A 144,179-nucleotide genomic window follows, 5' to 3' on the forward strand; every position below is an offset into this window, starting at 1 on the left:
AACAAACCACAAGACTTCTGGAACAATGTCTTTTGGACAGATGAGACCAAAGTGGAGATGTTTGGTCCTAATTCACAGCAGCATGTTTTGGAGAAAACCAAACACAGCACATCAGCACAAACACCTCATACCAGCTGTCAAACACGGAGGTGAAGGGCTGATGATTTGGGCTTGTTCTGCAGCCACAGGACCTGGGCACCTTGCAGTGCTTGAGTTGACCTCGAACTCTTCTGTATACAAAAGTATTCTAGAGTCAAACGTGAGGCCTTCTGTTTGACAGCAGAAGTTTGGCTGAAACTGGGTCATGAAATACAAATTTACAACAGAATGACTAAAAAGCAATCAAGGTGTTGCAATGATCCAAAGGCCAGACCTCAACCTAATTAACATGCTGTGGTGGGACCTTAAAACAGCTGAGCACAAATGATTGTCTGCAAACTGAACTTCAGTTCATTGAGGTTTGGATGCTGTAAAGAAGAGTGGGCCAAAACTTCTCCAAAACAATGTGAGAGACATCATACAAACAACTATTACTTAAAATTACTTTTGATAAATGTGCTTTTACAAGTTACTTTTCGAACTTATTTTTTCCCAATCTGCTTCTGCATTTTATTTGGATGTTGTTGAATAAATGATGACACAGTGTACTATCATGTGTTGTTGTTCGCCTGGGCTTGTTTTTTTTTATCTCGTTTTAAGACCTGATAAGTTCCAGGTCATTTTTCTAAGGTCCCCACATGTGAACCCTAAGATTTGAATAAGGGTGTACTTTCTTTTATACATGTCTTTGCATGATACTTGTTCGTGCTGAAAACAATACAAAGGTATATTACATGAAACATTGGATCACTATTGACCTTGTTATTGGATTTTTTAAAATACCCCAAATCATAATCATACAAACACATCTAAGCATTCTTTTCCTCTTTCCTTTATCCATACTGTATTAACATCCAACAGGGACCTTTTTCACATTTAGTTTTTCAAATGATCACACTTTTGTACATTTTTTACAATGATGAGATATATTTACACCACAGTCATTACATATTCAAAACTTTTCAACATTTTTTAACAAGACGTACCGTACACTACTTCATCGAATGGGGAGGGTGGTTGTTCCCCTGGGTGCCTGCCTCCAAAGTCTATCAACATGACAGCGCAAATCTCCCCGTGGAAATTCAGTCAGCACAGACTGACACCAGCGATCATCGGTTTATCGTTTATGGATGACTTTTTTTGTACCAAGTTCTTTCCTCTTCCAGCATCATATTTCCCTCATTTGTCCAATTTAGTTGACATTCAGGGAAATATGCAGAGAGTGTTGGGTGCATAGAGAGCAGTCTTTCAGGCCCTGGAGCAGTAACATCGGCAGAATGATGGATATGTACCCATTGAGAAATATGAGTTTTAATTATAAGCAAAGGCTGTTTTGGAGGCAGAGCTGGAGCACCCTCAAAATTAACTTAGAAAGGAACAGTATGACATTTGGGAAAATGCACTTATTCTCTCAGAGCCAGCCATCTTTGTCTGTAGGATACAGATGATGCTGTGATCAGCAGCTGGTTAGCATTAAACAACAATTTTCCTCTTTCTAAAGGCAAAATAATCCACCAGCAGAATGAATTTGTGAAAAGAGCTGTATCAGCAATTTCCCATCACAGTGCTAAAATAAGCTAACCTTGTTGTGACTGCACCAGGAAGTTGAATAAATAAGGAAATTGAATGAAAAGTGGAAATTCTGGTATTGAAATGCTTTGAAGCTATGTGAGGTACGGAGAGCATGCAAAGAGGTTCATATATCTTTTAACAAAATCGTTCAGTAAAACTGAAGGCAGACCAACCTCTCCTAAATTACCTCTGCCATCGTATTGTTGGTGTTATTCTATCATACTAATTTCATGGGCATATTTCATAGAACTGGAAAACTGCTAAGATTAGCTTTTGCTTTGCTGCAGAGAAGTTTTCATTAATCCGAAAAAGAAACCCATTTCTTCATGTTGAACACTAGGGGGCATAGTACGTAAACTGTGAAAATTTCTGGATCAAACAAATTTCTGTGGAAACAAGGAAACTGAGTAAGTAAACTTTACAATTACTCCAGATACATCCCTTGTATGGTTGTTTGTGTTTTCATACGCAGCCCCTTTGGAAAATGTCAGGGCTGCATTACATCTGTGAAGAGGGCTCAATATGAGCAAAAAAAAAATTCTGGCCACCTTCTTGTTAGGCCAAAAATGACTTTTTATCTCATACAGTGTTGACTATAGAGGAATAGCACAATGTGGACCAGTCAGTTTAAAGAACCAGACTGTGCGTTTTTCTCTAACAGAACAACGAACACGCTGTAACATCATTGGCTGCTCTGATGGGCTGCAGGTTCTGATGCAACAGCCAGTGGAAATTGAAAATGTCCAAGCTAAACAGTATTTGAGCATTTTTTCTGGCGTTATTGGGATAGATGAGAAAGCATGTAAGTGTATTTCCCCAAAATGTTTAACTTTAAAGAAGGTCACACAGTAATTATACAGTTTTTAAAAAAAATCCAGGTTCTGTTTTATGAACATCTGATTCCACTCATGTGCGAGATGCTAAAACCAAGGAATACATTTAACATACATTGTTTACAGCTTTGACATAAAGAATATTAATAGACAGTGTTGAATAGAAAAACTCATCACTAAAAAGAAGAATGACAAACCAATAAATATTAAATAATAAATATGTATGCTGCTGCACAATAAAAAAAAAAACAAAACAGTACATTTTTGTGTTCAATTCAAGTACTAAGGGAAGAAAAACAAGGTAAAAAAATAACTAAGTACGTTTAAAATCAGTGTTGTTCATTACTTTAAATCATTTTCAGCATCTTTTTTCCCCCCACTGCTTTATCTAAAAAAATCTAATAAAAATCAGACTCACACATACTCAACAGAAAGTTATAAAAAAGTAATAAAGTTGAGTACCATGATCCAACACGTCCAGCCAACATTTCACTCACCAAGAGCTTTGAAAGGAAATATCTCCTCTGAAACCGTGAAAATGTTGCTTTGATCGCTCTGTTGTGTTACATAGACTGACATTTCAATTGTTTTTCCACTTCATTAGAGGATAAATTAATTTGACATTTGAGCTGAGAGGCCTTTTTCCTTCCGTCAGGCCTCCCACGGCGAGGAAACCTGTTTGTTTCCCACCTTGTGAAGTGCTGAGATAAACCATTTCCTGATAACGAGCCCATGAGGTTTTTAAACACTGGGATCAAATAGCTCAAATTTTGCTTCAATACTTATTTTCTTATGAGTCATGCAGACCTGACACTGGACTGCAAATGTCTTGCGGCCCTGTTTAAACTCTGCACTTACATGGGGTCAAAACATCAGTTGGAAGCAACTCATTTAAATTCCTCCAATTAGGCCACATTATGCACCATCAATAAGTAATCAAATATTATACTGTTAAACTGTGGCAAATCATCAATGAGAATTATTTACTTGGATGAGGGCAGACATGGAATGAATATTATCGCGCAGAGATATTCAGGAGGAGTGTTGTGAGTGCTGATGCAAGAGGGTGGAATACAACGGAGCAAAAACAATATTCACTTTTCTGTGGCCTGTGTGGGCAGAAAAAACAGTACCGCCTCCATTAAAGAAGTTGCTCGACCACTACAGGGACATTTCAGCTCAAGCAGCAAGGCAGAGCCCAAAGATGCACACAGCTGATTGCTGATCACTCTCAACTAAAACCTCAACAGCCTTATCGGTCCCTCAGTGTCCCCCCAAGAGAAACTAATGCCTGGTTTTCTTGCGTTTGTTCAGCGAACCTCGGCTGCGGCTGCGGCTGCGGCTGCGAGTCCCAAAGATGGAGTTCCACGATGAGCTGCGGCTGTAGCTCCTGTAAGAGGAGTAGGTCGAGCTCCGGCTGCGGCTGCGGCTTCGTGTGAAGAGGCTGCTCCAGGACGACACGCTCGTGGAGCGACTGCTCGAAGAAGGGCTGGGTCGGAAGTAAGGGATGGGTCGCTTCCTCGCACTGTGGAGATCCAGGGGAAAAGTGGCACAAAGCAAGGCAGGATTTAAACTTTAGAAAAGCTTTTTAAAAGGGTGTCACAGGATGTTCTGGATAATAAGATGAATTAGCTACATGAATTTACAATCATTAGGTAGTTAAACAACAATAAGTTAAAGCTAATGCTCCTCTGTGATGGATGGGTATCCTAGTGTGAATACTGCAAAGCAAAATTAATGCAGGTTTAAAGTGCCCCTCCACCCAGAATAGATTTTTTTAACCTTATTAACAGATTCCTAAGATTTTGTGTTGAATCATAAGCGCAGGTGGCATTTAATGCTATGGGTGGTGATTCTTTTTTAAACTGCAGATTAACACCTGCAGCTTCAGAAAGACGAGCTCTAACAACCCAAATATACTAAGTAGAATCAATCTGGGCAACACTTAAGGTGGAGCTGTACCGCTAATGCATGTACTGTGAGAAATCAATTATTTGAGAAATTTGCAATGATTTCTAATTCTGATTATTACTCCATCTTCAAAACATGATGTGGTGGTAAGATGGTAAAAACACAAAACAGTTGCAGGATATTCTAATCAGTAAAATAACATGACTGGCAGGGTATACATCTGCTTCTTATTACATAGACACATTACTTGTCCATTTTGAGTGTTTGCAATTGTGATGCAAGATGGTTGTGCTGTACAGAAGTGTTGTAGAAGCGTAAATAGGCACAATCCTTTATTTCTTTGAACCCATGAACGTCTGAATGGTCCATGTGGAAAAATCTTTTTCATTCTCACCATAGAATCATGAATCTACAAAGAGTGACAGCTGCTGCACATACAATCAACATGCAGGAGTAATCCTAAAGGGAACATCTAGCACCACCTAGTAGAGTAGAAGCACAGTAGCTTAAAACTGGTGTGTTTTGGACCCCCTTGTCACTACTGTTTTAAAGAACAATTCTGTAACCTCAGGGTCAAAAATTACCCGTATGTTCTGGTTCAGAAATGTTTTTATTTTTTTTGCAAACAACCATCACATTTACAGTCAGTTTAGAATCATCGGTTAATCTGATGTGCGTGTTTTGGAATGAGGGAGTAAGCAAGATAAACCAGAGAAATCCCACATTGGCACACAGAGAACATGCAAACTCCACACGGTTAGAGCCACCATATTGCAAAGTGACGATAAAAAACACCACACAGCTGTGCAGCCTGCACTAAATTTGTCTAAACATTAAGATTTTTAAAGTTACAATTATGTAGCCTTACATATCAGTGGTGATTTTAAACATTTAAAACTAAACTAAAGTGCACAGTATTTACCTGAAGGATCATTTCTGTACCTTACAGAGTATTTTCTTAGGTAATTGGGTGGAGAAATAAAATCGTTATTTCACTGCATATAAAAATTTGTGCTGATGTTAGAGTGAGGCAGCTAGCCGTTGTTGCTTCTTCCACCCAGTTGTACTGTGACACTGGGAATCCCCATTTCCTTTTAGGAGCCTCTTATGCTTCTTCTGAAATGATTTTGAACCACTTGTTCAGGTAATATTTGTTAGACAATCAAGGGTTTGACTTCAGCCAAGAACAATTACTGGTGAACAATTACTCAGTTTTCACCCAAGAAAGGCATCTTTTATTGGAGGTATTTTGAATAATCCAGCTTTCAATTAAAAAAAAGTGTGAAATGAAATAAATCACACACTAACTGTGTGGCAGGCCGCATCTTTTAAAGAAAAGCAACATCCGACTTTCTTTTTGTTCCTTCACCATCTGTTTCCTTTCCCCCTGTGGTGACTTTAGAGCTGACAGTTGTCTCATCCTCAGGCAAAATGCCATTTCAAAGTTCAAATCAACACAAGATGTGTCCAGCTGAGAGGGTGAAGGACAAGACCAGCAGTCGGTGCTGCCTTTTAGCGACAAAAAATCTACAATGTAATAATGAATAACCGGGATGGGAGAGCTGTACCTTGTGATGCGGCGTGCTTCCAAATGGCTTGGAGAGTCTCTCCTCCTCTTCTTCATAGGAGAGTAGGATTTGCGTCTTCGTCTCTTCCCTTTGACCTTATGCGTTCGCTTCGCATCTGTCTCTCTTGAGCTTGCTGGTCTCTTTCTGTCTCTTAGTCTGGGGAAGCAGACATTAACATTTTGAAAATTGAATTGCTAAAGATGTCAGTATATGTTTGCTCTCACATCTCAGTAATGGGGAGTAATTAGCAGCTGAAACCCTTCTTAAAGTTCACCTGTCAGCACTGTATCTGGAGTAGCTTCCTCTGGAGCTCAGGCTGGTCACGCTGCCTCTTCGCCTCAGATCTGATGAATTGCTCAGAGAGCGCGAGTACGAGCTACAATCGGAAAAAAGACATAATTGTGATTCCAGACAATGACTAATATATTTCATTACATTTTTCAAAGTAAAAAATGTTAAGCGTAAAACAAATAAGGGCAAATGCAGTACGTTTACGTTGGAAATGAGCAAATGTGCATTAATATACCTGCAGGATGACAGCGAGGGACTTCGAGAGTAGCGTCCCGAGTATCTGGAACTCCCTGACGATCTGCTTCTACTGCTAGATGAGCGGCTTTTCAGCCTTTTTCGAGACGACCTGCTCCTCCTCTGCTCACAGCCAGACGTCTTTGGGGATCTCACAACCCCCAGTTGACACCCCAAGGTTATCTGCTCTCTGCAAAGAAAACACATTAAGATGCTTCACAGCTTTGAGCGATAAAGCCAAAAACTCTTTCCAAGGTTTATTTTCTTAAAGGAGAATTGATTTTCCCAATTCTTCTCTTATAAGACTAATATTTCAAAAGAGTGTGGAAACAGAAGATATACGAGACTGCAGTTTTCCAGGGATAGAGTATATACTATATTTTGAACAAAGCATTTACCTCTTGCCGTTTCTGCTTAAAATGGCTGCAGACAAGCCGCCCTCCCCGTAAGGTTTGCACAAGGAAGCGTAGCTGGTCACAGAGTTTCCTGAATCAGAGGCATTGTCTCGGTATGTGAGCTTCAGCTTCTCTGGCGAGGCCAGACGTTGACAGTGGCTCCTCTTGGCACTCGCCCGAGAAACACCAGTTTTGCTAGATGGAGGTGAGGATGTGTCATTACCAGAATCGTAATCACGGGGACCTTTGGTGTGACTCAGTAAATCCTGAGATCCACCCCCTCTCATGACCTCGCTTCCAGGCTTTGACGACAAGATCTGCAAACAGACAAACGGGCCACAGCTTTAGAATCAGAAGTGTGTGGAGAAGAACCTGCTACCTGCTTTGATGCACTGTGAATACACTAGCACAAAGGCACATATTCCCTTTAAAACACACTGAAGAGATTTCTTTCTTTTTTTTTTTTAATCTTCTCGGGACAGAAAGCTTTGAAAGATAAAGACATCATGCAAATCTGAAGCATGCGGTTAACCTTGAAACAAAGTCTGAACTTAACTGAAGGAATAAAGAAGAAAACGAAATTCAAAATAAGTTTAGACTAAAACAATCATATGAAAAGAACAACAAAAAAGAGCAGAGAAGAAAGAGAAACTAAGTGTGGAGAAATCTACCGGCTCTAACTGGAGTGAAGAGAAAAAGAGAGAAAACAATAACCCCCACTGGAAAAGCCTCATTTAAAGAACATTAAACAAACATCACAAAAATGGGTTTTATGTAGAAATGAAAAGGATTGCAGACAGAGAGATCCCATCATTCTAACTAAGAAAGCCCTAAGAACAGGACAGATGACTGTGCTTTTTCTCCTGTAAGAACTAATAATCATCCTGCACCGACCTACAAGTAAATCCCTAAATCTGCGGATAGCAGCGACTTACCAATCAAGATTTCCTCCTTAAGTAGGTAAGGTGTAAAAAAAAAAAGGGAAGAGCGGGCAACATAAGTGCATCATTAGTCGTAAATTGCATGAAAAAGACATTAACCCTCTCTTCAAACCCAGAGCCAGTTAGACTTACATCGTTCCTTTTACTTTCCTCATTGGTGAATTGTTTTGGTGTTTTTGGGAGGAAAAATTATCAAAAATGCGCGCTACTTAGTTGTACAGCTACTGAATCTAGACATTTGAAAAAAAAAAAAAGAAAAAAAAGAAGGTGAAACATGCACAGTTAGGGAAAAAGGGAATACTAGCAAAAGATCTTTTTAAACTAAAGCTCTAAAGACATTTTGACAATACTTCAGACACATCTACACACAGTCTGTTCACAGTCGGGATTAAAGGTTTAACAGATTATACACAAAGGTGTTCCTCAAGTTACCTCAAGATGTTCTGGCAAGTTGAGCTTTAAGTAAATATTTACTCAACGCCTTTTTGGACTCATGGTGTTCCCTGGACATTCTTATACCTCCACAATTTTTTTTTTAACTTTAAAGAAAAAAACTGACATATCTAATAAACAAGTCGCTTCCTTATAGGGAAGAAATTTGAAGAAAATCATTCTTTGTTACCTTTTTAAATGCATTTAGAGTAAAAAGCCCATAAATTAATGCAAATCCCTACTGTGTAAATTCTGGTATTGTGAGGCTACTCGCCAGCAACCAGCTGTGAAGTCCCTCTGAAAGACTTCGGGGAATTGAATGCCCTGCATGATTCAATGTATGGATTAATTTATTGAATTTCAATTAAAACCCTGTGGTGTGTAATTAAAAACATTCATCTTTGTTATTAGCATAATTAATGATTGCTGGGAATAAATTAAATATATTTCATGCTCCAACAAGCAGGAGACAGTGCTGTATTTATACAGCTCTGAAAACATTAACGGAAAAAAAGGAAAGAAAGAAAATTAAAAGGGCAATCAACAGCTACAATTTTCGATATTCAATCCCAGCTTTAAGTCAGGTCTATCATTGCACATGTGAAATTGTCTTTCTAATGTTCAACATAAAACAGAATCCAGTGGCCATATCATTTCTCATGTTTAGTCAGGGTAGTATCAATCAAAACTCCTGAAAGAAAGAAAGCAGAGAAAGAAAACGCAGAGGCTCATGAAATTAGACTGCCGATGTAAACCACAAATAGGTTAGCAGAGGATTACTACAACCGCTGAAACACGGTGGCCCGAGAGAGCTCAGCGCCCCGCTGCTTAAGAAAACATGCAGATACAAGAAAGGACAACGTGGCAAAAAAAAGAGCACAGAGGGTTCCAGATTGTTCCAGACTGGGCAACACTTTCTAACCCCCAACTCATCACATATTGGTGTTTTATGTCAGTCTTCAACACATGAGGCACAACTTTCTGGCCTTTGCTATTGTACTACAAAGCCAACATTTTTCATGAAGTAGTAAAATACATTTTTTTCTTCAACATTTGATATATTATCTATGTTATATTGTAAATAAAATATTGGTTTATAAGATTTGCATTTACCTTCATCCTGTTTTTATTTACATTTCACACAGTGTTTGATTGTTTGAAATGAGGTTGCACTTTATCATGCAGTAAAGATTCTTGGTTAAGGTTATGGTTAGGGATTCAAATCCAAAACAGAATACATTTAATTTTTTGAAAGCTTTACAAACATTGTCCACGTTCCCATGGCAACGTGTCCAACCACTGCAAAGTAACCAGCTCAGGAAACCTGCACTTCCAAAACTGACGTGTTAAAATCGCCTCAGCGGGCTCCTGACTGAAAATGTAAATGTTAAGTGAATCACGTGATTAAGCTATCGTTGCAGTAAACTTTTTACCTAGCCTTAGTCGTCTGATCATTATCATTAGCCTACAAATTCAAAGTATCCTTTGAAATGGTTTGGGCGTAAAAGATGATCAATCTGCAGTTGTGGCCTATGTCACAATCTGAGTCTCAGAAACACTTCTACTGCTGCATAATGCTTCCTTCAGTTGCAGTTCGTTGAGCTCTCTCTTGAGGCTTGATGTGCTAAAAGCTGCACTGTCTTCCACTTTTAATGGCCTCAGTTGATAAAGAAACCGATCTCCTTGCAGATCGCAATTTGAGAAAAAAAGTCAACATAAAACACACAATAGTTCTCCGCAGCACTTTGGTTTCACACCAGTGTTAAAAAGCTTTTCTTTAACAGTCAACAGCTTTAACGGATGATGCTGGTGAGTCATCACTGAACGTATTCTAGGTTTCTTTTCACACCTCTTCATTTTCAGGGTTTCATCTGCTTTTACATTCTGTAATAATTTCATACATACTAACATAAATCTAACCTTTAACTTTCCAAACAGTGCGAGTTCATGCTGAGATCTGCATATGGATGCAACATGATTCCTCAGCAGAAGTAAAAAATAAAAATAACCCCACAATTTAATATACATTGAGTCATCGGCTCTTTGGTGGGAAGTTTTTTTTACATTTACATTACATAATACAGAAACAAGAACTAAGAAAACTACTGCAAGAGAAAGATGTGACTAAATGTGCTCTGATTCTTTCAAGAATCTCAATGTGTTTCAAAAGCAACTAAAACAAAGAGAGTTATAACGTGCCAAGCACAAGCTCCTCACTCTAACAGTTTATTCTGACTTACAATAAGCTCGGTGATGGGGGCTAAACTGAGAACTCAAACCGGACCGATGGCAGCATGGTAGGAGTCCTTAAGGGTACTTACGGTGCTGGTTGAGAGGATGGAGCGAAATTTTGGAGCCGTTTTACACACTGATTTGGTTGTACGTCTCCACTTGGTGTCTGTGCGTTTGAGTTCTTCTCTGGTTTCCTCTCCAACAGCTGCGAGGTGTCCAAAAGCCTGATGAACCACAGACTTTTGCACATGGTGTCTGCGGGAATAAGAGGCATTTGTGCTCCATCAAAGAAGTCGTATAGAAAGAAGCTTATACAAAGATGATGCTGGCGAAGCGTCCAAATGACGTGATTTGTTTTTTTTGCCATCTGCGTACGTAAAAAGAAAGCCCATTTTTCTTGATTGGAGTTGTAATTTACTGAGCTTAATATCACAAAAAAACTCATGGTAAAGAGTAATAATGTAGTAATAATGTAATGTTTTCATATTTAATTTAATTTTAGTTGAAACTAAAATTCAATTTTCTCATCTTATAGCTTAAGTTCACTTATTGAGCTGCTCTTGAGGATGCCCTTCTGACTCTCTATACATTATTCTGCATTGAGCTGCGACCAAAGAAGATTAATTAGCGCCAGCATCCCGTCATACTATGAGCGACTACATTTCCTCATGCCATCTTCACCGTCTAATCCATAAAGCTGTCAAATAATCTTTCATATGATCAAACAGCCTATATTTTTCTATATGTCATTATGCCTGAGTGCATTGATCAGTGGAGTGAATTTTTAACCATTTCCTGTGAGGATGTGATAAGCTATGGTTGTGCCCGAGGTCGAGGATGTCACCTCTGTCTTATCAGTTGTAGCTTCGATGTGACCGAGAACTCAGCTGACACCTTGAGCGGATAAGATAAAGTGAAGGGGCAGGCTGAGGAGGAGCCCTACCTGTCCTCTGAGCAAGATTGGCAGGAGGAAGCGTCCGACTCTGACCTCCTATAGCGACGTCGCCGATGCGGGCGAGTCCGTGACCTGGAGGAAAACAGAGGAAATAAAAAGAGGCAGATGGATAGGGAGCTGAAAGTTCTACGAGTAGTCGACTGACTTAAATACCTTCAGTCTTTACTCTGCACCCAATCGATGTAAACCGACTGTATTTGTGATAAATAGCCAGACCAAACAATGGCAACTTTTCATTGATATCTCTCACCATTAGTTCAATTTGTCTGTTTTTTTATGAATGGGATGTCAGTTTCACTTTTCTTTATTATTAACCTTTATGCACAGTATCTTACCAGTCTCATTGAAAAAATTCACTGTGATAACATAAAGGTAACATAGTGCCATCACTTTGACCAGGATAAACAGTGCAAATAGCACAAACAGCTGCCTATGCAAGTCAGTGATTATCTGAAGTCCTTTATTAGGAGGAAAAAATGTCTGCAATGTCATTTTTTAATCCAAAAGTAACATCTTTAAACAGATCTTTTAAATGCTGGTACCTCTGCTAAGACAAGCTAAACAAAACATTTTCTATTTCCAGTAGTAGGATTATACTGTATTACTAAGCCTCTGGTGTACAACAATTTCTGATAAGCACAACTTCCTGTGATGATCAGGTTGGTTTACAATTACTGACTGGACTGCAGCCACACAAAGCAGGACCGAGAGTGTGCCGTCAGCTGTCTTACAGACAGGCAAACCTTTTGTAGTCCTGAGTGCTGAATTCTCATTGAAAGTTGCAACCAGCTGATGTGTTTCTATCAATGCCGATTGGAGGTGAGGCTGATAAATACCTGTGACTGCTGCAGTTATTGGATGTGGGGCCCATTAAACATGTTCCAACTGCATCCAAAAGCCAGCTGATGGCAGGTGTTAGTGGGTCTTTTGGACCAGAGTGAAAAGGGCTTGACCAAGTGTCATTGACCAAGAGAAATATGTGTGTAAGTGTGTGTGCGCACATTTTTTTTAATGCACGCATGCACACATTTTTAACAACATTTATCAAGAAAACGTACAGTCCTCTTTGGAAAAGAGGCAATCAATCAAAGAAGGAAAGGAGAGCTTAATCAATTTTTTCTTAATTTGATACAAAAGCACAAGTTGGCCTCGGAGGCTCATGTTTCTCAGCAGTCACTTCTTGTCGACGTTTTGCTAATTTTCTTTAATCAGTTCTCTTTTCAAATTTCCTCCAGCTGCAAGATGTTTAAGGGTTTCCTCATTCTCCCTGTTTTTCAAATCCCCACAACTCAATAGGATTCAAATCTGGACTTGTGTTTGGCCACTCTATTAACATCTATATCTTCTTTTTGATCCAATCTTTGGTGGATTTACTGGTGAGCTGAGGATGATTATTGTGCTGAAATGTTCACTTCAAACTCCATTTCAGCTTTCACATCATCTCCAAGCACTCTTCAACGTGATGCAGATTTCACAAGTGAATCAGTGACTTAGCTGTCCAGTCCCCGAGGCACAAAAGCTGCAGAGAGTAACCCCAAACCATAAAACTTACACCATGTTCCTGTTTATATGTGATTCCTCTTTGGAGAAGATGTCTTTGGTTCAAACAGAACATGACAAAACAACTCTGTCCTTGATTTGTCTGTCAAGAAAACATTTCAAATGGTCTGATATTTGCCATTATGTCCACTGCCAAACTGTAATGCAATGTTTTGCTCTGATGTTCCTCTGATGAAGGACGTTGCTGGATTTCCAAACAAGAATATCATACTTTTTCTATCTCTTTCTAGTTATAGATGCAGGACTTTGACATCAAGAGAAGTAAGAGTTACCTTCAGATCATATGATAACATTTTGGGATTCTTGGAGACTTCTTTGGCATAAACAGTCTGCTTTTCAGATGAATTTATTGCAGAAGGCCATAACTGGACAAACTGGTAGTCCTTTGAAATTTGTCTTTACGGTGAAATTATTTATATCTTTCACGTTTTTGTAATCCTTCTAAATCTGTGGTCAGAAAATGCCCAATCCAAAATGAGTACTTCGACATGGTGACACCATACACTTAGTAGCAAAGAGAACAGCAGACCATAAACGTCAGCTCCACCTGTCAAACACCAAAGAAGGTTCCAATTACTGACAAAGAATTTGAAACTGATTCTGATATTAAAGGACAAATGGGACCATTTACAAAAAGCCAAAAGCCTTCAAACGTCTTTTATTCAACATTTCTAGTTTATTCAGAGGCTGAGAAATAAAAATTTTCGGAAACTCTTTGAAGTTGAAAACGCCTGGAGGCCATTTTAGAAATGCCTTTGCTTATGTTTTAGAGTGCTTTATTTAAGGGCACAGTGAATACAGCATATCAACAGTATAATTATTATCTGAGCGTATGACCTTCAGTGAAATATAATGTTTGAAGGCAAATCAATTACTCGCTTGCTCGGAAATTCAGCAGTTTTCATTAGGGTGTGCTTTTCTTCGTTAGTGCAATTAAGATCCTCCTCTCATGCTGTGGGGTAGGTGGGTCGAATGTTCCTGATGTATAAAAGCCAAGTTTGAAAAAGAACAGCGAGAGTATTAAGAGAGGCAAAAGCATTAGAGTGTGATGTGAACACAAGAAAAAGAAAACAGAATGGAGGGTTCTAGTCTGAAGGAAGGCAGTGGTTTCTGTTGAAGTCTGCTGCTGCTGAGCGTGAGTCTATGCTTACAAACAACAACGCACTCATCCAAAGTGGAATTATAAAGAGCTGCAAGATCACAGCATGAAATTGGTTTCTCTTACCCTCTTTCACCCCTTTTTTCCTCTTTCTTTGTGGCTAAAGGTTTCAGTTTTCCTCTACGCAAGTGGGGTACTTTTGTTAAAAAAAAAATCAAAAGCTGCACATTGCTGCGTTCACCCCATACATGATGACATTTTTGAAAATCTGTTCTTTCTTCTTCGGTAGAGAGTGTTCTAAAAAGGGTGGAGGGGCTTACCACAGAGAAAGGAAGTGAGTGTGGGGGGGGGGGGTTTGTACATGAATCTGTTGCAGTAATCACAGACTGACCTTTTCTTGTGCTTGCGCTCATCCTTCCTCTTATGTTTTGAACTTGAAGAGCTAGAGGGATGAAAGAGAGCAAAATCATGAGCTGGAGGTGTTAATACTGACAACGCATGCACAGACAGCCTGCTTTCCTCCCGGCGCACAAAGCGAACCCATCTTTAAGGTGGAAATCCAGTAATCTTACTGTAAGCAGGCACCGAGTGTTACACAACGTTTGCAACAGCAACGTGTCCCGTAAGAGCTGTTTTCCTCCTAAAATGTCTCTCGTAATAAAACATTGTAACCTTAAGAAATGGGAGATACACACCAGCACACGGCATGGTGAATATGTGGGGGAAAAAAAAGATCATATACGTACTGGTGTTTTGACTTCTTGGAGGTATACCTGGAATGTGGAAAAAGACAATTTGGGTCACCTGAAAATAAATGTCATGCCATGCTACCAATATTGTGGCGATGGATGAGAACTACCTATGCCGCTTGCTTTTCTTGGAGCTCTTCTTCTTCTTCTTTTTCTTCTTCCTCGGTGGGGACAGGCTGTAGGAAGGAGACCTAAAGCAGGAGTATTAAAAGTAAACATGTATACTGAGCATTCTCCTGCACAGCCCTCTGTTAATTTGCATCAGGAAATACAAGAGTGCCATCTACGGTAAGTCTGAAAACCGACCTTTTTCTTTTCCTCTTTCGCTCAGATTTTCTCTTATTCTTCTTCCTCTTTGGACGAGGGGACAAGAGCTCATCAAAGGTGGGGCTGTAAGCAGAGAAAGACAATAACAGCTTATATCATTTTCTATCAAAACGTTCGTCTGTTTGCAAAATGAATGGCTGTGAATCCGTTATTGAGCCAAAGCAACTCGATCTTCTGACAAAATATTCAATAGTTACATTGCAGTGCAAAAGGCTGTAGTTTCATAATATCTACTACATTGTACTTTCTGTTCACTATGTCGACGCAGCTTATGTTTCACTACGTAATCTCATTAAAGCTCTACATCTACATCTTGCTGTGTTACCATATGTGATCATGTTGATGCTGAACTTTTCCTGCGCATGTCGTCATGCAAACTTTCCAGGTCCCAACACGTTCCACCCAGTTGCTCTGGTCGCATGCCATTATAAGCAAGAAGAAGGGGATCTTGGAAAGACTTACATAGGCTTTACATATAAAGCTCTAAATGACCAAGCTCCATCATATCTTAAACATCTCGTTGTCAGATATTTTCCCAACAGAGCACTTTGCTCTCAGACTGCAGGTTCACTTGTGGCTCTTTGAGTTTCTAAAAGTAGAATAAGCCTTCAGTTATCAGGCCCCTTTCTTTCCCCCCTTTTATTTCCTCATATGACATTATGCACATTTGGCATTTGCTGTGTTTATAACTTGTGTTTCTCTTTCTCAACAGGTATCCTTTAAATGGTGTTACAGTGTTTGTTGTCCCCTCTTTCCGGTCCTCTCCCACCCCAGCTGGTTGAGGCATATGGCCACCCTTCCTGAGTTTGGTTCTGCCAGAGGTTTCTTCCTGTCAAAAGGGAGTTGTTTCTCTCCACAGTCGCCTCAGGCACGCTCAGGGGGGGGATTGGACCGAAGAGAAGTTTCGGTGCAACCTGAATTGGCTCTGTCTGCATGAATGAATTGGACTAATTTGGAATTTAATAATTTTGATTCGATTGGATTATGATTACAATGAATTGGACTGTATCATTGAAATGCCTTGAGATGAAATTTGTTGTGATTAATATATATATATTAATCTGAATTGAATTGAACTTACTCTGCATAATGTTTTAAACAGCCCTTCTACATGTCTAGATTCCTAATTTTTCTAATTCCCTCTTATGTAAGGTTTATGGCAGCCATTCTCACCCTCTGCAAAGCTTCTGTGACAATAGCTTGTGCACATTGCGCTTTGGTGTAGTTTCTGCTAGTTGTGTGCCTCAAAATTTTTATAGCCTGTTGCAAGCTGCACAAATGGCGCATTTGAAGAGGACAGGAAGAGTTTGAGTGAAAAGTGTGTTAGCACACAAAAACACAAGAATACACAACTATCGCAGATTTTATATAAAAACACTAAAAAAAAACGGTTAAAAAGAGAAACAGAGAAGTTGAAACTATGACGTTCCATTTGTGTATGCATGTTGTACGTCCTGCCTGACTTCCTCCAGTGCTGTGATGTAGCAGTATCTATCTGAGACTGAAAATTTCCGATTCTCGTCTGGTCCCTGAACACTCCTCTGGTGGGAGAAAGGGATCGTTCCTGTGTTGAGTTGAGTTGAACACGCAACCCCCTTGAACGGTGTGTTTACATCAGATGAATGTGTCTCACTGCTGACCTTTTCAACCAGGGGGAAATCAACCAACAACACAGTTTACAAGCATCAAACGTGCCAATCACACGTTTTCTGGTGTGACTGGCAGAATATTCTCCAGAAGTTTTCAGTCACTGACCTGAGACTATTGTAGATGTAACTGAAGTGCAAAGAGCTCCGCTTATACAGGAAATACCAAACACCTCAGCTGCTCAATGTTGGGGGCAGAGGTAGTGTGTAGCGAACTTCTGTTTTCTTTTATTACTAAGATCAGCTGCCTGCTGTGGCCAGAATCAACCCGATGAGATTGGTGAGAGTGAAACATAACTACAGCCTCTCAGATTGGACAGTTAAACATCCGGCTGAAAGACACAGTGGAGATCTGTGAAGCTGAGGGGAGACACTTGCACAGCTGCCACCAACAAATATCAAAACTGATTTTTAAGAGCAATTGCAGAGGACAAACAAAATCAAAATGTCACATTATCCATTGTTAAACCTGCATTTTCTTTCTGAAATTGAAATTCTTTTTGGTGGTCGATTATTGCCATACTCGTTCCCCTGTGCTGTGTTGTAAGTAGAAGACTTTCTGTTGGATAAGCCTGACAAATAGAACATGACCTTTCTGAAAGAATGTTCATTTCTGTGTGTAAATGTCTGAGAAATAGCACGTGCAGTACAATACTCTTTTTCAGCTACGCATTTATGAGAGCTTAAAATGATCATAACAGTGCCGCAGTGCAGAGTACACCCACAGGTTGTATCAATCGCTACATTTGAATGTTATTATAAAATGTAACAATTTACGCACAAACACTTCATGGCTGTGAAACTACACCACCTAAAGTGTGATAAAAACATCAGCGATGTGTCCGTCTCATTGTAAAGGTTGAGATGATAGAACTCCAAACAAGGATTTATTCAGTCTGAATGTACAAATCGAATAGAAAAGAAAATATCAAATATTAATTTTCCGAGTATCCTGTAATCGTTTCTTAATGCCTAAATATTTGCAGACGATCACTCACACAGAATGGGCGCGGTAAAATAATCCACATGACTCATCACTGGGATCACGTAGCTGCACACAAAAACATCCTGATTCCGTCTCAGAACATTCATAAGCAAGATTATCAGTGAGCCAAATGTCCCTTATGAGATGATCCCATCACGAGGCAGGATCAAATCCAATCCAGACTGGTATAAAGCGCAAAACAGAACACACGGCAGCAAGCATCACGACAGCCAGGATCAACGGCAATGTGGCTGCACTCACGGGGAAGATTTTAGATGAGCATAAGATCTTAAATTTAAGATTTTGTTTAAATTATTTCCTGCTTCTTAAATGAAGTAATGAAAAGAAACACGTTTTACTCTGGCTCCTTCATGGTCTTTGCCCATGTGGAGATTTTTATAGATTTGAATCCCCCTGCATTTGATGCACACACTTTAATATGTATGGACACATGTTTCCATCATAACCTGAGATGTTCTTGTTATCCGTGTTTACTTCTCTTTAGATGTGAATTCATCATCATACAGAGGAGAAATTTGTCACATGGTAGCTGCTGGGTAGACTGATTGCTGTCCACATGTCCGCGTCTTCTCTTTGAAAGCAATTTATCTGGAAAAGGAGATGGGGAGGCCTTTGAAGTGCCATGGTGTCACTGAACTGGCCTTTCAAGTGCAGGACCAAGGACAGGAAATGATGAAAGTGTTTTGAGTGATAACTAGAGAAAAAGATTAAGACATCATGACGGGCCCTGGAAAATTGTAGATATCTTGTGAGGCTAAATGAAGACGACAATAAATCATTGATACACATACATCTATCTGTGTCTAATTCTGAATAAGTTAGTTTATCTCAGAGGGTCTGATCGGTTCAATTTTCTCCATAAGGGAAAACTGCCACATGCAAAAGAAATGATTAACTTTAAAAAGCCAGATTTGATATATTTGAGATGTGTAGATATGGTCAACACAGATGACGTAAGAAGGCACTGTCAATCGAGATTTAATCTTGAAAAAGGCCCGACACCATCGACTGGAACTCAAATGCTTTTTGAGGGTTTTATGCAAATTTCTGGTGCCATTTAAGAGCAAAAACCAGCTGCATCTAGTTGTCTTGTGAAACGGAAATGCATACCTTTTTGTTCTACTCTATCCAATGATGTAAAATAACTCCTAGCAACACGGAGGAGCAGTTAATTGTTGTGATCAAAAGAGATCCAAGCTCTCACTTTAACCTGCTCTGGGACTTGAGTGAAGGAAAGAATGAGTGGAAACTTAATCATGCGCTCAGTGCCGTCAAAGCTGTGAGAGGGCCTGTCACTTTGAATCTCTATGCATCATCAAGCTGCAAGGCCACAACCCATACATATGGAGACATATACTTTTGTTTTATCTTCAACAAGGTATACACAAATGACTGTTTCTATGTCCAAAAGTAGAACTGTATTTTTCAAAAATTGCATATTAAATGAGACATTTTTCTGCTGAATTTCTTGCTGCCTCATATTATTCAAATTTCCAACTCAAAACATCCCTTAGTGGCAAGTGACTTGCATCCGTCTGGACTGAATCAGTGCACAATCTTGAAAGGCAGCCTGAAGATATGAGCAGGAGGTCAACTTTTTCAAAAGGATAAAAGGATGTGAATCTGTTCTGGTTCTTTATGACATTAAGCAAATCCAAGCCTTCATTAACCAGCAACTCCATTCCACTTACAGTGTCAAAGCTTCTCATGATGAAGATAAAGATAATAACATCAGCAACTGAACCGAACGACGTACAGCAACCAAATACAACAAGACTGACATTTCACCTAACTTCCACAATCTCTGTATGAAACAAGCATGACACTTAATAAGTGGGAAACTTTCCCTGATCTCTGCTTTTACATCCATGTGTCTTGTTTGCCAGCAGGGTGGAACAGATGACACAAGCACATGGATGGTAAGGTACGGAAAAACAGTGCAAGACATTTAGATTCAGAATTTAATGGAAATTTATATTTCATTTAAACAAAAAAACTGTCCGCATGTACTCAATGCTGTGTAAACCAGATGGAGCCTGATTAAGAAGAAGTGACTTTTACACCAAGCTAGTTGCCAGTCCCAGTTTAAAATAAACTGTTGAGTCATCTCATATGGTTTAAGCAGAATGTCAGCAAGCTAAATTGATTACATCCTGACCAAAATATAATTAATGTCTTAACCACTTTTATTTCCAACCCTTGTTGGAATCTGAGTATACTGCTTAAGCTTTGTTGTTCATTTTCAGATTATCATCAGACATTCCAGCATATGTTTAAAGTGGAGCCTATCCCAGCTTCCTGCTCCTCCATATATATGGATTTCCTGCCTGTTTGCCTTTCTCGATTCTGTAACTTTAATCAAATAAAATTGGCTTCCATATGTACAGTAACTTGCCACTCACTGTGACAGAAGAACCTGATAAATTAAGGCTCCACGAGGTAGTATCAACCTCTCTCAAATTAACTACAAATTTAAGACCCCAGTTAGTACATAGCTAAGGGACTTTCAGATCCAGACTGATAAACTGGTGATGGCCAACCAAACAGACATCTTAGAGAATAACAAATTGCACAAGCTGCAGCAGCTACATCCAGAAGAAGGACCATTGGAAGCTTGAAAAATATGAGGAGCTGAAAAAGGGAGACTGAACAGGTGTGGGAAGTGGAGGCAACTGTGGTGTCACAGATAATCAAAGCACTCAGGGCTATGACCCCCTCAAACTGGGAGACAGGCTTCCACACATTTCAGGAACAACATCAGAGATCTGTGTCCAAAAGAGCCAACTGCAGTATCTCAGCTCCCAGGTGCTCTGGGGCAGATTCAGGCCCAAGAATCTGCAAAACAAAAGTAAATGTACTCCAAAAGGAGTCAAAAGAACATTGTTTGAAGGTTTACAAAGTTCTCTACTGTTTCTTTATTACAGTAGAATATTTAATTTATGGTTATTTTCTAAAAAATATCGTGTCCTAAATCAGTTATATTGATATTCTAGATATATTAGTTATTCCAAGAGCAGGCCTTTGTATGTAAAAGTATTTTGACTTTCGTTTTTGCTGATGAATATATCCATGACTAGTCTCAAACTGCAGACCCTCGCCCACCTCCCTAATTCACCCCCTGCATATATAAATTTAAGCTTAGAATTAATATAAAATATATAGATATATAATTTGTTCCCACATCATTGTAAAATTAGATTAATCTAAAGGCTGTTTTTAGCCAAATATGCAAAACATTTGGGAAAGCACACAAAAAATCTTTTATATAAGCTCATTATTAAAGAGAAAAGACGAGTTAAATGACCTTCAATATCTATAAACTGTTTTTGCAGCAAAGTGTCAACTTTTGCCTTGTGCCTGGCAGAATAAATGCCAGCCGTGTGCGATACATTCTCTTTCATGCTCACTGGACAGTAATCGTTGCCATTTATATGTCAAATTCAAAGAAGTGGATCTCTGTGTTTCAGAAGCAGAAGGTCATGCACAGGAATGTGTGTGATCAGGACTGACCCAGACAGTGATACACTGAACTCCCTCTTGATATTTGCAACCACAGAGCTCTGGAGACTATGTGCCTGGTTCACTGGATGCAGAAGAGTGTCCTGCTGTAATAAATGGCCCTGCTCGGCGTGGTCGGCAGTTTAGGAGCATTAGGAACTAAAATGCATCAGGGCTGATTAGACAGACCAAACCCAAGTACCCTCTCCTGATAATGAGAATGCTTTGTCACTCATTAACACCTCTACCAGCCAGGCTTTGTACAGAGCAAGCGTTTGCATTTCCTCTTACCAGCAGAATCAAAGAGAAAGAATCAAAGGAAGAATGATTTTGTGAAAAAATGCAGAATGAACACAGGATTAGGGGACATCAGATAAGAATATGATAAAAGCTGAATCTATGCTATCTTCCACAGGAGCGTGTTGCTTTTTTCATGTACGTGACCACATGACCGAGAGACGTGTTTATATAAAAACCAGAGCTGCTTGATGCTAGGCTTTGAAATCTGTTCTACACTTGCTGTGATTGCATGTTCAGGCTGACTTTTCAGGTAGTTAAACGTTTCAACTGATTCAACCGAACTAACGGCAAAATCGTTTATGTCTTTTTCCAATTTGGCAATAATCGTTTTCACAAACGTATTCAATAAAGCCAACAAACAGTCTCTGGAAGGAGCTGAGAGTCCCAGGCTTGTGGTTTTGTGCCATAACTAATGTTTGATTTCTCTGCTGAATTGTGCTGCTGCCGGCCAATTAGCAAGATAACAATCCAAAGAACAAACGTCTTTCTCAACAGAGGAGACTTCTCTCAGACGGGCCACTTTGTAACTGAGTCAAAGTATTTGGAAATGGATGTAGCTCATCTGCCACTTACGAAAAACTGAAATGAATAAACACTAACACATTATCGTTGGTGCTCTGCTTATAGTGGCTGTTAGGGGATGAGTGATCTTCTCCAAGGCTGATTGTAGCCATTGTGTCTCTTCGGTCAAACCTTCCTCCTGCTAACATTGCAGTAAAAGGAACTGCCAGAAAAGGTGAGACCTGTGTCCTTATTTCTTCTGGTATATTTCTTCCAGAGTTTACACTTCTAAGAGAGTGAGTATACACCAAACCGAAACAACAGCAAGCGCCAGCAGCATGGTTGAGTTGGTGTATAAGCTAAGGATGCAAGATGATGGATCATACCATGATGACCAACATACCCCCCAGCTGATGTGTGAGCTGATACACGTTTTGACCATTGACTTACAATACACCAATGTGTTTTATTTGACCTTTGCTGTGAGCAAACAGAGCTGATCACGTGGTACTTTAGTACTTCAGCAGTTTTGGTTCTGTTCATGATTACAGAACTGAGATCACAGAATGACACAAATCTTCTTTTGCTCCGCCTCACTGACGAGTGTCTCAGTTTTATATTCAGTAAAATAATCATAACTATACATTTACAGTTTTATATTCAGTAAAATAATCATAACTATACATTTACACAAACAGTGCTTTGAGATGAATGACAAATGACAAATTAAGGGAGTGTCTAATTCCATTCGTGACAAAAAATGGGAGTGGAAATAAGGTTTGTGCATGTTTTTCTTGATGATTGAGAGTTATATAAGAACCATACATACATAACACTTTATAAAGCTGTTGAAAAGACAGCATATGCACATTTCTCCCTTTAAACACACACACTTTTAGTCATGAAGTGACAAACAGTTTTATATATCTCACCCCTGTTTCAGAACTCTTGAGAAGTCCAGAGTTTCAATGATGGGGCAGTAGACCAGAGATGCTGGCCAGAAACCATTGGGAGTGTTATGTACCCACACTCTTATTTTATTAGCTTTGATCCAGAGGAAGCCTGTTTAAAGACACGAGCCACTGACTGATGTGACCTAATTCCGTGTCCTCAGTGGGGACACAGCAGTGTTTTGAATGAGCTACAGCTACGACTTGCGGAGAATTATAAAGACATCATTACAGTAGGCTGAATAAGATAAAGTTGGAGACTTTCTAAATCTTTCAAAGATATTATTCTTCTCTTTTATTCTTAAGTCAAAGTAAGCCAGTTCAGTAATTGGTGTTATCTGGGCTTAGTTTGTGACTTGTAACCACTGTGAAAATTGAAAAATCATATCTCACAGGATTACACACTTTTCAGTGATTCGGCATCTGATAACCTTTAAAATTCACGACTCAGATAGGACTTCTCTTCATTACCTCTCCACTAGCTAAAGCACTACTTCCACACATTGCAGCTCCCTTTATTACTTTGCCTTCAGACGCACAGTGCATATACTTTATCGATCCAAATCCCAAGAAAAGCGAGATTTCCCAGAGAGTATTACAGCAAAAACCTCGCAACAAGTCTAGACCACCTGCGCCACTCTCAGCTGAAATAGAAACACCTCAGAGCTGTTACAGAAGAAAGCTGCAGGAGAAAATTTAAATAATTTAAAAACAACAACTTTTGACTGTATCTTCTTGAGGGCATTTCCTTACTATAAATCTGGTCATGCTTTGAGCAGTTTACTCAGTACTTGTGTGGTCCCTAAGGAGCTGATTTCAAATGACGTCTGGCTGCCATCTAGATTTCACTGGTGTAGTTGCAACTCTCAGAGAAGGCTAAGGGAAAAAAATACTGCAACAAATAATATAAATCTGTAGCCTAAGTCGTATGTCTTTTTTTGCAGACGTGGCAGAAAAATGATTCTCAGATCCCTGCTTGTTGTTTAATCAAATTGACTTAGTTAGACTTTAAACCGAGGACAAGCAGCCGCAGCGTAAAGTTCAAAAGGTTTCATGTTTATGATCCTCCTGCAATTCAGATTCTGCTTCAGATGTGTTTTAGATATCACTGGATGCTTCCCTGCTGTGGAGCGACAGAAACGTTGAAGGTTTCACTATGAGTAAGAGGTTTCTTCAAGAAAAAAAAAAAGAAGCATGGATTGATTTTTCCCACCTCAGCATTAGACGCCTAAAACTATTCTTGGCGTGTGAAGGAGACTTTCGGTTCAAGGTGTTGGTGAAAGTGAGGATCGGAATGACAGCGTGGAACTTCAGAACATCCTTGTATTTTTCTTGACCTGATAAGACTGTTTACTTTCCATGCACCAGAATATAGAGATTAGCTTGGTTTTGTCACTGAGAATAGGGCCCTGAGAGGGGGGGGGGGCAAAGCCCTATTTTTGATCTGCAGAAGCACTTCCAAAAACAAAAGCAAACCTTAACCATTCATCATCACAAACATCCCTGATGTGTCAGCTTTGTCGTCCTTTTGCAACCACTTGTTCTTGACGGTTTTGAAGCACGGCTCGGCGTTGCTTCGAGAACACGAAGATGAACTCACCTCCTGGCCCTGCGGTGGCTGTGGTGTTTACGTCTGCTCGCTTTGATGCAGCCGTTCCTGTCTGAAGTGTCCATCCGTGTGTCCGCTGCTTTCTGCTCGTCAATCCTGAGCGGCGGGCAGGTTGTTGTTTCGGAGCTGCGAGGGAGGCACAAAAATAAGATCCATTTCAAAATTTCAGCATGTGATTTTTCTACTTGTCCACACAGTTAATGTAGCAAGAAGAGGAGGATTTAACATGCATGGTTAGCTTCATTCCCACTGGTCTACTGGGTATGTGTTTTATTTCCCTCCATTGCCTCCTGCCAGGCTATTCTTCATGGACAGTGCAGTTCAGCCACTTACCATTCAAATCCATGTGTCAATTGCAATGTAGTCATTTACATGCTTCAGCTGCCTTGACATTTGAGTGAATGCTGTTTTCTATCTCATGCTGAACAGATGCAGGTCAGAAGAATAGTTGCAGTTGTTTATGGTTCTTCTTTCTATTTCTCACACGTGTTGAAAGACAAAAAGAAGGAAAGCAAAAAGCTCGAAGGAGCCCTTCTTGACAAATGTTTTCAATATGAAACTAATCAATTTCTGCTTGAAATGAACACAAATATGAGTCAGGTGTTGACAAATTTAAACTCTTCCACCTGAACCTCTCAAAAATCTTCATCGAGGAATGACGAAATAAACTGACTGATTCAATGTGAGGTTTTAAAGGTCTGGCCTTTCTTTCTATTCTGCTTTAGTCAGAGGAGAATTGAGCGTAATTACAGATTCTCCTCTTCGTCAAGTGGCTCCCGTCTGATTGTAATGAGAATATAATCAGAGCCAGAGATTAGTCCGTCAACACAGGCTCCACCACTTCCCCCTGCTATGAGCAGACAGGAGCTGTCGCTTCCCATCTTTCTCACCTTCGTTTTCAGTTGTTTGGCGGTGTAAGAGGTAGCGCCCCTGACAGGGCTCTAATAATGTTAAACGGCAGAGTGCGTGCTCCGACATGACCAAGTGTGGGATAGGTGTTAGGGGAGATAAAGACAGCCACCAGAAGGATGATTAGTCTGATCAAGAAGGCTAAAAAGAATAGCAAGCTTGAAATAAACTGGCGATTGGATATCACCACGTGGAGATGCTGGACCAATGGATGGCTGCTCATACTGTCCTCTGTTATTAAAGGTGTGTAATATGTCATATTGGCTTAATTAATCAATAACGAATTAATCATTAATTTAATCAAATACCTTGAATTTCATTCATATAGTATTGACAGATATCAAATCAGTATAAGATAACCAAATAAGTACCACTGGAATTGTTTACGTCATTTTTCAACCCAAAATACCAAATATTATTGTTCTAAATCTGTTCTTTTTCAGCATTTAAGAACAGATCTAAGAGAATATTAGAAAATGATGCTATTGAAACCACCAGTGCCATCTAGTGGCATAAATTGCTAATTGTAACCAATTAAAATTCCCCCTTCCCTTTCAAGAGTTGAGGAAAGAACAAATCTAGAGCCAAGTCGGTTTGGAGTGGTGGAGTGGCGAGGAGGGGCCCCTACATTTTGGGATATAAACTGCTTGCTGTAAGGTAATAAAAGCAGAAAAAAATCATTTTTTTTTCCAAATGGTTCCACACCAGTTAAATAATAGAGTACTTAAGAATGTCATATCTCATTTTTGCCAATGAAGTGACACCATTTTCTCAATTCCTATGCTATGAAAAATGTATAAAAAGTCCTACTTTGACTTCACAGCCTCTGATTCAACATCACCTGATGATGAAGGCCTTACAACGGCCACTGAAGGATCTTTAAACTGAACGTCTTTGGATTCTGAACTGTCCCAATCAAAACAATCTGTATATATACATATATACAGTATATATCATAAAGTGACTTTTCTCATGGAAAGAAAAAATTCTAAACGATAGAATCATGTGACATGGAAGTTCTTCCTCATTAATTTGTTTTTTGTTCTGTTTGCTGTTGTTCGCTCATGCACAAGATAAGAACACAAACAGAGAGCAAGATGACAGAAAAATCTTTCTATTGCACTCTATTTTCTTTCATATTTTCACAGACTCAAACTTATTGAATTAATGACTCATAAGCAAATGTTGTTAACATTGTGACAAGACCTCTTTCTGACCTCTGGAACCTAATTTTATTCAAAGCGACTCGTCCTCTGAGCTGGACAAATAACATCGGTCTCTCCATTCAGCCGGCTGTGATAGAGTGTGCAGGGTCCTTCTACAACAAGTGCAACGCCAAAATGGGACATCTCTGCTATCTTTCATGTTAGATGAAGTGAGTATGAAGTGAGGTTGTTGTTAAAGTTTTATTTTACTAATATAAAAGATTTAAGTTTGGTAACCTGGAGCACCTTTTAAAAAAAACATGTCTTTGTGGAAGTAATACAAGATCCTGTAACCTTGTGCAGTTTTGGAGAAATTTGTCATTTTCAGTATTTCATCATGAAAACACATGATTTTCCTTTATGACCAGAACTTTCCAAGCTATAATCATCTGGATTTACCACAGTTTTGTATTTGTCAAATAACACCTTTCTTCTTCTCTCACACATTCACACACTCCACATCCACTCTCTGTTCCTCAAGCAGCTGAAAGCATTTCAAGGGGTCGATGCGAAGCCCCTAAACGGCAAAAAGCTTTAAATGAATGCAAATACTGACAGGATTAAATGACAGTGCTGAATGATGAAGGATTATGTGACACTAGTCCTTCAAAATCAAGACAGGATTTGTTTACAATGAAGCAAGTCTGAGTGAGGTACAGGCTGGTACCAGGACCATTAAATTCCCGACTGAAATGTAATTCGACTGAAGTCCTGCCGATGCAAGCAGCATCCCACTTTGTGACTTTCTGACCTCTTTCTCTCTTTAGATGTGTCAGTGTACAGCTCTCTTGGTGATGACAATTTTTGTCACAAGGGGGTGAAAGGAGCGACCAGTCTGTCACCACCTCCTGTTACAGTCTTTGTCACAGGAGCAGCGACTTCCTCCTCTCAGCATGAGGCTCCCTGGCTCCATCTCACACAGCTGACGCTGATAATAACAGACGGCACAAAAAGCACGCAGCAAACAGGGCAGCCACCATGGGATTTTTCACTTTGGGGTGTGCAGACGCCATCTCTAAGAAAATGTGCTGCTGAAAGGCACACGTCATGATGAGGAGGATGGCGCTGAGGCATATGATTTAAACATTCGAGACAAACGTTGAGTCTTGGGAAAATGTGCAGCATGTCGTATTGTCGCCAGTCTTTCAACTGAAAGTAGCCCCAAAGAAGTAGAAAAAGAGTCAAAAATGGAACTGCACAAGTCTTTTTGAGGAAATCATTTTAGGTCTTTTGGGGTTTCACCTTTTATTCAGTGTCTTATCAGCTTTTTGACGATGTGAAAGACCCAGACAGTAACAAAGCACCAAGTTATCCTCCAAAGGGAGCTATTATGGTATTTCCATCAAGGAGATAAAAATGAAGTTATGTCTAAAGGAATTCTTTTCACCGGAGTATGTTGTGTTTAATTTTTCACGTCAGTCACATTCAGCCATCAGTACTCTCTAGACTCAACATCTTGTCATTCATGTCCTCAGTCTTGTGAGTAACATGTTTATCGTGTCAGATCTGGTTCCCATTAGGTATTTTCATCTCTGATGGTGTTTCATCTTTGTGTTGTCCTACAGTGCCATTTTGTTTATTTAGATGCTAGAGGAGTGGGAAGAGACAGCATGGTTTTTGGTATTTAAAAGCGCGATGTTAAAATCTGTACTCAAACATTTTAAATCAATGGTTTACTCAAAAAGTGTAAAGAAAACTGCCTGACAGTCTGCTTCTGGGGCAGAGTGTGCAGAGCAGGATGACACAACAAATCGGACAGGATCTCAATAAAACCTTTCCAACTCACCACACTTCTATTGACATAAATGGTACGAGATTAAGCTGATGGACACTGGAGAGGCATTCATACATTTCCCATTTTCATCCCCTGCAAATGCACTCTCTCTGGCTTTGTTCTGCTCTCTCAGCATTAATCAGTGTACCCTCAAACCCTCGGCCTCCAGGGCCCATTTAGCTAAATTAATCCTGAATTATACAGTAAATGTTTGCAAGTATATTGCTCAAGTGTATCCTCGAGCCTCCCAATGCTCTAAATACAAATTTGTGAAACTTTATGCTTAATTTCGATGCAAAAATGGATCATTAAACTTATCTGACAGTCCTAACAGAAGAGTTCAAACTGGGAAAAAAGTTTATTTACTTTTTTTGCCAGGAGATATGAAGCCTACCGAAATGCCAAAGGCTGCACTGTCATACTCGTAAAGTAAAACAAAAAAAATGAGAAAATGGAATAAAGATAAAATTAAATGAAAAAAATACTCCCTTTAACAATCTTAATTATTACCCACTGTGACTTCAGGCAGTTTTATGTCTTGTCTTGTATTTTGATCTAATTGGCATATTAGAGGCTTTTCCTCCATGCCAAAAAATAAATGGATGTATTGGAAACCTTGATGTACTGCACGACCCAGCAGTCTTAAATCCATACTGGTCGACACCTGTGTCATTTCGGTTGCTATGGCATCCATCCAGTTGAGAGAGTGAGTGCAGAAGGCTCATGCCCAACAGAGCCGGTGAATAACAAACTGTGGCAAACAGGTTAGGGAATATACCTGGAAGGATCAATACAGCTTAATGCTGAAGCAACCACAAGAAGAAAAACATCTAGCACTCAGTGAAGGAGACGTCACTTTCTAAGCCCTTTCAGGCCAAAGAAGTGGAACTGTAATGTATCTAACTGATTATCCTGCAACAATATCTTTTTTATAATTCTAAAGCAACCACACCGGACTTTCTGCTCACTTTAAATTATTTATATTGTGAAAATCAAGTGAAGAATTCTTGAAAAACACTTCACACGAAGCATGTTGTGAGAGATATCCTAAAAGCGTCTCTACAACCTCTTCAAAGTGTAAGGTTTCCAAGTTACCTAAATTACCACCGATCAATCTCTGTTTTTAGTAACTGGCTTGTAAACATGTCAGGTTGGCATGTTTACAAGCCAGTGACTATAAAAGTGAAAAATCTTTGTTTTTATTCCCCCCCCTATTTCCACAGATGATTTAAGATTTCCCCAGGCACTTCTGTGAGGTTCAGGGAGGCTAATAAACTTTTCATTATCCCTGTCAGAGCCACCAGGAACAATAGATCACCGTTTTTATGGGAGTGGTGATAGTTGAGATAATTACCAGGGAAAGAGATGATCTACTACAACAATTAAAACTCCTACAGGGTGGTCCCAAGTCACTTCTCTACGATTTACACAGACAATGTTTATCCAACTTTCAGACTGGACCCAAGAACAACTTCATCACCACCCTTAGTACACTAGAGAGCAATTAGACCCCACACTAAGTGAATGAAACACATCCCTCACATGGCTGAGTCTCAGGGAGCCCAAAATCTGTTCAAGGATTTCAATGTGAAGAGGAAGCCAATTCTTTAGGGTCAAGTATTATTGATTAAATGTTAAGATTTTGAGGCAGTCATTCAGGTGAAGTACAAACAGGGCTGCAGATAAGCAGCAGGAATAGATGAGCACACGAGCAAAAGAGTCACCCACTTCATCAGCAACATCGCCTTTAGAGCTTTAGAAAATGTCAATGGGTTTGAGGTCCACGAGCTTTATGAAGCAACACTTTTAATTATTTATTCATTTAATACAGTCTCTGAATTATGTTTGATGATTCTGGTTAAAAGAATAACCTTTAAAAGTTCTCAGTAAAAAAAAAAAAACAGTACAAATGCTGTCAGAGACAACATTCCCACACCAGGTCTCATTAGGAGGGAAATACAACCTCAGATGAACACTGAAACATGACATGTTACTTTGTGTCATTATTTCTAACAAAGATATGCAGCTTGGAAAAAACAAAGCAAATAAATAAAAGTTCAATACAAGTTTTGTCAGTTTTCTGGTCTGGAGAATTCAGGTATATGTTAACACAATGTCAAGGAAGAAAAACATCAGCAGTGATCTTAGAGAAGTAATTGTTGCTGCCCATCAGTCGGGGAAAGGCTGCAAGATCATATCCAAACTATTTGGAGTCCATCATTCTACAGAGAGACATAGATTATTCACAAGGGGAAAACATTTAAGAGAACTGCCAATCTTCCCAGGAGTGGACGTCCCAGAAAGTTCCCCTCATGCAACAGGACAATGATCCCAAACACAGCAGCAAATCTACGACAGAATGTCTGAAAAAGAAAAGGTGGTGTTGATCCAGGTGTTGCAATAGTCCAGCTGTGCATAAACAAGTGTCTCAATGAAGTGGTGCAATGTTGTAAAGGAGAGTGGGCCAAAATTCCTCCACAGTTCAGAGCCCAATAACGTCATGCGGAAAAGTTACTGCTGCTAAAGGTGGTTCAACAAGCTGTTGAATTATGAGGTGAACTTCACACTTAGCTTTTTCTTTGTTTGATAAATAATGCAGCAATGTAATGTTTGTCTAATTCTAAGACCCACATGATTTTTTTAATTTTTTAAACAATTAAAGTCTGTTTTGTAAAAATCTGAAGAAGATTAAAAAGCGGCTGCAGCCTACTTACTTTTTCACAGACTATACTAACATGCCATAAAGAGGGCTTTTACAGCAAGATTTCACATGTAAATCAGTTGTACTTGTACGAGCATTTTTACACTATGGTTTCAGCTCGTTAACCCCCGCCACCCACCACGAATAAAATCATTTTTGTTCTACACAAACAGCTTTTTTTTGTTTAATTATTTTTTTGTTGTTTACACTCACAATGCATTTTTTCACAATGCGGCTTCGTGATCAAATTACAGGAACGGGCATTGATTACTCCAATCAGAACGAACACACCATCTCTGAATGTGAAATATGCTCAACATCCTCGCCTCACTATCAGCAACGGCGAGCACGCTGCGAGCCGGAGTGACTTTGAAGACAAGTGAGCTTTATTCAATTATTGTGTCCTGATGATAAAATGGGAGCAACATAATGGCTTGATTAATTTCCTTATCACGGTGAGCACAAAGAGTAATTACAACAAAATCCACCGCTTGGTGAACCACATCAATCAAATTAAAGCAGTCTCTACTTGGCAGCAATCACTTTGAAAGAGAACAAATGAGTCAGCTGGCTTGGACCTCCGCCTCCAGCCAGCTAAGTGTTTACCTAAGAACTGTAACTCCATGCAAAGGTTACTCAGGTTGATTAGAAAGCTCTGCTCTGAAACCTTGATAGAAATTTTTGTACGCACAACTCAAGTGAGCGTGGTTGTGTAGGAACTAAGTGATTTATGTGCCTGAGGCGATCATTATGGCTCATGACAATGTAGACAGCCGGCTGCTTCACATCAGCAGGAAAACTGTGTGAAGGAGAGGCTGCAATCACGTCAACACATAGGCAACTCCTTACAAGTAAAGACAATCCTCACTTTTTACAAGACTCCTTAAAGATTTTGAGTTTTTTTTTTTTAAACACCTGAAGGAGCAAATATTTTAATGTGCAAGAAGAAATCAGGCCTAAGGAGATTGGAGTGGGGTTAATGTAGTGAGAAAACTGTGAGCTCTAACCTCAGCAGGGACTCACTGATTTGGAGTAAATGCTCTGTGCACGTGTCAGACTGAAATCAAAGTCACAGCATGTTCACAAAATGACGGTTTATGATTTAATAGCCAGACTCATAAGAATGTCAACTCAGTTAACTCAACTGTCTGTTAACATCATTTTGGCACGACCAAGCACACAGTCTGTAGCTATTTTTAACTTATTTAGCCATAAACATATCATTCAATTTAAAATCTTTACTCTGGCTTCCAGTCAGTCACAGAATAGATTTAAAAGCCTGCTGATGGTTTACAAATCCCAGAACGGTTTAGGCCCAAAATACATCTGTGATATGTTCAGAGACTATAAACCCAGCAGAGCTCTTAGATCCAAGGACTCAGGTCAGCTGGTCCAGTCCAGAGTCCAGACTAAACATGGAGAAGCAGCATTTAGCTGTTATGCTGCAAACAAGTGGAACAAACTACCAATGGAGATTAAACTCTCACCAAATGTAGACATTTTTAAATCCAGGTTAAAGACATTTCTGTTCTCATGTGTCTATGCATGAAATCTGCACGATATCTTTTAACTTTTCTGGACTGTTGCTTGTTTTTAAATTCATTTAAATGATTTTATTTGTTTCTCTTTATATTCTTTTATGCATTTTTAATGCTTCTTACACTCCCTGCTGCAATGCTTTTAGTTTATGTAAAGCATTGCAAATTTGATTTGATTTGATTTGATTCAATACAATACAATAAGATTTCAAAGAAACTTATTATGGGCTTGAAGCTTCAGGAATACAATATGCAAAAAACAGCTTTAAAAAGATAGTGAGCTGACCATATTTGAATTCTTATTGTATTCTTGTATTCTCTGATGACCAAACTAATTTGAGGATATTCAAAAAAGTTACCATAAAAGAATATCAAACCATTAGGGAAAATCAGACCACTCCACTCCCGGCAGCACTCTAGCATCAGTGCTAAAGGACATCTGATTGAAATTAGAATGAAAATATCTCTGGATGTTCTTCTCCAGAGTTATGTAAATGAGAACTGCACACATCAAATGGAGGATAAACCGTCCAGGAAAATAAATTCATGTTTTAAGCCAGCGAATTACAGCCTGAAGGCTTCACTTGACTTGAGCAAACCTGCTGGATTTCATTGGCAGCTCTTTCTATTTGCCTTCTCTCTGTAGAGGTGAAATCAAATCAAAGCCACAGTGTGAGAGTTTAGATTCAAAGGAGCTGTTGGAAATCTGGTTCATTATAGGAGCAACGACGGGCTGAGCAGCGGGCGGAACTCTCTGGAAGGAACGTTGATATATGTTAACAAGCGAATCTGTGGAGTGAAATCCTCATTAACATCAAACTATCATTTAATAGTGATTATTGAGAATGAGAGACTGTCACTAGTGCTTCTGTTTTATTCAATGTCTACGTTTTCCTCATTTTATTTTAACAACACGTAAATTATCACCGCTATTGTGTGTGATATTGTGAATTTGTACTGAAAGTTAATGCCTTCTCCTCTTCCTTCTTCTTTTCTCCATCACAATTTTTTGATTGATTGACAGATTTTTAATTTCGAACATGTATAACAAAAAGAAAATGTATGTAACTATTTGTACATACAAAAGAAAGAAAAAGAGAATTAAAAAAAAAAATAAATTCCATCACATAAAGTGCTAATACATAACAAAACACCACACATTGTTCGAAAAAGGAATGGGAAGAAGTACAATACTTTTACTTTTGCTTCAGATATACCTAACAGCAAGGATTGTTTGTTTTAATATATCATCGAACAAGTGAAAAATATCTTCGCACTACATGCTGCTGCTACTGAGCAGACTATGTGATCCGAGTAGGAAACTTCTGCTGGATATCGACATGTGAAATGAATAAATGTGGCAGCAGCAAAAGTGAATTAGAGGCTACAGATTGAGGCTCCAAAAGAGATGGCACCATTCCCTGTAGCGGTTGCTCACTTTTCATTTCTTTCACAAAGCTGCTTGTCCAGAGAAGCAGAATGTAAAACTAAGTTTATTACAGTGTCGAGCACGAAGGCGCAGCGTGAGTTCAGCTCAGTTCTAATAGCAGAAGACAGGAATTACAACATCCGCAGCAAACGGCGACATGCACAAAAGAAAGCTCCTCTGACAAATGATTAATCCACAACCTAATATGAATGCCAGCGCCGTGTAGCCGTCATCGTCACGCTGTCGAAAGTGTCAGTGTCATCTGTGTCATTTTGCCATTTGTGGTTATACAGTTTCAGAACCATTTAGAAGAATAACTGGCATTACACAGTCCACTGACCACAGAATGTTAACATCTAAACTTGTGGTGTTTCTCCTCTTTCATGCATCATAAATCTTACATGTACATCAATTATTTTCTTCCAAATTGAGTTGGAAGTTATTAGAAGGCGAAGAGAGGGAAGTAGGCATAGTTGGGCTTAATTAGCAGCGAGTGAGCCACACTTCCACATCACACTTCCTCCTGTGTGAAGGGGATTACTGAAGAGCCTTCTGCAGATGTTAATGTTTGTGGAGTGCAGCTAGCAATAATCATTGCATACTCTGTGTTTAATTAGCACAATGATGACACCAGACTTGCGTCAAGATAAGGTTACTGGGGAACAGGCCTCTGGGTGATTGGCAGAAGGTCTTCCCGCAGACTTTGACCAAAAAATAAAATAAAAAGAGAAACGGCCTGTGTGTCCATGCAAATTATTTTGCCAAATTAATTATAATCTCCCAACTCAAACCAGCAGCTGACAGGTGTTTTCAGAATTGGTCGTTTCAGCTGCTACATTCATAATATGAATTTGGGACTCTGAGATGCAGCTTCCTTTTTCTTTTCCTTATTGAGAAACTATACAAATAGTGTCAACTTTTGCACAACTCACAATTAATTAAGAGAACAGACAGAAAATAAAACTGCCATCTGGCTGAAACCTAATCAGCCAATTAAACAAGCCCTGTTTTCCAGCAACTGCAAAATAAACAATAAATCATTTTTTTCCATGACACTAAAGATAGTTTTGAAACCTGCTTTGACATTTCTGTGCAGTAAAGACATTCTGAGCTGCCTTTTCCCATTTCAGCCTCCAATTATCCTCCATCACATTTCCATGTAGTTGCTCTGTGAGAATAATTTCTAGCATTAACTAAATGTCTATTTTCCACATACCTGTCTGAATGGGCGGAACTCGATGGGTAAGCAGACTGGAACCCAACGCTTGGGCATTTCAATCTCGCCCTCTGACTTAATTAGCTGCCGTGGTTCCACCCTAACTTGTGACAATAAACAACCAGGTTTGCAGCCGGTCTTGACAGGCAGCATGGAGCTCAATGGGCCAATCACCTCCTCGGTGTGGAGGTGGGAGGGAGGAATTTCTCGATAAGATCTTGATATACACAAGTAATTAGACAACAGGTTCAAAGTGGAAAAGCACATTTCATTACTTTCGACTTTCCATCTCCCTGTTTCTTCTTCATTTTTTTTTTACTTCAGCTTCACGCTAAGATGTGAACCACTTTAGTATGCAAAATACCAAAGCTACGTGAATTATTCACAATGCCCTGCTTATTATCGGTCTGTTTTCTCACTTGAAATTCAACGGAATAAGCGAATCGAATGGAAAGTGGATTGTTTCTTTTCTATTTCTCCCTGTGGATTGATATTGACTTATAATGTAGAAAATCTTTACAATGAAGGGGGGTGGTCAATGAAAGTAGTTCAACACGGCCAGGCTTTCCTTGCTTAAACTGCATAAAACCCTATACTGTCATGGTCTTTGGTTTTTTGCTTGTTTGTGTTTAGTTAGTAATCTTTTAGGGTTTTGTCCAAGTTAAGTGAGCTCTCTGTTTCTGTTCTAGTCTTTGTTTTCTTGTGGTCATACCTTTTGTTAACCTGTTTTGTGTTTAGTTAGTATTTGCCATAGTTTCACACTTACTTTGGATTTCTTTGTATTCCAGCTGTCTATGCCTTCACCCAATCCTTGTTACCCAATTAAGTTCTTATTATCCAAAGTTGGTTGTCTGTTCACCTTCCCTGTGTCCTCCTGCCATGCCACCAGTGGCACTTCCATGAATATGGATATTTTGACACATTTTTCTATGCTTTGTACACCTATTGTCCGCATGCAAACATAGTTCTTGGTCCCTGAAAACGAATATTTTTCAGAACTCTGACCAGGATTGAGACATTTAAAAACACCATTAACAGTAATGTCATGTGGACAGGGGAGCAAATGCATTTAGTTTGCCACATCAGACTGTGCAACGCTATCTCTTTGGTTTGATATCAGTATAAACACAATTTTCCCCTTTGTTGACGGGAGAAACCAGCGAGATAGTGGCAGTGCTAACCTTGTCAACAGGACTTTATGTTAGTTTTCCAATTATATTGAAGAATGAAGGCATCAGAATATGCCAAAGAGTTCAAGATCACACCATCAGGCCTCAAGATATTGAATAAATTTGAGACTATAATATTCATTGCCATAGAATAACAACAGTTTTCACAAATGTTTAGCAGGTGAGTGAAGGACCCCTATGCTAATGCCTTGGGATGATGTTTTTTGTTAACATTGCTGCGTGAATGTTTGGGGTTTTTTTGGAACTAAAAAATGGAAAAACACTGTCAAAATACCAATGCTTTACAAAGCTTTTATCCAAGCTGTGAACCGCCACTTTTTGGACATTCTATTTCTTCTAATGCTAGACTTTTTTTTTGTTGTAGTTGTTTTTCTTTAGCTTTATTTAAAGCTTGCTATTTTTTTTTTTACTGTAATTGCTACAACCACCTCTGCATTTGTAACATACACCCCAAGGAGGGATAACTCTCTTTGCTATATGAATATGAACACACACACACAGTCGTCTATCTATCTATCTATCTATCTATCTATCTATCTATCTATCTATCTATCTATCTATCTATCATATCCATTTTCTTGGACCATGCATAAAACATGCTTTTTCTCACCTACTGAATTTTAATGTACAGCTCAACACGTTTCGACATATACAGAAAACATATTTTTGTCAGACCTGAATCAGTCGCTCACAAAATATCCTCAAAAAGAGAATTAGTGGCACCGTTACAAGTAAGTATCTTTTTAAAACAGAAACTCTTAAAGTAAACTCTGGGGTTGGTTAGGTGTTACCATGGCGATCTACCCAGGTTAAAGAAAAGCCCCCTTCATATCACCATATAGACCGCCGCTTTGTATTGACTGAGGCTTCTTGTGTGTTTTCATCCTTTTTTCCACTATCAGTTTCCTTGCTGAGATTAAATTATAGATGGGCATGCATATAATACACTTCAATGCCCCTAGAAAACGTCAAAATTGTACCTGAAATTGAGCTGTTTGTCCTTGGTGGGGAAATTAAACAAAATGTTGCTGTGCAAATGAAGATTAAAAAAACAGTTGAACAAGGTACACCAACGCCACCGCTCAGACAGGTGCTGGAGCTTGAAAACCAAAGCTTTATTTCCCCTCACCTGTGCTCATTACAGGTTTCACACTATGTTCTCTACCTTAACATGCTGGTTTTGGCATAAACAGGTGAACTATCCCCATGATCCGTCCGCATGTTTTCATCACTGCTCCATATTTGCCTCCCACCAGGTGTGGCATGAAGGCAGATGGAGGCGCAACGTCCAACCGATCCGGCAGCTTTACCACCATTTTGATGCTATAAATGTGGCTTAGTGGATTACGAGGCAGCCAAATGAATTTTCTCACTCTTCAAATGCCTGTATCAAAAACCTCCAGGCTTGTTCAACTTTGTTTCTGTGCTGCTTTAACCTTCTGTCTACGTCTATTCGAGTCTCATCCGGAAAGCTGAGTCTGTGTTTTGTGAGCAGAGTCCCGTAATGCCTGCTGCTGTCTGTGGTGTATCAGAGTCAGGACCTCCTCCCACGCCTGCTGCTAACACAGGCCCTGGATGTCATATCTTCACTGTAATTTCACTTTCTCCATCTCACTCTGCCCTCTCCTCAGTTTTTTTTTTCAAACATTATCTCTCTGTCTCTTTGATTTATCCCCACACTTTTTCAGCAATAAAAAGCAATGCTCATCGTTCCTTATAGCGCAAACCTCACACCATTCTAAACATCCCCTAACCCACCATGTAGATTCCTCCACAACGGATGATAGTATACGTATTGTTTTTGGCTCGCAAGGAGACCTACATTAACCATGCAACAAAGCATTCACATCCAAGACAACCATCTCAAAAATGGTGCAGGTCAGGCAGAGTGTGACAGTCAAATAGAGCAATCAAAATATCTGCTGACTTCCTTTACCTCCATCCACCTCTCCTCCTCCATGCTTATCAGTGTGGGAGCCGCTGGCTGCCTTCATATGACTTTGAGACAGAAATGCTATGTTTGTTATAGGGATGGGATATGATTTTCAACTTTTTGTCATTAAACTATAAGAAACTGAACAACAATTTATGCAACTTTTGTCTTGATATGGAGCTAGCTGATTGTGATGTGCTACACCATAACAAAATGGCTGTAATGTGGAGCGCTGTTTATCAGCCACTATTAAACAACAACAAAGGAACACTTCACTCCATCCGGGCTACAGCACAACGTATCTGACGCTGTGGGCTTAGATGCTAATTATGTTCCAACAAGAGAAATGTGCAAAGCTAAAACACACAAGGTGCAGTGCAACTCTTTACTCTTCCAGGTATAGTTAGCATGTCATAAGTTTACCCACGACTACTCTCTGTCATTTGAGAATGAAGCACCCAGCGCACATTTTACATTTTATTTTTTAACACAGTTAAGAAATAATTTGTGACATTAAAATGCTTATAGCCAGGGGGGATGTTGTCATCCAGTGATCTACATGCATGTTTATTATCATGCAAGCCTCCCAACAGTAAGAGAAAAAGAACACCCCCTTCCAATATGCTGCAAGGTGCTGACCTTCTACAGTCTTTACAAGTTCATATTTGTTGCATGTTTTTTTTTCCTGTTGACTTAACATGGTACCTTTACTGAGGAAGCAAACTAGATGTAGCATTTGTTGAGCTTAATTTTAGTTCCAACAAATTTAGTAGACCTGCAGATCTGACAATTTTAAATGAGATCAGTCTCAGTGATGCATTTTTATAAGGCGCTTATTTAATCTCTAAATTACAGTTTTGATTAGGTGTGAGTAAAAATGTCAAGGACTTTCAGTTGCCTGCTGATGGAGATAAAAAGATGACCCTATTTCAGGTTTCTCCAGGTTTTAATGGCTGAATATAAAGATTTTTTTTCCCCTGATAGTCCTTGAATCTATCCTTAAATCAATTCTTAAAATATCTGCAACTCTATCAGCTCAGTCACAATTATCCTAGTTTTTGAAATCGCGGGAATTTTCTCTGCTTCAAGCATCGCAGGCAAAACTACATGCCAGATGGAAGCTTTATTACCTGTCTGTCCCCTCAGTTAATTGGGAGATTTGTGTTGCAGCGCAACATCACGATTTTGGTTGGTGCGACTGGGGATGCATAACAAACATTCTTAGTGCAGGTTTCCATGACAGGTGAAATCCATTGTCTACATATGATGCATTTCAATAATCCAAACAGAAACAGAGACTTGTTCTCTTTCTAGTAAACTGATGAAATGTGGATCCATTAACATAAAAAAATGACAGTGAAATATTTCCAGTTGAAAGCTTGAAAGAAGCCAGTCTTTTGTAAAAGATGAATTAAGTATTAAGTATTTGTGGTACTCTCTCTGCCAATGCTATCATGTTACTTCAAATCTAAACCAACCTACATATAGTGATATTAATGAAGACATAAATCTACAAATCATCATGGAATAAATCTAGTTCAAATTTAAATCTGTGCTCCACAACTGGGCCCTAAATGCATCTTCTCTGACCTGCTCCTGGTGATGTCTGGAGGTGACCTGATGTTGGTGGACATAATTATCATTTCCCTACGGGGGGAAACGGTGATCAATGAGAGAGTGACCTTACCCTCTGCATGCACCTTCTTCAAAGTCAGATAATAAATTGGTTCATCTCTCCTCCCCGTCCGCCTTGTTATTTAGAGGGCTATCCGAAAGAGTCCATTACCTTTTTATGGAAAGCAGGTTCATTTAATTTGCTGGCAGTCCAATAAGAAGTACTGACTGGATGTATGGCAAGGGGGCTCAAGGGCAAGTGAATTATTCCATTATTTGTAATGTGTGGGCAGAGAGGTCCCGTGGGAATTAATTTAACCTCTGTTCATCAGGAAGAAACATGAGAGCAAATACAAACTGACAAACGGGATCCTTTATGTGTATTAAGATGGTATTTATTTCATAATTTTTAACTGGATTTTTTTTAGCAGAAAAAAATGTTTCTGCTGCTTTAACCTTTTCAAATGTATAGATTGAACTTTTATACAATGTACATTTTTTTTATTGTAGACAAGCAGAGCACCAAAAAGTTAATAAATAATGTCTAGTTTTTATGAAGTTGCATCAATGCTTAATTGAAAACATGAAAGCCACATATCTTGAAAGTATTGGCTTAATTAAAGTGTCTTCTTGTATATGACTTAAACCCTATTAAAGGATAATCCCCCTATAAGTCAAAGGTTTAGTTTAAAGGATTTACCAAGCTGCAATGGCAAGCGCCGCACACTGTACTGCACTAACTGTGGATCTAATGAGCAACAGGAAAGCGACATCCAAAAGCGGTCTCTGCAGCATCAAAAGCAGTTTGTCATTTTTAAAAGCCATCTAGCTATTACCAGTGATAATATCATAAACCTGAATCATGTTTAAGCGGAAGCGGAGATAAACAACTTAGATAACAACTGACCGTTGTTTTTTACTGTAAAAAATACCACTTGGTACCACTAGGGGATGTGAGTCACGACAGTGTCCAGTCTACCCTGGAGCCAACAGAGCCAATGAAGAGGAGTTTTTTTCCTCTTGTCTCTTGGTAAATTGAAGAAAAAAAAGAGCAGCATTCATCCTGTATCCTCATCGGTGATTGAATGTAACTGAGTGTATACAATAAAGCACTGAGTAGTCTATATGGACTCAGAGATGCTGTATGAGTGTATGAGTGAAAGGGTAAATGGAGGAATGTGGCATGTAGTGTGAGAGTGCTTTGAGTCAGTGCTTTCTAGTCAGCTAGACTGGAAAAGCGCTCCTTCAGGTTCATTGTTTGCTTCTTGCTGATCCAGATGTTCCGTATTATCTGAGATTACAGGTGTTTCCGTTTGTGGAATCTTCTGTAACAGGTGTAGTACACAGGCAAGTCTCGGAACGTCTGAACCATTATACTGACAATGGACTCTGTTGTTCACGTGAGGAAGTACATGCTCAACCTTAGCATGGCCCAGAAGGTACAGGGATATTCTTCTGGCAGGACCTATTATTTTTAGGGGTCTTCAAATCGATAAAAAGCAAAAAAGAAGACTGACAAAGTCAAAACCGGGTATCATTCACCAACGAGTTAACTTTAGTCAGGAAGCAGGGAGTTTTCTCAGGGATGGGATTCAGTATGAACACAGTTTTTATGTGTGTGATATACAATGTGTAGACATATAGAGCATACTAAATTACAATCTATTTTAGGCGATGTATGAAAAGTCAATGCTTCATAACGTAGGTAAACAAGTGTAACAATTTAAGTGACATATTTCATATAGTTTTCTGCTTCGCAGGGCATATTGGGAAATAAGAAATGTATTAAAATAATCCCTTATGGCATGGCATCTAGGCAAACCCTGTCATCTGCTTCAGATGTCCCTGGCGTCATGACAGCCTTTTTTGTTTTGTTGTTCTTGTCACCTTGCTGGCGAACACAGCAGTATGAGCTGCGCTCCTGAGAAGTGAGCATAGAAGTAAACATGAATGTCTTCCTTTTGTCACAGAAATCCCATCAGCACATTTTTCCAGGGAGGAAATGGTAGCTTAAAAAGGGGCAAAGTAAAAGTGACTCAGGGGAAGGGAGTCCACTTTCTGTTCTATGGGGAACTTCAGGAGATAGGGTTTTAAAATAAGGTGAGTCTGATCCTGCAGTAATACGAGAAAAAAAGGTCATAAAGGTCATAAGCAGAAAAGTTCTCATGAAAAGTGACTCGAGAGGTTCATGGATGCATTTATAGTTGAGAACACGATCCTGAGAACTTACCCTGCCTCAATTTAGCAATTATTAACACTGTCTTATGAATGCAAGAGACTTTTTTTTTTAAATTTTGACTACATTCCAAGAATAACGTGCATTAAAACACTATTATTAGAATTAAGATGAGCTGTTCCGAATAAAGCAATTTCTTTGGATACATTTTATTCAGGCTGGTAGTGACTGAGAGATGCCTCCTTCAACTTCTTAATACTTATAACCAAACTTTATTTGTTTCCTAAAACAGAAATGATATCCTCGTTAATAAGACAAGTTTACAAGAAGACATTACATATGCCAACACTGGTCATTTATCATCAAAAGGTCAACTTTACTCCTAAACAGGTCATTCTGCCTGTTCTTATTTTCCCCAGAGAGATACATGAATTTTATTCTAAACAGTTTTTCACAACTGTTTTAAAAAACAAAACTTGATTTTAGAAAAAAAAAAATCATCAAATTCTTCATTCTCATCACATGGCTAAGTTGTATCCACTCCTCAGAAAAGTCCAACTTTATTGCAGAAACAAATCTGTTTTAGGAAAAATGAGTACAAATAAAACGATTTCTTCTCTCTTCAGCTAATTCCTAGTTCCTTTATGGAACCCGTCTGTAACCCTTTTCATTTGACTCATCCACTGTCATTAAGTGCTTGCTATAAGAGAACTGTTGGGACTTAATGGAAAGTGGCCCTCGATGGCTTTATGAGTGGCACTTTAAAAATAAAACTGAAATTAACGAAAGGTAATTGATGTTTTTATGATGTTTTGCACGTCTGACTGCAAAAACCTCAAGATGACAGCAGCTAAATGCTGTACTGAAAATTTCCAACGAGTCCAATCCAGTGAGTTCATTCATAGTGGCTATGAACATATTTCAGATGTAATCAATGGACTCACATTCCTTGCTCCAAGCAGCTCACTTGAAACAAAATGCTAACAGGTCTGCAATGGTTGTCACAACAACACCATGCAGCAGTGATGAACAGGGAATGCCAATCGATGTGAATCCACCATGAGTACGAGAGCTTGCACATGGGCTTTGTGTTTCTTCATCTGACACATGTGTAACACACAAATACTAAGTATGTCTCTATAAAATTCCACAGTGTGATGACCATACAGAGAGACAGGTTTGCAAAAGGGCAACCACTTCCAGATGAATTTAGCAGGTGATTAGATAAAGCATCTGCCCATCAAATTCAAAATGCCTCATCAAAGTGAATAGAAGCTGCGATTAAATGTCCCAGCAAAAAATAAATAAATAAATCCCCCCCATAGCTACCAGTATGGACAAAACATTGAACCATCATCCCAAACTCATGTGTTCCAACCACAAATGAGTAGGATACAAGCTAAGAAGATGGATGGTCTCATGATCACAAGCTCCGGAATCTCAAGAGAATCAAGGTGCTTCCACAGGGTGACAACACTCTGAGTGCACACATGCAGAAATCTTTTATGTCTGTCCATGCTGCTTTGAAGATAATCTCATCCCATCCACACCGAAGGGATACCATCTGTGGTGCCATAATTCACACAGGTGAATTAGTTTAACTAGGTGGAACTAGGTTTAGGTGAAAAAAGCCCATTGGTTATGGTTAGGGGATGAGAGATTGTCCTTTTAAAAAGAATAAAAGTGCAGCATGATTTACACCAGGCTGCTTTTAACAGGGGGCCTCGAACTTATTTTCTGAGTTCAATCATAAAATAAACCAACACTTAACTTTACAAACTGTTAGAAAACCTAGTTCTAAATGCAAAACCCTCTCACAGTCTTAAAACATATGAGCCCTGTGGTACTGGGGGGAGGAGCTTTAGGCCAGGATTAGAGCTGAATGCACAATCTTCCACAGTTATGACCTGAGGGCTGAAATGGTATGTCTCTAAATGGGTGTTTTAACTTGACCTTTCTTATCTGATGTACTCTAACCTTGGGAACTGTCAGTCAATGAGTAAGCCAGTCTGTCAGCCAGGCGGGCGGAATGTCCTCTCAGCTCAGAGTTTATGAGAAAAGATACAGTGTCTGTGAGATTATTTGCTCTTTTTACCAATACTCTATAAACCCCTAATCTCCCGCCTCTCTCGGCCCATTCCCAACAGGATGAGGTGTCTTTAAGGGCAGTGACAAATAGAGACAGCCATGGTAGAGGGCTTTGCCACAGAGGTAGTAAATATGTCAATCACTTGAAGCTCTGAGGGCTTTTCTTCAAGAGCAGGAGAGAAAAGTCAATGAGCCAATTGCCCCTGTAGCGCTCTAACATCTCCACTTATTACTCCATCAGGACCTGTGTCCTGGATGGTGATGGTTTTTCAGAATGAGTTTAAATAAATGGTTTTGATTTATGTGCACCTCCTGTATCTCAAGAGCATTTTACATCAGGTTAAATAATGACGCAAATGTGCAGGAAATCATGGCCTCCGATAAGTCGATTAGAAAAATAGATCTTTCTTTTGACTTTGACGGTGATGTCTCAGGGCATTAAGTTTCCCCTTTGGCTATCATCAGAGGGATAATGCCGACAGTCAGGATCTATCTGTTTATGTAAATCATCTTTGATTGGTTGCCCCCCCCCCCCCCCGGGTTGCCATGAAACTTCAGAACATTATATTTTGTGCTGTGCTGTACAGTAAACGCTGAAACAACATACAAATATAGAAATGTAGGTTAATGTGAAAACTGACATGATTAGGCAGTTGTTCTGCAACTCTGGTCTTTGAAGCATTATTATAATTTTAAATCCTTGGATTCTTTGTCAAGAGTTCCCTTGGTGCAATGCACAAAAAGGAAAATTCAAGCACTCAAACTTCTAGCACAGTCTTAATAATTTATCAGTCTTCCAAAGGACTAGGAACTCATTTAGAGGAGGACAAAAGGCAGTCTTGCATCGCCCTGGTTGGATCAAAGGCAAATCATTTATTCTGAGCCTCCCGTTGTAGTCGGATCTGGTTTTCTACCGTGGCTGGATTTTCTTAAACTGTCCAAGAGAGCGTTGAAAGAAAGCAATTCTATTTCTCCTACAAGGGCACAACTGAGCCTTAGTTTAAATTGGATGCCCCAAAATAACATTTTAATTATGTGGCTATCTGAGAGGCTTTCATGTTTTCAAATGAATCAGCAAGCGGGTGATAACGGATTCTTTCATCGATGCAAACCTGAAAAAAAGTCTCCTGGCTTCTAACAAAACTGATAGGAAGCCACTAAAATTATCTCATGAACCAGAGACATTAATTATGTTTCTTATAATTAGAATATCCTCAGATCACCCAGATCCCTGTCAGATAAATTCAGTTATCAGAGAAATATAACTGCACAGTCAGCATCCACAATATCTTCATAAGGCAGTCCTTTGGATGGCACATGTGTTTTTTTATGGTTTGAGGTCAAGGTTTGGTCAAGGATCCATTTCCAGTCAAGTAGCTGAATTGTATAGATGTATAGATTTCTGTTCAGTTTGAGGGATTTCATCATAATCAATATATGGATCAGGAGCAGCATTTAATAGCCAGGCATATGTCTGTGCACACATAACTTCCTAAATATTGTCAGATGCGTTCACCGTCCAAGTGACATGAATTTGAACTACGCTTGTCAGAGCAAATCCGTCATCACGCAACCAGATTTGTGAATCATCTCATAAGAGCTGTCTAAGGCTAATTCATCACAGCCTCTGAATACATTACATAATCACCTCTCCTTAACGGGGAGACTTTGAAGGCTGCAAAGTCAATTAAAACTGCTAACAACTTAAAAACCTTGGGAAAAAGAAAAAGTTCTGAAAGAAAAGGTTATGTCAAACAACCATCCAAAGGTGACTCGTGTTAAAGGCAACAGATGTTTGCCATATTTTCAATCGTAGTCTAGGGCGTTAGCATGATCATTTTTCCTAATTAGCATTAAATTCAAAGTGCAGTTGAGGTTGATGTGAGGGTGATGAATGTTCCAGGTATTTGACATTAACTTTGAACAAACTCGGACCAAACACATTGACAAATGAATCTGTAAGGTGATTTCTGAACTTATGACATTCAGAGCTAACTTTTAGCTGATGAATAATATTTATGGACACCGTGTTCCCTTGCCCGGACGCGGGTCACCGGGGCCTCCCCCTGGAGCCAGGCCCAGGGGTGGGGCCCGCCGGCGAGCGCCTGGTGGCCGGGTCTGTGCCCGTGGGGCTCGGTCGGGCACAGCCCGAAGAAACGACACGGGTCCCCCTTCCTACGGGCTCACCACCCGTGGGAGGGGCCATGGGGGTCGGGTGCAATGTGAGCTGGGCGGCAGCCGAAGGCGGGGACCTTGGCGGTCTGATCCTCGGCTACTGAAGCTGGCTCTTGGGACGTGGAACGTCACCTCTCTGCTGGGGAAGGAGCCTGAGCTGGTGCGCGAGGCTGAGCGGTTCCGGCTAGATATAGTCGGACTCACCTCGACGCATGGCTTGGGCTCCGGAACCAGCCTCCTCGAGAGGGGTTGGACTCTCTTCCACTCTGGAGTTGCCCGCGGTGAGAGGCGTAAAGCAGGTGTGGGCTTACTTATCGCCCCCCAGCTGTGCGCCTGTACATTGGGGTTTACCCCGGTAGACGAGAGGGTAGCCTCCCTCCGCCTTAGGGTGGGGGGACGGGTCCTGACTGTTGTTTGTGCTTATGCACCGAACGGCAGTTCAGAGTACCCACCCTTTTTGGAGTCCCTGGAGGAGGCACTAGAGAGTGCTCCTCCGGGAGACTCCCTCGTCCTGCTGGGGGACTTCAATGCTCACGTGGGCAATGACAGTGAGACCTGGAGGGGCGTGATTGGGAGGAACGGCCCCCCCGATCTGAATCAGAGTGGTGTTTTGTTGTTGGACTTCTGTGCTCGTCACGGATTGTCCATAACGAACACCATGTTCAGGCATAAGGGTGTCCATATGTGCACTTGGCACCAGGACACCCTAGGCCGCAGCTCGATGATCGACTTTGTAGTCGTATCATCGGACTTGCAGCCGTATGTCCTGGACACTCGGGTGAAGAGAGGGGCGGAGCTGTCAACTGATCACCACCTGGTGGTGAGTTGGCTCCGCTGGTGGGGGAGGAAGCCGGTCAGACCTGGCAGGCCCAAACGTATTGTGAGGGTCTGCTGGGAACGGCTGGCGGAATCCCCTGTAAGGAGGAGTTTCAACTCCCACCTCCGGCAGAGCTTCAACCATGTCCCGGGGGAGGTGGGGGACATTGAGCCCGAATGGGCCATGTTCCGTGCCTCCATTGTTGAGGCGGCCGACCGGAGCTGTGGCCACAAGGTGGTCGGTGCCTGTCGTGGCGGCAATCCCCGAACCCGCTGGTGGACCCCAGTGGTGAGGGAGGCCGTCAAGCTGAAGAAGGAGTCCTATCGGGCCTTTTTGGCCAGTGGGACTCTGGAAGCAGCTGATGGGTACCGACAGGCCAAGCGGAACGCAGCCTCGGCGGTTGCTGAGGCAAAAACTCGGGCTTGGGAGGAGTTCGGGGAGGCCATGGAGAACGATTTCCGGACGGCCTCGAGGAGATTCTGGTCCACCATCCGGCGGCTCAGGGGGGGGAAGCGGTGCATCGTCAACACCGTGTATGGTGAGGGCGGGGCTCTGCTGACTTCAACTAGGGACGTCGTGAGTCGGTGGGGGGAGTACTTCGAGGGCCTCCTCAATCCTACCGACACGCCTTCCGATGAGGAAGCAGAGTTGGGGAGCTCGGACGTGGGACCTCCCATTTCTGGGGCTGAGGTTGCCGAGGTGGTCAAAAAACTCCTCGGTGGCAAGGCCCCGGGGGTGGATGAGGTCCGTCCTGAGTTCCTCAAGGCTCTGGATGTTGTGGGGCTGTCTTGGTTGACACGCCTCTGCAGCATTGCGTGGACATCGGGGGCAGTGCCTCTGGACTGGCAGATCGGGGTGGTGGTCCCCCTCTTTAAAAAGGGGGACCGGAGGGTGTGTTCCAACTATAGGGGGATCACACTCCTCAGCCTCCCTGGTAAGGTCTTTTCGGGGGTACTGGAGAGGAGGATCCGCCGGATAGTCGAATCTCGGATTCAGGAGGTGCAGTGTGGTTTTCGTCCTGGCCGTGGAACAGTGGACCAGCTCTATACCCTCCGCAGGATCCTGGAGGGTGCATGGGAGTTCGCCCAACCGGTCTACATGTGTTTTGTGGACTTGGAGAAGGCGTTCGACCGTGTCCCTCGGGGACTCTTGTGGGGGGTGCTCCGGGAGTATGGAGTGCCGGACTCCTTGATATGGGCTGTTCGGTCTCTGTATGACCGGTGTCAGAGTTTGGTCCGCATTGCCGGCAGTAAGTCGGACATGTTTCCTGTGAGGGTTGGACTCCGTCAGGGCTGCCCTTTGTCACCGATTCTGTTCATAATTTTTATGGACAGAATTTCTAGGCGCAGCCAGGGCGTTGAGGGGGTCCGGTTTGGCGACCTCAGAATCGGGTCTCTGCTTTTTGCGGACGATTTGGTTCTGTTGGCGTCGTCAGGCCGTGACCTTCAGCTCTCACTGGAGCGGTTCGCAGCCGAGTGTGAAGCGGCTGGGATGACCATCAGCACCTCCAAATCTGAGACCATGGTCTTCAGCCGGAAAAGGGTGGAATGCTCTCTTCGGGTCGGGAATGAGATCCTTCCCCAAGTGGAGGAGTTCAAGTATCTCGGGGTCTTGTTCACGAGTGAGGGACGAATGGAACAGGAGATTGACAGACGGATTGGTGCGGCGTCTGCAGTGATGCGGGCTCTGCACCGGCCCGTCGTGGTGAAGAAGGAGCTGAGCCAGAAGGCGAAGCTCTCGATTTACCGGTCAATCTATGTTCCTACCCTCACCTATGGTCACGAGCTGTGGGTAGTGACCGAAAGAACGAGATCGCGAATACAAGCGGCCGAAATGAGTTTCCTCCGCAGGGTGTCTGGGCTCTCCCTTAGAGATAGGGTGAGAAGCTCGGTCATCCGGGAGGGGCTCGGAGTAGAACCGCTGCTCCTCCGCATCGAGAGGAGTCAGATGAGGTGGCTCGGGCATCTGGTGAGAATGCCTCCTGGACGCCTCCCCGGTGAGGTGTTCCGGGCCCGTCCCACTGGGAGGAGGCCCCGGGGAAGACCCAGGACACGTTGGAGAGACTATGTCTCTCGGCTGGCCTGGGAACGCCTCGGGGTCCCCCCAGAAGAGCTGGAGGAAGTGGCCGGGGACAGGGACGTCTGGGTCTCTTTGCTCAAGCTGCTGCCCCCGCGACCCGATCCCCGGACCAGCGGAAGATAATGGATGGATGGATGGATGGATGATCACATTTAACATTTAATATTGACTAAGTTATTAGCAAGGATAAAAATAAACTTAAACAGGAGCAGGACCGTTGCCTTGGCAACAGAAACACCAGAAATACTTTGTAGATGTAGAAACTATCCCAAATGATTTTCTTTGGTTTGTATATATGTCATGGAATGGTAGACTTATCAGTAGCTGAAGTCATCAGCATTTGAGTGATCATGCACTTGACAAGAAAATGAAAATATCTTTTTCCTTTTTCTTGGTTTTGATTTTTTTCTGAAAATTAATAAAAAATAAAAAAAACATCAAATGGTTTAACATAGGTGACCTGAATTTGCTCAAAGGATAATTTCATTAATCTCTTCAGTTTTTTTTTTTAGTGTGACCGAATGGGAGATTTCTTCAACACTTCCTCACACGTCTCACCAGGTTTGGAAACAGCAACAAACCTGTCAGCTCCATTTTTCCTAATCAGTCCTCAGTAGATGTGCCGACGACTGGAAAGTCAGTCGGGATAACGCTCAAACTGGGAACGAACACACTCGGAAGAAAAGTTTTTAAATAAGTTTGTACCCTCTGCATAACCACAGCAACAGTGACTCACTTTTAACGTTGATATTGAGCCTCATGTCTTCCACAAATCAGAGTCACATTTCATCTCGACATTCCTGATCCAAGTATGTCCAATGAGGCGTTAGGAAGTGTACGTCTCTGAAACTGAACTTCAGGCTATCCAAGATATGTTGCTGGGTCAAAATTGCAAGGAGGCAACGAAGCTGAAATGGATCAAGAACGATTACTGCATTACATGACTCTGCTAGAGTGAAAACTGCCTGAAAAGTTGAGAATAGCTCTCTGAACTGTGTTGCCCTTTCACTGTGCTGACATTTTGCTCAATTGGTTGTGTAGTCTAAGGAAAAGAGTGTTTGATGAGAGACAAGACAAACTGTCAAGACAACTCAACCGGAATTCTAGGAAATTTAGTGACATGAATTCTTGTTATAGAAATGAATGGATGTTGGAAAAGTTGCACTCAATGAGTAAGAACATCTGAAAAGTAAACATTTCACACTCTAAACTGAGCTAGTATTCTCTGATGCAACCTTATCAGAAAAATTCGGGCAATGACATGAAGACCTGTCTTCCAACATTCGTTCACCTTAAAGGTGTCATTCATTTGGAAGCGCTTGTCATTTTGAAGTGACAGCGGAGCCGAGAGCAAGGCAGAGGGAAGGAGGTAATGCAGCAGGCCAATTAAATCCTCCGCTACCATCTCCGATTGCAATTGTGACATCAACACCACCGCAGTTTGCACCCTTACCCTTGCATCAGTTATGCAAATGGTGGCAATTTCGCATGAATGGCAGATCGTCTTCGAGAAATGAGGATGGGCAAGAAGCGAAAATGAAAAATGGAGGAGGAGGCTGAGACGTGGGAGCCACTCAGCCTTGAAATGATTTAATTTAAGTGATGAGGAGTTGACTTTGATAAGTTTCCATTTTAATAATGAATACTGTGACCGCTCCAGGGGTCCAGTTAAAAAGAAGCATACTTTGCAAAAAAAAAGGAGAGTAAAAAAGGAGACCAACAAGCCTTAGAGTAACTTTAAGGCTTGAGTTTCCTATGTATGTCTGTTTGAGTGTTTGCGCTCAAACTGCACAGTAAATAAGATGCTTCTGTAAGTTATTTTTAAGTTAAATTCATGTTGTAGGTTAAATTTACTGCTAGGGGAAAAGGGACATCAGCTGAATATGTAGGATTTTTTTTACATTTTCCAATATGCCAGCTCTGGGGTGTACATGCATATTTAATGAGGCCTTTGCCTCGATGAAATTTTAGAGTGAGAAAATTTTCAGCCTTGTGTCATTATGAGTGATTGTGCTACCTAATGGCACATACCACTTGGACGTGGCAATAACTATCTGTCTCGCCCCGAAGGCACCACTGATCTTATTTGGATATGGCTTTTTCCAACTGATGTATATTCAACACCTGTCACATGATATCATTTACATTGAGGCACTTGCAATTGCCTCAACTGTCAAAAACTACTGATTCATTATTTAATCAATTCATTGTCTTCTTTGGCTCGTTTTTATTTCCTACAAACAAACAAAAGTGACAACTTCAAATGTATATGGTCGTTTCTCAAACTCTCCATTTAGTTATGATCGTCATGTGCGAGTTACATTTGAAAGTAAAAATATCAAAATATTAGACATTTTACTGATAAATGGACTTGAAATGAATATGTTTAATGCCAAAATGGCTGCCAGTTCATTTTCTACGGATCAGCTGATCAATCACAAAAATGATTGGAGCCGACTCCTTTTGGCCCTCCTCTGAAAAACATGGGGTTGGTTCCCTCAGCCTTTTGTTTTAGATTTAATTACACAATTCTAAATCCTTTAAAAGTCCTTTAAAAGTACTGTAGTTGTCCCAATCATAGACACAAAACAAACAAAGATTTGTATTCATCAATATGCTCAAAGAATGGATCGATTTAAATGTACCATAAACCGGTCGAAGGCCCAATTCTGAATTTAGAAGTTGGTTGACGAAGCTTTTATTAAAGATGGTTTACAGTGCACCCTCAAATCAAATCTAAAATGTAAAGCCTAGAAAACATCTGGACTTCATAAGAAAGAAGGACATTTAGATTGAAAAAAACAGAGAACAGCTGTATCACAACAAATCTGAACACTGGTGAAAACTATATTGATCCTGTGAACGCAAGTAGTTTTTAAACATTTGAAACCTTGCAGAACCATCGACAGAACTGTGTCAGTGACACTTAAAATGCAAATGCAGAGACCTCTCGGGCTAATTAGTAGTATTGTCTTGTTCTTTTCAATGCAATTGTTCTCTCTAAAGGTTTGTGCCAAAGAAGCACAGTTTGCAGGTACTGTAGGTAGATGTCGATAAAACAAATATGCCTCTTGAATAAATCGTGTGGACTTATTTTTCAAGATAGTCGCCCCGTCAATCAAATGGAATAGATTTGCATTCATGTATGAACGAGTTGAATAACAAACTAATCAACAAACCACATAATCAGAAATTCAGAATAGCCTTAATCAAATCTAGCAGCACGTGGTCTAATCACATTGCTTGATCACACGGACTTGAGAATTTTTATGAGTCACCGCGTGTGAGCAGAAGGCAAAGACAAACGGGATGATGCACATAGTGTCTATTTCAACAGCTGTAAGTAGAAACAGTGAGGTCACAGGTGTGGAAGTGAAAGAAGTCAGGATTTAATTTAAATATTTGTACTGAAGCATTTCCAGTGAGTCGGCACATTTTGACTCACCTCTAATTTACTTCTGTTTCCCTTTTTACTGCAGGCAAAAAGGACGAGCAGTTAAGCTGAGACTTTTGCACGGATCTTTTTTCGCTTTTGTCTGGCACATCTCTGCTTTGCGAAAATATAATAGGTCATAATGAATGAGCCGTCCTCGTATACCACACTCACCGCTAATGAACTGCTCAAAGGAATAGGTCATCTCCTCCTGTCTGCAAGATTTACTACTGACCGTTTCAAACTGAGCCAGTTGAGGACAAAAGGTTGTACCATCTCTCTTATTGTCGATTATGAGTTTATTCACTGTTATGCAGGGTGTGCATACATACAGTCTCATTCAATTTCCCTTTGCAAAAACTCAAGGGAGGATCTCTATTCTTGAACAGGAAGATGATATTCAGTAAAGTGTAATAACCTTGGCTGCTGTGTCACAGTGACACAGCCTCCACTCTAATTTATAGATTTTCTTTCCTCTTTCACTCTTTCATGCCCTTCAATCTTCTTTTCTCTCATTTTTATTTATTTTTTTTTAAAGTTATTGTGGTCATGTTTCGCCACTGTGTTATACCGATTTGCATTAAAACTCTTTATTTGAAATAAAAAGGCTTAATTTGATTCCGCTGTATATGTTCCTCAAAACTCAGATATCACATAAATCTGCTACATCGCTGACAATCCAGATCATGTGCTTCACATACGTTTTTCATGACACAAAATCTAAAAAACAGGAAGCAATCTCTGTTCTTTTAGCTTATTTAGTTAAGCAAGCTTTAAGCTCACTGTGTGCGAGTTCTTCAGAGTGAGAGGCGTAGACAATATCTTCTGTCAAACTTTTTCGGTTCCGTAATGCAACAGCTGCGTGGAACAAAGCTGGAGAGCAGATGACTAAAGCTATCAGATTGTCACACTTCTTGAAAAACATAAAAAGCACAGACACTCAGAGTCTGAGTCAATCAAAGTGCAGAAAAATATTTCCCCTTTTTAAGGAGAAATCAGGGTGTTTTCTGCGTTAATTATAATCCCACATCTTTGTATTTCTGTTTACTCACTGAGTCTACACTCGATCCACTAACTAAATGACAAGCACACACTCACACACATATTGTGAGCAGGCAACTCAATTTGCTATGTTAATGGAGTTAAATTCCATGAGTCTTCTCAAATGTCAGCGCATTAGATTTAAACACAAAGCGAGTACGGATCCATATAACTTCAGGTCAGTCGAAATGTGTTGTCACAAACACTTTAAATTTTTATGAAGAAGAAAGTAACTCAAACAGGGTTGAATGCTCTTTTTTTCCGTCTCTTTCTTAACATGGAATTAAACTAATTCATGCATAAAAACTCAGACTAAAAAAAAATCCATTCCCTCTTCCCTGCCACCGAAGCATAAAATTCTCTTTACACCATGACAGCTTATTCCCTTATGTTTTATAGTGGCTGACTGAACATTTACATCTTTGCATAGCTGTGTGCAATATCCTTTGTTATATGAAGTAGAAGACAATGCAACTAATTCAGTCAAGTTTTGAGGCACTAATACTTTAAGTATTTACTTTTTCCTCCATAAATTTATTCTTTAAAATACCTTTACTTTTCATGTCAGTCTTATATGCAATGACATGAAATATTATGATCGTTGAGTGTTCAAATCTGAAGGAAATGGAAAGTTGTTCTCTCTCTTTACCGGAGATAATTATCAAAAATTCCTTCATAAAGTTTTTGAAATCAAAATGTATTACTGTCCCTTATTACATTAAAAAACACCGTAGATAACTGTTTACCACAATGAATGAATTAACTATCATTAAATGTATTTAATTATATCAGCCTCTGTTACTTTCTCCGATTTCTCAACGATGGGCAACTGAAGTTTAATATTGGCAGTGCTGTGGAATTATTACTAATTGCATACAAATATGGTTTTGTCCCCCTCAAAAAAGGCAGATATCATTGAAATATATATGTGCATTCAGCTCTTGTAAGAATAACATGCAGTGTTTTCATCCAAAACTGCTCAGACTTGGTGGGTCACCAGGCAAACAAGAACCTTCCCCAGGCCTGCCAAAAAATATTAGTTCAAATGCCAAAAATAATGCCAACTGGAAATCCGTTGCTTTATTCCAATCAGGAGTTTGTGTATCAGGCTGTTTTGAAGACCAATTAATAAAAATCTCTGCAATGTTACCTAATTTATGTGTTTTTGTTTTTTAGCTCACTACTAAAAAAGATTTTTCCAAGCCTGGGTTCTCTGCAACTCCACAGAGGTCCAAGCAACAGAGCAGATTAATTAATTAAGTCAGTTGAAAAGTGAAATGTCACTCCTCCTTGGAGTGCATATGCAGGGCTTGAGCATGTTTTTATTTGAGCCTTAAACCATAACTGCAGGGGGAAAAAAAATACAGATAAAAGAATAGAATTTAGATTCAAGTTTATTACTCAGATTAACTACCAAGATTGGAGCTCTACCACCTCACCTTCTCATGCACTCACTTGACCCCTGAAGCAAACTGAGTTTGAAAATAGTCTTTATGACCAGTGTCCCTGAGGTACAACTAAATAAAACCCTAGAAATACTCGACCAGTTCGAAACACTCAGTGCTGAAAGCCCCACCCCAAAGGTTCTGGGTAATCTCAAAAGTACTACCTCTCTTTAATGGCTTGGAGGATGAAATTTCTCCCCTGGAACTTGTTCAGCTGCTGGTTTCTGATGTGGTAAAGGAAGGGGCTGAGGCAAGGACTCCATAAAAGACTGTAGTTTGGAAATGTAGCTATTTATGGTTGTTCTTCTCCACTTCCTCAGAGGGGACAGTAGTATTAATCCATATTACGCAACATAATATTACTCCAGTTGATGAAAACACACAGGCTGCGTACTGCTGCACCACATCCTATGACTCCCGTCAAGTGTTGCTACAAGCACCAATGGGAATCACTGCCTTGCAGCCTGCATCTGACCACACAGATCATGGGCAGAAGTTCCTGATCGCAGTTGTCGGTTTGTCATATTATTTCTTGGAAAAAGAACAGAACAATCTACATAGTGTAGGCTAGTGTAAATGAGCTGGTTCACCATTTCAACTCTGAAACACAGCAATATTTCTGATGGGATTTAAAGACAAGGTTATGGGTTGGATATCTCGAGGTATTTCTTTTTTTTTAATGATTTTTTTGGGGCTTTTATGACTTTAATGGACAGGACAGTTCAAGAGAGACAGGAAGCAGGGGGCAGAGAGAGGGGGAAAGACATGCAGAAAAGGGACATCTGATACGAGATTCGAACCGGAGCCAGCTGCAGTGAGGACTGTAGCCTCTGTACATGGGGCGCCTGCTTAACCCACTACACCACCGACCACCCATCTCGAGGTATTTCTTGACCTTAATCATAATTTGTCCTTATCCATTTTTACAAACAGTTTGATACATGACCGTACTGCTGTAGTTATAACAGCAGGGAAGAAAAAAAAAAAAACGTGAAAAGATTGTCAGTGAATCTTTGAAAAAGAGCTGCTTATGGGACAGGAGCCACAATGTACTTGCAAAGAGTGGTTAAAATGACTAAACTTGCTTTTTAAGAGCTCCGATGGTCAAGACGTTACAAAAGGGTTGAATAATTATAAGAATGTATAGCTATCGATCCTAAATGTCTGAGGCTCAGACTGAACTATCTAAATCTGATAACAGTGGTGAGGATACAAAGCTCTAAGCTCCACTGCTGACAGAAGGGTAGCCAAAGCTACTACAGGTAAATCAATATTAGATTTCAGACACATTGATGTTGGGGTGGTCCTGAGGGAACCCTGGAAACAACTGCTCATTAGTACAGAAGTAAAAAAGTGGCCTCCACGATGTATGCAATCATGAAACCTCTCATGAATAAACAGGTTAGATCGAGAACTATCCTGAATAGAATTATGACTAGACTAGAATTATGTATAACATGGATACTAGTACAAGTAAAGTAGAATAGAGGTAATACTGAATTAAAAAAAGCCTTTTTGGCTACAAGTTGACTGAAAACAAGCCTGCACATGACAACCAGTAATAATATCTGGGCTACATACAGTATCCAAGACTAAAATGTCTTCTTCAGGATGAGAGCTGCTATCGGCCGCTGGCGGGAGGCAGTGTGTCCTGCATTTTCCTCCCATGCAGAAGTGGACCACACTCAAGGAACTATGTTCCCTGAGGGCAAAATTTCACAGCAGCTTTGAGCGGATTTTTGAAGGAAAAGTGTTGACACTCATCTCTTTGCTTTGATCTTCAAAAATGCTGCTGCTGCTCTTCAGCTCTGGAGGAATTATCGTGCTGAACCCCCCCCCCCCATAATAATTGTCAGTGCTGAAATGATATGTCCATACTCTGTGTGTCCACGTGTTTTTCCTCATCATCAGCAGGTGCCTGTACATGGAAGGCAGCTCTGCACACTTTTTGTTTTGCATATGGAGGTCAAACATAGCATGTTCCAAAATGTGATACTTACAGCCCTTAAGGTCATTATTATTATCATCATTTCACCAAAACATATTGGGTTGAGGGTTAAGTTGACCAGAGTTTGTATTTGTGATGCAATCATCTTAGTTTTTTAAGTCCATTGGTCCAACATATATAAAAATCCTTTCTTCAAAATTATTTTTTTTCTTCACAAATTTAAGTATTTCAGCGTTAAAATGATTCAAACTGTTTCAAATTCGCAATTTACCCGAGCTATACTTAAGGTTGTTGCTATTTATGTTTAAGCCACTTGGTTATATCATCTCCATGTTGCCTGCCAGGCATAGAGATTGAGACAATGAACAACACAAAACAGCCAGCAACTCTCAGAGTCATAAGACTGTACCCTCTCTCCTTTTAGGCATGTTCCTCTTCATTAAAGATCGATGCCTGTAAGTGTTTTCATACATGTTGCATGTGTATGTATATATATATATATATATATATGTGTGTATAAATATATATATATTTGTGCACACACTAACCAAAGGATTTAGAGCAGTTCAATCCTCTGACTCATAAACCCAAACAAAAAGCACAGCTGTCATCGTTTCATGGAGAGTGTGTATGAAGACAAAAAAGAGGGATAGATTGGAATTCAAATATCAAAGAGGCTTTTGAGCTCACCATCCACATGGACTTGCTGCTTTCAGGCGCAGATGTTATACCCATCATTCTTAGGCTGTATTAAGCATCTATCACAAGTCAGCACAACAGTGTACTCTGCCAGAATCAATTGGTGTGTCGAGCTAAACTTTCTGAAAGCCTGCCACTTTGACATGCAGACAGAGTGAAAATCCAAAATGTCAGTGTGTGCTTCAAAAGCCAGAAATATTCCTTTTTCTAAGTAATTCCTGAGTCATTGACATTCATCAATTAACTCATTCCAACTCCCCCGTGGTGATAAATTACAGTCATTCCGTGCTGTGGGCCAGTGAGCGTCTTTCTTATTCTGCTTTTAATAAGCTGCTGCTCAGCCTGTCAGTTTCTGCGCCGGTTAATGATAAAGTGAACAAATTCTTCCACTGACTCTCCAACTAAATCATCTTCATCTGTTATAGATTAAGACGAAGTTAAATCCCAGCACATTGAACTTTATATTTTGAACGCTGGTCTACACTGCAGCCCTGCTTCGAAGGGGTTGTCTTGGCGCAGTGCTGCGAGAGAGGAATATGGACGGCTGCAGTGTTAATTGTTAACTGTGGAAGCAATCTGGCTGGTCTCTGCTGGCAGCCGTCACCATGGATCGCATGAGAGCGACACTCAAGATTTAAAATAATTTTTGATAGTCTGCCTCGTGTGTTGAGTGATGGAGAGAATTTATTTCTGTCTTTTACTCATTACAGCTACATGACAAATAAATTATTCTGACAGATAAACATATCAATTGATGCCCAGCACATCACACTTAGCATTTTTTAGGCTTGCTTGGTTCACAACCACTGTTTTGAAGTGTCGAATGCTAAAAAACTGAAAAACTCAATTAAGGGCATTACTGAATCAGTTGTCTGCCGTTAAAGCTCTTTGCCTCTTCTGCCACTATTTCGGTGCAATTTAGTGTCAAGTATCATCCAGTAATTGTCACTTGTGGCCACAGCAGCTGCAGTTAAGCTGTACTTTTAATTGGCCTAAAACACGTTGTTCCTGTAACTATTCTGCAGAGATCACTCACAGGCACAATAACAGCCACCGCAGGCAGTTATTTTCCAACAAAAAAGTTAGTAGATGAAAAAAAATCTAAACCACAGCAGATTCTTTCTAAAGCATTTAAGTACTTTATGACTAAAAGGGGACACAATGATTCCTTTAGAGATGCTGTTGGACTGCAGCAGTATCCTCAATTTAAGTTTCTACAGTTGAACTTTGGCATAATTTTGCACTATTTCAGCAACTGGTCTTTATTTTCATATAGATTTAAATTTCCAGTCAAATGTATTTTTTCATGTTAGCTAAATAGTTATGCTTTGGTAATTAGGGAAATGCTCCAGATCTTGTGCAAGTGCAACCCCAACTAAGCAGCCTTAAAAACAACAACAACAAAAGCTCAGCTTTAAGTCTCATCAACTGAACACCAAGCCTTTTGTCAAATACCTGGATGTGTTGTCTACAGTGACACAGCTAGCCAAATCCAGTTCAGTTTGGAGTTCAGAAATGCTACAGTAACACCATTATAGTGTAAACGCTTTCATTTCTTCACAGTTTAAATTCTGCATTTCAGATTGCACAAATAAGAATGTGAGAATGTGGCAGCTTGCTACAAAGAAAAACAAAATAACAGATTATATACTTACCCTGGCCCTAAATAAAATTTATATAATCCTAACTAATGCATTCATGGTCAGTCAATGCAGTCAATGTTGTTGTTGAAAAGGTGTAAATACAGCCGGCCAGTAAGTATAATGATTTGACTCTGAAGCAATGGAACAAGGTCATATGGTCTGATGAGTTTACCTTGTTCCAGAGTGATGACAGCTTCAGGGTAAGAAGAGCCGTGGATGAAGTGCTGCAGCCATCATGTCGAGTGCTTGTTGTACCACTATTGTGGGGGCATCATTATGATCTGGGGTTGCTACAGATGGTCAGGTCAAGGTTCAGCAAAGTCATCTGCCCTAAAATCGAGGTCAGCTGACAACTAGAATATAGTCAATTACCACATTTTTTCCATCAGTGGACTTTTTTGTTCTCCAGATGACCTGGGCATATCACAAGATGACAATGCCAGGCGTCATCGGACTCAAATTGTGAAAGAGTGGTTCAGGGAGCAAGAGACTTATACTGCAGAGGTAAAAAGGACTAAGTGTGTGAGAGCGAGCCCACATTGTGAACTCGCCAATCAAACCAACGACGTTGTTGTCGCTCGTGGGATTTTTTAAATCTTTTGTATATAAATCATAACCAGATAACATCATATAACCTGTGATAATCATAAATTTGATAAAAACACAACACATCATGACTTCAATGGTTTCCTTTTCTCATGTATATTAAAGATCATTTGAACGCTTCAGTATTATTTGTGATTCTGAATATGACCCCTCTTGACCCTACATGCTGTGATCGTACAATAATCAAACATAAATTCATATTTCTGCTCCATGTTCTCATATAACAACAGAATTCCGATATAAAAGGCAAACGAACAGCGTATCAAGTGTTAACCCACTGACAGTGGCGGGATTCAAATGGATTCGGGAATCAATATCAAATATGAATCCACTTTGGTGATAAGTCCAATTCCTGCCTGGGGAGTTCTCCTGCTCTCTTGTCAGCATGCTTCAGCAGCCACATCCTGCGCACTCTGTAATGTGACACAGACGCAGGGAGGGCGAGTTAACATATACCAAAGAGATACCGAGAGAAGCAGGAGGAGACATACTGATGTGGGGAGAGGGAGACAAGTTGGGCAAAGGTACTCTGTGATAAAGAGAGCAGAAGAACAGACAGAGAGATGTATAACGGCACACAAACCCTTTGTCCATCACTAAATCATGTTTGTCATTCTCACAGAGGGAGTTAGAAAGAGAAAAATGCCTCATCTCTGGTTAACTCTGACTGCTGCGGCTTGATGTTTTTTTTTGACTCCTGTATATATCCTGTACTCTTTATTTCCCACTCTCAGAGCACGGTTTTCCCATGTATTAGCTTGTTGGTGTGTATGTTCCAGCACGTTTTGCAGAGGTGGCTGCTGCAGCAATTGAAAGCCATGGCATTTTGTTTAGCAAACTGTGCGATCCTGATGCGCAAGGAAAGGAAACAAACCATCAATAAATTGACCTGTGAGGGGGCAAGACACAAAACCATTTAATAGACAATCACATAGGCAGAAACCAGACAGAGAGTAAAATTGTTTTCTAAAGTGCCCATTTATCACCACGATGTGAGGTTGACCACTTAATCTGTGAGTAAGCCAGTCAGGTTCCTGTTAGCTTACTGCAGGTAGCGGTATTATTTTCACCGTATATGTCAGGTTTTCAAGAAATTATGACCTCCAAATTGTGCACAGCTAAACATGCATCTCAGAAACAAAGCAAATAGGCTAATATGTCATTATCTGATTTGTAGAATCATGATATCAGCAGTGCTGCAGGGCTTATTTGAAACTGATTTATTTGACATTATATATTAGGCATTAAGAAATAGCATAGTGTTGTTAATTCCCTACATTGTATCCACTGTCACAGTTACATCTTGCACCAGAGCATGTAATATCTATGCTTTTCCAAAGGGCAAAATGTAGCAGATACACAAGAAGGGTTAAAAAATTGTAGAATGATAAAGATGATTTTTCTGATTTGTTTTTAGCTTTGAGGTTCCTCTACACGATGAGATGGGTATTTAACACTTTACCGTGTCTCGCTAGATCGTGACATTGATATTTCACGTCTTGCTGTGTACACCACAACATAAGACTCACTACAGGGAATACAAATGTTTTTACACCTAAGTTTGCCATGAACATAAAGAGGGTAGCCTGGAAAACCAGCGCCAACTGCTGGACGGCAAAATGTTTTGCCTGCGGTTGGGTCTGGCCTCGAACCACTTTTCATTTTGAAAATACTGCCCTGAATCTGGCAGATGGCAACTAAACCAATCACAACGCAGAGATGTGTTTTGAATCAACGCGGGCGGGGCAGAGGGTTCTGGTGCGGGGTTTTGAGGGAGTGACGACAGAGCAGTGCGACGTTGGGCAGTGGAAGCGAACATAGACATCATATAGAACACTAGACTGAGCATTGGCTGCTGAGATGCGAGAAAAACGGCCGCCATCTTGGAGTGGTGAACGTCAAGCTCATGATAACGTTTGTCATTGAATTTGCAACTAGAGACTTGTCAAGATGCCTGGCTGGTGTTCAGCATACAACTGCTCAAACGAGCGAACCAAGGAAAACAGAAGTCGTGGGATTACTTTTCACAAGTAAGATTTAACATTACCGTACTATTGAATCTATTTGTTTTACCAGAGTGTTGTAGTATAAATAGATGCTCCTGAGGCTGTGGCTAGCTAGATTAGCTCACAAGATGAATATGAATGGCTTGATGATATTATAATGAAATTAATGAAAATGAAAACATGACATAGGCTACTTGAACAACAAAGTAATAGCGGAGGGCAACGGCAGAGTAATATTGGCGTATTAACACTATGCGACCACATCGTAAATGAATGACCGATCAGCTAACAGCTGACAGATGACAGCTGAGAGCTGACAGCTCGGCATCAACCATAGCATCCTATTATATAAATGGCTTGAAATTAAGGAAATGAAAACATGACATACTTTAACAACAAAGTTTAAAATAAAGATAAACAATAAAAAACTGTACAGCATTTTATGAACTTCATTTTAGGCGAACGTATGCTAAGGTTACTGAGTTGTATCACTGTTGATATGGGTGGTGGGGTGCGTGCATTACATTTGTGACTTGATTTCACACTTTTTTCCATGGGTTCCGTTGTCTACAAAAATTGCACATCGTTGGTGACGGGCAGAAACCTCGTATCTTTTACATTATCACATTGCATTATACTTGGCAAACACCTTTATCAAAAGTGACCTACAATCAAGGAAAACTATTTCGATTTATATTTAAACGCTTAAAAAAGGAAAAAAAATGGACATACAAGTTTTCAACCTGTCACTAATGACATCACATGGTGCTTTCAAGAGGAGTCTTGTTTTGCTATGATCAGAATAATGAATGTTTTTGTTTTTCCAATTGCAGGTACCTGTCAGTCATGGGGTTTGTTATAAACATTGACACACTGATGCTGATGATTCCCGAACTGCTCCAGGTTCAGAGAACCAGAAAAAGTAAATGTATTGCCAAAGCATAAAATATAATGAACATGTAATGATTAATTTATACACATTGTTTTTGCTGCAATAAAGTGCAGTGTGTCTGAGGGACTTGTTTTGAGGTGCATCCAAAATTGTAGTGCTCTTTTTTGTATATTAATGGCCAGTAGATATCTTCCCTATATATATATATATATATATATATATATATATATATATATATATATATATATAATTGTGGGGAAAAAAAGAAGTGTGAAAAAAAACAATATTGTAATGTTGAAGGTCCGTGTATGATTCACTTAAGAACTAAAAATAAAAATAAAATGAAAAAATGACTCGTTATCTCATTGTTTGTTTTTCAAAGGTGAACCATGAACTATTAATGACTCATGTAGGCCTATATTGTGTTACGTTATGCCAAGTATGAACAATAAATCCCGCCAAACCATGTTTTTTTTTTATCAGTGCTTCACGGATGACATTTAAAACGCATAAACACGAGTGTCATTCAGCGATATATTATTAATTAAATGCGCTGACTGTTCATTGCTCCTATCAACCCGGTTATACTGAATGGAGCGAATCACCACTCCAATATGGCGGCCCTGCGTTACGTTCGGCCCAAGAGCGGTAACGTTCGTTGCTCAGTCTAGTGTTCTATATGACGTCTATGGAAGCGAAAGCACAACAAGAAAGATGGCGGCGGCAATGGAACAGCGCTCGTTTGATTCAGCCTTGGCATCAGTTTTGGAAGAGTCCCCTCCCACCAAAGCTTTCTGTCGCGCTTACTACGTCACAGTCAGTTGCGCTGATTGGTCAGAGCGTTGGCCTATAGGCACAGACACGGTTTGAAAGACAACGGGTTGTGCTCATCAACAATGTTCCGTTGTATCCATTGATCGGAGCCAGACTAAATTAGACATCCAATCCATTTAGGCTGGTTTATCAGGCTATGAAGAGGGAGGAAGGAGAGGGCGTACAGTGGTGCTAGCCCACTGACTCCCATACAGTACACCCAAATTCGGAACTCATGATACATATTTTCCTCAGACCTTCACTCTGCTATTTTACTCTCACTTCTGAAAGGTCAGAGTTCAGCTTTAAAAATACGTGGTTCATGGTTTTGGGTTCCCGTCATCTCAAATGGTCTCCCTTTTGCGAGAGGTATATTGCACTAGTGTCAGAATAAAATGCTAAAATGGTGAGATGCTAACATTTCATGCTTATTGTTGGAGGATTTCTAGCTGGAACACACATTTTAGAGTCTGTATCCTAAAATCAATACTGAAGCTTACATTTTTTATCCTTAACCCTTACTGACTGAAACTGACACTGAAGTAGAAAAGTCCTTGAGCAATACTAAGACAGAAGGGGCTCTAACTGGGCTCTCTAGCGTGACAGTCCACAGTGTAACGCTGTCCTTCTGCCCCGTCCTATCTTCCTTAAAGTCCCGCTCCAGCAGTCCCTCATCTGTTTTTCTGAAAACCTTTTAATTTAATTTTTTTTTTTTTATCACAAAACAAACCAAACACTTTTGGCCTTAATACTGCACAGGCCATGACTCCCCAACTTCTTCCTCATCCAGTGAGTCGGTATCTATGACTATGCTAATAAGACACATCTCTACCCACATCTCCGCCTCTCAGCGCTTCCTCAAAGTCTCCAATGAGTCTGCGAAACTCACACTGCTACACTCATATTGTACAGAACAAACAGCAATAACATAATGATCGGGCTTCTAACTCTCACTCACTGAGCGCCATAACCATGAGCTTTTCACAGAAGATGCAGCAACCGCTTGCACTTATTTCATTTTCAGAAACACAGTGGGACAACAGCAACAGTCTCAATGACTTTCTTCCCACAGTCTGCCCAGTACTCATCACTCGAGAGGCGACTGTGTGAGAAGTCTGACATGGAGCAGCTTCCCTGGGAACAGCCCGTTTCCCAATAGAATCTTACTTGTAATGTCCCTAAGATAAGTAACAGTGTCTAACTTTACAATTAGTTCAGTAGCAAAACCAAGCTGTTTTTAAGTCAAATTCATGAAATTGCTCTTTCAAAATAAAGACTGGCAACTTGTGCATAACTCTCAGGTATTTTTGATGAGACACTGTGATTTCTGTAGTTTAACATATTTGCATAAGACATGAAGGCTTACAGACTCTGATTTCATGTGATCACAATCATAACCAAAACATGTGACATTTTAGTAAGAATAAGAGAACACACCAACTTGCTTTCAGCCTCGCTTGTGTTAGTTTTACCTAGAACTCGCTTTGAGCCCCGCCCACCTGGTAGTTGACATTGGTTGGTGCTGCTTCTCCCAAGTTGTCTATGGGGTTTTCCACCAGCTCGCTTCGGCTCGGCTCGGCTCGGCGCGCTATTGCGTGTTTCCACTAGCACGCCGTACCTGCAACCGGGGCGATTTTCCGTATCACCTCAGCCCTGGTTCCAAGCGGGCCGAAGCGTTATTAAAACGTGACGTCAGCTGACTGCCTTCCACTGATTGGGCGATGAGTGTCATCACTGGAAGCGTCATAACGCGGATAATAAAAGCTAGCGTTAGCAACCGTTAGCTTACCTCCAAACGTCGTCTTTTTGAAGCTCATAACAAAACTCTCTTTTCAATACTGTTTTGTCTGGCGGCTAGGAGTCTTCTCTGGCTCTCTTCTCTTGCCTTCTGTGCGACAAAAATCCACAGGGTGAGCAACAACACGCGCAGCCGTGTTACGACGACCCCGCCCACGTCGAGGAGGCACGAAGTGTAATGGAAACACAACCAAACCGAGCCGTGGCGAGCCGTGTAGAGGTAGTGGAAAAGCGCCATATGTAGAAAATTTGGGCTGTCTGAACTTGCCTTTTTGAGGCTAAAGGCTCTCCACTGCTCTGCTCTAATCCTCACCCCATCAACACCTTAACAATGTGAAAAAGTTGATTTTTAGCAGATGGGGAATTTAAACATTTCTGGACATGTTTTAGTCACAAAAGCAATACCAGAGTACTGTTTTTGTGACAGTTTTACAAAATGCAAAACATAAGCATGTAACAATATGAAGCCTTTAAAATGTTAAAACATTGTTTAGCATATGTGAAAATCTCACATACTGCTAATACATAGGCATATTATGATTTTAAAAGATAATCTTTGGAAATCAGAAGAAGAATTTTACAATTTTATTTTAATTTCTTTGCCTTAAATGGAAAAACTTTTATATTTTGAGCTGTGCATAAAAGTCAGTATCCGTTCTTTCATCAGGTGAGGTTGCCACTGGCTGTGGGAGAACTACACTTTAGAAAAGTGGACAAACCTATGACACATTTACTGCTACTACAATGCAGCCTTTCATAGTCAAGAGTTTTTTTGTTCATACAAAGCTGCAAGTTGTTGTACCAGTCCAAACTCTCCACCTCTGCCTGCTTTGCAACCCTTTTACCTACATTTCAGGTGCACTCATCTTCAATCTTCTGCTGAAAGACTGGAAAGTGACTTTGATAAGCTTCAGTACCGAGCTGTTTTTGGTCACCTTGTCAGACTTCGTTCCACTGAGACTGTTATATTCTATGATTATAACAAAAACTCTTCTTTCAGTTTTTTTTGTCAGTGACAGAATTTCTAAATGCAGTAAAATTAAGAACCTCGATGGAATGATCTGTAATAACTTAAATCAATAAAGTATCAACGATGAGACCGCTTTAAACAAGTGATGACTTTAGAGGTGAGACACTTTTTTATTCTTCATTTTCTCTGTCTTGGTAAATGCCCATCACAACTTGTCATGGCCAAATGGAACATCTTTAAGTATCTTTTTTTGACTGTCAAAGCCTGAATCCTCTCATTTGAGAAGCTGGAACCATGTACTAAATAATTCTGCTGTGATTCAAACCTTGTAGCCACTTATGAGGCTGCAGCTAGATTGCATTACACTACATTCAAAAGTGTTCCCGTTATTTTGTCCGGCCTGCTGTGTATTCCCTCTGGTGCTGTCAACGTACAAGCCCCTCCAACCCCTTTCCCCCTCTTCCTCATTAAACCAGCATCTGCTGAGGTAAAAGGCCAGAAACCCCCTACCATGCACACACACATACACGCACTCTTTTCTCCCCTCCCTTCCTTTGCTCACTCTCATGCTTGCCATCTGCCAGAGTTGGACAATACCCCACTAACACAGCCGCCACACACACAAGCTAACATCCTAATTTAAACCTACGCAATTTCTGAGAAACATCTCCGATACAGATGCACATGAGAGCACACGAATGCAGACACTCACATTCACACTCAATATAACCTGAAGTAAGGCAGTATATTTTTAACAATAAGCCTCCTCCAGGAACAAAAAAAAAAACGTGTTGCAGGGTCATAATGGGTGTGAGAGAAAGCTCACTCTACTGCATGGAGCCAGCAAACTCCTCCCCTCCTCTGTGTGACTGACCTGAAGAGGAGGAGACGGGGGGGAGGACAGAGGGACAACAACACACTCAAATTACTCCTCTGTGGCCATCGGGGCCCCTCCAGCATTTCATCTCAGGAGCAAAGGGAGGCGAGGAGAAAGAGGGAAACGGAAAGGAGAGGCGAGGACGGTGCAAACAGAAACAGACTGAACATGAAACATCTCCCTGTGGCTCTCCCTCTGTCTCCTCTCTTCTTTCCATCTCTGCTCGTTGAGCACAATGCCCTCTCGCTTTCACTGCAATTGTTCATCACCCCTCAGTTATCCACGGTGAATGATAATGTTTCCTCTTGGAGAGAGGCTGAGGAGCAGGCCTAAGGCCATGCATTCTGATTGTCTAAGCGTTCCCCAGTCACTCTCTGCTTGGGCAAAATCAACAGTGCAGCAGGGCGGGAGGAAGGATGCCTTAGCCTCCCCTTGCATCTGTATTCTATAGGAGTTGTGTTAGTTTTTTGTGTTTTAGTCATTATTTACAATTTGTATCACCCAAAAGTCCCCCTGTATTCCTCCGTCCTGTAAGTACACAGGAAGGAGAGTTTTCTGAGAGAAAATCTTAGACCACAGGGACGCCGCTGTTGTCTTTTACTAACCGACCAGGCAAATTAACAACATTATGTCTGCTCCCTGGAGATGTTTGCTCTCGCCTGCCACGCTGCCATCATCTTCACTGTCACCCGGACGAAGCCCATGGAGAGGCAAAGCCACTTGAAGAGAGCTTTCCTCCCAGAGATGCTAAAGTTGAAGAGACAGATGGGCTGCACTCCAGAGTCTCCGGCTATCTCAAAAGGGATGCTCAGCTTGCGGCAGCTAGCCACCTCACATTTCATTTCTGTGGCTCCATTTACTTTATATCTAAAACTTTTTTTTCTATTGCCAGTTTGTCCAAATAGACTTAAATCCATCATCTGTGTCAGAGTATGCTTGATGAGCTTCGGTTATTTGGTTAGATTGCAACTTTAGAGGCACACAAAGGTTTATTTGTTAATTTTCTTACAATAAAAAGTCATTTTGGTCATATCCAAAAAGCTAATACAATCCTTTGTAATCTGGCCATGTGCAGCATTATGGTCCTGCAGTAATAGAAGCTATTAAAGAAACATTATTTGGTTCACTGTGCCCTTCCACTGCCCATGCTGAGGTTGAATGAAATGGACCATTCTAATCCTTATTAACACAGCTAATTTCACATAAGAAAAAATTGATAGTGGGTGTCAAAACCATTCAAAGGTCACCCAAGCAAGCAACATAATTTACTATAGCTCTATGCATGTGCGTGTCTCTGTGAAGGAGGTTGTTCAAATATTTTCATACGTGTTGGAGCATTGATTCAATTAATTTTGCACTGCTGCATATACAGATTATTCAAATACAAAGCAGAGTAAACTGCCACTGATGTGTAGCATCTGACAAACAGGCAAAGGAGCCAGAGCAGCGCCTGACAAAATGAATAAAGCTCTCAAAGCCAACAGATGATGGTTGATCGAGCAGACAGGAGCAAAGCTGGGACGAAAACAACGAAAAGGGATAAAGGGAATCAAACATCCATCCTTGCCCCTGAAGCCTGCCACGCTGCAGCTAACCTTTGGTCAGAGGGATGAAAGTCTCGGAACAAACACGAAAGATGCTGATCCTTTGACAGAGACACTGGTACAAAGCCGCGAAGAACAGACAAGTCTGACATTAGAGGCATGAAGATGCTGTCATGTGACCTTTCAAAGGGCAAATATCTGAACACCCTCCTCTTCGGGCTAGCTGTGCCTGAGCTATATGTCACATGAAGCAGCACAAAGAAGCAGAGAATAATTCTAAATCAGCATGCTCTGTGATAGATTACTTCTACAAACATCATGGCTCTTAAATTCTTACTTATGTGCCCATTGTGGGTCAAAAGATCGCACTGCATTTATGCAAAAACAGGACAAAAAGCAGATGAAAAGCTTCATTTTGTAAACATCTAGGTTACATATGACTGCTGTTTCACAAGCATTCCACTGATTCAGATAGGTCTTAAGCTGCTTTTCTCTAATCTACAACCTCACTGGCAAGTTTAACATGACAAGTTTGTTGAAACTCACATAAACCACTATTTCTCATGACACTTAATCAATTCAACAATAAAAGTCCCAGAAATAAAAAAAATGCAAGATTGTTTTGAAGCTAAAACCCCTTTATGATAATGGTTCAGCTGGAGCTCATTGTAATATCATTTGAGAAAATTGTGACGTTGCTTTTTCAGCAAACTCTCCACAACCACTTCCTGGCTGAATTTGCTGTTAAATGACAGAAGCTTGATGATGATTGAGAACAAAAGAAGAGAACTCACTCAATTACTCTCCTGCGGGCAGTGATGCTCGCCACGATGACGCTCTCTGGTCTTGGGGTGGCCACAGCCTTAAACGTCCCTTTCCAAAACTTCTCAAAAAGCTGCTTTTCTCCCAGTTGCTGAAGGCTGGCAGTGCTGCTCTGTGATCCCAGGGACGGAGAGGGGCCACTGGGACCAAGCTGGAGTGAAAACAGTGGCTGCATTTTTTGTTTTTACGGACTCCAAAGCAGATCTAATTCAGTCCTTCATCCAACAGACGCACAGTCATGAACACACAGACACACTCGACAGTTGTTGCTCAGGAGCTGTCCAAGTACTGAATCAAAGCTCGCGGAGTTCAGCGACTGTTTTGCGCCTCTTCTCCTCTCACTGCAGCAGGTCAATGTGTCAGCGCGTCTGTCGCCTCTTCACTCCTGAGCGGGAGCGTGGGGAGAAGGACAAAAGCGGACCCTCTCCAGCTGGAGGCTGGGTATTGTTCGTGAGAATGAGAACGGGTGGGGGAGATTTTGTTTCTCCGCCTCTCCTCTCCTGTCACATCTGCTGCTCTTTGGGATGGGGTCTGGGTCAGGGCTGGGAGCCAGAGCCGGAGCGCTCCTTCTTCATTGTCCGTTGCTTTTACGCAAAATTAAGCATTCCCTTCAATTTAGATGTTGCATGTTTCAGTCAGGAGGAGTGAGTGGGTTTCCTGTTAAAAAAAAAGATAAAGAGCTTTTTTTTTCTGCAGAGGAGACCGTGTGCTCACACACAGCAGATGAGGCTGAGCCTGTGTCGAGGCGAAGTGTTGCTGTGTGTCTGAGGGCAGGTTTCAATGTGAGCTGAGGAGAGTGTGTGCCAGAGGGTGAGATTCGAATGAGGAGCTCAGCTGAGAACGGCTTGTTTTGTGTCTCTGAGTCTGTGACGTCAAAACTGGGGGCTGGACGATGGGAAGAGGGACACCCTCTGCCACTCTCTGCGTGTTACACTGTCTCAGTCTGCTTTACCTTTGATTAGGTTCACTTCTCATCCTGACATGTCGGCATCACTGTCTCCCTCCTTCTTTTCTCTGTCTTCCTTTTTTCATTCATCAACACTCCAGCCACCCTGGTTTCTTTCTTTCTTAGTCCCCTCATAGTTCCTTCTACTTTCTAATTATTTCGTTTAATCATTTAAGTTGTTTAAAAGAAAATTCATCGACAACTTTTTGCGAACAGATATATCATTTCAGCTGTATCTAATAAGGAATAATTGTATGAGGTGGTATGACTTTGTGCAGTACAGCTATTATTTTTTCTATATTTGCAGCATGTGATTGATATGCCTACTTTAAAGGAGACATATACTATTTTATCATAATTTGACACAATTTCCTGACGTCTTAATGAAATATCTCTGGCAAGCTTTGGTCAAAATACCACAAAGAGACAGTACAACAGCTCCTTTTCAAACCATGAATTTACATAGCAACTGGTTTTAGGATGTGAAGTGAACAACTCAACTTAAGCCCTTCCAGGCCTCTCTTCCATGGGAATTTGCCTTATTTGAGATCTGTCCTACAGCTCCATGTTACAATGCAAATGTAAAACTTGAGACAAATTATTGTACAAAACCATACGTGTCCTGTACCAGACAGCATACAGTACAGAGCCTGAGAACACACACCAGCACAAATAACAGAAGCAGTCCAGACAACTACCCACCGAATTGAAATACTGGACTGGTAATTCCATTCACAATCTGCTTGTGAGTGTTGTGTTGTTGAAACATAGCACTTTGGATAGTCAGCTGGTTTATTCTTCAGTCAAAAAAAATCTTGGATTTTATTCTCAGTCCGTTCCTCTGTGTTTTGTTTACATTTTTAAAGGCTAAAATTCACAACTGTTGCTTGGAAGTGCAACGTTTTACCAATTTAACAAATTTATCATTGCAATGGTGGCCTGTTGCACGCTGGGAAGGAGGGAACATTTTGTCAGGGTGGCTCCCCCAGTTACCACTGCCAACTGCCACTGTTGCCAGACTAAATCTAGAGGAGAAGGGAATAGACAGCGAAACCTATAGGGGAGAGCAGATGGATCTTGCAGAGAGTAATTCAGTCGTGCTGCTGAATGTGAGATGTGCTAATAAATAAGCCAGTATTATGGCTAACCAGATAATTTTCAAAATCAACACTTCCCTTTTTTTGGCCAATTCATGAAAGTAAACAAATTCTGATCCTTTCATATACATTTAGCAGTGTGTTTATTTTACAGTCAAGTGTAGTAGGTTTTTACTTGGTTTTAAACATTTTTTTTTGTAGTAGGTCACTAAGTTAATAATAAAGATGTGTTTTCATTTTAAAAACTCATAAGAAATGGGATTTGTTTTCTTGTCGTTCTCTTTTTTTCAAACACAGTTTGAGCATCGAAACACTATCCTGAAGTTAGAATGTAGGGTCCAAGAGTGAAATGGACGGCCCGAGAGCAAGCTGTACATCCAAGCAAAAATACAGTGCTTGATTCAATGACAAGAAATAAAACAGAATTTTAAACCTTCACATAGGAAAAAAAAAAAAAAGAAAAGAATGTCAACAAGTAGTCAGACTTTTTTGTCACGATATAAAACATTACAGAAAGTACTGGCAGAGTACTTTAGCTCATTTCTTTCTTAAGTGAACTATTTAACTGATGCAAATTTGCTCTTCAAAGTAAAGTAAAATCATTTTTGCTTCTGAGGTACAGCAAATGCAACATCAATTTAGGTTGTATTTGGGTGAAGGTAAAAATAAGGAGGCTGGATCATTTTACTTTTTACTTTTTTTGGTGTTGATTATGATTTCAGACACACTAAGATATATCCCCAAGATCCAACAAAGTGTTTTCCTTTTCATAAAATGTCCTTTCTTAATACAGTCTGCACTGTGGCAGTCTTTTTTTTTCTCTTGTCTTCTGCCCCCACACAGGCACACTCCATCAGTGTCTCGGACAAAAGGCCGAGTAAATCAGCATAACAAAAGGCCTGGCTCGGTGAGGACCAGCCGGAGCATGTGGCTGACACAAACTTCCCCCAAGGGCTTTAGCTTTTCCCCACTATTGGTTACTTCCTCCTTGCCTCTCCAGTTTTCTTCGACAAGGCACAGAGGTGCAGCTCAACATTTCCGTCCGCAGCCCTCTCTCCTTCCGTTTTCTCTTCTTGTCTTCTGCCTGTCTCTCATGCTGCATATGTGCTGCTTTCCGTAATGAGCATAACTCTGCTTGGAAATCTTGTGTGGGATTACTTAATACCACAGGGATGTCATCTTGTTTAGGTTTATCAAAGAAAAGTCTGTGTAATACTCAAAAGGATAAATGCTATTTATGAACGTGAAGAGTTGTATGGAAGCTGTAACATGAGAGCGCAAACCTAGCTGGCATAGAGACGAAGACGAAGAAAACATTCTGCATTGCTAAAAAAGAATGAAATGGTGTACATGCAATTAATTTCAAGCTTTTTCCGATGGCCACATGGAATTCAACAAAGATACTGCCATCCTTTTTTTCAGCTCATACCTGCTTTTATATATTTGGTGTAAAGCTTTTCTGATTGTGTCTAAGATCTATGATCTATGATGTGTGATTTCTTGTTTTAGCCCATTAGCATCGAGCAAAGCTACATGTACATATTACCAAGCATACTTTCAAACATTTGGATCTGTTTTCAATCTTCCAGACAACCACAAGCTTCATTAATCCGGGAAACTATGAAATCAACACTCAACCAGAATAAACACGCACCATCTTTTTTAATTTTACGGTCTTTTGGTGGAGGAACGTGTTAACTGGCGGTCAACTCAAGACAAGTTGTTCACTTAAAATGTTGATTTATTCACTTTGATATCATTGCATTTGTTTTTTTTTGGTAATTTGCATAATAAAATGAAAAAAAAGCCATTCATAAAATTCTGTCCCTTTTATGTCAAAGAGATTAGCGAAATTAGAACTCTTGAATCAGGGCCCTGAACTAAACCACAGATAAGCAAAGAAGAGTTGGGGGAAAAAAGACAACAGCAGGAGGAAAAAAGGCTCAGTAATTTTTTGACATATTGTATGATCCACTGTACCAAAGCAGCATCTGCTTAACTCTACATTGCTTTTCACTCTCAGTGACTTATAGAAAGCAACAATTTATATGGCTTTGTGTTTTTTGATGTTAGCAGTTTTGTTTTGTGAAGGGAGATGTGCCTAACCTTCTATTATTTGCTCTTTAGTGGATATTGCACAAGAAGGCATCATTCATTCTGATGACTGATTGATTACTGAGATAATTTAACAAAGGAAATCAACAATTTCCAGTTACGCTGATGTGAGATTTGGTTTCTCCAAACGTTATAAATGTTGGCTGGCTGTACCTCTACTTTACATTGTTATATGAATGTAATTCAACTGTAAGATATAAACCAATACTGCTGGCTACATTTATTCAGATTTATTGTAAATAGCTCCTAAGTATGATTTTATCTGAGGCGGTGCTCCCACACCAGAATTTTTTTTAGTTTCTTTCAGGCAGATTTAACTGTTGTCGTTTGATTTGAAGTTGCAATTTTCCACCTTTTGCTAAGTTTATGAAGGCTTATGTAAGTATAATGTTAATTGTGTGACTGAAGTGTTTTTAACAGGCCCTTTCGGGCTAATATGTTTTCATCTGTGTGCGAAAATGGTGACATGCAGACAGTGACACAAAAGACAAGAAGAGGGCAGATTGGAGACTATAAATAGTAAGCTTGCATGATTTCATTAAATAAAGGCTATGCAGTCCAAACACCTTGTTTATTTCATCACAGTTGGATTTTGAGTTAGTAACAACATAGATAAATGGATAGATGTGCATGCATCTGCTGAGATGGAACATGTAAGGATAATTCAGAGGAGCTCACAAAAAAGGTGAAAAATGAATGTGAACTAGTTTATTCTGTGACTTTGAACTACACTCCCTGCATCAAATGACTTAGCAGTAGTTACAGGTATTCATTGGCTCTGATCAGCATCGATTAATAAACAACACCTGCCAGCAGACACTACTTATAACTCTGGGTCCTGCAGTCTGTGCAGCGATAGTTTGCACAGCTCTTCTATAGAGAAGCATGTTTACCAACCACAAGGTCACCTATGTAGCCTCTGAAACAGACAGCAACAAACTCGCTGACAAAAAGACGAAGCAGATAGATTCATGTGTGTGTGTATCTTTTGTGGATGCGTGTGTGTTGGGTTTGGGTGGGTTGTAGACAGATGTGTAACACATCTGTTTTTTATATGTATTGTAATTGTGCTTGCTTTTTTGCTGTAATTTATTCTTTTAATTAATAGGTAATTTTGCCATGCTCCTTCTGGCAGGGGACTACCAATGGAAACTAGCCTTTTGGCTATAATTGGGTGCACTTACATTTTCTTTGTAAAATGTAAATTAGTGTACACTGTCCCTCTATAACAAATAAAGTTAATAATAATAATAGATTTCACCTGTCTGAGACCTGTCTGTGTGGAACTGAGGTCTGTGGTCAGGTAACAAATAATAAACTAGCCGAGTTATCTCAAAATGTTGTGCTTATCGGAAATCATGGATTGTTAGTCGGATTGTGTTAGTGGGTTTCCCTTCTTTAAAAAGAACCCCTTTAAAGCAGTAATATGTAACATTTCTACCTTAAAATAACAGCTTGAAAAAAATTGTGCGGCTAGAATGAGTTTTAATATTACGATTGGCCTGTCTCCTATGCCCTTCGGGGGTCTGAGTTGGAAAAACTGCGCTATGTAACTTTGCTGGACCGGCCCGGGAGCTGAGCGGAAGTACTTCAACTTGCTTTCTGGCACACCTACCGCAAAAACAAATAGACCCCTCTCACGCTCCCAGGTACATTTGATTACTCTTACCTTCTCGGTCGACATAGCTTGCACCTTCTGACTCCTCGCCGGTTCGTCAACAAACGTCAGAGGGGAAACCTCAGGGCCTTCTACGCCTTCAGAGAAGGCCTTAAAAAATTCTGAACAAAAACATATTAGTATTAAATAATAATATATGTATACATAAAAAAACTTAATCACTCTCATTTAATTTAATACAATACATTTAATTCTACATTCTCGCTAATCTATGTTCCAAAGTTAAGTTTACTGTCAAATTCACATCGGCAATGAAAGGGTTACTGTCCTGAAACATACTATCCAATCAGAATCGTCCATCTCTATCGAAGCAAGATTAACCGGCTCATTAATTGGTTAGGACTTCACGCATCTCGGGGAAGGCCAAGCTATGTGTTTTGGTTTGGAGAGTGATGGGAAAATTGACCAATCACGGTTTGATTTGAAGTGGGCGGGACAAAAAAAAAAGATCGTAGGCCTTCGTGAAGTCCAAAAAGCGTGCAGAGTGGAGCGGTTGACGTTCAAACTTTTATGTGTGCGCCAGTACTTCCGGTGAAAACTTCCGGTGATTTGACAGCTAGCTCATCAGGTTAGGGCCAGTGGCCGTAAACAAAGGTTAACTTATAGCCTAGAAGAAAGATGATAATATAACGTAGCTAAAAAGACTAGCTTTCTTCAGTAGCCCAATGCTTACCGATTTAGCAAGCCTAGCAGCCTCGTTGCTAATGCTAGCCGCAGTAACGTTACCAAACATACCCGACGTCAAGGAGTTAGCTGAGCAGGGGCAAGATTATGGAGGGGCTTTCAGAGTTAACTTCATAATGGGTGAGTGCAGGTTTCATTCACTTGTTTTCATTATTTCACAGGATTGATCACTTCATTGGTTTATCCGATTGCTGGCCGCCGAGCCATTATGTGTCTGGGTTTGTGTAGGTTACTGATCATGGTTGTTAGCAGTCGATAGTGTGAGTGTGTATTTTTTCTATGGGTGCGTGCCATTGACTGTATGAGCGGTCTGTGCTCGTTTTTTATTTATTTAATTAGATTGGAGATACTTTATTAATCCCGAAGGAAATTAAATTTTGTCGGAAGACGAGACCAATGTTGTGGCTAGCTTGGATAGCCTTTTTTCCCGCAATGATTTTTTTTTTCTTCAGCAATGAGGGCTGAGGTGAAGGCCCAGCCGTAGTGCTCACGGTTCGCTACTGACAAACGTGAAACGTGAAAGCGAAAGGGTGTTGTATTTACGACAGCGTAACCATACATTACCTCCAAGCCTGTAGGGGGAGCTCCATAGTGGGCTTTTTGAGAAGTTACATTGTATCGCTTTAAACATGCAACATTTAGTGTTACAACGTTCTAATAGTGCTGATGTTTGACTGAATGGAATTATTTTTTAATGATGGATTCATTTCTTTCTTAAATGCCCCCTTTGTTTACCCACCACCTTCGTAGATGGGTTGATTAAAGAAGCTGGTACTTTCCAGCCCTGGTCAGGGTGTGTGTGCCTGTTGTCCAGTGTCTCAGTATCTTAAAGCGATACAATGTAACTTCTCAAAAAGCCCACTATGGAGCTCCCCCTACAGGCTTGGAGGTAATGTACGGTTACACTGTCGTAAATACAACACCCTTTCACTTTCACTTTTCACGTTTGTTGACGAACCGGCGAGGAGTCAGAAGGTGCAAGCTATGTTGACCGAGAAGGTAAGAGTAATCAAATGTACCTGGGAGCGTGAGAGGGGTCTATTTGTTTTTGCGGTAGGTGTGCCAGAAAGCAAGTCAAAGTACTTCCGCTCAGCTCCCAGGCCGCTACCGGGCCGCTCCAGCAAAGTTACATAGCGCAGTTTTTCCAACTCAGACCCCCGAAGGGCATAGGAGACAGGCCAATCGTAATATTAAAACTCATTCTAGCCGCACAATTTTTTTCAAGCTGTTATTTTAAGGTAGAAATGTTACATGGTATTGCTTTAAAGCATTGAAAGTACCTTCACTACCTAGAGAAAGCTTTATACAAAAAACAGCACCTTTTCATAATTCTGGCATCAATATGGTACCCATGTTTCTTACATACTGTTTGCATAAATAAATCATGTGACTCTGACATTTCTACTTATGAGGATCTACCTAACTTCCATATAGGAATAATTAGAATCAAAATACCTTGATATTAACGAGTTGTAAGCATGAGCAAAGTGTCATGAGCAAATGCTTTTGCACATTGTTCTGGCAACATTTTCATGTGAATCACACATTCCCCTGGTGAGAGGCTGTAAGCGTGGCTGGGAATGAATATCTCTGTCTCCTAATAAGTATCTACAAAGACCGCGCTGAACCTTGTTTGGATTAATATTGCATATATTATCTGATGACACGAAACCTCGATGTATAACCCCAGCAGACACTTAATGATAAGTGGCTGCTTCCTCGCCGTGCTTAGCGATAGGATGGGGCAGAGGTACTCGCAAATCAAACCAGGAGGCACAGGCGAGATATTCCTACAAAACATGAATTATGTTTAATTTACGGTGAAGAATATCAAGCACTCGTTTTGTGCTATCAGATTAAATATCAGAGGCCTGTGTCTGGGACAAAAGGGGTTGAACTTCCTCTCACTGAGTGTTTTTAAAAGAAACAAGGCTTTTACTTCTATGTAAAGCTCAGCTGAACGACATGAGACTATATAGAAAATGTTAATTTGTGGAAGCATAATCATGGCTTTCAGAGAAAGAACTGCTTTTAAAGTGTTGACGTTGGTACTTAATGTCTCTGTGTTTAAGGCGTCACATCATGGAAGCCTCAACAAGCAGCAGTAATTAGTGACTGAGCCACGTTACATCAAACTCTACATCATCAACAACTTAAAGCCTATTCATAAGAGAACAGCTCTCTGTAATTTTCTATTAGCTGATACACAGCTACAGCAAAGCCTGAACTCAGAGTGAACCACATATTAGCTGCATTTTTGGAAAAAAGAAACAGGGGGAGTACATGGAAATTACTGGCTGGATGGCTTTGTGCTCTCAGATCTCAAGCTGACAGTAATTGCAGTTGTTAGAGCAGATGAATTCATCTCTATGGATTTTTCAAAGCGATCAATCTTTTCAACAAAAAGAGAGAAGGCAAATTGTTCAGCGACGTCTTCTCTCCACCCACAAGAGTCAATAAGTTTCTCTTTGTGCCATTCTGCCACATAATTAAAAAAAAGAAAATAGAGCAATATTTTCTTCTCACAGCATTGTTTATTTCTTTTTTTTTTTATCTTTTACTTTCACCAAGCACACCTTTATGTAAGTTCAAGAGGAATCAACTGCTGGTATTATGTGGAGATGAGCTGTCACCACCACATTCAGGACAGCCAAGCCTTTATTTTAAGATGTTTTCGGGAGATATTGCAGTTGTAAGACGACTTGGCACTACTTTTCCCCCCTGTGGTATTAATTTAAGTTTAAGATGTCACTGAAAACTTTATGCTTCAGCAAACAAAAGCTGAAAACACAACGTTAAACACAACAAAAAAGAGCGTTCTTTGTATTTAACTGCATCTCAAACTAAACAGTAACCCTCTCCTTTTTACCTACATCCACTGCTTTGATTGCAGAGGGTTCGCATACGCTGGGCTCTTTTCTTTAAATGTACATCTAGCAAACATGACCCTTCCCTTTTTATTCTATTTTCTATTTATTTTCTTTCGAAGCAAGAATTGGTGTTTGTATGCGTGCATGAGAAGTCTGTCAGAGTGCAAGGCTCTTTTCATAATTACAATGCACAATGAGGACAATTACAAGCAGGCTGTCATCAACTTGTGTCTGATCTGTAAGCCCCCTCATCTCACTCTTGTGTGACCCTCAAACATTGGTTCTTATTTCAACATGAAAATTAATTCAAACCCTTCTAAACACCAGTCTGTGTCTCTTTGCCCCAGTCAGCCAGAACCGGCGGCCACGGTAGTTAACCTCGGCTGATGGGAGGCTATCTGCCTCAGTGTCTTACGAGAAAACACATTAAAAGAAACTGACTTATCGGACAAGACTGCTCATACTTGTGGTGTTTCTCATATTAAACGGTTGGAATGGCGTCACACTTTATAATTAGCTTAGTTGCAAAACCAAGGTGTTTATAGGTCAAATCTGTGAAATGGCTTTCTAAAGAAAATTGATCTGTGTCCTCTCTGTTGTTTTTGATGGGACACTGCAAAATCTCTAAATAAACTAAATCCACTTCGACTAGTTTAACATCTTTGAAACAAACACAAAGGCTGACAGAATCTGATTTCATTCTCTTACAGTCATCTAGGGAACATGTTCCATCTGCCATTTTCATAACCAGAAGAAAACACACCAACTTGATTCTCCACCTTGCTTGTCTTAGCTTCACTTATAACTTAGTCGAGCCTCACCCAGCTAGTAGTCAAGACTGGTTGGTGCTGGTTCCCTTTCATTATGTAGAGGATTCAAGCTGTCTGACCTCCCCTTTCTGCAGATTCAAAGCAGAAATCCTAATGATTCTGCTTGTTATATACCCTGTAACATCTAAAAACATCACATGAACATGTTAACAAGGTGAAGAGATTTATTTTTAGAGAAGGGGGACTTTAGCTGTATGATAAATGCTTTAGTAATCAACAGACAATTCTCAGAAATGACTAAGTGTTATTTCATTTTACAGAAAAGGAAAAAAATGTGTGATTTAATGTCTGGCCTAAAATAGGTAACTATATATATCCATATTACTCCAATAAGATGAGATGAGTGGAGATGAGACATTCACAATCAGTCACACAAAATCAAAAGATAAATACTTTGTCCATCCATTCTGGCATCAAGAGCAGTGAACCATCTGATTAAATAACTTCAGAGTTCCTGATTGTTTTCAGGTGACTTTTTGGATATTAGTGGTCCAGTTTTATATCCCACTCACAATATTGGAACCACTTAAATGAAAGGGGCATTTCAATTAATCCTGTATTCTATATACTATTTATCACTATAGACAGAAAACGGAGTGCTGGGAAAATAGGGAAATGTAATTATAATTGATAAGAATTGTGTATGTAAAGGAGCTCTAAAGAAGTCTCAAAAGGCATTAAAGAGTGCTGGAAATAAAACCTGTTTTGTAGTCTGTTACATGTGTTAATATGATTGACATAGGACAATAATGAATAAGAAATATGGACTTGGTGTAGAAAAAGCCTCCGGATTGATGAGATAATGTACTCTTGACAAATATGAGGGGTTGTCTCAAAAGTTAAGAATTTCTACAAAACAACCAGACTTGAATGGACTGCATCAATACAAAGTTTATCTTAAAAAAGCCTGAAGAGAGAAGAAGTCAAATCTCTAAATTAATATTTTCCTAAACTGCTTTTCCCTAGTTTTCAACGGCATCATTAAAACGGTACTTCAGTAATATCTGAGTAGTGCAGGCTGCAGATTAAGATCTGAGGCTCGTTCACACATGTACAGGTTTTCTGTTCAGATGACTGTCCTGAAAAGTCCCCATGCATCTCCAGGTGACACCCCCCATTTGTCACGCCGGGCAGGCCTAATATAAACCTAACTGTCATGAAACTTTGAGGCTTCTTTTCCAATTATGAACCACAAATGAGTTTGTAATGCAGGAACAACTAAAGCAAAGCATGAAAAATTACCTCGCGGAATGATGGCTGCCAATAATGATGCATATATCGATGGTTTACTTGGACTCCCCTCATTGAAATGCAAACCTTTAAATTCAAGGTGCCTTAGCTCAGGCTGTTCAATCCTGATAAGATATTTCATTTTCAGGCTGGTGCAATTTTCAAATGGCTTCCATAAAAATGACATTGTGATCCTCCCCCACAAGCACCTGAGACTAAATACACTGAATGTGAACAAGGATGTGCAATAAAAGTGCAATTAACAGAGCGGAGTTTGCAAAATGAGGAAGCTAATTCTGACAACCTTTTTGTTAACTTTAGCAGCCGCATACACAAAAATAACACTGCAATGGAGATATGAAGGAAAAGGTAGTTTATGTTGCCTTGTTCAAGTTGAGAAGTCTCATGTAGGTGGTGGGGGGCAACAAGGCAATAAATGCCCCAGTGTAATTACTTCTTCCTCCACCACACCTAGCTTAACTTTTAATTGAAATGTTACCATAGAAACTTGGAGCTTAATCCAAGTTCATGATCACTAAAATGTAAAACTGAAGACAGCTTCTTCTCACGGAATTATCTGCCATCCAAGTATGATTGATAACTTTATTCCATTGATGATCAATACATCTTATTATAAACAGGTAAACAAATCTAATCCCCTGCAACAAATGAAAAGGTGTGACTGTTAAATAATCTTCTGTTCTACTTTTTTAACATCATCTCCTATTAGTAGATGACACAACTCACTGCGCTGAGGAAGTTGGAGCATCTTCTGAATGAACTGTAAAAGGAATTAAACAAACTTAAAGGGATAGTTCGCCTCTTTTGACATGAAGCTGTATGACATCCCATATTAGCAATATCATTTATGAACATTGACTTACCCCCTGCTTACCCCCTGCTGCGTCCTGTGAGCCGAGGTCCGGCCTCGTTTAGGCGTTGACAAAAGCCGGCTAGTTGGCTGGGGTTGCAAAAATAAAGCGTTTTGCTTCTCAAAGGTCTGACTTTTTCCTGGAGAACGATTTTGTGATGCAAATGTATTACTCTTTTGAACACATATTGTTTTGAGAAGCAAGACGCTTTATTATTGTGCCCCCAGCCAACTAGCCGGACTACTTTCGTCAACGCCAAAACGATAAATCAACAATGAACTTAAGAAAACTAAATTCATAATATTTGGAAATCAACCTCCATCTATAAGAAACTTATAATAAATAATATAATTAGGAAAAGTATCCATGGAGTGATAATACAATAATGCAGCAGTAAAGGATGGTTTGCTCTATGCTTGCCAAATTATTTACTTTGTCTATTCTACAAGGGAAGAATAGGGGGAGGCCCAACTGCACAGGGCAAGGGTAAGAGGACAACATCTTGCCAAATTAAATCACAGATCTCCATCAGGATAAACAAACTGCAGGGTCGGAGGACAATGAACAGATCTGCTTTTCCTCGGCCTTGGGGATACAGAATAACGCTCATCCATGGTGAGTGTGGCACCGGGGCGTGCGATGTTACGCAAAGATGAGCTAAAAGTCATCTCACCAGCTGTCACCTGAGAGGACAGCAGTCGTGTTGTGAGACTCGCCCAAAATATGACACAGGGGCAAAAAGCTATTTGTGTCTGTGTGGTGAAAATCTTTATTTTGGAATTTAGACAACTGCTTTGTTATCGGGCTTTTCACTGCTTCAATCCCAACTTTCTTTGGTTAACTGAATCTACTCATTCAGGTTAACTACATGCATTTTCTACAGAATTAGGTAAATGTATTAAATCGTGCCACATGTCCGTTCTTTTACAGAGTGACACTTTTTGCTTCTGTGACCCACAACCAGACTATCAGAGTTGTGTGTCTGTTTTTTTAACCCCCCCCCCCCATTATAACGTTTTTTTCTTATATTCTAACACTTCAAAATGGATTTTCAAACGCTTTTAAAGTGATTATTGAAGAACAAGAAACGTGTGTCATATGACAAAGCAAAACCTGTAAAAGCTAAAAATCTGTAAAAGAAATGAGTAAAAGAAATAACCTAAATGAGGAAATCAGTTGTATCATAAGCAGAGAAGACACAGATTCTGACTGCACAGGAAAAGAAATCAGAACTAAAACTCAATTTTCGATATGAATTAATGCATCATAAATGTTGGGACATTGGCACAGCCTCTTCCTAGCCTCCAAGGATAACTGCCACACTATGACTGATTAGGAACAACTGGAGCATTTCCATCACGCTCCAAGGGAAACTTTCTCTCCAGAACTTTTATTCCGGGAGAGCAAATATGTAGACATAAATAAATGAATTATGCAGACACATAGACCTCTGAGTGTACGGTAACTGATAACTGAGAAGTATTCTCTTTCCAACTGAACTACTGCATGAGAATTTCCACGAGCCCAAACACAGAGTTTAGTTGCCCTGGTCAAGCAGGCAAATTATTTGTAATAAGTCAGCTTTCTTTGGTTTATCGTTGTTTATTTTTGGCATGCCCATTATAATCATATTAACGTCCTCTCTTTTCAGTTACAGTTTAAAACATAAAGCATATGCGCCCCAAAAAAATATTCAAAAGCTGTCTAAAACTAGTGGAAAATCACAAAAATTTGATAAAAAGAAACACACAAGCCACGAAAAGGCTCAGAGGGAGCTTTTGAAATAAAAATGTAATGAGCTTTACCCATGAATGAATAATCCCTGTTCTTCAGCATGCAGTCTCTTTAATTGCATTACTTATCAACTTGCCAGAGAAATCCATAGCAGGACAGCAGAGAATTTCTCGTGACAAACACTCTCTTTAGTTGAGCATGTTTTGTAACATCTGTGTTTGTCATATTGTCATAATTCTTGTGTATTTGATTTAAAACAACCCATCTGTGAAGGACAAAATGATGGTGAGAGTAAAATGCATTCAGGGAAAACAAAGAGGCAGACAAAGTCAAGGGAAAAAGAGAAATACCCCAAGGCCGTGGCTTTTTTAATTCACTCCTGTTGGCATTCAGTCTGCCCTGGTTGCTTCCGTCTTTAAAAACAGCAAAATCAATATGGCTGCTGCTCTGACCCCAGAGTGAGAGCAACCCATCAGTGGATTCACTCACAAAACAGGTTGCCGAGGGCACTGCTCCGTGCAGGACAAAGGAAGCTTTCTGAAAAGGCACGTCTTGGTTTAGAACTCTAAGGTTAACCTTGCATAGTGGTCTTATTGTCAGCCACAATGTTGCATAATGAGCACTTGAGTGTGAATGCAGCTGGATACAGCCACACAAGGAAATCTTGATGATTAAGTTCACGATTTTGAGAAATACATAGAAATGCGGTTATTTTATCTCTGAAGAATTATTATCAACATACTCCCTCCATAATCATGAACATTCCCTTTATATGTAGCACATTAATGATAGTGAGCAGAAAGTGTCTGGAAAGACTTTTCCATGTTATGTGTTCTTACACGAGCTTTAGCTTGTAAACGTTAACACTATTCTCATAGCATCAACACAAATTTGATTTAAATTTATTCAGTGAGAGGATAGTTATAATGAACTGCGGTAGATTCTGAACATAAAATGTACTGAGTTCAATCGTACTTCAGAAAGCAAAAAAGCAAAAATTCCCATTTCTATGGTCTTTGCATTAAAACACTAAATACAAACGTGTGCATCACAGAGAGTAAAGAAAGTTAAGTAGATGTTAATTGTACTTTATTACTTAAAGAGCCAACATTCAGGGTGTGCGCTGTATGCTAATTGCAGCACATGCTCACAATAACAAACGTGCATATATTTAGCATCATATTGTTTTAATTTATTTTCATCATGTCAAAGGAGTATCCTGAGGAGTTTTCTGTTTCCAAAGAAAATTATTTAGATTCACTGTTAGTCACAGAACATATTGAGAAGCCTTAAGATCTTTTTTAATTTCAAATCCTGTATTGCTAACTTTATGCACATATCAACTTAAAGTTTTGTTCTTCCCTGTCTTTATATGCTCTGCTGTGTTTATTACCACTACCTATAACTGTCTGATAAAGAGTGAAATAATTGGTAACAATGTGAATCCGGTCAGTGGTCAATGATATTCCCTCTGTATCCTCATCAGGGGTCCAAGCATGTCCATTTTATCTCACACTTCCCATGATGATCTCGGGAAGAAATGGTTTTAATCCTCATTCACCTTTCTCTCTATTTGTTCCTGCTCTGCATCCTTTTCAACTCATCTTGATTTGAAGTCTTATTCCAGGCATTACTTGGGCTTCGGAAAGCTCAGTTAGCTGCTCCAACAGGTTGATAACGTTCCTGTTGCCATGGTTACACATCATAACAGATGTACAAAATTGCCAGAATTGCCAGCAGAAGTCCTTCTTGCAGCACAGCATCCAAACCAGCATGTGTTTGCAAGAAAAAAGCTAAGTAGAAAATCTCAAGAAGGTGCAAAGAAAGACAGTAATGTCCAGAGCTACGGCAGCAGGCGGCCTGCCTCTAGGGCGGCGCCATTCTTTCAAATGAATTCAGTCACGCTCATTCAGTTGTGGGAAGCCAAAATGTTTATGTTTATGTTGTTTATGCATTTAGCAGACACTTTTATCCAAAGCGACTTACAATTGAAAAATATATTAAAATAACAATACAGCTAATGGCAAAGCTGACAATAAGCTACGTAGAAGGAAACCACAAGTCAGACTTTGTCAGAGGTGATAGGGGTGACAGTGTAGCGATAGAGTGCAGGCATAGAAGGACGTACACAAAGATAAAGTGCAGTAGAGGGGGTAGGGAAGTACAGGGTAAGTGCTAGGATAGGAGATGCTCTCAGAAGAGCTGAGTCTTCAAAAGTTTCTTGAAGATATTCAGGGACGCCCCTGTTCTGGTAGCGCTCGGTAGGTCATTCCACCATCGTGAAAAATCATGATCAAGACTAAAATCTGATGTTTTAAACGTTGTGGATGAGCCAGATCCCCTGATTGGGATATTCAATGTAAAACCAGAGGATGCTACCTCATCATCAAATGTTCATAAAGCAGTTTCCTTTTCTTGGTTGCCAGCTTGCAAATTCATATTTTTACCTCCAAGAATCTGATGAAGACTCATCTCTTTAGAGAACAACTCTTTTACGCCCAACAACGCTAACACGTTGACAAACACCTAACCTGCACTTACTCACTTGTACTACTTTTACTCCATAATTTCGATAGGTTTATACTGATTTAGCACTTGGTGTTTCGACAGGGTTTCTTACTGTAGTGACAGGGTTTCTTACTTGATTGTTGCTTTGTAAGTCCATCCATCCATCCATCCATCCATCCATCCATCCATCCATCCATTGTCCTTTGTTTATCTTAGGTTGGGTTATGGAGGCAAAAGGTTCAGGAGGGAAACCCAGACACCCCCCTCCCCAGCGACACTCCAGATCTTCTAGGGGGACCTTAAGGCATTTCCAAGCCAGAAGGGATATATAATCCCTCCAGCAAGTTCTGGGTCTGCACTGGGATGTCCTCCGAAAAACCTCCAAAGGGAGGCGACGTGGAGACATCCTAACCAGATACCCGAACCATCTCAGCTGACTCATCTCAATGCGGAGGAGCAGCAGCTCTACTCTGAGCCTATCGCTAAGGCTGAGCCTATCGCTAAGGCTGAGCCTATCGCTAAGGCTGAGCCTATCGCTAAGGCTGAGCCTATCGCTAAGGCTGAGCCCACTCCTGGTGCTGCAAACTTGTAAGTCACTTTGGATTTAAATGTCTGCTAAATGACTAAAGGTCAACCTATTCTCCCAGAGCTGTATAATAAAGAGTGCTTTATTCTTGATATTTTTCACATTATTTTTGACAATGGCAACATTTGGAGAACTTTACAGGATATACAAGGTGTTGTAACCTGTACTTAGTCAAGATGATTTATCTTTAATCGACTTTATTGCGGTCATGAAAATAAACAGCCATGGCATCTGATTAAAAAATAATTAAACCCTTCAAATGTAATTATTATTCTTTCTTTTAGGTGGGCTTACACAGATAAGAAAATGAAAGGTAAAAATGATCTTTTGGTGGATCTATCTATGGGCTATATAATAAAGTGATTACAGAGGTAAGTAAAGAGCAATTCAGCATAATTAGATGGCAAAGTTTATAAACTCTTTCATCCAGGCAGTCATCATTGATTACAACAAATCACATACAAAAATGAATTAACATATAAATAAATCATCCCATATACATGAAATAGGGAAGCCTATGATATTTACCCTATAATATAGACTTTGAAAATGCAATCAAATTATGTTCATTATTTTGGCTACTCTAGACATTTATCCTATCCTATCCTAACTTGAAAAAGAGCTATTTTTACTTTGAAAATGAGCTTTTGTGGTTCTTAAAGCTGCAGTCTGCAACTCTTTTTCAAGCATAATGCCTGGAACTGTCCGGGGATTCTGAAAGTAGTACATTAAATACCCCAATACAAAAAAAAAATAGTTCTCTAGGTCCCCTATTTGTCCCGCTAGGTCCCTCCAAAGCCAGCAGGTTTGTTTACAAAATTGCAGACCGGACCGGTAAAAGGTAACCAATCAGGTTTACGAGCTGGGCTCTGCTGCCTGTCAATCACCGATTGTGCACGCGCGATACAAGGTAGGCTCGTCCCCACGCTTATTTATCTAGACTATTGAACTTCATTACGGGCTAGTCTACTTACTGTGTCTTCCATGATCGCAAATGACAGGTGAGTTGATGAATGAGGAGTCGTGTAAGCGCATCTGGCGTGCACGTCTACGTGCACGAGTTCTCATGTGTTTTGATGGGGCGGGACAGGAAGTTGAATAACTTTTTATTTTTCGGTTAAAAAATAAGCATTTCTTGCATTTTGCGACTACGGAGGTCACCGTTTTCAACTTCAAGCGTTCTGATAGATCATGTAAACTCTTAAAATGCCAAAAAGTAGGACTTTACGTATGACAACAACAAATCCTGCAGACTGCAGCTTTAACTTGCTTCCTCAGTTTTTGTTGTACAAGCTGGATAATAAAACGGGCTGTTGTTGTGGCGTCTTTTTTAACTTCACGATTTGATTCAGTTAAACAAAAACACAGCAGTGAAGAGGCAGAGCTGTCTAAGACAGAACAAGCTCACACACAGCTATATGTGTTTACATAAGCAGATGTAAAACTAAGCAACACTGCCTGATCGGTCAAGTTTTATAATACAATGTGAATAAATGCAAATTAACGAACATTCAGTCACAGCTTATTTTACACATGTTAGGTGTGTGTCTGTTCCTGGGCACGAGATAAAAAAAACTTGTCTGAATCTATAAGGCTCCTCCCAGTTTGGGGTGAGGAGGCAGACACCCTGTCGACACTGTGTCATGCATGACTGCATTCAAATGAACATGTTTACGAACAGTTCTCATATTTTCACAGAATGTATATCTGAGCAAGACTGTTTTTAATTGACAATCATAAAGGTGAGCGCTACTCACTCTAACAACACGGAATGACAGTCTTTTCGAGAGTGTTGAAATGTGCCTGTCAGTTTATGCAGTTCACCTGCACGTCTATTATGTTTGAATGCTGAAATGTGTACTAGTTTCAAAATGGCACGTAAAAAGGCTGAATGTATTACCAACCCATCCAGTATTCAGAGAATTTTATTGCATCCAGAGGGGTCAAAAAGTCTACCACCAGGTAGGAAATATTTCAGATTTTGCACTACTTCCAGTTTTCTAGGTCAGCCATGACATTTAAGCACATTGGCGGCATTGACTATGGGAGATCTTTTGTACAAAAGGCCACGGGGGCTTTCTCAGAGTTTAAACATGGCTGCACTGATGGGTTCCACTTGGATGGTGCCTGGCACTTCTCAATCTAGACAGCACAAGAGGCCCTTTGAGCCTTTATAAAATCATGCTGGGACAACCTGGGTTATCTTAGTTAACTCTACTCCGCCTATATCAGCCAGCATAATATCATTAAAATTATGTATGACATGAAATTCATGTTAATTTTTCATATATTAAGGACAGCATAAGGTAACTGTAGCTCCCTGAAAAGCACGGCAGCCTTGGTTTTTCAGGACAGCGAATAGCAGCGGTACAAAGTGTAGCGTTACCGGGTATTTATATACCTATTAAATATAAGGATTTATGAGATGTTCTTACAGTCTCAAATAAACCTTACCTCGAATTCAGGGCACCACCCACCTAGGTTTTAACTTAATTTAAGTCACAGTCAGGTAGGAAAACTGTTTGAAATCTTACGATCCTGGTGTTAAATTAATTAATAATTAATATTCAATTAATATTCAGTCTCATATCTCGCTACTTTCGTGAAGTTCTCGTTTGGTTGGACAGACATTACGTAAAGAAAGCATACGACACAATCTGTGATTATAACATATATATAGATATATGAGCTGTTTATTACAATGATATGATCTTAGACATGAACCTTTAAACAAACAGGAGATGCATGGAATATGGGTGATTATATAAAACACTTAGTGAATATAAAATAAAATATGGGAATGGAGAGTTACTGGATTTATTCAAATAGTTTGGGTTGGCTGACTATTTGAATCTAAATACTGTACTGACATTTCGGATTAATGTATCATTCTGTGAAAGCCTCGAGACATCCATCAAACCCACTTTAAGGTGAAAACGGGTCGGTCTTACTGTGCTGAAGTTCTGTTCAGTCGGTTCGGACCATGGTAGCGGCCACGCGGGTCCGAGGGGATTTCTCTTCCGCTCTCTGGGCCTTCCTGGCTGTGGTGGCTGACTTTAGCGGACTTCTCAGTTGCTTCTTTCACCGGGAAACCGAAACGATGGTGCCGAGGACTGGGGTTAGATGATCGAATCTTTTGAGTGTCAGTGGGTCCGTTGCTTCTCTGATGTAGTGAACTTAAGTTCACAGAAGATTAATAAAAGGTTGCTTGGAGTTGGCTTTCTTGGTAGGAAAAGGTGATGATGGCGTGAAACAGCGGAGGTTGGGACGTGCGACGTAGAAGGACGTGGATGGCGAGGGACGAACAAAAACACGTAAAACGTGCATCTTCAGAGTATTTCAATCTGTTTCTTTGTTCGGGTCTTCCTCGTCTTTCTTTGGGTCCTGCTCCGTCCTTCTCCTTCCTCCCCTCCGTCGTCTTCTCCACGGCTCATACTCTCATCTTTCCGTGCTCTTCAAATCTTGCTGAGCAACTCATCTGATCAATTCTCCATTGTTCTCCCTCTGAAAACAAGAGCGTGCTTCTGGAAAACAACGAAGAAGAGACAAGACGCCTGAAGCGAGCCAGCAAACGAGAGAACTAGAGAGCCAGAGAGCTAGAGAGCCAGAGAGCCAGAAGGCAAGAGAGAGCGTGTGTTTTCCGCGGTTCCGGGTTTTGACTCTCGGAGGCGGGGCTTACACTACTTTTTCAGCCAATGACATGCTTGAACTGTGTGCATGTCTCTGTAAGGTGATCTGTGCTATAGGGGGATTTCTGGATGAGACAAAGAACTCTGTGTTTCTCCATTACTCCCATCTCATAGAACATTTGTCTCGGTGATTCTGAAAACACCACATCTTGTTAAGATATGCAGATTAAAGATATAACATAGACTTGTAATATAAAGACATCAAAATAACACACATGATAAAGACAATTATGACTTTCAAAATTCAGATGAATATCTATGAAATCGTGACGTATGAATAGTGAGTCACACAATGCTAATTCTAACAATGGGGACACCAAACAAATACCAAATAGATACCGAAGGGACATCGTTAAAAGTTAAATTGTTGCATATACATTGTCCATTTTACTGAGTCCTCTGGGATTTAAATGTTCAACTAATCAACACTGCAGACCACTAGGGGGCAATGTGGTTCCATCAGGCAGGTTGGGCATTTTCCACCAAAATCAGTTCTTTGTCAATATTTAAGCCAGAATCGTACAAATTGTCTCTATATGCGTCTTGTGATCAAGCTGGAAACCTGAAAGAAATTGTACACGGTTATCAAACACATTTAATATAGTTTTAAGATTTGACTAAAAGTGAGTCTTCTCAGTTCATGTGTAGCCATCTGGTCGGTTTGCTGGTGAAAAGGGGTGTTAAAGTGTCAACTTTCGAGTTATGGTCTAGATAAGATAGTAAGTCTCCCACTTTTCCAAGAGTGAGTTCGACTCCCCAAAAGCTCTTAAGGGTGTTGTAAATTAGGCAGTTTCTGTCTCTTTTTCCTTTGTGGAAAGAAAATGAAGATCTGGTTTATATCCACATACGTAAACATCCCCCACAGGAATGTTGGTTTTGTCAAAGTTTGAAAAACTCTTAATCCACACGGCACTGTGACTGCTACAAAAGCAAAACTGAAACCAGCAAACACGATCTGATGCCTTCACTCTGCCAATCTTTGCTCCTCAAAATACCCTTCTGACTTTGACACCTTCCCTGCTCATCAAAAAACAAGATCCACTCCCAATACTCCCAGAGAATCTGGGATTTATTTTTGCCTATGTGCCAACAAAATATAGTCTTATGCAAGTACTGCAGATCTGAGGCGCTCAGAGGGGTTAGGAGTCCATGGTTGTGACAGTTCTGTGCCTTGATGGAGGGAAAGGAAAAGAAAAAAAAAGAAATGGCTGGGATGATGATGACTTGACTGAACCCACTTTAATTGATGGGTCCCTTGGCCTGAGGGTGTATGCGTTTGGATGTGTGTGTGCGCTCTCCTTTAAGTGCACACTTGTTCTGTGCAGACTAAATCATTGTAATGGAGCTCTCAAGCCAGAAGAACTTAATAGCAGAGGACACACACAGAAGATGGTCACAACAAGAAAAATCGTCTAAAGCAAATCACTCAACTGTGTAGTTCTCACAAAAATGCAATGGACAAGGCAATGAGCTGTTTTTTTTTCTTTTAAACGTGAATTATTGCTCACATCTCTAATTGCCCGCCCGGTCGTCATAAAGTACTCGGGGTGTGTCCAATACTGTGTTTTTTGAAAATAAATTGGTTTTCTGCTTCCCAATTTGATGAATACTGAAGAAAGAACATGTCTTCCACTTCACCACAAGCACAAAAGGCAGAATTTACTTTTCTAAAAAAAAACAACACACAGGTGATCCCCATGGAGCTATTGGCCCCAAAATTTGGTATCTATAAGCATGGTGTGCAGTATGTCCATAAAAAAATCTGATGAAACAGAACAAGTGGAGGAAGAAAACAGTGGTAGGCCTAGAAAACTGATGAACAGTATGAAAGAGATGTCCAGAAAGAAACAATCCAGCAAAGACCTGAAACAGAACCTGAGAGATGCATCTGGACCTTCAGCTGATCCAACTACTGTTGGCCCAAGCCTCATCAGAAATGGTCTCCATGGAAGGGTGGCTTTCAGGAAGCCGTTCTTAAGGAAGGGAAACAGGGAGAAAAGGCTGATCTATGCCAAATGACACAAGAAGTGGACTGAAAATCAGTGGCAACAGGTCTGATGGAGGGATGAATCCTCCCCAGAGCCCAGACCTCAACATTACTGAAGCAGTGTGGGATCATGTTGGCAGAGAACGGAACAAAAGGCAGCCGACATCCAAAGAAGAGCGTTGGGATGTCCTTCAAGAAGCCTGGAGAACTATTCTTGAAGACTACTTGACAATAGGGCTTTTCTAAGAGGGTTCAGGCTGTGTTGAAGAATAAAGATGATCAAACCAAATATTGATTTTTAAGCTAGTCACAGTCATACAAACTCTGCTTTTGCCTATTATTCTGCAGAATGGTGCAACACTAGTGACAGCCTGCTGAAGTTTTCCTTTTTTCCTTTTTTCCATCTTCTTGAGATTTACAAGCTTTCTACGGTGAAAACACATATTTTTAAACACTATTCTATGCTGGCTTGGATACTATGTTGGTGGAAAGTTTTCTACTGGTAAATATTTAATAGTACATTTTTATACCTGACATGATGCATAACTATGTTGGAGCAGCTGAGTTTTCCAAAGCCTAATTAATGCTTGGAACTAATCCAGACCGGCTGAAGGGTAAATGTTGTGGATGCAGAGACAAAATGGAGAGAAAGGAGAAGGTAGTTTGAAGCATTTCTTGCCTTGATCATCACGGAAAGTGTGAGCTCATTGGCAGATGAAATGATTGAGCGTGGAGTACTGACAAGGATGCAGCGGGAATATATGGAAGGCATTATTTTTTTCACCGAGACCTGGCTCCAGGAACAAGTCTCTGACTTGTCTTTTCAGCTTTGAGTTGTAAATATTCATGTTTGTTTAAAAAAGAAAATGCTGCTTCCAGGTCTTATTTTCTTGTCAGTATAAAGAAATAAGGTGTAAATAAAGACTTTTGCACGGTACAGTATTTTTGGTGTAGTCTAAAGATTGTGTATGAGTATAAAAAAAAACAGCAGCATTTGAGAGCTTAAAAGTAATCCCGATCGCGAGAGAGCCTTTCTCCTCAGAGTACACAAATGTGGCCACCGAAGAGCCTGTGCTCAACCCTCCCAACATGCTCGGAGCTGCCTAAATCACTCAGGAGACTTTGGAGGAAGTGACAATGGCTGAAGCCGTCTATCATCTTCCTGGATAACTTCTTGTTCAACACTCCATTTCAACAGTTTTGGTGGCAACAGTAATGAAACAATTGTTGTAGAATAGACTAGAATAGAATAGAATAGAATAGAATAGAATAGAATAGAATAGAATAGAATAGAAAAATACTTTATTTATCCCCCAATGGGGGAAATTCAAATTCGTCAAGTAGCTCAACATTTTTGTAAATATTTACAATGATTGAATTAACAACAATAAAATAACAATAATAATACTACTACTAACTAAATAATAATAAATGACTAAATGGCAAAATAAACAAATAAATAAAAATCAATCAATCAATTTGAGAAGAACTCAGCAGTCACTGTTATAAAGCCTTATGGCTGTGGGAACAAAGGACCTTCTGAACCTCTCAGTCCTGCAGCGCAGAGAGATGAGCCTCTCACTGCAGCTGCTCCTCTGTCCTGTCAGGATGCTGTGGAGAGGATGTTTATTATTCTCCATCACAGAATCTAACTTCCTCCTCATCCGTTTCTCCACCACAGCACTGAGAGGGTCCAGCCTTCTGCCTACAACAGAACCAGCCTTTTTCACAAGTTTGTCCAGGCGCCTACAGTTTCTGTCTGTAGTGCAACTCCCCCAGCAGACAGCAGCATAGAACAGTGCACTCTCAATGATAGTGTGATAAAACATGAACATCATATCACTGCAGACATTGAAGGACCTGAGCCGTCTCAGGAAGAAGAGACGGCTCTGGCCCCTCCTGTACACTGCTTCTATGTTGGCAGACCACTCCAGTTTATTATCCAGCACCACCCCCAGGTATTTGCAGGTCTGAACAGTCTCTATCTCCCCTCCATCAATGCAGACTGACTGGTATGGGGTTTTAGATCTCCTGAAGTCCACCAACAGCTCTTTGGTTTTGGTGGTGTTCAGGAGCAAACAGTTCTTTTTGGTCCAGTCATTAAAGGCCTCCACAAGGTCCCTGTACTCCTTCTCCTGTCCACCATGCACACATGCCACAACAGCCGTATCATCAGAATACTTCTGAATGTGGCAGGACTCTGAGTTGTACCTGAAGTCTGATGTGTACAGGGTGAAAAGAAAAGGAGCCAAAACAGTACCCTGCGGAGCCCCAGTACTGCATTCCAGTGTTCCAGAAACACATTTCCCCATCCTGACATACTGTGGTCTGGCAGACAATTAGTCTATAATCCATGATGTCAGGGAGGGGGCCACACCCATACCGAGCAGCTTGTCTTTCAGTATGGGAGGTTGTATGGTGTTGAAGGCACTGGAGAAGTCAAAGAACATGACTCTCACATATGAACCAGGCACATCCAGATAAGCATATGCCCGATGCAACATGTACAGAATCGCGTCTTCCACTCCTATGTGTTTCTGGTAGGCAAACTGGAGGGGGTCAAGAGCCTCAGCAACCTGCAATCTCATGCGACGAACAATGAGTCTCTCCAAGGTCTTCATGATATGAGATGTCAGAGCCACAGGTCTGTAGTCATTCAGCTCCACCGGTTGCCCTAATTTGGGCACTGGTATGAGACAAGAAGTTTTCCACAGCACCGGGACTTTTTCCATCTGAAGGCTCATATTGAAGAGCCTCTGAAGAGGGACTGCTAGTTGACCAGCACAGTCCCTCAGAAGCCTTGGACAGACTCCATCTGGGCCTGAAGCCCTCCCTGACTTAAGTCTCCTGCAGCTCCAACCTCCTCTATAGTTAGACACAGAGGTTGTAGCGGAGGGATGGCAACAGGAGTGATGTTGCTATCAACCATAGAGATGGGGGTGGGGGTGCAGCTGGACAGAGGAGGGCTTGTAAAGCTGATATTGTAGTAGTTGAGGAAAAAAATGTACATTATATGTATTCAAAATTGTTCTGGCTGTATTAGTACCTACACAATTCATAATATCAATTGTGAGCTGAATGATAAATTGCAGGTTCAGTAGTGGTCATATAGCAGCAGTTATATTGTGAACAGTGATTGTCTCAAGAGTAATAGAAGTAGGAGCTGGAATTTAGAATTTGAATGAATTAAACGGTGTTGGCCGGACTGAACGGAAATGCTAACGTCTCACTTTGACATTTGAAGTATGAGACTTAAACGCAATGTTTGTAGAACTGCTTGTGGTACTGCTTGAAATGAGATATTTTTCTCTCTCACTCTATATTTTTGCATCACATGAATAACAATTTTGCTTAAAATGCAAATTGTTTTCTGAATACATTCATCAACAAATGTGTAAATTGCCGTGCTTGACGCCTCTAATATGTCCCAGTGTATTATTAAAGATTCTGATATTGTGGAAATATCTCTAGGCTCTTTCTGAATACAGTATTTTCCCCCTGAGTAGTTTTTCTCTTTTTTTCTCTAAGTCAACACAAACAACAAGAACTTTTGTGAGATGAGGAAAACAAGTGTCAACAACAAGTTCTTCTCCTTTGATCAAACAGCTAATTAACAAAGGGAAAACAAAATATTGTTTTCTCTTCTGCACACTGCATTTTCTTGTCATTAATTCTGCATTCATTCCTAGAATAGATCTTCATAATTTCCCCATTCCATATCATTTGTTCACCTTGTATGTGTAAAGCTGTACTTTACCACAGCCTCTAGCAGCTTTGTTCAAACCTGCTGGATAAAAAAACTTAATCCATAAACAAATCATGCACATACAATGGATGAATAGATGGATGGATGGACAAATTGATGGAGAGAAAAATAGATGGGTGTAATAGATAGATACAAAAAAAATTGTCACAGCAGCATATAAAAATGTGGGAAAGCAGTATCACATCAGTATTATTATGACTATATTGTTATTACTTAGAAAATGTGAGATAAGCATAACTACCAACATAGTTTCTCTTGACAAATTTACGCTATAGAATTTTGTTTTTGAGTCATCATCTTCGAAGAGAGGGAGGTGGATTGAGAAGCAGCGTTAACCTGAGAATACCAAATGTATATACAATATACCATACCTAAGTGCTGTCAACATCATTATGTTTGACAGAGAACGGAACAAAAGGCAGCCAACAACCAAAGAAGAGCTTTGGGATGTCCTTCAAGAAGCCTGGAGAACTATTCCTGAAGACTCCTTAAAGAAAGGACAGAAAGCTTTTCCTAAGAGGGTTCAGGCTGTGTTGGAGAATAAAGGTGCTCAGAGCAAATATGGAATTTCAAGCTGTGCATATCATCATCATGTACAGATTCAGTCGCACGATGACATTATGGAATGAAATGATATCCATTTAGCAGACGGTTAAATCCAAAGTGATTTAAGGATGAACTACACATCTGGGGGCTGTGTGGGGTTCAGCATCTTGCCCAAAAAACAAACCAGCAACCGTTCAATTCTAGACAACCACTTTAGCTCCTGAGACAGCTGCCCTTGGTGACACGGTTTGACTGGAATGCTTGTCCCAAAGAAAGCGACTGGAACCCATGTTGCTTACTTAAGCGTGGGATGTCTTACCCTTTCCTCCGCTCCGATAAAGCAGCAGGTGCATCAAGCTTTCATTTCCTCTCTCTCACGTCCTTTGAAGAAGTGCCTTTTCTTATCATTTATTACCCATAGACCAGATTTCAATCAAGATTCCAAAAAATGGACTTAAGATTAAAATCAGATTTATTGTCATGCATACACACAAAATTTGTCCTCTGCTTTTAACCCATCCAGGTTGGCACCTGTTTGACATGCGCATGCACAGGGTCACACACTCAGAGACAGATGCCAACCCGAGTGCTTCATGGCAGTGGGCAGCCATGAAGCGCCCGGGGAGCATGGGGGGTACAGTGCCTTGCTCAAGGGCACCTCAGCTGTGACAAGGAGGTGGACTGACACCCCTCCAGCTATCAGTTCCACCAATCTTTTTTTGAGTGGTGAGAGTGGGAATCAAACCACCAACCTTCTGGTTATTGGACAACCAACTCTAACCACTGAGCCACGGCCGCCAATCAGACGTCTCCATAAGGAACCTCAGTTCATTTCTAGTTTGGGTTTGGATGATTGCCGGCTCCTGAACTTGTCTGAAATTGGTCTAAATATCCAAGCCATCCAAAAAAGTAAATAAAGTGAAGACGTGATGAAGATCAAAAGTCTAAAAGTGCATATTGAAGGCAGTAGTGCTCCAGTACTGCTGTCATCAATGTGTAACATTATAAAGAAAAATAGAATAATAAGAGACAAACAACATAAACATGGCAGAACATTTTCAAAACTAACAGCTTCAAAAATTCCCATTAATTGGAGTCATCACTTCAGATGTCATTGAGAATCTTCTACTCTCACAATTGAGGCACTTGCCAGCTGGGGGAGACAAATAAACATACACAATGATGATGAAGTGTTTTTCTATCCCAAGCTTGAAGTAAGTTGTCTGTAGAATGGAGGCTCCTCTCTCTGGGCATCATAATGTTAGAAAACATTTATAAGGCTCGTAGATATTATCAGTTCCCTGGTAAGTTTTTCTATGCTATGATAGATGAAGGTAAGTTTTAGTAGCAGAATCTGGTCATTTCTTTTGTTCTCAATGTCCTTCTTTAATATATACAACAGATAAACGCAGACACGAATGAGAAGCTAAGACAGATTTTCCAATGAGTAGATATTATAAGAGAATTTCTGGTTACATAAACAGTGTGAAAGGCTTGAATTATGATCTTAGTGAGCTGCAGCAGTGAGGGGGCGGTATGGCATTTGATGAGTAGGCAAATGATAAAACAGTAATATAATCAAGAAGGTTAAGCACATCATTTATTTTCAAACACTCACATCTTGGCTACAACAGGTACACAGGTGACAACAAAAGTTCATGAACAGCAAGCATAGGTGTGTCGGTCAGAAACAAACATGTCACCAATCAATGATCCTAAAGATTTTTAATGCCTGGAACATCCCATCAGTCTATTAGAGGTGAAGCAGCATCTTTGGTTGAGAGGTTAAACATCTTCAGGAAGGTTGATTACAAAATTTCTTTAAAAAAAAAAGTGAAATAAAAAAAAAGAAATGAATGAATGAATATAAAAAAATATTTTAATAATGTAGTTCATCATATTCACAGGTAATAAAATAAATCTGTGGATTCAGAATATCATTTGTACGACTGCAGACTGCAGTAATATGATAAAATAATATTTTAACCCCCCACATTTTTCTCTTAGCGACATTTCTAATGATTAATATTTCCTCTCGTGTCTCCAGAATCCTGTGTTAACAGTTCTCTGATGTCCCGAACTGAACTTTACGTTTTAGTAACATATTCAAACTCCATACTTATTAAAGCAAAAGCAGAACAAACTGACGCTCATATCAAATGCCTCAATAATCTTTTTCGTCCGGCAAATTTGGCAGTTAAAAACAACAGAAGCGATTTCAAATCCAAGTCCAATTGCATCCAATTCAAGATTGTTGTTAGATCTTATTTTTACTGTTGTGTTCAGTGCTGTCCAGATGAAGAAGCCAACATACTGCACAGAAATGTCCGTTCAGTTCAATCTCCCATTGCGAGCGTGTACGGGGCAATGAGGCCTAACGTTTTTAATATTTTGCAAGAAATGAAGGCAGGGAAGACGGGGAACCTAATTTCACTTGATGGCTGTGCAATGAAGTGATCCATTGAACTGTTGTGTGGTGACTGGTTCAGAGACTAAGTGGGGACCTGCTGAGCTCCACATTGACACTATATCAGTTACTATGGTATTAATGATGATGCTGAAGCTCCCCAGAAAAAAAAGAGAAAAACACTGTAATGCTATTGTTGCAAGCTGTTCGATGTAATTAGTTTTAGATTGCCTCTCTCTTCTCCGAGGGCATAAAAGAATTGAGTACTTTTGAGCTGTTGTTGAGATTCCTGCAGTGATGTACAGCTTTGTTGTTTACTGCTTTCCATGCATTCCTAAATAAAATGCATACCAAAGTCATGCAACAAACAAGGGTTTATTGCCACAAATATATCTTGAATGCCACTGAGGATGAAACAGGAGCCACTCTCTTTAAAGAAAAGTAATCAAATTCGTAATAAGAACAATCTATCTGCCTCTCACAGACTTCAGACTATTTCAAATGGTTTGGTGTGCAGTCAGAAAAGCTGAGCGTGCAGCATTGTATAAACATGAACTGCATAGCAGGAAAGCCACTGCTTGTCGAAGCATATATTCAGGAGAAACAATTTTCTCCAAAACATCATTATTCTTATGCGTTACCACAACATCATATGAAAAATTCAATCTCAAGGAGCATGGGCAAATTTAAAGAGTAGAAGGCTACTTTTTGCACTGAGTACTTTAGATGATGCCATTTGAAATCGTTCCATGGAAACAAGGTGGATCAAAGCAAAGTGGTCATATATTCCTCTTCAGTTTTGACATTCTGCTTTCATACAAATAGAAATTCTGCACAGAATACTAAAATTCTGCTTTTATTGGTATAGAATAGAAAAATAGAATAGAAATAGAAAAATACTTTATCCATCCCCCAATGGGGGAAATTCAAATTAGTCAAGTAGCTCAAAGAATGATAAATATTTACAATGATTGTATATTAGCAACAACAATAATAATAATAATAAATGACTAAATAAATAAATAAAAATCTATTAATCAATTTGAGAATAACAGTGACTTAACTAAGTCACTGTTAAAAAGCCTTATGGCTGTGGGAACAAAAGACCTATAGTATTAGGACCTATTGTATGTGCCAGTGCAGATAAGAACTTTAACTGTAGTCTAACTTTTCCTGTTAGACTATTGCCAACTAAACATATTTTGTTATTTTGGGTCAATACAACACAACCAGGATACACCAGTTAAATGCTGGCCACTGCCATTGTTTATCCTGTTTGATGGAAGCTTGATTGCGGTCAACGAGTTGAAAATCGGTTGATACAGATGTTAGGCTAATATATCTGTGCACCACTTATATCTACTATGGTTTATAACAAACAAAAAAATCCTGCAGATACAATAGGCCTTAGCAGAGCTTAGCTGCTCGGGCCTAATAAGAAATCCTCACTGTGGAAGTGCAGTATATTTAAGTTATTTGATTAATTCAAGCAAAATCAAGATGAGTATTTCTCTTTTGGCAGTAAAATATCAGTGTTAACAGTTCTCTGTTGTTACAACAGGAACATAAGCTCCTTTTTGGAAACTCTTGAACTTTTCAAAAGAAAAAAAGGCTCTTTTTTTAAACTTTACCAATATGGAAATGGTTTTAACCATTGATTAACTGTACTTTGTAAAGCATATAAACTAAAACCACTGAGAGCCTGCATCCTCTCTATGGTCTCATGGTTTAGACCCAAGCTGCCAATATGGTGACAAAGTTTTCCCCAAGTACTCCTTTCTGTATAAAGAAAATGTTTAGGTGTTATACTTATCAGATCCTAGTCATCCTAAATAGCCATGGGAGATTAAAAATGCTCAGTAAATTAAAGCCCAGGTAGAAGGAAGAGTAGAAGCATGATAAAAATGGTGCTGCATGATAAATAAAAGCATGGAGACACTAAAACATCGCACAAAAATAAAACAAATTCAAAAAAATGATACACCAAGATCTACTGTGTATATTAAAATGAATTAATTGTACTTGGAGACCTACCTCTTTATCAGAAGCTCATGTAAAGTCAACTAAATGACACAGAACGTTCAATGCAGTAAATGAGAGTGATGAGAGGACCGGTGTTGTGCTGAAAACTCCCCTTCGCCACGCGGCTGCAGGTTGTCCGAGTGAAAGAACTAAACCATTCAACTAGAAAGCATTCAGTTAACAAAGTAATGTAATAACAATACTGTTATTATTTCAAAACATAACAGCAACAACCCCTTAGAAGCTGATGTATGTAATGCTGTTAGCATTAGCAAGTGCTAGACAAAAAAAAAAAAAAAATAGACATATTGACCCTGACAAATTATTTTTTCAGATATGGTTGTGGTTTTTCTGTGTTTGGGGTGGTTCTACCAAGAATTTTTCAGAGAAAATTTATAGTACACTACAGTATTTAGAGTCCTTTTAGCCTCCATCACCTGATGAAGGAAGGTAATGGAAAAGGGCCCATTACATGGACTGACTGGAACAGCCAAACAAAAATTCAATACTTATAAACTTATTCCAGTGTGAAGAAATAACTTTCCCCTCTTTCAGTGCCTTGATAGTCTTGAAAATGTATCCTTGTTCTGCTCATTTGAATCTACATGGATAATTGTACAACTTGAGGTCGAAGTACAGATACTAAGGCTCGCAGGGGGGCCAATTCCACAGATAATAATAGTGTGAATATATGTATTCTTGTCCCAAGCAATTAGCACATGTCTCAAAGAGAATGGGTTGAGAGGAGAGCAAAAGCACAGACTACAAAAGCCTTGACATTAATTGTTGCATTGAGGTTATTACTCTGCATGAGTTAGACAAAATCTATGAAACATCTGTTCTTTGAATGAAGGAGCATTACGTGATCTATAACTCCGCTGTCTATACTGGAAACTAAACTTTTCCCTCTCTTCTTACCCCCATTCCCTTCCAATCAAATATTTGATCTTTCAAAAGCTCAGAAATCATAGATATTTAGCATACAGTTGTTAACAACGGAAGCATTAGGGTTATTTCAATTTTCAATCGCATACATTCAATCGCTTCTCAAACAGGAGCAATTTAATTTGGTGTTGATCAGCTTATTACTTTGTTTTCACTCAACAGAATTAATTACAGCCTTTTTCAAAAAGAAAGATAGATTAATTTGGGTCAATTTAAAAAAGGCACACACACATGGATTTCTAAAATAAGTGTGAATAAGAAAGACTGGGAATAGTCCGGTGATAAGGTTTAAGCTAATTAAAATGACATCCCATGGATTTACAAAAGCTTCAAATTTACTTTTATATCCGACTTAAGGGTCAAAATTGAACAGTAAGTATATTCAAATGAAGGAGTTCTTTACGTTTTAATACAAAACAATACCTTATCATCCAAAGTGAATGTATTCAAACAATACATACAGTATGTGCCAAAAAAGGCTACTTATTTAATTTGCAGATAAAGAAATATGATACAATAAGGTTAACCATAAAATATGGTTTTATACAGCTAAAAGTTCCTTAATCTAGTGAGAAAAACTTACATTTCAGACACTAATTATATAATAGAGTACAAATACTATCACTTGCCCAGTTACTGTACTGTTTGCTGACTGATGTATCAGTTTTTTTTGTAAACATGAACATCCCATATCTCAAAGCCATTCTGTCTCTGCCTGCTGTATGTGCTGGTTTTCTGGCTGATAACAAGAACCTCCTGACTGCCAACAGAACTCAGCCAAAATGGAACAGTCCCAGAGCGAAAACAGCCACCACTGAAGACCTGCCTGATTAGGCCCAAACACAACTGACCACAACATCACAAATGCACAATTATTACCAGCAGCAAGCAGCTGTTAGTCTTTCTTCAATCAAAAGTGATTGCGTTTCACAATCAACTGTTGCACATGCTATCGTCATTATAACTGATAAACAATAAGAACCTGGAAGAGGAAGTGCTAATTTTACTTGCATCATTTCATTTTAAAATTTGATTTGTGTGCAGGTCCAATCAATTTGACTTCACTCAAAAGGATACGCACCACTGACCTATTGAAGCATTTTGTTTTATAGCCACCAGGGGTTGAGATAACTTCCCTTTATCTAAAAGTGCTAGATACCACTGATAGATATCACTGCTACCTGCATTTTTCAACGAATTTCAAAAGACATATTCGGCAACAAATCCCACTCTGGATGAAAGCGAGCGTGTGTTTAGCTGTATCTGGGATTGAAAACTTCTGATTGTTGTCACTGAGCGATCCCCTACTGTGACAGGAAGGGTCTGCAGTGGTTTTTCTAATACTACTGAACATCTTCATCTGGAGTACAGAGTGATGAGCAGGCTACTCCACATAAAACAAATTTGTTGTTTCTCTTTTCATCCAATCTCAAATTAAAGAATTTCTGACTGGAAAATATATTCCTGCTTTCAAAATACCACTTATTAATGGCTGTTAAATGAGAAGCAAGTGAGTTTTAGCACTGAGGGATGTTAAAATAGAGCTTTTATGTAGAATGAAAAAACACTGTCTCAGTTCAGTGTGAAGCAGAAGTAGTGAAGGAGAGGAAGACTACCTGCAAAGTATTTTCAGTCACAATTTCAAGGCCATGATTTCAAATTAACGTGATTGAAAAAAAGGGCTGAAAAGCTGCATGTCCAGCAAAACACAGACTGTATGGGAAGCAGATGTGTGCTGTTGTGCTGGTGCGTGATCTCCTAGTGAACCAATGATGTGAAAGACCTCTATTACAGATAGTACAGGTAGCAGTGTCTGGTCCTCCGAGAAGCAAACCCCCAACTGCGATGCACGATGCAGCTTTGAAGCATTTTGTTCGCAGTAATTGCTGGGAATTCACACAGTGAAGAAACGCAAACATTTCTAAGACAAAGTATTTCTCTTCTTTTCCAGTCCTGATTTTGACCGTTCATAATGTGTAATTACCAAACAAAAAATGTTTACAAGTTGCATTGCCAAACTGTTAATAATCACGCAGTTCTTTGAGTAATCTCCTTCAATTCCAGCAATTATTGATTTGACTGATTCTTCTGAATTTGACCTGCATGTTTAAACATCCAATTTATTGATTTTCTTTGGGCCGTTTGATTGTTTGTTTTTGCTTCAAGTTTACATTTATGGCTTTGTGTCTACAGAGGAGCATTTTTTTACTTGAAACCCAACAAGTAGTACAACATTCATTTGGAGTAGATCTGATGAATCTGAATCTCTGTCTACCAGCTCAACAATTATGATTTATTTGTTGTTCCTTTCAATTTGGTCCTTTTTTCCTCTGAATGTTTCATGATTTATTTTTGTTGTTCTTCTTTTCTTATCATTCAATTCAATCATCATTTTTCACTCATTGTCCCGTTTGCTCTCATCTCTGCACTAAACTTTTAATGAAAGTTATTTGTAAAACTCTGCATCTAACTGCATTAAAAAAAAAAAACATGTTGCTGAAAGACATTTTTCCAACACTGTGAAATGATTAAAAAAGGACACCCAATATCAATAAAGAAAAACTCCCATCTTCCAAATTCAAAAACTGGAGCTATAACGAACAGTTTTGTACTGCAGCTTGAGTTAAATCCATACCAACAACAGGCAAGACAAGTAATAATGAAAGCAGCTTGAAGCACCATTAAAAGCAAGAAACTGCGCTATTTTAGACTCAACTTTGCCACCTGCTGAGCTCCTTGCTTCTGTTTATGCATGTGTGGGTTTTCATAGCCATTGGGCTTGGGTAGGCTCACAGTGCATCTCGAACTAATAACAATTTCTTGACTAAAAAATGGTTTTGTTCTGTGAAACTGTCAGACAAACACTCTTGATCTTCTTCTATAATTGCAAAATATGCCATGCCAGAAGTGAGCCACAATACCAGAAAGTGGCACAAAAGAGGCATGACAATCACTGAGGGGCAGAAGGACTGATAAATATGTAACATGGGCCTTTGCTGATATTTTGGAAAATTATAAAATGAAATCTAATGGCCTCGATGAGCTGTCCATTGAAGACAAAGTGGCGTGTATTATTTGCAAATTGAAATTCATGGTAAAAGCTAGCAACACATAGCTGTATGAGTGCTTCAGCTGCAACATCCATACAAATGATCATCCCATCAGGGAACGCAATCACCCTGCAGTGCTCCAAACTGCAGCCTGACAAAGTAAACACGGTTCTGATGATTTGTTCTGCTACATAAAAGGAAGATCCAACTTGTATTTTTTTTTTTTTGGCTCCTTTGTAAAGTCTGTGGATTCACTTTGGCTAAATGATTTGATCGTTCTTATTTTTGCTTTTTTTTTTTTTTACTTGACCCATTTCTTGTTTGGACACACCTTTTGACAGGTGCCGCATAAGAATTACAAGAAGTTAGTTGCTGCTGTACAACAAACCTTTCTTTTAGGGTGAAAGGTAAAATGTGTTACTCTTGGCTTTAAAATATCTAAAAAAAAAATCACCCTGTATGAATAAATAAAGTCAAACCTGAGATTGTTATGAAGCCTTTAAAGGCTGAAGCATACCCATTTATTCTAAGGCACTGCAGGACCAAAGGGTTTCAGGAGCTCTCTTATAGTTCAGGGTACTGGGCTGCTTCTACAAAGACCACATACCTTCAACGTATTTCATCTGGTTATATTCAGAAATAGGAACACTTAATGAAGTGACAATTACCAGCCAGTGGTTGGTGGATGAGTCAAAATCATGTTGTGCTTCCGCAGTTGCAACGACTTCACTCCAAGGCTGTTTTTTTGAGTGTTGTTTATATTTTAGCGTCACACAGAAATGATTAACTATAATCTGCCACAGCTCCTGCAGTGCAGACACAACACATGGTTGTTACTAGTGTAATAGATAAATGACCATTAAAACACATTGTTTCAGTCAATAAATCCTGAGACTCACAAAATAGGTAGTGTAAATAAACATCAGTGTCCTATTTCATTCAAATATACTGAGATATTGTGCTTTCTAATAATTAGTTAATAATTAATGAAGATTCAGTGATCAATTTCAATCAAAACCTCTTAAAGCAGATTTTTTAAGTTGTTTTTTTTTTCCGATATTTTGCCCAACCTGAGTCATCAACATTCATAATTTATTTAGATTCAGTTGGCTCTGAAAATCTAAAATCCCAGCATAGCTTTTCCCATCTGAACAGAGGTCTGAAGATCAAAGAGAGTAAATGTGCTCACCGGCATCTGCAGTGTTCTGCACTTTTCCAGGCAAAATGACTGATAACGATGCCTTCTCAGTAACGAGGTTTTGCAGTATTTGAAAACCCTCTCATTTGTTTGTGCCTTCACCTGTCACTGTGACATTGTTCCAGTTGATGTGACCCAAAACCTTCAGTGTCGTACCAATGCAAAGCTCAGATAATACAGAATGAATGTCTCCCAGTTTGCTTTGCAATGCTCCCCCCTGCCATGTGTTGAAGGAAACATAGACAGCAGGTGGAAAATTACTGTGAAGCCAGATTATAAAATATTTAACAAATTTTGATGTTCCTGGTTTAGCTCCTCTTTAAATTTGGTGTCCCATGTTCCCACCAGCACGGAAGCCTTTATAGTTCATGATACTCTCTCGTTGACTTGTCATGACTGTTCGCTATGAATTCAACAGTTCACAGTCTTTTTCTTTTTTGTACGCGTCCCATCGCTTCAAACCTTTTCATTTCTTTTCTTTCATTTCTATCTCAACAAATACAGCCGTATTTTGTGATTCTTGCCAACTGCTAAGACCCAGGGTGGACTAAGCCCTTGAACGATTCCTGAAAGCATTTATTTGATGTAGAAGGGAAACATTGCATGGGTGAAATAGCTACCACACCACTTTTTTTTTTTTTGGAATGCAAAAAGTGGTGCCTGATATGAATAAGTTGTTCTTCATTTTAGCTCCTGACAGCAGGATTTTGGCTATGGGCTGGTAAATGGGGCACACACACAACACAAACATACCTAGAAAACACATTCTTAATGTCAGACAGAGATAAGGCATCCATAGCATCATGGTTGGGGTTAGTTTATTACCCGTTTTATTTTTTTTTTAATGGTACAACTCAGTTCAATTTTCCTTTGTGCTTTCAGTGTTTCCAACTGTGCTCAATCTGTTGATTATTCTACCTGTTTTTCATTAGTTACCCATTCCTGTGTAAAGGCCTATATAATGTAATGTATAATATGTATTATTTGTTGTTGAGTGTTTTTTAGTACTTTTTGAGTGTGTGAGAACCTTGTCTTTTGCCTCAACCTTACCTGATTTATTAATCCTCATCATGCTTGTCATTTTCTCAAAACATTTTTTCTGCACCTGCATCCACTAAAAGCGTATCGCCACCACTCCTAATGTTGCTGATAGTATGCATCACATTTGTGTTTCGCATTATACAAATCCAGCTTTTAATATTCACGAGATATCCTCACTGTAGCTGCTTGGAAATGACTTAATTCAGACACCAACTGCTATATATTTCCGAATTTCAAAAAATGCAATTAACACAGGGGCCATCCTTATTATTTCTTGGCAGCTGTGAAGTATTTCTATGGAATGAGAAGATTGGCTGATATGAGGAGCCATAAGATATTCTGCTCATATTTGGTGCTGTGTTTAGAGGATGCACCTGCAACTGAGAGTGTTTGAGGAGGGGAGGGGGTGCTACATTCCAGTTACATTCCGTGGCGGGAGATTGATCCTACTTCCCTGAGAGGTCATATGGTTTCTACTCAAGAGGAAATGATTGAGTTTTGGAGACATTATTGAGTCCCAGTGTAGCGGTATAACACCACCCATCACGGCTGACCACGAGAACCAGTGAGTATGGTTTGCAGCAGTGGTTTTACCCATGAATAAAAATGATATATTTCAAGTAAAAAAATGATTTTCTTAGCTGTCTGAATGTGACATTTTTGCTGCAACTGAGGAAAATGTTTCCTCAGTAATTCTCAGTAAATGAGACCTGGTTAATTCTGCTTTCATACTTAAAGCTGCAGTCTGCAACTCTTTTTCAAGCATAATGCCGGGAACTGTCCGGGGATTCTGAAAGTAGTACATTAAATACCCCAATACAAAAAAAAAATAGTTCTCTAGGTCCCCTATTTGTCCCGCTAGGTCCCTCCAAAGCCAGCAGGTTTGTTTACAAAATTGCAGACCGGACCGGTAAAAGGTAACCAATCAGGTTTACGAGGTGGGCTCTGCTGCCTGTCAATCACCAATTGTGCACGCGCGATACAAAGTAGGCTCGTCCCCACGCTTATTTATCTAGACTATTGAACTTCATTACGGGCTAGTCTACTTACTGTGTCTTCCATGATCGCAAATGACAGGTGAGTTGATGAATGAGGAGTCGTGTAAGCGCATCTGGCGTGCACGTCTACGTGCACGAGTTCTCATGTGTTTTGATGGGGCGGGACAGGAAGTTGAATAACTTTTTATTTTTCGGTTAAAAAATAAGCATTTCTTGCATTTTGCGACTACGGAGGTCACCGTTTCAACTTCAAGCGTTCTGATAGATCATGTAAACTCTTAAAATGCCAAAAAGTAGGACTTTACGTATGACAACAACAAATCCTGCAGACTGCAGCTTTAATCCTGACACAGTGTGTTTACAGTTCTCCAAATAGACACTCAAGTAAGAACTAATCTCTTCTAAAACAACAAAGAAGGAGGGCTCAGGCAAGCCCCAGCTTTTTCTTTGTTAATCAGTTTGGAGTAAAGTGATAGCAGAATGCTTGTGTAGCTACCGATGTCATCCTGCTTACCAGACACTGAAGGCAGGAGCCAGTACAAAGGACATAATTTACTCTGATTTGAGTAAACTAAGACAGCAGAAAATCAAGAGTGCACCTTCAAGTGAAAACTGATCAATCACACAAGACGAAAGCCAAGCACATTCTTAAAAAAAGAGAGGAAGACCAGTGGATGCTAAGCTGTGAATTAACTGAATTTACATTGCGCTTTTCTTGTCTTGTTTTTATATCAGTCACATTCTCACCCACACACACACTCGTACAGCTTTGTTAGGTGTTGTATGCGGTGCTTGGACGAACGCTTAGGAGACAAAGTGGAGCGTTGCTTTGACCAAGAACGCTTCGACTTGTGGTCATGAGAAGCTGGGAATCGAACCACCGACCGCGTCCCCGCTGAGGAAAATGTAGCTCCTTTTTTTTAGAATTTTGGAAATGAAAATACATTTGGAAATGAAAAAAGAAAAAGAATTGTCAAAAGAATTGCCAAAAAGTGATTTTGGCAGTTTTACAGCAGATAGTTTAAGAAAAGCATGTTACTTATGGCTACCAGGGAGAAGTACAGCTTTTTATGAGTCATGGACATGCCTTACACGCAATGGGACCAGGTCCTAATGATTCAGCCTATGGTTTCCAACTGTGCTAAGTCAAAATATTCAGACAACCACTTTTGTCCACAGTACCAAATTTCTAAATTCCCATTTCAAATTCTTCCCCTCACACAACCCCAGCTGAAATACATACATATTTGTATATGCATTACATATATATATCATACACATAAAATATCATGGAAATGATCTTATCTTTAAAACAAAGTCTGGACTTTGATATGATATTCCTGCTTGCAATACAACATCATTTGCAGGTGTCAAAATGTGAACTTTTCATGAGCCATATGTGAAGAGAATAATCAATTTGAAGGCGTACAGAATTGATTAGCATATGAAAAGTGAGATGTATAGCTATTCTTTTATTTCCCCTGTAGATGAAGGTCAGAGGAATTATTTTTAATGTCCACCAAAGCTGTCTTTGTTTCTTACCTCATTCAGTGCAGCAGCAAATTACTCCCAAGCTGTGTTTGTCAACCATCTTTCATCTTCTATTATTTAAATGGGAGCAGAGTGATGGAAATGATTTTGAGTTTTGGAGAGTTTTGTGCTTTTGGCACTTTACATGCTGCTAAAACATTCTTGTCTCCTTGCAGAAATGTTTGTCTTGATGCAATCTAGTCTCACAGGTTTCAAACAGTTGATTCTGTTTTTACACTGACAAAGACCATCAACTAAAAGACCCCTAAGACCATGTCATAATGAAGCTCTAAATGTTCAAATGAGGGATTTTGAGGGGCTTTTATTGTTAATTGAAAAAAAAGTTATCATCATGGGAACCACCCTGGGAATTGCACCCAAGGAAATGTTCATTTAGGTTAGTCTGATGTACAGTTAAGGCACTCAGGGTGGCTCACTTGGTCTCATAAAGACCAAAAAGGAAGGAACAATGACAAATTAAGAACAAGATCTTTGGTCCAGATAGGCCTACTGGCGGTGAGGCTAGCAATTCAGGATGAGTAGGGGCATCCCAGTCAAGTCACCTGACCTCACCTCCCACATGCACACAAAAAGGAAATACCCCCACCAGCAGAGGCCAGCCACCACCACCTCAGATCCATTAATATCCAAGGGAGGGCCAACACAGAAACAAGCCACAGAAAGAAACAGCTACAATAAGCAACTGCACTTTAAGTTACATAAGAACAGAGCTGCAATATTTAAATTTTGTGTAAAAGTGAAGCTCTTCTGTAACAATGAGCCACATCACAGCCACAGGGTTTGAGGGAAAGTGCAAGATAAGTGGGCTGAAGGAATGAATTGTCTATTAAATTTTTTTTTCGTCGCGCAAGCACATATCACACTTGGATACACATTCATCATTTCATTGTGCAAAGCAGTAACTGTGTTCCTCCTCTTAATTGAAACAGTGATAAGATGTTTCTTTGCCCTTAATCAAAATAACAGGATGATGAATCCAATTTCAAATGCTTGAGAGAGTTTAAACCCCGGTGAATCTGCTCAGCTCTCGGCTGACTTTTTAAGTTAATAACTTTGACCTTCATGTTCAACAGAGGCTGTTACATAATAGATGCAATCTCACAAAGTTGTTTGGAGATACTGAAAGCAGCCAAAAAGGTATATGAGGATAGACTGGATCTGCTGCGTTGAATTCACATTTGTAATTCAAATGTGCAACTGCTTACACTGAATTTGCTTGATTAAGCAGATGCTCAATTTAAGACAAATGAATGTTACTTGAAAAAGTTATTTGAGTAAGACTGAATCGTTTTCATTGTAAATAAAACATGCAGCAGTACTCAATTAATAGAAAATCTTTTTTTGTGAAAAAGTGTGCAGTATCCAAAAAACAGACACAATTCAATAGTACTCATATGTCACATATCCAGCATTTTATTTATGGATTCCATTAGCCTGTTTCAAACAATAATGTGTTTTTGAATCTGAATGGTTACGCTCACAGTGGACAGCATTCACTGATGTTCAGACATATTGTTCAGTGGCACTGGGGTGGAAACAGGCCAGCACCAGTAAGTAATTGTCCTGTTGCTTCAGGGTACAAACATTCAAATGGACTCAAGTCTCTGAGGGTTGTTCAAATTTCAGCCTCTGTGTAGACAAATACTGGTTGAAATAGCAAAAAAAGAAATCCAGCATGAATGTAATGCCATTTGTCATTTGTTTTTGTTCTTTTTTTGTTTTGTTTTGTGAGCATCCTAACTAGGTAGAATTACCTGCAAGTATCAAAGTGGCAGCCATCAATGAATTCCTAAAATGTTAGGGAGACAAGCTTATTGCTACACATTTAATCTCCTTTTGCATAGGGTGGACCGAAGCATCCTTTAGAAGAATAGATGATAATATTATCCAATTCATTCCAGCAGCAATATTCAGTGTGATCTTCAGTTATTTTCACACATTTACCGGTAGGATCAATTTAGATAAATATGGCGACAGGAACTCTGAGTGTGTGTAACCATTCTTGTCATTTGACAACAATATTATCCACCTATGAAGCTTTCGCTGTTCTTTTTGAAAATATGCCTCTATAATGTTTTCACTGAGTGGTCCAGCTTTAAAGATCCTGCATTCTTTACTTGTTTGTATCCTTATCATTCATTCATTTATCTTACCATTTTGGCCTTAAAAACAACAACTCTTTAACGGCAGACATTGATTGAGTTCACACTGCTCCACGCAACTTATTTGCCAGATTTTAATGCTCAGCACCTTCAACTTCATTTCAATATCCAAACATCCATAACATTATGACCACCTGCCAGAAAGAGCTCTGAGCCATGTTGTCAAAAGAGCTCTGACCCCTCAGGGTGTGGACAAAGAACAAACTAGGGTTTCATGGAGCATCTAGTACCTAAAACTTTGCCCAACTAGTACCAACTCGACCGAGAGCAGTCCACACATTTCTGATAGTGCCTCAAATGGGATCAAAATGCTCTAACATGTAGACATGCATTTTCTCCAATGCTCTAACACCGACAGCCTGAGTTTGTGTCTTCAAAACATAAATTGCATGTTGATTGATCAAAACATTGACTTGAATTAGAAAGGGGAGGGCCTCAGCTGAGTTAACCTTGAAAAGACTTAAGGGTACTTTAAGCATTTTTTGGACACCTCAGTTGTTTATTTATTTATTTTACCTTTCCTGTTTCAGTGCTTTGTTTCCTTGCTGGATTTTTGTAACCATGCAGGTAAGTTATTGTCAGCAGATCTTATTCAACGTATACATTTGGATTCCATATCTCTGTTTAATTTAATTTACATTTGCTGTAAATAAGGAGGTTTTCCCTGATTTCCATTGTGTTAACTGAATAGACTTGATAACCTTCACAGTACAAATACTAAAATGTCGGAACCATTTAAAGATGCAGTGTTTGAAAGCTTATGTAATTTCATCTATGTTGGTGGTTATGTTGTATTGTTATTGTGAAGTAATTGCAAGCGAGATTTACTGCTGAGGAACAAACGAGAAGCCTTATTTCCAACAATATTATTCCAAATAGAATCAGATGATGCTTCTTTTAATGGATCCAGAAGTTAATTAGTGCATTAGATAATCAAAGTATAAGTAACATGTTAAAGGACAAAATATTTTTTTCCATTAAAATTGTCATGTTTTAGAGCGTCCAAAGGCCAAACTGATTCATCCTTATCGATATCACAGACTCGCATCCCAGGATGTTGTTCAGTATTAGTCTCTGTGTTTTCACGGCAGTGACAGAAGCTCTTAAAATGAATCATTCTGCTGAATCATGATGAGAACACAAGAACAGAGTCCCTTCATGCTCAATTTGCTCTTTTGAAGGGCAAAGTTGACAGCGGTGGTCAACATTAGAATCTATCTCGGGGCACAAACAGATCGATCTAGCCCCCCGCTCAACTCCACAGACACAGTATCTCATACAGGATTATAGATCAGTTGTCATGAGATGAATGCGCAGCCTTCTCATTCTGTCTTCCTTGCTACTTTAATTAGAGAAATCATGAAGCCACTGTATTTTTCATAGGTCATTACCATTCCCAGCCTGACAGGTACTTCATGTTGTATCTCATTTTGTGTTTTGCTCTGTTGGAAACTGATTGAAGCTCGTAATTTACCTGATATAAAGAAATAAATTCTGCTGTACTGGAAGTTCTAAAGAAGTTCAACGGTCTTGCCAAACTGGCTACAATTACATGTACACCAGTTAATCTTATTCCAAATAAGACACCATTCTGATCAGGGTATTTACATGAGCTGCATATAGGATATTTTCATTCATATTCTCATTTACATGTAACAGAGCATGGTTGATTAATGAGTCACACCTACATTACATTCCTCCAACATCATGATGATAAAGCTCATCCAAAGGTTATATATTCATAACTTTCAAAACACAAAGCATCACCTGGATTTTACTTCACATCCAGATGTGAGTCTTTTTTTCAGTCCTGCATTCACCTTGGAAAGTTGACGATGAAATAACATTGTTACCAGCTGTCTTTTCTTCTTTCTATTAACAACAAACCTTCTGCAGGACCATTTAATTCACTAAACTGTAAAAGGAAATTACTTGAATTTTATCAGTAGTACATTGTAATTTATCACTTAAGGATAACAGCCGAAGGGCTGTATGGTGGTTAGCACTGTCACCTCACTGCAAGAGGATTACCTAGTTCAAATCCCAACTAAAGTTAGTATCAAACAAACAAATTTTGTGTCAGATCTAACTTTAAACTGATGAGCACATATGGATGCTAAGCTGGGAATCTTTGTCCCAGTTTAATGCAGTGGATAGCACATTTTTTTCAATATGCAGTGCTGTGAAAGGCTGAATTTCAAATTAAACCGTGGTGCGTCTCTATGAATAATTGTTTTAGAGCTTAGCAGATTGAAGGACTTTGGGTGTACAAGCGTTGCATTTTACTAAACATTAAAGCCCTCATTGATGGTACTATGTGTACATCAAAAGCTGGTTAAAAGTTTGCTTAAACTACAGAGTGCAGATTTCATTAGCAGAGGTCAAAGCCTGAAAAAAAAAAAATTAAAATGAAAGAGTGACAAGTAAAAAGCCTGGACAATAAGTCTTCTGGACAGTCTTTGTTTTTAACGCTTCAGTTTCACTCTATCACAAAACATCTCGTCTTCCTTTACATCTATCTCTATACAGCAAGCCATAGCTAAAGGACCAACAACAGCACCAATCCAACCAAGAACAGCCCTTATCACATATAATTTTGGTGCCTACCCACAAGTGGCAGCAACATGCTATAACAGGTAGACTTGTGTTTGTGGAGTTTTTGAAGAACCAACATAGAGCTGCATACAGTAGTGAGTTGGCCTTTACACATCAAGCCCATGTGGCTGAGTAATAAATGAACAAGTCCTCCATCTGAAAAACAGCCACATAGATTGATCATACTCTTACCCATAATAGTGTCTTGTAAATGATCACTTCAGAAAACGGCAGGGGGGAACTACCAGTCATACAGGTGTTTCCAAATTGGAACAAAAGACACTCTCAAATCATTTAAGAAGCCATGAAGTCCTCCTAAGGAGGAGGGGCAGAGGCACAGCACTTTGATCAATAGGTTCACATGACGCCAGATTGAGACAAACATATGACAAGGTTTTTTTTCACTTCTCAGCTGCATTCTAAATAACACGATTTAGGCCATTTAGACACCATTTTGATGGCTGCCTTGGTTCCATGTAAATGTGTGGGAGAGGAATGTCATGACAGTCCTCATGACATGGCCTAATTACATCGTGTGCCTTGTTGACTGGTTCATATGAATATTGTTGATAGTTAGAATGAGCTTGTTTCTGATAATGGCGAGAGCTAGGCGCCTCCAGAGAGGGCCACGTACGCTTGTTATGATCAAGGCAGTATAAAAGGGTGTCGCAAAATGAGTTCTTTGGACATTTGTGAACATTCTGTAAGCACGTTTGCTGTGACGACTGTTTCAATAAATTCCCCAATGGAAGGCTGACCGACGCGTATTCGACTCCTTTACTCCACAACAAATGCAACATATGACGACAAAGCATTTCCAGTTCCTGGTTGGCTGTAGTCCATAACATCATTTGGTTCGGGTTAGAAGTGAAATTTCTTGGGTAAGTTTCAGGAAATTATCAGTTTGGCTCTAAAATACCTTCGTTTGACTTTGTGAGTGTTACCTTAATTGACGTAATCTTTTTGCATGCTACCTTTACACATACAGTTCTTCTCACTACCACTTGAGGTAGTAATGTAATTATTGGTCATATCTACCTTCATGAACATATGGGTGGGTTTTGAGGAGGACAGTCTCATCATCGGCTGTAACCCCACAAGTCTGATGATGTCCATGCGTCCCTGAATTCACCTTCATTTTCTTCACATAGCCAAAAACGCAGGCCATGATTCAGTCACATTGCGATGAAGTAATTGAAATGCTGAAAACTAGTTCTACCCTCCTTTGAAACACTTTTATCTGTTTTTTTTTTAATCCACAAGTACAGAATGTTTTTTCTGTGTAATTCTAACAACCACTGTGAGCTCCACTCTCTGCTGTACTTAAGAAAATAAGGAACAAAAAAAGATTAAACAAGACTTTCTTAGAATGTCGCTGGCAACCTTTTTCCAAGAGAAGCACTCCAGGAGTGAAAAAGCTAACAATTACCTTTGGTGAGTCTCCATGCCCCCCATGGAGAAAGTTATTTATATCTTCACTGGGAGTTATTCTACAGGAGATAAGCTCTCCCCGGAGAGGACCTCTGTATCACCTGAGTCAAATCTTGGTCAGTCCTGCTTGCTACCTGAAAATACCTGGGGAGAGAAAGGAAATCACTGCCTGGCAAGGTTTGCTTCACATTTTAAAGGCTTTTCATTTGATTTCTATCACTTCTTATTACCTTCAAAATATGTTTCAGGGCCTCTGTGTCACAGAGGCGCCACCCCCTGATGTTCCTGTGATGAATAAAAACAATAGTGGCATTGTCACTTGGATCTGCTGAATAACAAAAGAGATTTATGATTTCTCCACTTTTTTTTTTCTTCTTACATTGATTTCTCCATTTGTGTTGCTTCAGTATGTCTGTGTTGCCAGCTGCTCTAACATTCTTGATTGATGGTCCAAAGTGCTGCTGCTGGTGCGTGGCATACTCAAGCTTGTCATCAGTCGGTTTTGCTTTACAAGCATATCATCAGCGTTACAGATATACAGATCCGTGGGATGAAATTCTTCAGGGATGCTGGGAAGTGATGCATCTGAACGGGAACACAAATCTTCCAAAGGTTTCCAGCTGTAACAAGAGAGCAAACAGTCTTTTTAATAGCTACACTGGAGCAATTGCCAGTTAGGATAATAAACGTAAAGACAATTGTGACATAATAACCAGTTCGACAGATTCATAATAATAAAAAAACCGGGAAAACATCTGGAAATGTCCTTTTTTTACTTGCAGTCATAATAAAACCTAAAATGATTCTGTAGCAGGGTCTCAGTAAACGCAGGCATACAAACGTATGTAAATGATCAAGTGCCTGTGTGAAACTAATTACTTTCTTTGACACTCAGAATTGCTCAAATGCCATTCAAAAGCCTAATTTTCCTCCGGGTATGTAATGATTAATTTCCAGACAGTTCTAATCTGCTCTGATGCTGCAGATGTGTTTAGCTTTTTTTTGCCATCAGTCAGTATTGTTCCCAGCGGAGCCAGAGGGGGTAACAATAAAATCGATGTGTGACAAGGAATGATAATGTGGCATAACTCTCCTATGTTGTATTTTTCCTCTGTAAATCTACCACTAAACCACAAGTGTTGAAAAAAAAAAAAACAGAAACAAAATCTTAAAAGAATTCAAAATAATTAAAAAATTTGCCTGGAGTTGTGAGGGGAACCAATGCGCCAGCCTCTTCATTAAGTGTGTGTTTTACTAGGAGGATTTCGGGGACGGTTGAGTCCTCAGTTGCAGGCAAATGCACAAACTGCAACACACACAACGCTGCATTAGACTCTGTGGTGAAGCTAATCCTGTTACAGTGTCTGGAAATGTGTCTCTTCTTGCAAGCTGTAACCTTGATTCTGCTGAGACAGAGTCGCCACGCTCTCTCCCTTTTTTTCAGTCTCTGTTCTTATATTTTATCTGAACGGGCACATGGTTCTTGTCACTGGGATTCTTTATCAATGCCTGACCAGAGACCCACCCTATAACCCCCCCCCCAATGGCCACCCGAGTGCAGTGGATGACAGCAAACATTGCACACATTTATACAGCACACACACTCACAATCACAGTTGGTATGAGAGGCTGAGGTGGAAAAATCAGGACAAATTTGTTGAAAAACAGTAGAAAAACTGAGGAATGGGAATGTAATTACAGAAGGTCTCCGGCAAGTTCGGAGCTTTAGCTTGCATATACACCAAAAATAAAGTGTGTTAAAAAGACTACATCATAGAGACACAATGATTACTGTGTGGATATAGAATTACAGTCTTTGTCATTTACTTGTGACACTGTAGAAAAATGAGGCATTACAAAAAGCAATTGCACCAATGGCATATCTAGATGAATGTTCCATTACCACCCTCTGTTGCTTCTCCCTTTTTTCACTCACAGGGTTTTGGATACTCATTCACGCTGGGCATCTAGGAAAGAAAGGAACAAAAAAATTGTGTTTTGAATGTAAAAACCACTGCAGAAGCAATCGTGAAAATTATTTGGGAGAGTTGAAAGTAATGGAAAACGTAGAAATGTTAAACAGCAGCAAACATGTTTCTTTAGGTGAGTTTATAATGCATGCATTTAATAACCAAACAAGGGAGTGCCTCCTGAAGCTACACTAAAAGTTATGTAGAAAAACAAAGTACAGTAAATTCTAAAGGTTTTATATATCAGAACCTGATAAAAAAATAAATCATCTGGTCTGTACTAGATATTAAAATTCAATAAATATAACCTCTGATAAACAAAAACACATGACATATATGTTTTGTCGGTTTGCTGGTCTGGAGCTTTAAGGTGTGTGTTAATATGATGCCATGGAGGAAAGATATCAGCATTTACCAGCAATTGATGCTGCTAACAATGTGGGAAGGGTTATAAGGCCATTTCTTAACAATTTTGAGTCAATCATTTTACAGTAAGGATGATTATTCACTGGTGGAAAACCACAAAATTAGACTGTTCAAAGCTCAGAGAAACTGCAAAAACACAAGAGCTACATGTTCGAGTCTACAGGCCTCAGTTAGCATGTTACATATTAAAGTTCACAACGGTTCTAGAAAAATGATTATATTTAGAAAAAGACTGAACAAGAAAGACTTGTTTTAATGGGTTTAATGAGAAAGCATCTTCTCTCTAAAAAACAATATGGCAGCACTGCTTAGGTTTGCAAAGCTACATCTGAACAAAGACTTCTGGAACAGAAGGTCACAATTCTCAGCAGCACTTTTGGAGAAAACCAAACACAGCATATCAGCACAAACACCTCATACCAACTATCAAGCACGGTGGTGGAGGGCTGATGATTTGGGCTTGTTTTGCAACCAAAGGAGATGGGCACCTTGCAGAGTCCACTATGCAACAATCCACACTACCAAGGTGTTCTAGAGTAAAAGTGTCTGTCTAAGAAAATCAAGGACTAGCTTTCATGAAGACTCTGGAAGTCCTGGAGTGACCCAGCCGGTCTAGACCTGAAGCCAGTGAATCAGCTTGAGAATGACTATAGAAATGGCTGTGCACCAACACTCTTCATCCAACATGGTTTGTCTTGTTTCTGCCAAGAAAAAATAAGAGAGGCTTCCAAAGGAAAGTTGTGCCAATCTATTAGGACCATATCCAAGAAGACCTAAGGCTGCTGTTTATTCCAAAGGCACATTAACTAAGAATAAAATGAAGGGTCTGAATACTTTAACCCTAAATATATTTGAAACACATACACACTTAACAACACAAACAACACATTTTTCTTAGTTACCATAAAGACCAGTTTGTAGTAGGAAGAGAAAAATGAAAGAATCCATGATACAAATACAGTTTTTTTTACAAGTTCATATCAACAACGGCAGGTCACTGACAGGATGAGTTTCTTCACTTTCTCTGTGATAAAATTCATGTGAGTCAGTGCTCATGAAGTGCACACCACCAACCTTCTGTAAAGACATCAGTCAAGTGCACACAGCATTATGAGAGGCCAGTGAAGAGTGCCTGTTTTCAGTGAATACCAAAATGGAATGAAATAAAGCAGCTGAGTATGGGGGGTGGGGGGGTTGAGCTTTCTTATCCCCTTAACCTCCCCTCTCCCTTATCTCCACATTCCAGCGTGGCATCGTCAGAAAAGAAGCTGCACAGGTGGACACAAAAGCTCCGCTTGTTTTAAAATCTGCCGGCCAAAAAAGGGTCAAGAACCAGTGTGAAAACAGTAAGATTATAATGAGGGATTTGCATTGGTTCTAACGCAATGTGCTTTCCAGCAGATTTGTCAAAGACAAGTGTTTTATTAAAAGGTGTTACGTTAAATAACTTTAAACCATGGCCACAAAGATAGGGGATCGATACCTTTTTATCAAATCTGAATCCAGCCCCGTTTTTCTTTTTCTTTTTTATCTGAGTCTCTTCAAAACCCTTATGGATCTACTAAAGCAGTCGGGAGGAGAGTCACTGCTCCTCTGCATTGAAAGGAACCAGTGGAGGTGGTTCAGATATGTGGTCATGATACTTTCCAGCCACTTCCCTGGGGAGGTATATCGGACAAATTTCACAAGGAGGAGGCCTCAGGGCGGACCCAGGACCTGCTTGAGAGACTATATCTCTTAGTTTGTTTGGGAACAACTCAGTGTCTCCTCCGGAGGAGCTGCCGGCGGTATCTGGGGATCTGGACCAATATAAACGGCAGAAAACATTGATGTATGGATAGATGGATTATACTTCCATTTACATTTCAATTTTTATTTTCCTCATCTGCTCCTGAGTACAGTAATCTGACAATAAAAAACAAAACTCACTTCAGTTTTTAAATCTAGTCAGAGGGGTGGATTTTCAGTTAAGGTTAGCCACTATTCAATAAAGAAATGCCGAAAAGCATGGATTCACACATCAGCATGGATTCAATACTTCTACCTGATGACATTTAAATGGTGTTTCACTTTGAATTTGCTGAACAATCAGTAAAATAACTTTTTTACAGATGTTTTACCTGAAACGCTGAACATTAACTGCTCCAGAGTAGGTTACATGTTGAGTCCAAGTTAACATGGTTATCCAGCCAGGTTAAATGAGAGCCCCCCCCCCACTGACATCTCTGACTTTGGCTCACATACTTTGCTAAAGCGAGAGTTTACATAGATCTTTCAGTAGTAAATTACATTCTGCCTGGAATAATGTCCAATGGACTGAATAGATATATTTGGGAATGCAGAGCAGTAAAGCCCATATGGATAATAAGATCCTTCTAAAGTAAAACATAGTCAAGGTACAAAGCTGCTTATCTGTTTTGGCATGGGATGGCACTGACTGTATCCAAGGGATGATGAAATCAAAAGAATATCATGACATTTTAATCTGCGTAATCTGAGCCAGTGTAGGTTTAAAGTGAAGGACATGAGTTCTTTGGCAGGATAACAACCCGGAGCACAGGTCCAATAGCACAAAAGAATTCTTAATAATGAAAAAATGGACTGTTTTAACCGGCCAGCTACGAGTCCGGATCTAAATTGCACTGAAAACCTTACAAAGATTTAATGCTCGCCCTTTTTTTCCAGAAAGGACTCTTGCTAGCTGCTAAGACCTTTAACATAAAGCAACAGAAGCAGTGGCAGAAACCCCCATCAGACAGGTGCCCGAGGAAATGTTAAGAGCGCATGCTGTGCTCGTATTATTTCATTTTTAAGGTTAAGGTTTTTACAGTAAACTTGGAGGATTTATACAAATATTTTTGTTATAGAAAACTGTTTCTCTTGAATTTATATCTGCGGAATGTAGAAACACTATAGTTTCAATAGACAGCTCAACAAATAATTTGAACTCAGATGATTTTGGCCCGACCTCATCAAACTCTGTCTACTTCTGTATTTGCTCTTTTTTTTTTTTTTTTTTTTTTGTTAACTATTTCTGTAGCTGTTACACTCATGAGAGGAAATGACAGATTTCTCAAAGCAAAAAATGCAACAAAAAAAAAAAAAAAATCTGAAAAATGAAACATTGAACTGTAGGTAACCATAGCAACAGTGTATTGCTGCAACATAACTCTCCACCACTGGTGATTTATAAGGCGATTTAAACACGCTTTAAGTCACTCGGTGGAGTTTTGATATAAATAACTCCTTTTCTTATCATCTTGAACTGCTCTAAAGGTTGATATTTTTGAATCGTATGTGACTGAACATCAGACATCTCAAACAGCCCTTTCACACCGTTTTATCGTCTCAGTGTGATTCCCCCTCACGCCAAAAGCTTCACTCAGCCTCTCTGTTTATCTCTGACCTACCAACTATGTTTTAACTGAGTGCTGGCCCAATATTACCTCTTTTGCATGTGTTTGCGCCAGATGAACCTCTCCTTGGGCTTGCTGTGATGAATAGTGGAGGGAATGACACATGACAGCCGGAAAAGCCCTTGTGTCAGATGACTCAGGGAACCCGCCGGTCCTCCAAAATGATGACATTTCATTTTGTCTGGTGCTTTTTCTTGCAGCTGCAGAGGTGACAATCAATAGCTCTTTCTTGTTCTCACTTTCTCCCCTCACTGCCCCTTCTCCCCTCCCTGTGGACGTGTCTGCTCTTTTCAACCTTTCTTATATCTGTCCTTTGTTGAGCTTGTCTGTTTCTCTCCTCTTGCTTTTTCCTTCCACCCATCCCCTCATTCTGTCATCCTGGACTCTCAGGAGCACATATCTGGGGATAACTAACGATAATGGACTTTGCGCCCTGATGTGGGAATTCTGCAATCAGCCACTCGGCATGACACATCGTTGATGGCCTTAATTTTCTCACACTTGAATGCCCCTCAAGATCATCAACAGTGAAGAGACAGAGCATACAAACAAAAGCTGCGAACAAACAGTGAGTGATTAACGCTGCATATTGAAGTTGCAGTGATTCAGCCAGATATGGAGAGTCCTCTACATATAGTATAAATCCAGCTTGTGACTTTCAAATTCTGATCTCTTCATCCAATCTCTGCACATCTTTTACAAAGACGCAAACCACAATAAAAACTAGTTGATTTTCTAACTGAAGCATGAATTGATTACACATTTCTTTGAGATTTTGCTCCAAATCAGTATTCTTTTATATTTCTAATGCGGATACCATTGATGACTCATGAGGTTCTACAGGGATAGGAAATCAATTTATCAAGCACTGATATTACACAAGACGAATTCATCTTCAGAGCTGACGTAGTTACATTTATTTCACCTTGAGGAGCTAATTATATACTTAATAAATAACAGAGTAAACAAACCAATGAAGCCACCAATCATGAAGAAATTTCTCCCTCCCTTTCATCTCCCCCCACTTGATTTTGATCATTTTTCCCCTTTCATTAATTTTCAAACACTAAAACAATCCTCAGTGTGCCATGCTCTTGTACATTATGAAACATTTCCCCCATGAGTGTGTAATGACAGACATCTCAGTGACCTGTCAGCATTATATAATTGTGATCATATACAAATGAGACGTCATGCTTTTTTAAATTGTCTCAATCACTTCTTACAGTCACTGTCGATGTGCAGTGTCTTCTCACACATTCCTTTGTGGCTCAGATAGAATATTCTGTTATTTTTTAGTTTAAAGGTTCAACATTTTCTCAAAGACATACGTTCAGTTACATGCCAAAACAAAATTTGTGGCTTGATAATTAACACAATTGACAAATTAAATCTTTGTTGATATCTAAGTTTTGAAGTTTTTTTCTGACTAAATATGTCCACAAAACAACATTTCAACGTTTTCTTTTAGTTTTGTGATCTTTTTTGCTCAAGACAATGGAAACATATGAACTGAAGAGCTCAATCCATGAAGGGAGGCTTGTTCCCAATGTCAGAGATGGTTTCATGTATCTTTAAAAAAAACAATCATAAAGTCTGTAAAAGATTTCCTTTCTAAATTCTATAGAAAAATCCATTGTGGGACGTATGATTAAAATGTCAAGTGGTTGTTGGATCACTTGTTAAAGTCACACTGGGGAATTAGCTTTTTTGTTTGTCTGTTTTGCTTTTTGGCTCCCCCTACAGTTTTTAGGGTGTAATGCCGCTATCATAAAAACATACTTCCATGTGAGCCCTGCAAATGTACAACTGTACACGTTCATTTGTTCTCATGTTGAAGAGGCCACAAAGACACCATCAAAGGCCCACAAAAACGTCAAGCGGCCATGATACAAACACTGAAGGTAGTATTTTTTATTTTTTATTTCTTTCTTTCTTATAAAACTGACCGCTGGGATAGGCTCCAGCCCCCCCTGCGACCCGACCGACGGATTCAGCGGTATAGAAAATGGATGGATGGATCTTATAAAACTAAACTAAACTAAAGTTAAAGGATAATCCAATAACTCGCCAACCAATCAACAACCACTGTAAAACACAAAATTTTACTGGTCAGCCTTTCCTTGTGGCCAAATCAGCTGTCGAACATGCACATCATAATGTAGCCTGAAGTCAAACGTAGACGTGATGTGAGACGTGTGTCTATGCAGAGAACTATTTAAAGGACAATGTCAACACTGTATGTTTTTTTCTTAAACTTTTATTGATGAACTACAATGCTTTACATTGTGAAGCAACTTAGCTATTTCAGATTCAGTCATGGGATTAGGTTGGACTCTGGCCGGACTCTTACAAAGAACACAAGTGTGAGATAACGGCTGTTTCTTTATACCAGGGTAAAGAGGATGCTCAAGAACTGGGCAAAACAACAGCCCAGCTCTCCATCCTGCTCCACTTCAGTCAAAACAAAACCAGCATCAAAGTCCCTGTCTTGCTTTAATCTTCTGGCCCAGGATTGCGAGGATCCAGTTGGTCTGACTGTCCTGATGGTATCACCCAACCTGAAACTGTGTCCCTCCTGACAGAGAGGAAGTGGAAGAGTTGTGGTGTGATCACTTAAATCTCTTTTGTTTAGTGCTCTGTCTCACACACTCACTTGTCACTGGCAGAAAATAATGTTGGAAGCGTGATCAATCAAGGGATGAAGCAGGAATATGTTTGTAGCTTGATGCCACAGAGGAGAAATGGCAGCTCATCAGAGGCATCTGCTCCTTGTGGGTGCCAGCAGCATCTCAACACAACACAAGCCAAAGCGGTGGATGAGTGAAATTAGATCTCACACATGGTCGTATTTGGCTTTTTCCTTGCAATATTTTCTGTCTATTTTGGTCAAGTGAGGCTTGTATTTCTCCTGTCAGCCATCAAATCTTAAAACAAAAGCAAGGAGAGTCAGGCAGAATGTTATTTCTTTCTGAGACATTGAAAACACATGTCCAGCTACAGACAACTTGTGTTTTGTGAAAGCAGTTGTCACTGGGGTGTTTGTGACTTAGCCTCTCTTTGTGAAGGGTACAATCCTCCCTCTCAATCCTCTCCCAGAGGAAACAAAAACATGTCTTCCATCAAGGCTGAGAGGTGAAAATGTGGGATGAAGGAAAAGGGCACTGAAAAAGTGAGAAAACCCTGAAAATCTTCAGGTGCAGCCGTTTTTTTGTTTTTTTTAATCTTAAGTAAGTGATAATTAACTCTACATTCTTCAAAAGGTAGATTTTGTAAAGGCTGAGGAGGGAGTTTGAAAGTGAAAATATAAACGTGCACTAGCATTTGAGCGCAAGACAACAAACGGATTAGAAACGTGATTGTGGACTAAATATTGCACTTCTCAAAATCTCAAAATTGAAAGGATGTAGATCTGTGTCAAAGCTTTGGCTCTCATGAGTCACAGAATCGTAATGAACTATTCAGTAGAAAATTTAATTTGGGATTTGTACAATAAATAACCATTTTGAGTATTGCTAATTTGTTATAAATTATGTATCTACAGAAATGAGGTATATATTTGCATCCCTACAAAATTAATATGTTGCTTGTAAAAAACATACTATTTGATTTATAAAATCAGGCAAAAGGTTCTTATAAAGGTACAAAATTATCACTGACAACTAAGGGGCAGATCATTATAAAACCTTAAGATATAGACCAATAGACAAGCTAACATGCCTGTAAGACAAAAAAACAGCCCAACTCTCCATTCTGCTCCACTTCTGTCCCAACAGGTCAACTGGGGATTTTAAATTGATCATATGAGTGTGCAATGTTGTTTTTTAACTATCTTTTTTGGTTTATGTTTGTAGTCAGTTTGCAGTCCAAGTCACGCTGATCAAATACATTAGAGCTGGCATTGGCTGCATGTCGCAACATGGGCACAAACTAAGGCTAGGTGCATACAAACACAGGTATTTCTTAAGAAAAGGGTCTCTCCCACCTCAGTTCCTAAAATCAGAAAAAAATCCCTTCCATCGAGCACAATTTACAAAAAAATATTCCAGTCATATAGAAACGCACAAGAAGACTAGAATAAGTTCCATAGTGACAGTTAACCACTTGTACACAGGATACAAATAATGATACCTGCCTTATTACTGTGCAAACCACTTTTAATGACCAGCCAAAGACTTTTGCTGTCATTCGCTCTCTCCCCTCGCCTGCTAAAAAGTTCAGTGTGCAACTTTTCTGGTAACCCCGACAGGAGATCTCATCATAGTTGTCTTCTCTCAATGAACAGGCAAAACAGCTCACAACAACCAATTTCTTCTCAATGTTTTTCCAAAGACTGGAGGTTCAGTCGAATCTTGTCAAAAACCAGGGATGTTGGTGGTTGGTTACATTGCAGGTTCCGTATAGCCTCCGTTCTTCAATACAGTTGGAGTGCTTTTAACAGGGTTAGCAACAGCATTATCTTGCTAGTGTCTCCCGTTGCCATGTCAGCAAAGGGGAATTTTGCAAGTTGTTTTTTTTTATTAAAGACCAACAAGTAACAGTCCACAGTCTGACTTACTAAGCCAAAAACCTTTGATTTTCTAGTCCACACATAAATGATTCAGTCAGAGTCAATGATAATCTGAAAAATCTGCCACTATCAAAATACCTGCGTATTTGTGTGTACACGGACTGAACATCAGTGTTGTCACCCACAAAGTGAGGATATTTTGTAGATGAAGTACCTATGAAATAAATTAAACTAATCTTTTCAATGACTTAACTTCAATTGAGCTGAACAAGAGCCACCAGTGTTGACTGCTGTCACACCTAAAACCGACTAGTTGGTGCCCATATAGGATGCCAATTGGTTTTACCGTTTCTGGACCCAAGAAGCAGACTCGTGCAGCAGGTAATGAGTTTAAAAGATTTATTCCAACAATACATGGAGGATGAACGACTGATCGGCGACTAGTTATGGGAGTGTCCGCGAAGAGGGAGATGCAGAGTTATCATTGGAATGTAGAGAGTGACTCAAAGACAGAGTTCAGAGAAACTAGGAGGTTATCCCAAGTGTTTGAGCTGCAGGGGAGGGTGTCTGCAGGCAGGCTAGGCTCCAGCGTTGGTGCCGATGGAGCAGTGGAGAGTGGGTAGGCAGGTAAGTTTTACAAAGAACGCAGCGATATATGGAAATGTGCAGAAAGAGGACACTTTACACTCGCTGAGGATTAGGATTTCCACATGATGAGGCAGAGGGTTATTGCAGGTGAGTAAATGGTTTCCGAAGCTCTGGAGAAGCAAGAAACGGGGATTACATAACGGCAAACACAAAACACAGAGGTCAAGGGTCTCCAGTAAAAAAAACCTCTGAGCACTAATCTGCAGGTGCTTGACTGCAAGCTCGGCTCCACCCAAGGGTGGAGAAATCAACAATTCTGCTCACCACTCCACCTGGAGGGAAAACCTAGAAAAAAAAAACACAGTCTGCCTACAACCCTGATATGTTGTTTTAAACCTGGCAAGAATCTTATTATCTAGGATCTTAATAATTCTGAGAAATTCAAGCTACCTTGAAAGATAAGCAGATTTCATGGACCAAAATACCCTTATTGGCTGTTGCCCCCTGATGGCTTAGCTTTTTTTCAGCTCATATAAAAATGTTTAAGTGACGTCTTTGCTCTATTGTCCCAGATTTTTCACATGCTATACCTGAAGCCCCACGACATTGGTAAATGCCCCCAGAGGCTGCACAAAACAAATATGTTTAAATTTAGTATCTAGCTCTCCCTATTAACAGTACCGGCAGCACATCAAAGAAAAAAAACCTGCAGCAACATTTAACTATTTGGATTATTACGAACAGCAGAGCTTGAAATTTCATACCCTTGTTTGTGCCATCATTTGTCTTCCAGGTTGGATTTTCCATTAAAATCAGCACTGGAATACAACTCCACTCAAAAGCCAATTTCACATAAAAACAGATCAAATGCATGAGGCAAGTACATATGAGGAAGCACCTAAATTCAACCAAAGAGTGACTGAAAAAGTAAGTAATGACATTCGAGGCATACACTAAATAAAAGCAGGGTCAAACCATGCTATTCATTCTTCATGTGTAAAAAGCATCCATTGAATTTATTTTATATTTTTATATAAGTTCAAGAGATTCACTGTGCTCACAAGGAACCCATTTATTGATATTCAATGCATATTCAGCACCACAACATAGTGTGTTTTTAAAGGGGTTGTACTGGTTTTACACATTTCTGTCAGTTCTGTCTGATGGACAGTATCCATTTGCTTGAATTGTAAAGATGTATGCATGTCATGGCTTGTGCACCCAACTTTGAACAAACTCTAAGGCAGAACACTTTGAAAACTGAGGTTTTGAACTAGTTATTCACAAAATACTGAACACTGGTGCAGGCTCGTTTGGAGAACTGAACACCCCTTCTTGAACACAGAGGAGTCACTAAAAGGTACAAGGAAAAACTGATTAGTTCAGGCAGGATCATACTAGGACCAGAGGCAAGAAGTGACCTGATTACTGTGCGTGAGACGCTGACAATCTGGCAGAGACTGGTTGCTCTGGCAGTCCATTTAAGCAGCGAAGCTGAAGAGGCTTGATGAGGTCAGGGTGCAAAACAGGAGCGCAGAGGCCGGACTCCACCCAAGAGGAACAAACTTCCAACCTGCTCATCCTTCCCACAGCTCAGAAAACACACCCAACACCCACAACCAGTGCAGACTATGACTATGCATATATCTAACTCAATCCTAAAATCAAAGACAGACAAAAGCTGCAGCGACAAACCTAATGTGTCAATGGGGGTGGGTTGGTAGGACACGGATGCAGACTCAGAGGATGTAGAAAACAAACTGGGTTTATTATACAAACAAAACGTGGTTAACAAAAGGTGCGGCTGAGCCGGATGACAAAAACTTAAACTGTGGGACAAAAAACATGACTAAGGAAAAACAAAAGACTTGGCATGATACATGAAAAAAACACTTAGCTTGAATACGTGGCATGAGGAGTGAAAATCAGGTAATCAAGGTAAAGATCTGACAGAAGGACAGGGGAGCCTGGAAACTAAAAAGTGAACTGGGTGATTGTGAATGAGTGCAGTTGGGGACAATGAACAGGTGATGTGAGTGAAACTAATGAGCTGGTATGTGAAGTGAGGGGAAAAGCAAATGGCAAAACATGAACTCAAGAACAAAAAAACATAACCTAAAACATAACTCAAAACATGGGGAAAATCCCATGAGTGTGACATAATGTTGGCCTTGATGGTGGTCGACTGAGATTCTTTTAACGACCTAATAATTTATCAAGTCCTGCTGTACAGTCACATCACACAGCTCAGATGGTGGTGCCCTGAAAGCACTATCTTCCCCACAGTTCTATGTTTTAATCTGGTAGGAAACCAATTATGCCTGACAGATTTACTATTACAAGATTGAGCAGGGGTGAGACACAGTTTGACTGCTCCCTTTGCATTCTGACGTGACACATTTGTCATCGCATCCCAACTGTTCCCTGTGAAACAGTGAACATTTTCTGTGTTCTGGTCATCATGTGACACACATTATTTAGGACTGGAAAATAAATCAGATCAAATTAATACAAATTTATTTGTATAGCACATTTCATGTGCAAACAATTCAAAGTGCTTCACATAAAATAAAAGCATTGCAGCAGGGAGTGGAAGAAGCATTAAAAATACAGAAAAGAATATAAAGAGAAACAAATAAAATCATTTAAATGAATTTAAAAACAAGAAACAGTCTAGATAAGTTAAAAGATATTTCATGCATAGACACATGAGAAAAGAAATGTCTTTAACCTGGATTTAAAAATGTCTACATTTGGTGAGAGTTTAATCTCCACTGGCAGTTTGTTCCACTTGTTTGCAGCATAACAGCTAAATGCTGCTTCTCCATGTTTAGTCTGGACTCTGGACTGGACCAGCTGACCTGAGTCCTTGGATCTAAGAGCTCTGCTGGGTTTATATTCTCTGAACATATCACAGATGTATTTTGGGCCTAAACCGTTCGGAAATTTGTAAACCATCAGCAGGCTTTTAAAATCTATTCTGTGACTGACTGGAAGCCAGAGTAAAGATTTTAAAACTGCTGTGATGTGTTCAGATCTCTTAGTTCGGGTTAAAACTCCAGCAGCAGCGTTCTGGATGAGCTGCAGATGTTTAATGCTCTTTTTGGGAAGTCCAGTTAGAAGAGCATTACAGTAATCATAAATAAAGGAAATGTCATAGTTCCTTAAACTTTATCCCCAGTTCTCGAGTTGAACAGCTGGAGCTTTAGATTTCCTGTGTCCCTTGAGTCATCTGTGTTGCATTCTCTGAAGTGAATAAAGGAACAATGTGTGATTTGTTTGCTGTCAGAACTTGACTTAAAATGATTCACAAATGAAGATCCTGGCAGTCGTAGATTACTTCAGAACCTAAAATACTGGTTCCCAGAGAGAACCAGGTATTGAGAGGAATTCACTTCTTTTTTGAGTAATAAATGCCTGAAAACAAACGATCTGCTTCACTGGGTTCGAGGAACTGGTGCTACAGTTGTAACGTACTGGTTCACAAAATGGGGATCGAGTCTGTGGCTCCCAAACAGAACTGATGTTCAACTCAAACAACGAAGCGGCTGTCGGTTGGTTGAAAAGTCCTCACTGTCTGCACATGAAGACTCCTCTAGATACGCAGCTGTAGAAGTAAAAGAAACTCACACATTTTTATTTAAAAAAGATGCGAAGCGGCAGCATCCAAATGCACTGAACTCTTACAGGAAATGTTGCTACACAAAAAAAACAACCTTTGATGTCCTAAAAGCAAAAGACTCAAAAAAGGCTGAGAGAAAGTCGAGTAAAAAGAGGCTGTAACTGCAAAAAGCAACAAGATGTGAGCAGTATTTCTCTCCAGATTAAAAAATTCCTTCCGAGCCAACTTTGCTGACTGAATAAAGTAAGAATTCAAACACAAAACAACTATGATTCAGAATAATGGCTCCCTACCCTTAACAGTATTTGATTTTAATAAATGGTTAACATTAGAGTGAGGGCATGCCATGCATTTTGCTTTTTGAGCTACTTTACCACCACTCAGGATGTATTTACAGTGTCAAAGTCACTGACTTAAATAGCTGATATGTGGCTAAATATAATTTTTAATCTTCTTTAAATTTGTACTTCTTCTCATCAGGAGAAAGTGTCATCGTGGCCACTGTCTTGACAGACAGAAGCCAACATGGCTTTCCAGTGAGAATTCTGTAAATATTCGTAATGTCTTCTTTTATGTCACGGTGCGGATTTTTCAGTGGCTTGAAGTCTCCTGGTAAATTGCTGCTGTCAGTTTCTTATAATGGATGCTGTATCTGTTACCGACTTGACCAGTCAGTTTATGAACTTTTACTTTTTTATCCATTGTTGTAGTAAGTATGGAAATGGACGCTGCATGGTGGTGTGGTGGTTAGCACTTCTAGTGTTGGTCCCAAGCCCGGATAAATGGTGAGGGTTGCGTCAGGAAGAGAAGGGAAGGAAGTACAACATGTGCCAAATCAATGATGCAAGATCGACTCGCTGTGGCGAAGAAGAAGATGTGCTAAGAATGGGACAGTTTTGTATTACAGGGATTCTTGTTCACCTTATACAGCTGTGAACAATCTCAAATACACAGTTACCATGAAGCCTCGAGTCAGCACTTTAACCCACTGTTATTGTTTCATTTCAAATCCAACATAGGGCCATATGAAGCTCAACGCTGTCTTACAAACTGCACTGCTGAGGGTCTGTACAAATGATTGCAATAAATTTTTTTTACAACAATAACAGCCCTGGAGTGCTTTGTTTCATGTGGTGGTCCAGAGTGGCTGTTAGTTACTCTACTTTAACAGAAACCATCAGCTGCTTATTCACTGAATGGCTTCAGAAGCTTTTAGAGATATTATGATCGTGAAAGCCCATCCATTGTGTTTGACAAGCCAAGCCTGGCTTTAAAATTTGTGTAATAATGTCTGATGTTCAAATGCAAAGTTAGAGAGCTGAGCTGACAATGTAATGGATAAAAACATTTCAAAAGAGTTTTTTGTCATAGTAATGGCTGGATAGGGATAAGATATTTCACAGGTGGACGACATAAATGGGATGAACGCTAATATTAAGGCCTTTTTTACTTCACTGTGCAATCTGTTCAATTTTTCCACTCAAAAAGGGGAAAAAATGTAAGGTTATTATGTAAAACGATGTATATTTCCAAAATACAATCAAACAAAGCAAAGAACAACACAGAAGGGCAACAAATGCAGTTTTATTAAATCATAAAAAGAGGAGTTACAAAGGGATGAAACAGAATTATATACAGACAATTAAAAGGTTATAGGACCGAGATGGTAATCAAATGAAAATTGGAGGAAGCACATCTGAAATCCGATAACGACTGGCTCTACAATCATGATGCAGCAGCTGCAAAAGCTCTCCCTTTTCAGTTTTAAGTTGTAGCTGCTGGATACATTAGAATTAGTAGTTTTCAAATTGAAGTTAAACAATAGAATTTCACAGCTGGAAAGTCTATTTGCCAAAATGGTGCAATTATTTTTTTTTAAGTTGGTGGTATAACCTTTGACGAAATGTTGATGACTATTCATAATATACAGGTCGACCAGGGAGTACATCAGCGCATTAGGACAAAAAAAAAAAACTTTAATATTGAAAGTAGAAAAATACACAACCAAAGTGAATTAAAAACAAATGTTTGTGACTGAGCTGTAAAAAGCAGATTGAACTAAATGGGATTTATATCCCAAAAAGCCCAAAACAGAAACCATCACTAACACCTAAACGGAAGAAAACAAGGTTACAGTGGGCTGAGGAGAAGCAGTCGCAGACTGTGACTGATTGGATAAAAATGATATTCAGAGATTAACCACCAATCATTGAAGCACAAGGAGATGATGCAGGTCCAATGAACAGTATAAAGATGACTGCCTGAAGAAAACAAGCTAATTTTCACAATCATTGTGTCACGTCTGAGTTTTTGTCATGTTTTTAGTTCCTGTTTAGTTTTTAGTTTTGCCATGTTTTTGGTTTTCTCTCATGTCTTAGTTTTGTTAGTCTTCAAGTCAAGGTCTGGTCTTTAGTTTTTCCATGTTCCACAGCCATCAGCTTCACTCATGTCACCTGTGTTTTTCCCCTCAGCTGCACTCACTCACCAATCACTCCCAGTATTTAGTTTCCAGGTTCCCCATGTACCATTGCCAGATCCTACCCGTCACTGTCCCTCATGAAAGTCGTAGTCGTAGTCGTAGTCGTAGTCGTAGTCGTAGTCGTAGTCGTAGTCGTAGTCGTAGTCGTAGTCGTAGTCGTAGTCGTAGTCGTACATAGTTTTTGTAATCCGGCTCAGCCGCGCCTTGTGTTGACTTTTTTTTGGAAATAAATCGAGTTTTATTTTGGATATCTGCATCCGTGTCCTGTTTCCATGCCACGCACTTCACCCATTGTGACACATTGATATGGGGTTGATGTCAGGTAAGGGATTAGGGAAGATGGCAGTCATTACCGCTAGAGTAAATACACAAGTGTTTATGAAATCTTTGGACAAACAAGGCCCACTTTCTTTTTCACTTGTTAAACTTCTTTCAGGATATGCTCTATAAAGTTCCACTAACTGTTGTTAGTCTGTATTGTTATTTTAAAACTAATAAAAGAAAAAAATGGCAAGTATAAGATCTTCAAAAGTGAAATCACTAAAATAAATGTCAATATTCAAAAGTATGTCATCTGAGGAAGGGTAGTCTTCACCTCTACCGGTTAAGGTTTCTTTATCATATTGCGTTCCTCTCCCAGATGTAGCTCTGGTTTCCAAAGTTTCTTGAAGAGTAGCTTTTATAAGCAAGTCATAAATTTCAGGGATGGCTCTATTAGAGTAATTGCTTGGAAAGAACATGGAGGACATTTATTAGAGCAGGAGCTTCATAAATTCCTATTAACAGATTAAAACCTCATGCTGACATGTTGTTTAACATGAAAACGTCTCGTTTTTGACAGCTGTACATTCATTTTCTTTTCTTGCTACATGAGACAACTGTGTTAATTAATAGTTTTAAATGTTAGATGAAGAAATACTATCGTGTAAACTTTGTCAGGCCTGACTGTCGCAAACTGCGTCATGAGTCATTCCAGCAAACTTGCCAGTGTGCTTGACATAAAGTACAAGACGGCAGTTATGATCTTCACCTATCCTTCTCCACCACATCTCCCCAGATCATTAATCTGAGAGTGTGCGCGCTTTTGACTGAGCTGCAAATAGGCCCTAACTGCCTCCCTGCAGTCCCTGCCACAAATGATTATCACTGCACGGATTAAAGCGCTGAGTAATGCATCCCCCAGGGGCCACTGCTGCCCATCTCTTCCATCACTGCCACTGACCCTCTTGTTAGCCCAATCATGCCCAATGGACGGAGGGAAAGAGGAAGTGCCGGCGGTGCTCTCCTTGCCATGGGCTGGTTTAGTCTCACACAGCACGACTGTATTAACAACTCTTGTGGGCTTGTTTCGTCTTTGGCAGCCTGAGTTGATGTGCTCAGCTGATGAAATGTGACTGAAAGTATTTTTTAGTTAATTAAAACATGTCGTGCTTAGGTCATTGAAAAAAAAAATAAACACTGAATAATATGAGCCCTTTTTGTGCAGTCAAAACTCACGACAGAATGTTTTAACAAGCTCCAGCCACTGACTAACTTCTAAAACTGTCTCATTAGCGACATACACGAGGAGTGTATCATTACTCAGCAGCACACTTCATCATTTTTTCCTTCCAAATCTTGAGTGTATTTTTTAGAGTGTGAAATCACTCACATGAATTGACTCTGAGTTTTTTTTTTGTTTGTTTTTTTCCTGCAATGTAATCGCCAGATAATGGGCTGAGAGCTCAAGGCGTGTTTGCTTATTTCACATCAATTAATGCTATTCGGGGAAAACACCAATAACTGATTGCAGCAACACTAACACGGCCCACCCATACTGCTTTCATTTCCAGAACAATTACGGGCCTGGGATTTTAGATCTCATCGTAAATCTTAATCAGGTATCCTTGCATTTATAAGTGGAAAATAAAGCCCCGTGTTTATTTTTACACCCCTTCAATTCTGCTGCTGAGAAATGGGGGTTGATAACAGAGTTACACTCAGCAAGAAAAATGGAAGGAACAGTTTTTCTATAAAAAAAAGAGACTAATTGAGTCATGTCCACTTCGTTAACTTTGTCAAATTAATTTTGAACAATTATATCAAGCGAACATTCATGAATGAGAACTGGCGCAAATCAAGTGGCACAACGAAATCTTTTTTTTTTCGGCCTTGATCACCTGGAGAATTTTGCATCTTTTAATCATATCAAAATATAATGAAATTGCATACAGAGTTTTCCTTTCCCTCCAAAAGAATGGTTGGCAGCAATCAAAACTGTTGCTTGGCCAGGGGAGCTTTCAAGAACTCAGGTAACAGTACTTGTAACTGTAGTTTGACCATTACAACCCCATAAACAGGACTGAGCTACTCCAAATGGTTGCAATATCAATCTGGGGGCTGTGGGATACTTAATTTAACAGGAAAGAAGACAAAATGAAGTTTTACTACATCGTTTCTATTTAGTATTCCATGACATTTTTAAGGTTAAGAAGAAGAATCATCTCAATTCTTACAGCAGCCCAGTTACCAGAATGAAATATTGACTTTCTATAATTCCTACAAATACTGTTATTTGTAGTACCAGGGTTTCTCAACTAATAAAGCCCAGTTTCAATACCAGGCTCAAAAAATAGAGACCAAACATAATGTAACGTAGTTACACTAATTCTTAGTTTATTTATTTTTATTTGTCACTTCACTAACTCTCCTGTCATTTCAGATCCTGCCATGCAATTTACTAATTTCCCTCACCTAGGTTTCCTGTTCATCTCCTCCTCACCTGCAGTCTATTTGCTCATTAGTTCCTCAGTGTATATATACTCATCACTTTCACTTGTTCCCTGCCAGATTGTCTTGTGTTATTCTTTGCCAAGCTCTCCAGCGTTTTCCAGTCCTGCCTACCTGTTCTGACCTAGTTCTGCCTTTCCTGGATTCCTGATACCTGCCTGCCCCTTGTTGGATTTATTAGCCTCACTCTGATCGCCTGGTTTTGACCCTGACTGTTTTCCTGGATCCTGATACCTGCCTGCCCCCTTGTCGGATTTGTTTGCCTCACTCAGATCGTTTGGTTATGACCCAGACTTTTTTTTGGACTGAATAAACGGACTTTCCCTTGCTAATCGCCTGCCTCATTGTCGTGCTTTTGGGTTCTCCTTTGCTCACTACAATAACCGTGACACAAAGTTCAGAGGAAAAAAAAGAGGTGACTTCTTAGAGCTTCACCTGGTAGAACTTTAGTCCACTCCTTCACCGGTGCAGCCAGATTTAAACTGATTTAAACCGGTGATCCACCTGACCAAGACTGGAGATGCAAAGGGGTTTAACTCATGCTGACACTTTGTAAGGAGTATGCATGCTTCTTTCAAGCCATGAACCTTCCTTAACTCTAACCAAGTTGTTTTGGTGTAGATCCAAAGAAACAGCAAATTAAATCGAAAGTTAAACAAGAGTAAACATTCGTTCGTTCATTTTTATACCCACTTATTCCAACTCAGGGTGACGGGGAGGTCGGCTGGAGCCTATCCCAGCTGTCATTGGGTGACAAAGAAACAAACAAAGAAATGCATTTGTCTTTTGCCTCCAATTAAAATAAACCTAGTACTCCTACAATATATATTAGCAGTGGTGAATTGGTACCCAGAGAAGTGGGTATACTCTTGATTTCAGCTGTGTCTTTTGAGTCATTAAAAATTCAAATATTATGCATGATTCCTACCACCATGACCGACACAGTCTCACATAGAGCTCATTCAGACTGGTCCCCCACATCATTCACACTGATCCGTTTTCATCACTTTTGTCTTTTGTAAACACCAATTAAACAGTGTGAAATGATGTAAAAAAGCAGACCTCTTTCATCACTATATGTGAAATGTCTGCTATTGAAAATTGCCCTTGAATGTGAAACTGTGTAGGATGTGAACTCCAAACAGTCTGCATCCAATCGGAATAGGTTAAATGCCCGAACCAAATGTCCTCAAGAAAATAACAAAGTGCTTTTATGGAGCATCAAGCTCTAAAGAGTCCCATTGAATTAAACATGTAGGTGAGTTGAGAGCCACATTCATTATTTAAGGTCATCATAAGTTTAAAAAGATTCATAGATCCTTGGCATTCTTCTAAAATCCACAAGCCAATTCATTCAAAAGCATAACTCTTGAGTTAATTTGATTAATATTCTCCTTTGAGAACAAAACTCAACAATATTGAGTGCTGCCTCTCAAAGACATAAGCGCAGAATATTGGTGGAAGAAATAGAATCAAATTCCTTAATGTCACGAAATGTTAATTTCAGTGACAGGCAGTTCTTTGGAATTGAATGCACTTCTCAACCATGTTTCATTTTTTTTTTCATTGTGAGCAGGATTTAGGATGAAAAGGTGAACATAATAAGCTTTAGCCACTTTTTTTCTATCCCTTTCATGCTACAATGTAGCAATGACCATTAGTGGAGTTTTTGGTCTTTACAAATGTTGTATCATAACAATGACAAATAATAACAGAAAACTAATTTATTACACAGAATAAAAAAAACTAAACAGATGTGTACTTTTTTTTTTCATCAGATCAAGTGTGCTGACTGAATTGTGTTGAATACAATACAGGCACATGGTGGCAGGCAGATTTGTTGAGGAAACCTTCAAAGTCATAGGCAAAGGCCCTGAAGGACAGATTTAACACCTAGGAAGAAGAATGGGCATCTCTGGTGCATTCACTAACTGGGTGATGAATGAATTACAGCTCCTAAATTTAGCCAGGCAGTCTACCTTGAAATCGGGCAAGACTTCCATCTTAGGAACGCAGACAGGCTGCATATTACGTCAGAAGCCGTGACCTCTATTTCTGCATTAAGGAAAAAGAAAGATTGATGTCTTACCAAACATTTCATGGTTGCCAGAATAATATGTTGGAGGCGGTGTGTGTTGCTCACACATTTCCCTGACTGGTCCCGGTGTAGAGAGGACATTACGCTTCAGGTGCAGATAACGTGTGCGAATAGAGTTTTAAGCAGGCAAAAACTTCTCACAGGCTGTGGTGCTCTCTGCAAATGATTGTGTCGATGACGCAAAACTGTAAATTCTGGTGGTCTATTGATCCTCTAAAAACTGTCACGGCTAGTTTAAAGTCAGCATGTCAGTGTAACTAAACAAAAGCAACTTTTTAAGAGCGTTTTTATGTTTAAAGTTGGCTGAAATTAGGGAAAGGTTCTGGTTGAATATGCTGAAAGTGAAACTTTGCTTGTTAGGAAAATAAGAGCTATCTTGACCTCCTCTCAGATCACTTTCTCTTCTGTTTACTGAATTAAAACGTGGAAAAGTCCCCCAGGCACTGGAAGAAAACCAGCTCAGAACAACTATCTCTATGGCTGCATACTCTTCGGGGGCATCATTATTCCAAATGAAAAAGGTATTCAACAAACGCATATTTTACGTTTTTAACCGGGACATTATAAACATATTGTTATTCAGGTTTCAGTCCATTAAATCCCAGGTGTATAATGCCAAGTTTTTTTAAAGTATGCCAGGCTGTAAATTGAATCTGCTGTTGTTTTGAAATGGACGAGAGCTCAGCAGGCTGAGTTTCTGAGTTTAATGCAGCAGATCAAAGATATGATTGCAGGCAACATGAGCTCAGACTCTGTAAGACATTGATTGTTCTAGCTCAAGTCGCTTTCCATCGAGGAATATAACACAACTCTATGAGGTTGTTTCTGGTGTAATAAAAGTGTTTATGTAGGCCATTCGGCCAAATGTTGCAGCAATACTGTGATGGATCTTTAAATCAGCAGTGCTATCGATGTCCAGTACACACTGCATCGCACCATCACGTGGTATTCTCCACTTGACCTTGGATGCAAGGACCACCACTCCTGGATTCAAACATGTCAGACAGAAAAGGGCAAAAAATGATTGTTCTCAAGCAGAAGTCTTTTACATTTAAGTCCCTTTTCTTTCTGGATTTCTAACTTATTACCTGGAGTAGAAACTCAGTTATAGATGAGAATTAGACTGAGTGATTCTATGTCCCCCCTTCCACCTCATCTGAAAAAGAAAAAAGAAATTGCCTATTTGTGTATTTTAAAGCCAGAATGTTTAGCCGCAAAATAAGATCGATGATCTGTCCTTCTTCTCTCTACTTAATAAAACAGTTGAAAGAGTAGTGAATCCATATTTTTTTACTCGGGATTGCACCTTATTTTTAACCAATTTGTCTTCTAAAGTGAATGGGTCAGACAACAGGTCACATCTCCTTTTGACCTGCATTAAATATTACACAGACCTCTAAACTTAGAAACTCAGACTGAATTCAGACTGAAGATGGTATAGTGGCAGCCATCGTAGAGGAATTACAGCTTTGGCATTTTGTTACAATCTGATTACAGACCAGGTTGTGAGTTAATCAGTAGTTCGTAATTAATAGTCTTTGCTGATGAAAAATTGGCGGTTTCTTAAGCCTGCCATAAAAATCAGACTGTGTGTAGTGGGTACAGAATGAGGCCTTGAAAACATTTTAAAACATAAAATCTATACTTTTTTTTGTAAGTCTTAAAATACAAATAAATACAACTCCGAATCTGTAATGGTTTGCAAGTTTCATAAACCAATATTTTATTCACAATAGAAGATGGAAAAGATATCAGATGTGAAATGTGAAACAATTTAACGCTTCAGGACAAATATTAGCTCAACCTGAAAAATAGAAGGGGGACTTTTATGGGGAAGAAATTGAGAAAACATCAGTGAGACCATAGGAAGAGATTTCCCTATTTCAACATTAGGATGAAATGAAGATTGACCCTGATGACAATTTTCTTTCCTGCTCATTAGAATTAATAAAAGGACACCCTGAAACATAACTGTTGTATCTGTAATACAGTCTCATATCTTTATGGAGTCTGATTTGCATTGTGCTTCAGGGTTCTTCCCCACAAACACTTAACATTTATTTACCCTGAATAATCAGCAAACCATGAATAATACAGACATGGCACATAATTGTCTGGCACTGCTCACTGAGATAATTCGGGGGCTCTACATTAGAATGCAAAATGTATTTTTAATGCTCAACTTTGAGGGGTGTGAAGAGATGAAAACATGAAGCGCTGAGCCGGCAAAGGTGCATCTCTCCCACAGAAATTTATCCTTTGAAGTTATTAATGAAACAGGTAGATGTGAGATAGCAGTCCCGCAGAAAGAAAGTGAGAAATAGAGCGTACAATATGGATTTCATACGCATTTACATCATTTTAAAGTGAGCCCATGTTATATGATTGTTGAAAAAGCTTCAGAAGAGAGAAAATCCAACTTCATGCTCTCATCTTCTCCTTATCTTTTTTCCCTTTAAACTAAAGAAACAAGGTCATTCAGCACTTGAATTGCGCTTCGATGAACAATGCTATGAGGTTGGAGAGGATTAAGAAAAGCATTTAGAGCAGATTAATGACAGCTTTCTTCATCTGGATCCATTTCCTCACATGTCAATAATAGTCTGGGCCTGGGTGACAGCATGTCTTCTGAGAAGTTTGAAGATTTTTCTATCATAGAATTCAAATGGAAGTATTTGCATTAATCTGTATTTCTACTGAGATGGTGCAAAGACAGCTCTTCCCTGTTGACAAGACTTTGGAAGGACTAATACATTTGGGCTGTCATGACAGTTATTCAGTTTAATCTTCAATCAGAAGCCAACAGCCAGTTCAATTTTGTCTCTTTCGTGTGTCGTCTGTGATCCTCAAAAAGTGTTGAAACATTGCAAGTGGAAAAAAATGCCCTGTTAATGAGTTAGTTTTGAGCTTTGGGGAGGATTACAAACACTTCAATCAACTGTCAAGACTGACTTTTCAACCTTGCATAACTTTGTGCACATCCCCTTCTTGTTAATAAAGCAGCTTGGACTCCACATGGCCTCTGATGGTGTCCCGTTGTATCAAGCAGCAAGACATTACCAGCAAAAAAACGCCTTATCTCCAGCACCTCCTACCAAATCTTGATCAGATAAGTTTGTGTAAACCTTGACCTCTTTCTCATGTTTTTTAAACCGTTCCATTTTTGATAAATGTGCCACTAATATCAGGAAGTAACATCATAACTAAGTCTGTAACAATTTCAATGGAGGTAATATGTCAAAATAACATGCACACGTATCCCTACACCCTTAGTGTCACGATCATGCTTGGCCGTGTTGTTGCTTTGGTTTCTGAGTCCTGGGTGGGGCGGAGCAGATTTCCCGGGAGCCCTGGACGGAGTCTGGATCGCTCCTGCCAACACACCTGCTTCTCATCTGCCCTCATCAGAACACGGTTAAAGGAGCAACCAGTCTTCACCAGATCAATAAACCAGTTATTAATATTGGGTGCATTGTAGTTTGCTAATTTTCTGAAAATTCAGTTAACATCTGCAATACAGTCAGGTGAAAACTCAGCTTCTGCCATTGTTGGCCTGTATTCCTCCTTTAGTTCATCCTGTTGCCACCTCTTCCAAACATGGAGCACATCTTCACACATAGATTAAAATACAATGCGTTTCACTTTCTTTGATTGCTCCATTGTCCAGTTTAGATGCTCAGGTGTCCATTGTCGGAGCTTTCTATGTTGAACAGGGCAGTCTGACAGCCCCAACGAGAGCAATGCTCAGTTGGTCTGGACACCAGTCTATCCTAATTTGTGCTCCTGAGTTTCTTTCACAAGGGTCAGCCTACAAGCCCTGTCTGCTTCAATGTGTCACGAGTCCCTATGGCCCTTAAAAGTAACATGTTGTCCTTGTACCACTTTGCTGCTAACTGTCACACTGATAACCTCCTACAAGAGGTTTATATCTCCAGCCATTGAGCCATCACAGCGTAACCTGTCCAAAATTTTTATTTTTTTTCCTGCTTGCATTGCTTGAGTGTAATAAACTTTCTTTTAATGTGCTTCCTAATATTTCACCTACTAAATCCTGGAACAGTCTTCCAGAAAATGTGAGACAGGCCTCAACTCTGACAATGTTTAAATCCAGGCTGAAAACAGTTCTATTTAGCTGTGCATATGACACCTGGAAGTATTTTATCTGCACTCTTCACTTTTAAATGAATGAATGAATGAATTAATTATTTCTTGTGGTTTTTTTGGAATGATTTTATTGCCTTCTTGTGATTTTATGTAGCTGTAGAGCACTTTGAATTGCCTTGTGTGCGAATTGTGCTCTACAAATAAAATGGCCTTGCCTTTTGACAGATGCCTTTGTAACAACAAATCAAAATCATTAACTTAGCCGTGGTTTTGGTGCGGTTGTTAATCAGTGTATTTTCTACCAGGTTGTTGAATGTGATGTACTCCCAGTTTACTGGTCTTTAGGGAATTTTAGTTGCTCACTTGTTTCACATTTTCCTTTGTAAGTATCATAAGCAGACAGCTGAAAGTGCCAAGATGTATTCCTCAAGAATCCATGTTACTATTTTTGTATGTACATACGTATTTTTCTATAAAAAAGGACATCAATACAAACCATCAAACAGAAATGTAGCCATTCTGGCTTTTGGATCAGTCCAGAATGGATAAATGGAACCAAAAAAATAAAATAAAATCACTTTTGCATTGTATTTTGTCTGTTTTTCTCCTGCTTCAAATCCAAGAGTTGTTCAAATAAATGTTTTCAAGGCTTCACAGTGGTGTGGTGGTTAGCACTATCGATTCACAGCAAGAAGATTTCTGGTTTGAATCTTGGCCGGGGTCTTTCTGTGTGGAATTTGCAAATTACTTATACTCATACTACTCCGGCTTCCTCCCACAGACCAAAAAACATGCATGTTGTGTTAACCTGCTGATTCTAAATTGACCATAGGAGGAATTATGAGTGTACGTAGTTGTCATGGACTGCGAGCTGTCCAGATTGTACCCTGCCTCTCGCATGATGGCAGCTAGGATAGCTAGCTTGAATTGAATGCAAGTAGGTAGAGAAAATACAGTAGATGAAGAGATGGAAAAAATGTCAAGTATTCAGACTGAAGATGAAAAGAAAAAAAAACATAGCTGTCTATGAATCAGCAATGTGTCAGTATGTGAGTGGACAAGACAGCCTCCTCACGCTTGATCAGGTTTTCACTCTCACACTCTGTGGGGTATAAGGTTATGCCCACAGGCTTGAAATCACATTGGAGGGGTCGGCTTTGCTCAGCAAGGTATTGTCTTTGGCTCAAAGTTATTTTCTCTCTGTTGGAAAAAAGCAAAAATTAGGGGAAAAAAAAAAAAAAGAGCAGCCGATGTTCTTAATCCCAGTTGTGGGTCCCTGAGTTATTCAAAACAAATTCACAAAAATGAAGGTTGCTTTTCTGTTCTGGGCTTTGGGAAGTGCACCACTCAATCTCTGCTTGGGTATTACACTTGGTGTTAAGGAAGCTGCTCAATGTCTCTATTGCCGTTTCCACACAAGAGTGACTCACCATCACCCCCGCAATGCATTGTGGTGAGGCCTGAACACTCCACAATGAAAAAAAAATCTCCCCACTGGCCTGAGGCGACAACGAGAAAAGAGACCGGATTTATCTAGTTTGTGCCCCTCAAACCTCCACTTGCATTGTTCA

At 39.8% G+C, this 144,179-nt stretch overlaps 1 protein-coding gene across 1 annotated transcript; it reads right to left on the bottom strand.

Moving 5' to 3' along the window:
• Nucleotides 1-915: 915 nt before the first annotated feature.
• srrm4 (serine/arginine repetitive matrix 4) lies at nucleotides 916-70,893 on the bottom strand. Its single transcript, XM_075467384.1, has 13 exons — nucleotides 70,061-70,893; nucleotides 24,700-24,834; nucleotides 15,178-15,261; nucleotides 14,982-15,062; nucleotides 14,869-14,895; nucleotides 14,514-14,564; nucleotides 11,452-11,535; nucleotides 10,598-10,763; nucleotides 6,907-7,220; nucleotides 6,510-6,698; nucleotides 6,258-6,359; nucleotides 5,984-6,139; nucleotides 916-4,029 (listed from the first exon to the last, which is right to left on the bottom strand). Exons 1-13 carry the CDS (start codon nucleotides 70,261-70,263, stop codon nucleotides 3,789-3,791), a joined length of 1,833 nt encoding a protein of 610 aa, XP_075323499.1. The 5' UTR covers nucleotides 70,264-70,893; the 3' UTR covers nucleotides 916-3,788.
• Nucleotides 70,894-144,179: the final 73,286 nt, after the last annotated feature.

Source organism: Odontesthes bonariensis, chromosome 6 (genome assembly GCF_027942865.1).
Source record: "Odontesthes bonariensis isolate fOdoBon6 chromosome 6, fOdoBon6.hap1, whole genome shotgun sequence".
Taxonomy (NCBI): Eukaryota; Metazoa; Chordata; class Actinopteri; order Atheriniformes; family Atherinopsidae; genus Odontesthes; species Odontesthes bonariensis.

Excerpts from the sequence above, each read along its gene's own strand:
- srrm4 (XM_075467384.1), bottom strand. The coding sequence starts at position 70,263 with ATGCAGCCACTGTTTTCACTCCAGCTTGGTCCCAGTGGCCCCTCTCCG. Across the intron at positions 14,565-14,868 it reads TCCAAGAAGTCAAAACACCA|CTCTTCAAGTTCAAAACATA; the intron begins GTACGTATATGA and ends TCATCCCTCTAG. Across the intron at positions 4,030-5,983 it reads GAAGCACGCCGCATCACAAG|TGCGAGGAAGCGACCCATCC; the intron begins GTACAGCTCTCC and ends GGATCTCCACAG.